Source organism: Scyliorhinus torazame, chromosome 4 (assembly GCF_047496885.1).
Source record: "Scyliorhinus torazame isolate Kashiwa2021f chromosome 4, sScyTor2.1, whole genome shotgun sequence".
In the NCBI taxonomy this organism is placed as follows: domain Eukaryota; kingdom Metazoa; phylum Chordata; class Chondrichthyes; order Carcharhiniformes; family Scyliorhinidae; genus Scyliorhinus; species Scyliorhinus torazame.
This window is the reverse complement of record NC_092710.1, coordinates 290532501-290676679: the sequence shown is the minus strand read 5'-3', so window position 1 is coordinate 290676679 and position 144179 is coordinate 290532501. Positions and strand designations below refer to the sequence as shown.

At 49.3% G+C, this 144179-nt stretch overlaps 1 long non-coding RNA gene across 1 annotated transcript; it reads right to left on the bottom strand.

Annotated features, from left to right (window-relative positions):
- Positions 1-90138: 90138 nt before the first annotated feature.
- LOC140411744 (uncharacterized) lies at positions 90139-131998 on the bottom strand. Its single transcript, XR_011940986.1, has 3 exons — positions 131839-131998; positions 112785-112859; positions 90139-90245 (listed from the first exon to the last, which is right to left on the bottom strand). It is a non-coding gene; the product is annotated as an uncharacterized lncRNA (long non-coding RNA).
- Between the last annotated feature and the right edge of the window lie 12181 nt (positions 131999-144179).

The following is a 144179-nucleotide window of genomic DNA, read 5'->3' as shown; positions in this document are numbered from 1 at the left end:
CCACGTGCGGACCCCGGGCGCCGCCATCTTGTCCCACGGACGCCACGTTTGATGGAGGGGCGCCGCCATTTTGTGCACCCCTAGCCATTTGAGACAAATGGGAGCCGGCATCTTGGATGGACTCCCAGGACCCGAGCTCGGCTGACCGGACACAGCCCGAAGAGAACACTCAACTGCTGAGATTAGCCTTGATGACCCTGGATCAGTCCCGGCCTCGAACACCCTCAACTGCTACAACAGTACTAATCAACGGGCATGAGATGTCCTGCTTAATCGACTCTGGGAGCACGGAGAGCCTCATTCACCCCGTCACGGTAAGGCGCTGTTCTCTCCTTGTCCACCCCGTTAATCAAAAAAATCTCCCTGGCCTCCAGTTCCCACTCAGTAGAGATAAAGGGGTTTTGTGTAGCAAACCTCACAGTCCAGGGAAGGGAGTTTAAAAATTACCGGCTCTACGTCCTTCCCCACCTCTGCGCGGCCACAGTCCTAGGTTTAGACTTCCAGTGTAATCTCCAAAGTCTAACTTTCGAATTCGGCGGCCCTATACTGCCCCTCACTGTCTGCGGCCTCGCGACCTCAAGGTCGATCCGCCTTCCCTGTTTGCGAACCTCACCCCGGATTGCAAACCCGTCGCCACCAGGAGCAGACGGTACAGTGCCCAGGATCGGATCTTTATTAGGTCAGAGGTCCAAAGGCTACTGAGGGAAGGAGTCATTGAAGCTAGCGACAGTCCCTGGAGAGCTCAAGTAGTGGTGGTAAAGACCGGGGAGAAGCATAGGATGGTCATCGACTACAGTCAGACCATCAACAGGTTTACGCAGCTGGACGCGTACCCTCTCCCCCGCATATCCAACCTGGTAAACAGGATCGTGCATTACAAGGTCTTCTCCACGGTGGATCTTACGTCCGCCTACCACCAGCTCCCCATCCGCACTAGTGAACGCAAATACACTGCCTTCGAGGCAGACGGGTGGCTCTATCACTTCTTAAGGGTTCCCTTTGGTGTCACCAACGGGGAGATGGACCGAATGGTTGACCGGTACGGTTTACGGGCAACATTCCCGTACCTCGATAATGTCACCATCTGCAGCCACGACCAGCAGGACCACGACACCAACCTCCGAAAATTCCTCCAGACCGCAAAGATCCTTAACCTTACATACAACAAGGATAAATGCGTGTTTAGCACCGATCGCCTAGCCATCCTCGGCTACCTAGTGCGAAATGGAGTTATGGGCCCCGACCCTGAACGCATGCGCCCCCTTATGGAGTACCCCCTCCCTCACTGCTCCAAGGCCCTGAAGCGCTGCCTAGGGTTTTTCTCTCACTATGCCCAGTGGGTCCCCAACTATGCGGACAAGGCCCGTCCCCTGATCCAATCCACAGCTTTTCCCCTGTCGATAGAGGCCCGTCAGGCCTTCAGCTGCATCAAAGCAGACATTGCAAAGGCCACGATGCATGCCATTGACGAGTCCCTCCCCTTCTAGGTCGAGAGCGATGCGTCTGACGTAGCTCTGGCGGCCACCCTCAACCAAGCGGGCAGGCCCGTGGCTTTCTTCTCACGTACCCTCCATGCCTCCGAAATCCGCCACTCCTTGGTCGAAAAGGAGGCCCAGGCCATAGTAGAAACTGTGCGACATTGGAGGCATTACCCGGCCTTCACTCTCCTCACTGACGAACGGTCGGTTGCTTTCATGTTCGATAATGCACAGCGGGGCAAGATAAAAAACAATAAGATCTTGCGGTGGAGGATCAAACTCTCCACCTAAAACTACTAGATCTTGTATCGTCCCGGGAAGCTAAACGAGCCTCCTGCTACCCTGTCCCGCGGCACATGTGCCACTGCACAAGTGGACCGCCTCCGAGCCCTCCAAGAGGACCTCTGCCACCCGGGGGTCACTCGCTTTTTCCACTTTATCAAGACCCGCAACCTGCCCTACTCCATCGAGGAGGTCAGGACAGCTACCAGGGACTGCCAAATCTGCGCGGAGTGCAAACCGCACTTCTACAGGGCCAGAGAAAGCGCACCTGATAAAGGCTTCCTGTCCCTTTGAACGCCTCAGCATGGACTTCAAAGGCCCCCTCCCCTCCACCGACCGCAACACGTACTTCCTGAACGTGATTGACGAGTACTCCCGGTTCCCATTCGCCATCCCCTGCCCCGACATGACCGCAACCACCATCATCAAGGCCCTCCATAGCATCTTTGCACTGTTCGGGTTCCCCGCTTACGTACATAGTGATAGGGGGTCCTCATTTATGAGCGACGAACTGCGTCAATTCCTGCTCAGCCAGGGCATCGTCTCGAGCAGGATGACCAGTTACAACCCCCAGGGTAACGGACAGGTAGAGAGGGAGAATGGAACGGTCTGGAAGACCGTCCTCCTGGCCCTACAGTCCAGGAATCTCCCAGTCTCCCGCTGGCAGGAAGTCCTCCCGGATGCCCTCCACTCCATCCGGTCACTGCTTTGTACCACACCCAACCAAACACCTCAGAAACGTCGCCTTGTCTTCCCCAGGAAGTCCTCCTCTGTGACCTTGCTCCCTACCTGGCTGGCAGCTCCCGGACCCATCCTGCTCCGAAAACACGTGCGGGTGCACAAGTCGGACCCGTTGGTCGAGAGGGTCCATCTTCTCCACGCTAACCCCCTGTACGCCTGCGTGGCGTACCCCGACGGCCGACAAGATACGGTCTCCCTACGAGACCTGGCACCCGCCGGAGCCCCACGCACACCCCAGCCACCAGTCCACCCTCCCTCCCACCAGAGCACCTTACAGGAGGATCGGTCCCTCCGCCGGCCCCGTCTAGGCCCCCCACCCACCGACGCACCCCGCAGACACTCCCTTCCCAGGTCAACCGTTTTCCCCACCAATGGCGTCTAGGGGTGTCGAAGCTACCACAGAGATCGAGGCCACGCTCCCGGAGTCACAGACGCCCGAGGCTCCACCGGAGTCACCACCGAAGCTTTGACTATCACAGAGGACGACCAGGGCCCCCAATCGACTGATTGCTTCATTTTAAAGTGTATAGTTAATTATGAATCATAAATTGTAAATAGTAAATAGAATAGTAAATAGTTTACAAACGCTGTACGGAGGTATTACGGTACCTCCAAAACTATAATTTCAACCACGTCACCATGTTGTAATATCAGGCCACCACCCCTGCCGGACTCTTTTTTAACAGGGGGTGAATGTGGTAGTCTGTGTAGAGGTATTATGGTACCTGGCAATGCTGGAACACCATTGGTAGATATTGTATGTTTCCTATTGGTCAAGCTGTATGGTAGCTCAGCCCTGCAAGGCAGGTATAAGAGTCCGTGCCGCCCCAGCAGCCTTCATTCTGTACCTGAGTTGCTGGGGGAAACATCTAGCTTATTAAAGCCTTCAGTTGGACTACAACCTCGCTTTAGTGGTCATTGATCATGCATCTACCTGTGACTTTGCGACCTTGATACTACACAATCTGGAAAAATCCCAGGATATTCGTCCTTCAACACTTCAGTTGTCTGATTTGCACTGGCTTATCAACCACAGTAGCCATCACTCCCACTTGTGATCGAGCTATATCATTACCCAAGATAAACTGTATTCCTGGACAAGATAGTTTCCCTATTACTCCTACTACCACTTCACCACTCTTCACTGGACTTTCCAACCTTACCTTATATAATGGAACACTACTCCTCTCACCCTGAATTCCACATATTACCACCTTTTCTGGCAATATTCTTCCCAAACTACATAACTCCTCGTCTCTTACCATTAAAGATTGACTAGCTCCCGTATCTCTTAAAATTGTGACTTCTTTACCTGCTCCTCCTGATACACATGAGTAAACTTTACCCACACAAGTAAATTATTTAAAGTGATCTGGCACCTTCGTATCAATCACCTCTTGATCAGGCTGTACAATCTTTTGCACCTCCTTCGCTTCACTTGGGCTTTCCTTTACGACTTTAACAAACCCTACTGTCTTATCTTGTTTTACCACATCAGCCTTCCCAGTGCTTTTCTTCAACCACCAACACTGTGACTTTACATGGCCTAGTTTATTACAGTGAAAACATTTGAAATTTTTCATTTATTTTCCACCCACCCGGATTTCTTTTTCAATCTGAGGTACACTCTCCTTAAACTACTTCCTTACCTTGCAGGTCAGCTGTTTAGTTCGGGAGAGAGAGCCGGGACCTTAGAAAAAGCGCGGGAATTTGAAAAAGCGCGGGAGCTGCGAGGCAGAGGGGACCGTTTAAAAGGTCGCTGCCTGGGTGAGGTAATTACTTATTAACTACTTACTTACCTTGCAGGTCAGCTGTTTAGTTCGGGAGAGAGAGCCGGGACCTTAGAAACAGCGCGGGAATTTGAAAAAGCGCGGGAGCTGCGAGGCAGAGGGGACCGTTTAAAAGGTCGCTGCCTGGGTGAGGTAAGTACTGATTAACAACTTACTTACCTTGCAGGCCCAGTCGATTTCAGCAGGAGCGGAGCAGGCTAGTCCATTTCAGCGGGGGCAGTGCGGAAGTGATTTCTGGGAGGTAAGTCTCTCCGTTAAATTTTTATTTTTATTTTTTTTAATTTTAGTGTTTAAGGTGGGAACAGGAAGTCGACCCGCGGACTTCTGGGAAGACCCTCACCAATAAATTCTGGTGGAGAGGAAACCCGAGACACTACACGTGTAGTGTCTCCCACCCACCCTCCTCCTCTAACCTAATAATGAAACCCATTAGTGTGAGGTAAGTACCATATTTTATTATTGTTATTAATATTTTTTTTGTTTTTAAAATTTAATTTAGTTGTTAGCCAGGTCTTGATAGAAAGTTAGAGGGATGGCAGGGAAGGGAGTGCAATCTCAGGGGTAAGCCATGGGGTACTGGCCTCTGGCACGGAGTCTGTCCCTGTTGCTCAGAAGGGAAGGGGGGAGAGGAGCAGAGCATTAGTAATTGGGGACTCGATAGTCAGGGGCACAGATAGGAGATTTTGTGGGAGCGTGAGAGACTCACGTTTGGTATGTTGCCTCCCAGGTGCAAGGGTACGTGATGTCTCGGATCGTGTTTTCCGGGTCCTTAAGGGGGAGGGGGAGCAGCCCCAAGTCGTGGTCCACATTGGCACTAACGACATAGGTAGGAAAGGGGATAAGGATGTCAGGCAGGCTTTCAGGGAGCTAGGATGGAAGCTCAGAACTAGAACAAACAGAGTTGTTATCTCTGGGTTGTTGCCCGTGCCACGTGATAGTGAGATGAGGAATAGGGAGAGAGAGCAATTAAACACGTGGCTACAGGGATGGTGCAGGCGGGAGGGATTCAGATTTCTGGATAACTGGGGCTCTTTCTGGGGAAGGTGGGACCTCTACAGACAGGATGGTCTACATCTGAACCTGAGGGGCACAAATATCCTGGGGGGGAGATTTGTTAGTGCTCTTTGGGGGGGTTTAAACTAATGCAGCAGGGGCATGGGAACCTGGATTGTAGTTTTAGGGTAAGGGAGAATGAGAGTATAGAGGTCAGGAGCACAGATTTGACGTCGCAGGAGGGGGCCAGTGTTCAGGTAGGTGGTTTGAAGTGTGTCTACTTCAATGTCAGGAGTATACGAAATAAGGTAGGGGAACTGGCAGCATGGGTTGGTACCTGGGACTTCGATGTTGTGGCCATTTCGGAGACATGGATAGAGCAGGGACAGGAATGGATGTTGCAGGTTCCGGGGTTTAGGTGTTTTAGTAAGCTCAGAGAAGGAGGCAAAAGAGGGGGAGGTGTGGCGCTGCTAATCAAGAGCAGTATTATGGTGGCGGAGAGGATGCTAGATGGGGACTCATCTTCCGAGGTAGTATGGGCTGAGGTTAGAAACATGAAAGGAGAGGTCACACTACTGGGAGTCTTCCATAAGCCTCCAAATAGTTCTAGGGATGTAGAGGAAAGGATGGCGAGAATGATCCTGGATAAGAGCGAAAGTAACAGGGTAGTTATTATGGGAGACTTTAACTTTCCAAATATTGACTGGAAAAGATATAGTTCGAGTACATTAGATGGGTCGTTTTTTGTACAGTGTGTGCAGGAGGGTTTCCTGACACAGTTTGTTGACAGGCCAACAAGAGGCGAGGCCACATTGGATTTGGTTTTGGGTAATGAACCAGGCCAGGTGTTAAATTTGGAGGTAGGTGAGCACTTTGGGGACAGTGACCACAATTCGGTGACGTTTACGTTAAGGATGGAAAGGGATAAGTATACACCGCAGGGCAAGAGTTATAGCTGGGGGAAGGGAAATTATGATGCCATTAGACGTGACTTGGGGGGGATAAGGTGGAGAAGTAGGCTGCAAGTGTTGGACACACTGGATAAGTGGAGCTTGTTCAAGGATCAGCTACTGCGTGTTCTTGATAAGTATGTCAGGCAGGGAGGAAGGTGCCTAGCGAGGGAACCGTGGTTTACCACAGAACTGGAATCTCTTGTTAAGAGGAAGAAGGAGGCCTATGTGAAGATGAGGTGTGAAGTTTCAGTTGGGGCGATGGATAGTTACAAGGTAGCGAGGAAGGATCTAAAGAGAGCTAAGACGAGCAACTTCAGCGCCCTTTGGGACATCTTGTGGTCATGAAAGGTGTTATATCTGTGGGCTAATGTAGCTCTGTACAATGTCTCTTTAAGAACGGAGTCACGTGACAGGTGTGACATAATCGGCTACTTTGCGGGCTTTTGGGAGCTTAGCACCAAACTTTGTACAGTGAAGACCTATTCAACAAACCCCAGTCAATCTTATTTTTTCAAAACAAATTTGGAGTACTCAATTCATTTATAATAATATAATAATCTTTATTGTCACAAGTAGGCTTACATTGCAATGAAGTTACTGTGAAAAGGCCACATTCAGGTGCCTGTTCAGGTACACAGAGGGAGAATTCAGAATGTCCAAATTACCTAACAGCACGTCTTTCGGGATTTGTGGGAGGAAACTGGAGCACTCGGAGGAAACTGATGCAGACATGGGCAGAATGTGTAGACCGGGAATCGAACCTGGGACCCTGGAGCTGTGAAGCCACAGTGCTAACCACTGTGCTACCATGCTGCCTTTCCAATTAAGAGTCAATTTAAGTTGGGTTTATAATTTTATTCCACCTGGTGCTCAGGCTAAATCTCGTTCCCTCATTTTCGATTTTGACGGAAAAACATTGGGAACAATGTGAAAAAGGATGTTGATTCACTTATCAGCCCTTCTAGTGCTACTGTCATTGATCAAATTCACACTTGGTTTTTAAGGCTTTGAGGCTCCTGAATTTTGAGAAAAAGGAGAATAACAATTCTCTTTTAATGAAAGACGTGATGCTGTCTGTTTCCTTCATAATCATTGTTTTTAAATAAAAATTTAGTGTACCCAATTCATTTTTTCCAATTAAGGGGCAATTTAGCGTGGCCAATCCACCTGCTCTGCACATCTTTCGGGTTGTGGGGGCGAATCCCATGCAAACATGGGGAGAATGTGCAAACTCCACACGGACAGTGACTCAGAGCCAGGATCGAACCTGGGACCTCGGCGCCGTGAGGCTGCAGTGCTAACCACTGCACCACCGCGCTGACCCAAACATCAGTTAATCTTGCATCAAACCCACGTGGATCTGCAATCCAGTTTCTTTTGTACTGTTAGTCTAAATATCCAACAAAAAGAGCTATATAAATGGAAGACTTTTTTATGATAAGCTTATTCCACATGTTCATTAACCTTGATGTGAAAACCAATCTCCTTTTTTTATAAACTTGTGGGGGCGAAATCCACGCAAACATGGGGAGAATGTGCAAACTCAACACGGACAGTGACTCAGAGCCAGGATCGAACCTGGGACCTCAGCGCTGTGAGGCTGCAGTGCTAACCACTGTGCCACCGTGCTGCCCTGAAAACCAATTTCTTGATCTGAGCCGTAAAATCTATTTCTATCAGTTTGGACCTGTCTCCTATTATTAGCACTGCTGTTTAATTTATCATCAAATCCCTACAGTGCAGAAGCAGGCCATTTGCCCCATCGAGTCTACACCAACACCCCCCTGAAAGAACATCCTACCTCGGTCCACTTCCCCATCCTTTGGACTGTGTGAGGATACCAGAGCACCCGGAGGAAACCCAGACATGGGGAGAATGTACAAACTCGACACAGTCACCCAAGGTTGGAATTGAACCTGAGTCCCTGGCGTTTTGAGGCAACAGTGCTAACCAATGTGCCACTGTACCTCCCCACTGAAATATAATGGGCGGGATTCTCCGTCCTGCCGCTCCCGTTTTCTGGTGCGACGCCACCTTTCGGCAGCAGGATCCTCCATTGTGGGCACGCCACGCCGTTGGGAAATCCGCAGGCGTGAGTGCGTGCCAGCGAAGCGGAGGATCCCACAAACGGAGAATCCAGCCCAATATAACTTCAGATTTATTTTTTTCTCGATCCTTCATAAATGTGGAAAAGTGCAAATGAATGAGACATGGAAAAGGAAACAAATGTTGGGAAAGTAAATTAAATGGTTCTAGGTTACAGGAGGAGATCTTGTGGCACAGTGGTTAGCATCCCTGACTCTGAGCCAGAAGCCCTGGGTTCGAGTCCCAGCCCAGGACTTGATGGCCAAGGAAGGTGCATTCATAACGCAATCAAACAGTTTGAGTGTCAACCCTTCCAACACACCAATTACAAGGAGAGACTCCTGGTCAGCCATGATTGATGTGGAGTGGTGCCTCTCACACTATAAACCTCTGGAATAACTAGCTATGGAAACTGACAAAAATCTGCCTTAGTGCACCACTAGGTGTGGGAAGGGAATTGTAGGTTACAGGACTCAACATTGGCAAGTGTTCTCGGGGTACTGATGGGGAGTTAACTAAAGCTTACATCATGTGCAAGAGAAAAATACAGGAAATGTGAAACAAAAACAGAAAATGCTGGACAGAATAACTGATCGAGGGTTCCGATGAAGAATCATCACAACCCAAAATATTAACCTCTCTTTCTCTCCACAGATGCTGTGTGACCTGCTGAATATTTCCAGAATATTATCACAATGTACAGCTATCGTAAGGAAAATTAGCTCAATCTTAAGTATATAACCGGAAGACTGGAGCATAAATCCCAAGAGAATATTATGAAGCTGTGCAAATGGCAGATATTTGGGGGATAGGGCAGTTGAGATGTTAGGTTTCCGGGGTCAGTCAGGTGGACTATCCAATTCTGAAATTTGCTATGCTGTCTCCTTGTATATAAAACGTGCCAAGTGGACACATTACCAGAGGTCATGTACCCTCAGTGAGACAGCCAGCATCTACAGGAGAGGAGAGAGGAGAGGAGAGGAGAGGAGGAGTAAAGTCAAAGGTCATCTAAGCGCGTTCCATTTAGAACTCAGGCTCAGTAATAAAATGCAGGTCCCTAACTCAAAGCCTGCATGTTCTGAATCGGAAATGAAAGCAATGGACATAATTTGCTGCACACATTCATTGATATGCAAACAATATTTGGAGATGAAGTAGATTATTTCAAAAGCCATCATGAAAGATTTTTTTCAATAACTTCATGCTTATTCAATGAGAAACAACATCACCAGCTAGCATTTCAGGCTGATAACCCTCTAAAGTGAAACTGCTGGGGATGTTTTGTGGGACATTTGGCTTGGTTGAAGTTTAGAATACATTGGTCTGATGCCTCTTGATGTGGGTTGATGGAAAAATGATTCAGATGATTCAAAGATCTGAATTGTTTTTCTTTTAAGCATGTGCACGAACTTGTTGTTGTTCCATTCATGGTCACGTCAAATGTCTTGTCAAAGGAACATGTCGTTGGACCATGAAACGGAAGCTTCCCCAATACCTTTATGGGTGCATACATGAAGCAGCATAGTGCTGAATCATGCTGACTCAGGGAGGCCTCAAGCTCGATCCATGTTACATGTTGAGTTAACTAATCTCAGCCAGGGTTGTGTGAGTAATGTTAGGTTTTGGCTTTAGTTGCTGTAGGAGCGTGGGTTCAAATAACACTGCTGCCAGAATTTCTCTTTGCACAAAGGGTAATGGAAATCTGAAACTGTCAACTCCAAGAGGCTTTGAGGTTATGTCAGTTGAATGCTTGGTTTTTACTATCTAAGGTTATTGAAAGATATGGAAACACGATGAATGGATGCTGTTTAAATACAGATCAGCAATGATCTATTTGTATGGTGGAACAAACTTTACTTGGTCTGGTGGTCCGGGTGATGGTGGGAGATTTTGGGGCGCCGGGTCCAATGTGGACCCAGCGGAGGATTTAAAAAGGGCAGTGGCAACTCCTTGAAGGCTGCCAGGATTTGGGGAGGAGCATCATGGAGCTACCCAGAAGAGACTTGTTGACTTTCCAGTTTGCAGGAGTCATCGCCTCAGTAATGGAATATTCGCCACTTGCCTGGATGTGTGCAGCTCCAACAATACTCAAGCAACTTGACACCACCGGAACAAAGCAGCTCACATGATTGCTACCCCTTCCACAAATATTCAATCCCTCCACTACCGACGAACAGTAGCAGCAGTATGTACTATCTACATAATGCACTGCAGGAATTCACGGAGGTTCCTTCGGCAGCACCTTCCAAACCCACAACCACTATCATCTAGAAAGACTAGAGCAGCAGATATCTGGGAACCCCACCATCAGGAGGTTCCCCTCCAAGTCACTCATCACCCTGACTTGGAAATATATCGCCATTCCTTCACCGTCGCTGGGTCAAAATCCTGGAACTCCCTCTCTAACAGCACTGTGGATGCACCTACACCTGAAGGGTGTAGTGGTTCAAGAAGGCAGCTCAAGGGCAACCAGGGATGGGCAATAAATGCTGGTCTAGCCAGTGATGTCTACATCCCATAAGTGAATTTATAAAAAAGATAGTGGCCTCATTTGGCCTATGGGCAGGAAGGCTGTATTTAATTCTTCCTGCCATGGACTAGGAGAAGTTGGCAAGTCTCTGACCTGAGCTTTTTTGGCCCCATTAGACAGCACTTCAGCTGCCTCTGTTCCTGTTACCACGGGCTTCATTAAATTCCTCCCAACATTTCAGATCCATGGCCTTTTTGTTAGGAAAAGAAAGGTAATTTAAAGAGATTTGTATTGGTAAACATTAGAAATAAGGTAGTTTTAAGTGGGTTTAATTTAATGGCCCACAATTTCATGTTTCGTGCTGGCAAAGGGAGAGCGCAAACCGCACATGTGTGCCCCGACTATGAGGAAATCCTGATGCATGGAAATACACGCTGAAAGCTCACCAAGTTCAAGGGGCTAGTTTAGCACAGGGCTAAAGAGCTGACTTTGAAAGCAGACCAAGGCAGGCCAGCAGCACGTTCAATTCCCGTACCAGCCTCCCCGAACAGGCGCCAGAATGTGGCGACTAGGGTCTTTTCACAGGAACTTCATTTGAAGCCTACTTGTGACTATAAGCGATTTTCATTTCATTCTTCATTTGACCAGCCCGTTCAGGCCTCTCACATTCCAAGTTATCAGCCGGACCAAGGGGCTGCCCCCCCCTCCCCCTCCCTGCCGAATAGCCATCCCCTTTCTAGGCCAGCCACGTGCCCGCGCCTCCCGCACTCTCCGTTCCCCCCAGCGGCAAACCCCCGACCCGACTCTCTCTTCAGGCTCCAGCTCCCCTTTGGGAATAATATTTAGAGACATTTATGAGGGGCTGTATAGGTCTGAGCCCCAGACGGAGGAGGAGGGTGATGAGTCATTTTCTGTACCGGCTGAGGTTCCAGAAGGTAGAGGAGGGGCAGGTGGCGGGGCTTGGGGCACAGGTAGGGCTGGAGGAGCTGGCTAAGGGGCTGGGGAGTATGCAGGCGACCGGGGCCAGATGGGTTCCTGGTGGAATTTTACAGGAGGTATATGGACCTGTTGGGCCCACTACTAGTGAGGACTTTCAATGAGGTGAGGGAGGGGGGTCCTACCCACAACGTTGTCCAGGGCGCTGATCTCGCTGATCTTGAAGAGGGACGAGGACCCTTTACAGTGTGGGTCGTATAGGCCAATCTCGCTCCTCAACGTGGATGCGAAGCTGTTAGCGAAGGTGCTGGCTACCAGAATTGAGGACTGTGTCCCGGGGGTGATCCACGAGGACCAGACGGGTTTCGTGAAGGGAAGGCAGCTAAACACCAATGTGCAGAGGCTCCTAAATGTAATCATGATGTTTGAAGTGGAGGGGGACGCGGAGATAGTGGCGGCTATGGATTGTTGCTAACTTTTGTTTGGTTCAATTGGCTCTGTTTTATAACCTTTGCTCTAGAGTCGGCAGTTATCTTTATGATACCGCCACGAGGTTCAAGTTCAAGTAATGATCAATAACTCAGTACACCAATTAGTAAGATTCAAATCAAAGCACATTTATTTACACACAGTCAAATCTACTCATGCATAAACTCTACTTTCTAAGCTACTTCTATCACTAACAGGCCAATACTTAGCTTCGGACTGGCCCAGCAGGTCAGGGGAACAAATGGCCTTTTGTTCGGGTTCTGCGTCTGCGGGATTCAAAGCTGGTATGGACTGGTAGCTAGGAGCGCCTATCTCGTAGCGAGCGTTGACTTGAGACTTACGTTCTTTTGGCGGTAGCTGGACAGGTCACTGTCAAGGGTTGGTTCGCGTTGCTGAGTGACCCTGTCAAGAAGGACGATTTGAACTTGGGGGCCTTACTTTATAGTCCCCAGGGCCTTCCTGCCTTTCGGGGCGGACCCCGTACCTGGTTTCAAGTGATTAGACTTCGTTCCAATCGTTTGGTTCAATTTCTCCAATACTGGAGCGGTTCCCTGATCGATGGGCGGTCTTTAGGTGTCTGTTAACCTCTTTTGTGTTGGCTCCTGCTGGCGCCGAGGTGTCTGGCTTGGCTTTGTTTACCTTAAATGTTTTGATTGTTCCCGGGGATCGCTCATTAGTATGTAGATGGCCGCTACATTATTGTGCCGATGGTTGCTGGTATCAATGCTGTCTGGGCTTTTGCAGTGTTTAATACACAGTAAACTTGCACCTGCTAGTTTCTGCCTGTGTTGGCTGAATTTCCCTTCAGCCTTTGCTGTTCTCCTTTTTACATCGGGAATTGGCCAACCCAGGTGGCTACAGGATGCAGAGAAGACCTTCGATAGGGTGGAGTGGGGGTACCCGTGGGAAGTGTTGAGGAGGTTCGGATTTGGGGAGGGGTTCGTTAGTTGGGTTAGGTTACTGTACGAAGCCCTGGTGGCGAGTGTGGCCACAAATCGGAGGAGGTCGGAATACTTTCGGCTGTACCGGGGGGGACGAGGCAGGGGTGCCCCCTATCCCCCCTGCTATTTGCGTTGGCAATTGAGCCTTTGGCTATGGCTCTAAGGGAGTCCAGGAACTTGAGGGGGCTGGTCCGGGGTGGGGGGAGGAACACCGGGTATCGTTGTATGCCGATGACCTGTTACTGTATGTGGCGGACCCAGTGGGGGGGATGCCGGAGGTGATGCGGATCCTCAGGGAGTTTGGAGACTTTCCGGGTATAAGCTCAACATGGGGAAGAGTGAGCTATTCGTGATAAACCCAGGGGACCAGGGAAGGGGGATAGACGAGCTTCCACTGACGAGGGCGGTAAGGAGTTTTCGGTACCTGGGGATTCAGGTGGACAGAAGCTGGGGGGCCCTACACAAGCTCAGCTTGACGAGGCTGGTGGAGCAGATGGAGGAGGAGTTTAAAAGGTGGGATATGCTGCCACTCTCCCTGGCGAGTAGGGTACAGTCGGTGAAGATGACGGTGCTCCCGAGGTTCCCTTTTATATTCCAGTGCCTCCCTATCATGATCCCTAAGGCCTTTTTTAAGCGGGTCAGCAGGAGCATCATGGGGTTTGTATGGGTGAAAAACGCCCCCAGGGTGAGAAGGGTGTTTCTGGAATGGAGCAGGGACAGAGGAGGGCTAGCGTTGCCTAATCTGTGTGGGTACTACTGGGCTGCCAATGTGCCAATGATATGCAAGTAGGTAATGGAGGGGGAGGGGGCGGCGTGGAAGAGGCTGGTGATGGCGTCCTGTGTGGGCACGAGCCTGAGAGCGCTGGCACCGCTGCTGCTCCCACCGACAAGGTACACCACGAGTCCAGTGATGGCGGTGACCCTCAAAATTTGGGGGCAGTGGGATGCCACTGGGGGAGGCAGAGGCTTCGGTGTAGTCCCCAATCCGAGAGAACCATTGGTTTGTCCTGGGGAGAATGGATGGGGGGTTCCTGAGCTGGCACAGGGCAGGTATTAGAAGGATGGGGGACCTGTTTATAGATGGGACGTTTGCGAGCCTTGGGGCGTTGGAGGAAAAATTTGGGCTCCCCCCTGGAAATGCCTTCAGGTACATGCAGGTAAGGGCGTTTGTAAGATGGCAGATGAGGGAATTCCCGCTGCTGCCAGCATGTAGGATCCAGGATAGGGTGCTCTCGGGGGTGTGGGTTGGAGAAGGCAAGGTCTCGGCGATCTACCAGGAGGTGCAGGAGGAGGAGGAGGCCTCGGTGGAGGAGCTGAAAGGTAAATGGAAGGAGGTGTGGGAGGAGATAGGCGAGGGTACGTGGGCAGACGCCCTGGGTAGGGTAAATTTTTCCTCCTCTTGCGCCAGGCTTAGCCTGATACAATTTAAGGTTCTGCACAGGGCGCACATGACTGGGGCAAGGCTGAGTCGGTTTTTTGGAGGGAAGGACAGGTGTGTGAGGTGTTCGGGGAGCCCAGCAAATCACGCCCACATGTTCTGGGTGTGCCCAGCGCTGGATGGGTTCTGGAGGGGCGTTGCGAGGACGGTGTCTAAGGTGGTAAACACACGGGGTAAGCCGAGTTGAGGGCTCGCACTATTTGGGGTATCGGACGAGCCGGGAGTGCAGGAGGCGAAAGAGGCGAAAGAGGCCGGTATTCTGGCCTTTGTGTCCCTGGTAGCCCGGCGGAGGATTCTGCTACAGTGGAAGGATGCGAGGCCCCCAAGCGTGGAAGCCTGGCTCAGCGACATGGCAGGGTTCATTAAACTGGAGAGGGTAAAATTTGCATTAAGAGAATCTGTGCAAGGGTTCTTCAGGCCGTGGTAACCGTTCCTAGACTTTCTAGCGGAGCGTTAGGAAGTGGACAGCAGCAGCAGTAACTCGGGGGGGGGGGGTTACTTTGTGTTTACTACTGTGTTTATTAACGTTTAATGGGAGGCTTGTATATTGGGGGAATACATGACATAGCTATAAGATGTTTATTTATGTGTTCTTTGTTTTTTCTTATTTCTGTAAGGGTGGGGGGGTTGGTTGAAAATATGTAAAAATTTGAATAAAAATCTATAATTTTTAAAAAGTTGGGACGGCACAGTGGCACAGTGGTTAGCACTGCTGCCTCACAGCACCATGACCTGGGTTCAATCCCGGCTCTGGGTCATTGTCCATGTGCAGTTTGCACATTCTCCCCACGTCTGTGTGGGACTCACCTCCGCAACCCAAAGATGTGCAGGGTCAGTGGATTGGCCACGCTCAATTTCCCCTTCATTGGAAAAAAAAATTGGGTACTTTAATTAATATTAAAAGAATGATGTTTACAATGCACAGAAAGTGAAAGAAAGATATGTATATATTTTTAACTTTGTATTGTCATGAGGCAGTTAATTCCATTAAAGAACTATAGTGGATAGAGTGGGTTTGGAGTGTATGTAATAAGCTTTAGCTGAAGTACATTTGGATTTTGCAATGTATTTTATGCTGTGTTGTTTAGGGATCTCCCTGGTGTGCTGTTGATCATTACAAGCTTCAGTGATTACTTCAAAGGCTTTAGAAAAGTTAATACCATAGTTGATGCATGTAAGCTAATGTGAGCTATCTCTCTGACAAGTATTGCAGAATTCAGTGCAGATTCAAAATCTGGGGTCATGTCACACCACCACTGGTGCATCACACTTTTACTTGGCTTCTTAAAATCACTGAAGTTCTTTTGAGGTTTTGACTTAGGCGCATGGATCATGAGAGAAGGGTCAGGCTCCACGTCCGCCTGGTGAGGAAGTTAATCAATTACCCATCCCTAAGAGCGTACAGGGAAAGGGCATCATACGAAATGATGTCAGAGGAGATGTGTTGCCAGGAGCCTGAACATCAGTAAGGAAGCAAGGGGATGCCATTGTGAAATTTTGACGGTGTCATGATATGCAGACATGCAAATAATGATATACAGACAGGCACAGACAGGCAGCTAATGAACACAGAGAACAGGACATGACCAATGAACAGGCAGGATACTCAGGGGTGGGATCTGACTATAAAAGGCACGAGGCACTCATACTCCGCCTCTTTCCACTGATGAACATCTACAGAGTGAGTTAGGGTGCATGTACAGTATCACACCTCCAGCACATGGCTAAGAGCTAGTCTGGTTCAGTCAGACAGAATAACCACACTTAGGTCAGCAGAGAGTCAAACTCATAGAGAACTGTGCTAACTGTGCTACTGGTTCAATAAATCAGAATGAACTAACTTCAAGGTCTGGAGTATCTTTTGGTTAAAGCTGCATCCAGTTGCAGCCTGTGTTATCCCAGAGTACATAACACGACAGAAGGAAGATCTGAAGCTGAACTCTAACTGCCGTACTGCCTTAACAGTGAATTGAAACTCATAACAGCGCTGAATTTCTTTGCGTCCGGGTCTTTCAACATGACGTTAGTGACATATGCAACACTTCACAGAATGCTGCGAAGACCGGCATTCACTAGGTAATGAATGTAATTTATTGTATGGCTATGGAGTTTATTATTTTTGACATGCCCCTGTGAAGATGGAGAGGTCCATCGCATTCCACTGGATTGCTGATGTCCCAAAAAGTAATCGGGGCTGTTTATGGAACCCATTTTGCATTGAAGTCACCAAGAAATGACACTGTTTCATTCATCAACAGGAAGGGGTTCCATTCTTTAATTGCTATAATAGCATGCGATGCACAAATGAGGATCCTCAGTTTAAATGCAAACAACCTGGGAGGTACCCATGACTCATTATCCTTGAAAGCCCAATGTTACACCAGCCATGACAACACCACCAGGAATTACTGCTCAGCCCCAGACTGTAAAAAACTACAGAGAGTCGTGAACACAGCCCAGTCCATCACGTTAACCCGCCTCCCATCCATTGACTTTGTCTATACCTCCTGCTGCCTTGAGAAAGCGGGCAGCATAATCAAAGACCCTCCCATCCGCGTTATTCTGTCTTCAAACCTCTTCCACTGGGCAGGAGATACAGAAGTCTGAGAACACACATTAACAGGTTCAAAAAGAACTTCTTCCCCACTGTTACCAGACTCCTGAATGACCTTCTCCAGTGAATAGTACTACACTCCGTATGTTTCACCCGATGCCTGTGTCTATGTATTTACAATGTGTATTTATGTATGTCCTATGTTTTTTCATGTATGGAACAATCTGGCTGGACTGTACGCAGAACAAATCTTTTCACTGTACTTCGGTACATGTGACAATAAACCAATTAATCAATCAAGGCAGCAATGCAAAAATGATAAACACAAATCAAAAGAATCAGATGTTACAAGGACAGTGACAGCTAAAAATAAAAAATCCTGGACGGCACTTTTTCACTCTTTTAACCAGTTCAGAGCCATCTTGTAACAGCAATTTAGGACTTAAAAATTTTTTTTTAAGTACCCAATTCATTTTTTTTCCAATTAAGGGGCAATTTAGCGTCGCCAATCCACCGACCTGATGAACTTTCCAACTCCACCAGCAGCCTTGTGCCTACGTCAAGACCCTCTGGGCAGGCCCCAGCGCCACACAATGCGGATATAACCTTGCCCCCTTACAATGGTGAGGTGAGGGATTGAAACTGCAGGTTTGTATTGAAGACAACAAGCAACAGGTTTCACAGCTGTTTTAAAGGTATGTTGAAGTTTTAAAAACTTTTTTTTGTTCTTTCCTTTAAACTGGCAACGCTATTGTTATTGTTTTTTTCAAGTAATTTTTAATTCCAATTTTTCATTATTGAAGATGATTATAATTTAATATTTATAAGTGAAAATAGGTTCTGTTACTTGTTTTAAATCTGTGAAACTACTATTTAAATCTGCATTTTCCAACTTTGCACCTGGCGTGCTTGAAAGTGTTTGTATGCTTTAATATAGAATATGGCGATTGAAAATTTAGCTGGGAAGAAAAGAGGTCAGAACTTCTCAAACCACCAACAATGGAGATTGTTGAAGCAGGACAAAATGTAAATAACATTGTCTCCTTACAGACCTGCAGAAGGCAGTCATGAAGCACTGCTGCCTCATGGCGCCGAGGACCTGGGTTCAATCCCAGGTCAAAGATTGGTGTGGGAGAAATGGGTTTGAATTCATGGGACATTGGCAATATTACTAAGGAAGCTGGGACCTGCTCTGAAGCGACAGTCTTCATTTGAATCATGCTGGGACCAGAGTCCTAGTGAATCGCGTAACTAGGGCTATAGATAGGGCTTTAAACTAAATGGTGGGGGGGGGGTCAGTTGCAGGGGAAACTAGAAAACCCAATTTAAAGAAGGAGGTAAGAGTGCAGGTTAGCAATGTGGTGGATGGTTAGCAGAAAATAAGAGTGAGGGACAGAACAGGAGATTGTTTCCTGGAACAGTTTGTTGGGGAACTAAGCAGGGAGGAGGCTATCTTGATTTGGTATTCTGTAATGAGAAGGGATCAATTAATGACCCCATAGTTAAGGATCCACTTGGGAGTAGTGACCATAGTACAGTGGAATTCAAGATTCAGTTTGGGGGCGAGAAAGTGGAATCCCACACTAGTGTTCTGGAATTAAACAAAGGAAATTACGTTGACTTGAGGACAGATTTGGCCCATATAGACTGCGCAGGAAGCTTAAAAGGTAAGACAGCTGATGACCAGAGGCAGTTGTTTAAGGAGATCCTCAATTCCTCACAACTAAAATATATCCCAGTGGGGAAGAAAGTTGGGAAGAGGGGTAAAAATACCCATGGCTAAACAAGGAGGTCAAGGACATTATACAGACAAAAACTAAGTTATATCATATTGCAAAGGCCAGAGGCAGGCTGGAAGATTGGGAAACGTTCAAACATAAGCAAAGAGATGCTAAAAAAGTAATAAAAAGAGCTAAGGTAAATTAAGGAAAAAAAACTCACCCTAAAGAGAGACCTCATTACAAAATTGACATGACCACAATTCCTGTACACAAGGCAAGGTGAGTTAAATTTAGAAGGGAGAAAAGAATATAAGCTGTGGTGATAGAGTTAGAAGAACACAGATGGAAAGAGGCTGATGGTAGAGAACAAGCTCCAGTTGGGCCGAATGGCACGTTTCGGTGGTATAATAGGGACAGTGTGGCTCTGAGGCAGCGCAGACGGGGAGAAGTTGCTGAACACAGCGGGTCTGGTGGCCTGAAGTGCATATGTTTTAATGCAAGGAGCATTACGGGTAAGGCAGATGAACTTAGAGCTTGGATTACTACTTGGAACTATGATGTTGTTGCCATTACAGAGACCTGGTTGAGGGAAGGGCAGGATTGGCAGCTAAACGTTCCAGGATTTAGATGTTTCAGGCGGGATAGAGGGGGATGTAAAAGGGGAGGCGGAGTTGCGCTACTTGTTCAGGAGAGTATCACAGCTATACAGCGAGAGGACACCTCAGAGGGCAGTGAGGCTATATGGGTAGAGATCAGGAATAAGAAGGGTGCAGTCACAATGTTGGGGTTATACTACAGGCCTCCCAACAGCCAGCGGGAGATAGAGGAGCAGATAGGTAGACAGATTTTGGAAAAGAGTAAAAACAACAGGGTTGTGGTGATGGGAGACTTCAACTTCCCCAATATTGACTGGGACTCACTTAGTGCCAGGGGCTTAGACGGGGCAGAGTTTGTAAGGAGCATCCAGGAGGGCTTCTTAAAACAATATGTAAACAGTCCAACTAGGGAAGGGGCGGTACTGGACCTGGTATTGGGGAATGAGCCCGGCCAGGTGGTAGATGTTTCAGTAGGGGAGCATTTCGGTAACAGTGACCACAATTCAGTAAGTTTTAAAGTACTGGTGGACAAGGATAAGAGTGGTCCGAGGATGAATGTGCTAAATTGGGGGAAGGCTAATTATAACAATATTAGGCGGGAACTGAAGAACATAGATTGGGGGCGGATGTTTGAGGGCAAATCAACATCTGACATGTGGGAGGCTTTCAAGTGTCAGTTGAAAGGAATACAGGACAGGCATGTTCCTGTGAGGAAGAAAGATAAATACGGCAATTTTCGGGAACCTTGGATGACGAGTGATATTGTAGGCCTCGTCAAAAAGAAAAAGGAGGCATTTGTCAGGGCTAAAAGGCTGGGAACAGACGAAGCCTGTGTGGCATATAAGGAAAGTAGGAAGGAACTTAAGCAAGGAGTCAGGAGGGCTAGAAGGGGTCATGAAAAGGCATTGGCAAATAGGGTTAAGGAAAATCCCAAGGCTTTTTACACTTACATAAAAAGCAAGAGGGTAGCGAGGGAAAGGGTTGGCCCACTGAAGGATAGGCAAGGGAATCTATGTGTGGAGCCAGAGGAAATGGGCGAGGTACTAAATGAATACTTTGCATCAGTATTCACCAAAGAGAAGGAATTGGTAGATGTTGAGTCTGGAGAAGGGGGTGTAGATAGCCTGGGTCACATTGTGATCCAAAAAGACGAGGTGTTGGGTGTCTTAAAAAATATTAAGGTAGATAAGTCCCCAGGGCCGGATGGGATCTACCCCAGAATACTGAAGGAGGCTGGAGAGGAAATTGCTGAGGCCTTGACAGAAATCTTTGGATCCTCGCTGTCTTCAGGGGATGTCCCGGAGGACTGGAGAATAGCCAATGTTGTTCCTCTGTTTAAGAAGGGTGGCAGGGATAATCCCGGGAACTACAGGCCGGTGAGCCTTACTTCAGTGGTAGGGAAATTACTGGAGAGAATTCTTCGAGACAGGATCTACTCCCATTTGGAAGCAAATGGACGTATTAGTGAGAGGCAGCACGGTTTTGTGAAGGGGAGGTCGTGTCTCACTAACTTGATAGAGTTTTTCGAGGAGGTCACTAAGATGATTGATGCAGGTAGGGCAGTAGATGTTGTCTATATGGACTTCAGTAAGGCCTTTGACAAGGTCCCTCATGGTAGACTAGTACAAAAGGTGAAGTCACACGGGATCAGGGGTGAACTGGCAAGGTGGATACAGAACTGGCTAGGCCATAGAAGGCAGAGGGTAGCAATGGAGGGATGCTTTTCTAATTGGAGGGCTGTGACCAGTGGTGTTCCACAGGGATCAGTGCTGGGACCTTTGCTCTTTGTAGTATATATAAATGATTTGGAGGAAAATGTAACTGGTCTGATTAGTAAGTTTGCAGACGACACAAAGGTTGGTGGAATTGCGGATAGCGATGAGGACTGTCTGAGGATACAGCAGGATTTAGATTGTCTGGAGACTTGGGCGGAGAGATGGCAGATGGAGTTTAACCTGGACAAATGTGAGGTAATGCATTTTGGAAGGGCTAATGCAGGTAGGGAATATACAGTGAATGGTAGAACCCTCAAGAGTATTGAAAGTCAAAGAGATCTAGGAGTACAGGTCCACAGATCACTGAAAGGGGCTACACAGGTGGAGAAGGTAGTCAAGAAGGCATACGGCATGCTTGCCTTCATTGGCCGGGGCATTGAGTATAAGAATTGGCAAGTCATGTTGCAGCTGTATAGAACCTTAGTTAGGCCACACTTGGAGTATAGTGTTCAATTCTGGTCGCCACACTACCAGAAGGATGTGGAGGCTTTAGAGAGGGTGCAGAAGAGATTTACCAGAATGTTGCCTGGTATGGAGGGCATAAGCTATGAGGAGCGATTGAATAAACTCGGTTTGTTCTCACTGGAACGAAGGAGGTTGAGGGGCGACCTGATAGAGGTATACAAAATTATGAGGGGCATAGACAGAGTGGATAGTCAGAGGCTTTTCCCCAGGGTAGAGGGGTCAATTACTAGGGGGCATAGGTTTAAGGTGAGAGGGGCAAAGTTTAGAGTAGATGTACGAGGCAAGTTTTTTACGCAGAGGGTAGTGGGTGCCTGGAACTCGCTACCGGAGGAGGTAGTGGAGGCAGGGACGATAGGGACATTTAAGGGGCATCTTGACAAATATATGAATAGGATGGGAATAGAAGGATACGGACCCAGGAAGTGTAGAAGATTGTAGTTTAGTCGGGCAGTATGGTCGGCACGGGCTTGGAGGGCCGAAGGGCCTGTTCCTGTGCTGTACATTTCTTTGTTCTTTGTTCTTTGTTCTTTAAGCTCTGTGTAATTCTGTGTAAGTTCAAGACTCTGGAGTGCAATTAGAATCCATGGGCTAAATTTCACTGGGGTGCACATTGATCACCCACCTTCCACGCTCTGCTGCAAAAGACTAGAAAGCTTTCCTCAAGCTGCTTGTTGGCTAACCGATTTCCGCCTCTCAATGGGGAGGAAGTCCAGACCTCGAGAACTGCCAGCCAATCAGATTGACCAGGAGCCCTCGCAGTCCCAGCAGCTCCATAATTGAGTAGTGGGTGTTGCTGGGACTGCAACTAGGCCCAAGATGAAGATAACCAAGGCGAGCAGACTCAGGTAAGTCTTGGGTTTTAAACCAGGAGGGATTTGTGACTCGAGGGAGAAGGCTGGGGTTTGGAGGCCATAAGAAAGTAAGAAAGTGGAGGTTACATGATGTGTATGGGTGCATCTACTGTGCACAAGGGACACCCCTGGAATTAAGTGCCCCCTTCCTTCCTGATTTTCCCACTGTGGCCATCTAAAATGGCCATCCGCAAAGGATAATGGGAATTGTGATTAGGTTGGGACACAGACGATACACAGTCCCTGTGTATTGTGCAGAAGAAACCAGACCTACACAGGTACTTGCACCTGCTAAAGGTCAATCACCAATCTCCCCAGGACAATGGGACTCAGATTGAAACATAACAGCAGTAACAGACTCGGGGCGCCTATACGCCTTATTTGGGAGTGCCTACGTGCCTTGGACAGTAACAACTAGGACCCACCCTGCTATCAAGGTACCCGCCCCTAATTGGCCAGAATCGATTAGGGTGATCAAAATCTTATCAATCCATTGGATCCTGAGTTGGGACCGCCCAAAAGAGCGCAAAAAAATCGGAGGATAAGAAGAACTGCGCAACCAATATTCTGTCTCTTTTGGGACCGGCCTCTGCCCCACCAACTGCAGCACATCGACCAGCCAAGTTCAAGGACCCGCGATCGCTACCTGAATGACGAGCCGCAGCCTAGACGCACCTGACGACTTCCAGCCGCCACACGTGGGGATTCAGACAAAGGCCTTGTCTAACATGCACAGAGCCGGTCACTTGAAAGCTAAGTAAAGGTCCTTTAAGTTGTTCGATATAGTTTAATGTGTAGCCGCGTGTAGACTATTATGCATAGAACCAAGCCTATGTTTAATAATAAACAATAATTGAACTAATATACTGGTTGTGTGGTCATTTGTCCAATACACGGAATGTTCTCGCGTCTTGTGGTTATTATTATTAAAGGTAAAAGAGCAACACCACAAAGCTAAAAAAAATGGCTTCCTACTCCCACCCACACCAACTGTATTATGGTTTGGGCAGTGTAATAATCCCCCAACATTCCCCCATCATTCCCCCTGCCCCCATCAGAAGTAATAATAATAATCTTTATTAGTGCCACAAGTAGGCTTTCATTACCAATGGAGGGGGTGGGGGAGGCCTAAATTCCAGCCCATAAATTTCTAAATCGTTAACTCTAAGTCAATATCTGAGGACAGGGGTTTCGAACGAGGAAGTCGTGACCTATAGTGTCTGTGAGAATGTTTCAAAGGGTCCGCTAAAGGATGTCTCCTTGTAAGAAGGGCAAAGATTGCCACCAATTAAATCAAATTAAACTGATTGAGCTTGTTCCAATCAACAGCTGCTTTCAATTGAAATAATAACCATACCGTTTTTCAGTGGTGTTGATTGGTCAGCTTTGTGTCTGTCAGTGAGATGCTGGAACAGTACCCTGGCTGGAACTCCTCACTCAGAGGGAATGATGCAGAACTGAATTAAATTCACAATGTAAGTCAAACATGACAAGTCGACCTCCCTACTGATTACTACATACTGCCACTCCCTCTACATTGCACCCTTCCCACAGCTGGCAAATCAGTATTTCACCATGCTGAACACCACTTGGAAGAGGCACTGAAGGTGCCAAGGGCACAGAATCTACTCTGAGTGGAAGACTTCTATGTCCATCACCAAGAGTGTCTCGGTGGTACCACTACTGACCGTGCTGGCCGAGTCCTAAAGGACACAGCTGCAAAACTGGGTCTGCGGCAGCTGGTGATGGAATCGATAAAAGGGAAAATAAATACTTGACCTTGTCCTCACCAATCTACCTGTTGCAGGTGCATCTGCCCTTGACTGTATCGATAGTAGCGACCACTGCACAGCCCTTGTGAAGATGAAGATGCGCATTCGCATTGAGGATACCCTCCACTATTTTATGTGGGAGTACCACCGTGTTACATGTGATAGGTTTCACAAAAATCTGGCAACTCAAAACTGGGCAACCATGAGGTGCTGTGGGCCATCAGCAGCAGCAGAATTGTGCTCAACCACAATCTATGGGTGGCACGGTGGCCAGGTGGTTCGCACTGGAACTCAGCTTGGTACGGGTAGTCAGCTTGGTATGGCAACTGCTCGGTCCAAGATCGCAAGAAAATGCAGAGTGTGGCGAACTCAGCCCAATGCATCATACAAGCTTGCCACCCCCACATTGATTCTGTATACACCTCCTGCTGCCTCAGGAAGGCAGACACCATTATCTGAGACCCATCCCACCCAGGCATTGCCTTCTTCCAGACTCTTCCATCAGGCAGAAGGTACAGTAGTCTGAAGACTCGCACATCCAGACATAGGAACAGTTTCTTCCCCACAGCTACAAGACTCCTCAACGACTCCCCCTCGGACTGATCTGTTCGCTGTAAGAACACTATTCACGACGCCCTATGCTGCTTTTGTTCATGTATTTTCTTTTTTTGGCCCCTTGTTCCGCGCTGCAACCAAACACTGTTTGTCGATGGACCATTTGTCAACGTACTCTGTTGATTATTCTTTTTGTGTACTATGTACGTTCCCTCAGCCGCAGAAAAATACTTTTCACTGTACTTCAGTTCATGTGACAACAAATCAAATCAATCAATCAATCAATCAATCACTGCTGCCTCACGGCGCTGAGGATCTGGGCTCGATCCCAGCCCCGGGTTACTGTCCGTGTGGAGTTTGCACATTCTCCCGTGTCTGCGTGGGTTTCACCCCCATAACCCAAGGATGTGCAGGGTAGGTGAATTAACAACATTAAATTGCCCCTTAATTGGAAAAAAAATAATTGGGTACTCTAAATTAAAAAAAAACAAACAATCTGCAACCTTATGGCCCGGCAACCCATTCTACCATTATCACCAAGCCAGGGGATCAACCTGGTTCAATGAAGAATATGGGAGGGCAGGCCAGGAGCAGCACCAGACATACCTCAAAATGAGGTGTCATCTTGATGAAGCAACAACACAGGACTACTTGCATTCCAAACAACATAAACAGCAAATAATAGACAGAACGAAACAATCCCACAACCAATGAATCAGATCTAAGCTCTGAAATCCTGCCACATCCAGCCATGAATGGTGGTGGACAATTAAACAACTCACTGGAGGAGCAAGCTCCACAAATATCCACATCCCCAAAGAACAAAGAACAAAGACCAAAGAAATGTACAGCACAGGAAGAGGCCCTTCGGCCCTCCAAGCCCGTGCCGACCATACTGCCCGACTAAACTACAATCTTCTACACTTCCTGGGTCCGTATCTCTCTATTCCCATCCTATTCATGTGTTTGTCAAGATGCCCCTTAAATGTCACTATCGTCCCTGCTTCCACCACCACCTCCGGTAGCGAGTTCCAGGCACCCACTGCCCTCTGTGTAAAAAGCTTGCCTCGTACATCTACTCTAAACCTTGCCCTCTCACCTTGAACCTATGCCCCCTAGTAATTGACCCCTCTACCCTGGGGAAAAGCCTCTGACTATCCACTCTGTCTATGCCCCTCAGAATTTTGTAGACCTCTGTCAGGTCGCCCCTCAACCTCCGTCGTTCCAGTGAGAACAAACCGAGTTTATTCAACCGCTCCTCATAGATAATGCCCTCCATACCAGGCAACATTCTGGTAAATCTCTTCTGCACCCTCTCTAAAGCCTCCACATCCTTCTGGTAGTGTGGCGACCAGAATTGAACACTATACTCCAAGTGTGGCCTAACTAAGGTTGTATGCAGCTGCAACATGACTTGCCAATTCTTATACTCAATGCCCCGGCCAATGAAGGCAAGCATGCCGTATGCCTTCTTGACTACCTTCTCCACCTGTGTTGCCCCTTTCAGTGACCTGTGGACCTGTACTCCTAGATCTCTCTGACTTTCAATACTCTTGAGGGTTCCACCATTCACTGTATATTTCCTACCTGCATTAGATCTTCCAAAATGCATTACCTCACATTTGTCCAGATTAAACTCCATCTGCCATCTCTCCGCCCAAGTCTCCAAACAATCTAAATCCTGTTGTATCCTCTGACAGTCCTCATCACTATCCGCAATTCCACTAAACTTTGTGTCGTCTGCAAACTTACTAATCAGACCAGTTACATTTTCCTCCAAATCATTTATATATACTACAAACAGCAAAGGTCCCAGCACTGATCCCTGCGGAACACCACTGGCCACAGCCCTCCAATTAGAAAAGCATCCTTCCATTGCTACTCTCTGCCTTCTATGACCTAGCCAGTTCTGTATCCACCTTGCCAGCTCACCCCTGATCCCGTGTGACTCCACCTTTTGTACTAGTCTACCATGAGGGATCTTGTCAAAGGCCTTACTGAAGTCCATATAGACAACATCCACTGCCCTACCTGCATCAAGCATCTTTGTGACCCCCTCGAAAAACACTATCAAGTTAGTGAGACACGAGAGAGGGAGCCGGGACCTTGGAAACAGCGCGGGAGTTTGAAAAAGCGCGGGAGCTGCGAGGCAGAGGGGACAGAATAAAAGGTCGCTGCCTGGGTGAGGTAAGTACTGATTAACAACTTCCTTACCTTGCAGGTCAGCTGTTAGTTTCGGGAGATCAGTTTTGGGAGCAGGCCTATTGGCTGACTGTAAATCAGGAAGAATACAAAAGGTGTGGCTGAAGTGCCTTTAGAAGCGGAGTGCTGGAGGCAAACAGAGTGTATCTGAGTTTGGGTAAGGCTGAGTGCTGGAGGCAAACAGAGGGTATCTGAGTTTGGGTAAGGCTGAGTGCTGGAGGCAAACAGAGTGTATCTAAGATTGGGTAAGGCTGAGTTCGGGTAAGAGGTGAGTGAGGGCTGTGTTTGTTTTTTTGGAGTTTGGTGTTTGGGGTTGAGTTCCGTCCCCCCCCCCCCCCCCAAAAAAAATCCAATTAATTAAGTGAATTAATTAACTAGTTAAGGGAATTTGGTGCTCATCTTAAGGAGGTGCAGAGAAGCAGACCCGTGAGGGAGCCTCGGGAGCAATTACATCACAGCCAGCAGGTGAGTGATTGGCTTGTAACTGGTAAGTGATTTCTCTCTCTTTGACTTTCTCTTAGCTGTGTAGTGTAGTTCAAATTTAACTATAGGTTTAAGTCATGGCAGGAGAGCTCAGACCCGTGTCATGCTCCTCTTGTGAGATGTGGCAAGTCAGGGACCCTTCTGGTGTCCCTGACTCCTTCATCTGCAAGAAGTGTGTCCAACTGCAGCTCCTGTTAGACCGCTTGACGGCTCTGGAGCTGCGGATGGATTCACTTTGGAGCATCCGCGATACTGAGGAAGTTGTGGATAGCACATTCAGTGAGTTGGTCACACCGCAGATTAAAATTACTGAGGCAGATAGGGAATGGGTGACCAACAGACAGAGGAAGAGTAGGAAGGCAGTGCAGGGATCCCCTGCGGTCATCTCCCTCCAAAACAGATTTACCGTTTTGGAAACTGTTGGGGGAGATGGCTCACCAGGGGAAGGTGGCAGCAGCCAGGTTCATGGCACCGTGGCTGGCTCTGCTGCACAGAAGGGCGGGAAAAAGAGTGGCAGAGCTATAGTGATAGGGGATTCAATTGTAAGGGGAATAGACAGGCGTTTCTGTGGACGCAAACGAGAATCCAGGTTGGTATGTCGCCTCCCTGGTGCAAGGGTCAAGGATGTCTCGGAGCGGCTGCAGGGAATTCTGGAGGGGGAGGGTGAACAGCCAGCTGTCGTGGTGCATATAGGCACCAACGATATAGGTAAAAAACAGGATGAGGTCCTACAAGCTGAATTTAGGGAGTTAGGAGTTAAACTAAAAAGTAGGACCTCAAAGGTAGTAATCTCAGGATTGCTACCAGTGCCACGTGATAGTCAGAGTAGGAATGACAGGATAGCTAGGATGAATACGTGGCTTGAGAGATGGTGCAAGAGGGAGGGTTTCAAATTCCTGGGACATTGGGACCGGTTCTGGGGGAGGTGGGACCTGTACAAATCGGACGGTCTGCGTCTGGGTGGGACCGGAACCAATGTTCTCGGGGGTGTGTTTGCTAGTGCAGTTGGGGAGGGTTTAAACTAATGTGGCAGGGGGATGGGAACCAATGTAGGAAGTCAGTGGGGACAGAAACAAAAGGCAGGAAGGGAGAGTGTGTAAAGCATGACCTGAGAAAGCAGGGCAGAGAGCAAGGAAGGTCTACATTAAACTGCATTTATTTCAATGCAAGGGGCCTGACGGGCAAAGCGGATGAACTCAGGGCATGGACGGGCACATGGGACTGGGATATTATAGCTATGACTGAAACATGGCTAAGGGAGGGGCAGGACTGGCAGCTCAATGTTCCGGGGTACAGATGCTATAGAAAGGATAGAACAGGAGGTAAGAGAGGAGGGGGAGTGGCGTTTTTGATTAGGGAGAACATCACGGCAGTACTTAGAGGGGATATATCCGAGGGTTCGCCCACTGAGTCTATATGGGTGGAACTGAAAAATAAGAAGGGAGAGATCACCTTGGTAGGACTGTACTACAGGCCCCCAAATAGTCAGCGGGAAATTGAGGAGCAAATATGTAAGGAGATTACAGATAGCTGCAAGAATAATAGGGTGGTAGTAGTAGGGGACTTTAACTTTCCCACCATTGACTGGGACAGCCATAGCATTAGGGGCTTGGATGGAGGGAAATTTGTTGAGTGTATTCAGGAGGAATTCCTCATTCAGTATGTGGATGGACCGACTAGAAAGGGGGCAAAACTTCACCTCGTCTTGGGAAATAAGGAAGGGCAAGTGACAGAAGTGCTAGTGAGAGATCACTTTGGGACAAGTGACCATAACTCCATTAGTTTTAAGATAGCTATGAAGAATGATAGGTCTGGCCCAAGAGTTAAAATTCTTAATTGGGGCAAGGCCAATTTTGATGGTATCAGACAGGAACTTGCAGAGGTAGATTGGGGGAGACTGTTGGCAGGCAAATGGACGGCTGGTAAATGGGAGGCTTTTAAAAATGTGTTAACCAGGGTGCAGGGTAAGCACATTCCCTTTAGAGTGAAGGGTAAGGCTGGTAGAAGTAGGGAACCCTGGATGACTCGAGATATTGAGACTCTGGTCAAAAAGAAGAAGGAGGCATATGACGACATAAGCAACTGGGATCAAGTGGATCCCTTGAAGAGTGTAGAGATTGTCGAAATAGAGTTCAGAGGGAAATCAGGAGGGCAAAAAGGGGACATGAAATTGCTTTGGCAAATAATGCAAGGGAGAATCCAAAGAGATTCTACAAATACATAAAGGGGAAACTAGTAACTAGGGACAGAGTAGGGCCTCTTAAGGATCAACAAGGCATCTATGTGCAGAGCCACAAGAGTTGGGTGAGATCCTGAATGAATATTTCTCATCGGTATTCACGGTGGAGAAAGGCATGGATGTTAGGAAACTAGGGGAAATAAATAGTGATGTCTTGAGAAGTGTGCATATTATAGAGGAGGAGGTGCTGGAAGTCTTAAAGCGCTTCAAGGTAGATAAATCCCCGGGACCTGATGAAATGTATCCCAGGGTGTTGTGGGAGGCTAGGGAGGAAATTGCGGGTCCCCTAACAGAGATATTTGAATCATCGGCCGCCACAGGTGAGGTGCCTGAAGATTGGAGAGTGGCGAATGTTGTGCCCTTGTTTAAGAAGGGCAGCAGGGAAAAGCCTGGGAACTACAGACCGGTGAGCCTAACGTCTGTAGTAGGTAAGTTGCTAGAAGGTATTCTGAGAGACAGGATCTACAAGCATTTAGAGAGGCAAGGACTGATTCGGGGCAGTCAGCATGGCTTTGTGCGTGGAAAATCATGTCTCACAAATTTGATTGAGTTTTTTGAGGGGGTGACCAAGAAGGTAGATGAGGGCAGTGCAGTAGACGTTGTCTACATGGACTTTAGCAAAGCCTTTGACAAGGTACCGCATGGTAGGTTGTTGCAGAAGGTTAAAGCTCACGGGATCCAGGGTGAGGTTGCCAATTGGATTCAAAATTGGCTGGACGACAGAAGGCAGAGGGTTGTTTTTCAAACTGGAGGCCTGTGACCAGTGGTGTGCCTCAGGGATCGGTGCTGGGTCCACTGTTATTTGTGATTTATATTAATGATTTGGATGAGAATTTAGGAGGCATGGTTAGTAAGTTTGCAGATGACACCAAGATTGGTGGCACAGTGGATAGTGAAGAAGGTTATCTAGGATTGCAACGGGATCTTGATCAATTAGGCCAGTGGGCCAACGAATGGCAGATGGAGTTTAATTTAGATAAATGTGAGGTGATGCATTTTGGCAGATCGCATCAGGCCAGGACCTACTCAGTTAATGGTATGGCGTTGGGGAGAGTTATAGAACAAAGAGATCTAGGAGTACATGTTCATAGCTCCTTGAAGGTGGAGTCGCAGGTGGACAGGGTGGTGAAGAAGGCATTCGGCATGCTTGGTTTCATTGGTCAGAACATTGAATACAGGAGTTGGGACGTCTTGTTGAAGTTGTACAAGACACTGGTACGGCCACACTTGGAATACTGTGTGCAGTTCTGGTCACCCTATTATAGGAAGGATATTAATAAACTGGAAAGAGTGCAGAAAAGATTTACTAGGATGTTGCCGGGATTTGATGGTTTGAGTTATAAGGATAGGCTGGATAGACTGGGACTTTTTTCCTTGGAGCGTAGGAGGCTTAGTGTGATCTTATAGAGGTCTATAAAATAATGAGGGGCATAGATAAGGTAGATAGTCAACATCTTTTCCCAAAGGTAGGGGAGTCTAAAACTAGAGGGCATAGGTTTAAGGTGAGAGGGGAGAGATTCAGAAGGGCCCAGAGGGGCAATTTCTTCACTCAGAGGGTAGTGAGTGTCTGGAATGGGCTGCCAGAGGTAGTAGTAGAGGCGGGTACAATTGTATCTTTCAAAAAGCATTTAGATAGTTACATGGGTAAGATGGGTATAGAGGGTTATGGGCCAAGTGCGGGCAACTGGGACTAGCTTAATGGTAAAAACTGGGCGGCATGGACTGGTTGGGCCGAAGGCCCTGTTTCCATGCTGTAAACTTCTATGATTCTATTCTGTGATTCTATGACCTCCCCTTCACAAAACCATGCTGCCTCTCGTTAATACATCCACTTGCTTCCAAATGGGAGTAGATCCTGTTTCAAAGAATTCTCTCCAGTAATTTCCCTACCACTGAAGTAAGGCTCACTGGCCTGTAGTTCCCTGGATTATCCTTGCTACCCTTCTTAAACAGAGGAACAACATTGGCTATCCTCCAGTCCTCCGGAACATCACCTGAAGACAGTGAGGATCCAAAGATTTCTGTCAAGGCCTCAGCAATTTCCTCTCCAGCCTCCTTCAGTATTCTGGGGTAGATCCCATCAGACCCTGGGGACTTATCTACCTTAATATTTTTTAAGACGCCCAACACCTCGTCTTTTTGGATCTCAATGTGACCCAGGCTATCTACACACCCTTCTCCAGACTCAACATCTACCAATTCCTTCTCTTTGGTGAATACTGATGCAAAGTATTCATTTAGTACCTCACCCATTTCCTCTGGCTCCACACATAGATTCCCTTGCCTACCCTTCAGTGGGCCAACCCTTTCCCTGGCTACCCTCTTGCTTTTTATGTACGTGTAAAAAGCCTTTGGATTTTCCTTAACCCTATTTGCCAATGACTTTTCGTGACCCCTTCTAGCCCTCCTGACTCCTTGCTTAAGTTCCTTCCTACTTTCCTTATATTCCACACAGGCTTCGTCTGTTCCCAGCCTTTTAGCCCTGACAAATGCCTCCTTTTTCTTTTTGACGAGGCCTACAATATCTCTCGTTATCCAAGGTTCCCGAAAATTGCCATATTTATCCTTCTTCCTCACAGGAACATGCCGGTCCTGAATTCCTTTCAACTGACACTGAAAGCCTCCCACATGTCATATGTTGATTTACCCTCAAACATCCGCCCCCAATCTAGGTTCTTCAGTTCCTGCCTAATATCGTTATAATTAGCCTTCCCCCAATTTAGCACATTCATCCTAGGACCACTCTTATCCTTGTCCACCAGCACTTTAAAACTTACTGAATTGTGGTCACTGTTCCCGAAATGCTCCCCTACTGAAACTTCTACCACCTGGCCAGGCTCATTCCCCAATACCAGGTCCAGTACAGCCTCTTCCCTAGTTGGACTGTCGACAGATTGTTTTAAGAAGCCCTCCTGGATGCTCCTTACAAACTCTACCCCGTCTAAGCCCCTGGCACAAGTGAGTCCCAGTCAATATTGGGGAAGTTGAAGTCTCCCATCACCACAACCCTGTTGTTTTTACTCTTTTCCAAAATCTGTCTACCTATATGCTCCTCTATCTCCCGCTGGCTGTTGGGAGGCCTGTAGTAAACCCCCAACATTGTGACTGCACCCTTCTTATTCCTGATCTCTACCCATATAACCTCACAGCCCTCTGAGGTGTCCTCCCGTAGTACAGCTGTGATATCCTCCCTGACCAGTAGCGCAACTCCGCCACCCCTTTTACATCCCCCTCTATCCCACCTGAAATATCTAAATCCTGGAACGTTTAGCTGCCAATCCTGCCCTTCCCTCAACCAGGTCTCTAAATTCATCTGCCTTACCCATAATACTTCTTGCATTAAAACATATGCACTACAGGCCACCAGACCCGCTGTGTTCAGCAACTTCTCCCTGTCTGCTCTGCCTCTGAGCCCCACTGTCCCTATTCCCTAGTTCTCCCTCAATGCTCTCACCTTCTGACCTATTGCTCCCGTGCCCACCCCCCTACCATACTAGTTTAAACCCTCCCGTGTGACACACGCAAACCTCGCGGCCAGGATATTTATGCCTCTCCAGTTTAGATGCAACCCGTCCTTCTTATATAGGTCACACCTGCCCCGGAAGAGCTCCCAGTGGTACAGATAACGGAAACCCTCCCTCCTACACCAGCTGTTTAGCCACGTGTTTAGCTGCTCTATCTTCCTATTTCTAGCCTCACTGGCACGTGACACAGGGAGTAATCCTGAGATTACAACCCTAGATGTCCTGTCTTTTAACGTTCTGCCTAGCTCCCTGAACTCCTGCTGCAGGACCTCATGCCCCTTCCTGCCTATGTCATTAGTACCATTATGTACAACGACCTCTGCCTGTTTGCCCTCTACCCGTTCGGAGACATCCTGGACCCTGGCACCAGGGAGGCAACATACCATTCTGGAGTCTCTTTCACATCCACAGAAGCGCCTATCAGTGCCCCTGACTATAGAGTCCCCTATTACTATTGCTCTTCTGCGCTTTGACCCTCCCTTCTGAACATCAGAGCCAGCCGTGGTGCCACTGCTCTGGCTGCTGCTGTTTTCCCCTGATAGGCTATCCCCCCCGACAGTATCCAAAGGGGTATATCTGTTCGAGAGGGGGACAACCACAGGGGATTCCTGCACTGACTGCCTGCCCTTTCTGGTGGTCACCCATTTCTCTGCCTGCACCTTGGGTGTGACCACATTTATATAACTGTGATCTATGATGCTTTCCGCCCCTGCATGCTCCTAAGTGCATCCAATTGCTGCTCCAACCGAACCATGCGGTCTGTGCGGAGCTCCAGTTGGGTGCACTTTCTGCAGATGAAGCCGTCCGGGACGCTGGATGCCTCCCGGACCTGCCACATTTCACAGTCAGAGCACTGTACCCCTCTAACTGACATTGCGTCAATTAATTAGTAAATTAAAATTAAAAGTTAAAAATTTTTTTTTTTTTAAAGCTACTGTTAACTATCTGTTTCCTAGCACTAGATTTCTACTATAAATGTGAAAGATAATATAGTATTCTCCGATCTCTGGCTTAGATACCCCTCTAAATTATAATTAAGTAATTATGTTTAATTAGTTACCAATGCTTAATTTTTAAAATTTAGTGTAGATTCCCAACCAGCCACTCAGGTCACAGCTTTTCTGTGATGTCACTTCAGTTTCCCCCCCCACATACACAATTTGAAAAGGTAATAAAAGTGAAAATGCGTAAAAATCACTTACTTACCTTCTTACCTTCTGAGGACCTCAGATGTTCTCAGGTTCTCTCCCTGACAGAGACTGCTCCTCCTCCTCCGAACGGCTCCCGAAAGTAGGCCGCGATCTTTTTAAATCCCCGCTCCGACTCGCACCTCCCGCTCTTTTTAAATCTCCACTATGACTCGCAGCCCCCGCTCTTTTTAAATCTCCGCTCCGACTCGCAGCTCCTGCTCTTTTTAAATCTCCGCTCTGACTCGCAGCTCCCGCTCTTTTTAAATCTCCGCTCCGACTCGCAGCTCCCGCTCTTTTTAAATCTCCGCTCCGACTCGCCGCTCCCGCTCTTTTTAAATCTCCGCTCCGACTCGCAGCTCCCGCTCTTTTTAAATCTCCGCTCCGACTCGCAGCTCCCGCTCTTTTTAAATCTCCGCTCCGACTCGCAGCTCCCGCGCTTTTTAAATCTCCGCTCCGACTCGCAGCTCCTGCACTTTTTAAATCTCCGTTGATTAATTAATGTTAAAGGAGCCCAGCACGTTTGTGTAAAAGACAACGCTGAGGCATTTGCAACAATCTTCAGCCAGAAGTGCCAAGCGGATGATCCATCTCAGTCTCGTCCAGAGGCTCAAGCATCACAGATGTCAGTCTTCAGGCAATTCCATTCGCTCCACGTGATATCAAGAAACAGCTGAAGGCACTGGATACTGCAAAGGCTATGGGCACTGATAATATCCCAGTAACAGTACTGAAAACTTGTGGTCCAGAACTAGCTGAACTCTTAGCCAAACTGTTCAAGTACAGCTACAACACTGGCATCTACCCGGCAATGTGAAAAATTGTCCAGGTGTGCTATGTCCACAATAATCAGGACAAATCCAATCAGTCCCATCAGACTACTCTCGATCATCAGAAAAAGTGATGGAAGGGGTTATCAACAGTGCTGTCAAGCAGGCCCAACACAGCAATAACCAACTCAGCAATGCTAAATTTGGGTTCCGCCAGGGTCAGTCAGCTCCTGACCTCATGTTTAAACATGGACAAAGTGCTCATCTCAAGAGACAAGATACGAGTGACTGTCCTTGAGGACAGTCAAGGCAGCATTTGACCAAGTGTCGTATCAAGGAGCCCTCGCAAAACTGGAGTCAATGAAAATTGAGAGATAGTTATCCACTGGTTGGAGTCATACCTAGCACAAAGGAAGATGGTTGTAATTGTTGAAGATCATTCATCTCAGCCCCAGGACATCACTGCAGGAGTTCCTCAGGGTAGTGTCTCCAGCTGCTTTATCAATGATATTCCCTTCATCATAAGGTCAGATGTAGGGATGTTCGCAGATGACTACACAACGTTCAGCACTATTTGTGACTCTTCAGATACTGAAGTAGCCCATGTTCAAATGCAGCAAGACTTGGACAATATCCAGGTTTGGGTTGATAGGTGGCAGGTAACACTCATACCACAAATGTGTCAGGCAATTATCATCACCAGCAAGGGTGAATCCAAACATCAGTCAATGGAACTGCCATCAGTGAATCCATCACTCTCACCATGCCGGGGATTACCACTGATCAGAAATGTAACTGGACTAGCCAAATAAATCCTGGCAACAAAAGCAGGCCTAAGGTTGGGAATTCCGCAGAGTAACTTAACTCCTGACTCCCCTGTGTCCATTGGGGTCCCACAGGGATCAGTGTGGGGGCCCTTGCTATTTGTGGTTCATATCAATAATTTAGACATGAGAGTAGGAGGGTTGATCAGTAAGTTCGTGGATGATACAAAAATTGGTGGGGCGATAAATAGTGAGGATAGTCTTAAATTACAGGAGGATATAGACAGGCTGATCAGATAGGCTGATCGGTGGGGGCAGCATGGTGGCATAATGGTTAGCACTGCTGCCTCACGGTGCTGAGGTCCCAGGTTCGATCCTGGCTCTGGGTCACTGTCCGTGTGGAGTTTGCAAATTCTCCCTGTGTTTGCGTGGGTTTCGACCCTACGGTAGCATTGTGGATAGCACAATTGCTTCACAGCTCCAGAGTCCCAGGTTGGATTCCGGCTTGGGTCACTGTCTGTGCGGAGTCTGCACATCCTCCCCGTGTTTGCGTGGGTTTCCTCCGGGTGCTCCGGTTTCCTCCCACAGTCCAAAGATGTGCAGGTTAGGTAGATTGGCCATGATAAATTGCCCTTAGTGTCCAAAATTGCCCTTAGTGTTGGGTGGGGTTACTGGGTTATGGGGATAGGATGGAGGTGTTGACCTTGGGTAGGGTGCTCTTTCCAAGAGCCGGTGCAGATTCGATGGGCCGAATGGCCTCCTTCTGCACTATAAATTCTATGATAATCTATGAACCCAAAAGATGTACAGTGTAGATGGATTGGCCACGCTAAATTGCCCCTTCATTGGAAAAAATGAATTGGGTACTCTAAATTTATAAAAAAAAGATGGGCTAATCAGAGATGATGCTGAGGACCCGGATTTAATTCTGGCCCCGGGTCATTGTCTGTGTGGAGTTTGCACATTGTCTGCGTAGGTCTCACCCCTCCCCAACCCAAAAAGATGTGCAGGGTAGGTGGATTGGCCATGCTAAAATGTCCTTTAATTGGAAAATATTTTAACAAAAGATGGGATGATCAGTGTAAATGGAGTTCAATCCGGGTAAGTGTGAGGTGATGCACTTGGACAGAACAAACAAAGCAAGGAAATATATGTTGAATGGTACGATCCTGGGAAGCACTAAGGATCAGTCCCTTAAGGTAGCTGGGTAGACGGATACAGTGGTTAAGAAGACATACAATATACTTGCCTTTACTAACCAGGGTACAGAGTTAAGAGCAGGGAGGTTATGCTGAAATGTGTAGCATGTTGGTTAGGCCAATGTGTCCTAGGCTTAACCATCTTCAGTTGCTTCATCAATGAAGGGACCTTCCATCATAAGGTCAAAACATGGAATGTTTCCAGATGACTGCACAATGTTCAGCACCATTCGTGACTCCTCAGATAATGAAGTAGTCCATGTCCAAATTCAGCAGGACTTGGACAACATCCAAGCTTGGGCTGACAAGTGGCAAGTTACATTTACGCCACACAAGTGGCTGGCAATGACCATCCTCTTATGAACAAGAGCTCTTATGACCAGCTCTTATGAACAAGAGCTGTTCTAACCACTGCCCCTTGACATTCAATGGCATCACCATCGCTGAATGCCTTGAAAATATCAATATTGTGGGGATTACCATTGATTAAAAACTCAACTGGACTAGCCACATTAATACTGTAGCTACCAGGGCAGGTCAAAGGCTAGGAATCCTACGGCGAATAACTTACCTCCTGACCCCCCCAAAGCCACCGACAAGGCACAAGTCAGGAGTGTAATGGAATACTCTGTTGGAAGGGGCTGTTTAGCACAGGGCTAAATCGCTGGCTTTGAAAGCAGACCAAGGCAGGCCAGGAGCACGGTTCAATTCCTGTAACAGCCTCCCCGAACAGGCGCCGGAATGTGGCGACTAGGGGCTTTTCACAGTAACTTCACTTGAAGCCTACTTGTGACAAAAAGCGATTTTCATTTTTTCATTTTTTCGTTTCACAGGTGGCCATCAGGATGAGGGTGATGTGAGGCATGTTTCTTCCTCCATCTATCCACAATTTTTAATGTGGTGTCCCTGCAGACATAGTCCATCGTTGATGTTTGGAAAAGTTAGAAGATGTCTTTGCAGCGCAGGATCAGGTCATGGGCCATGCCTGCACCATGTACACCAATACCCAGTCCGCCTCACACATGATGACTAGGTTCTTACCTGTAATGGAGAGGGCACATTGCCCCCACATGCCTAGTTTCTCCCTTACCATGGCCATATGCTCATCCCAGTTTGTGGCAGACACCCCCATCTCTCCACACCAGCCCTCCATGCATTCAGGTCTGAGGGTCAAGTGGATGAAGGATCAGCTCCCAAAGTACATGGCCTCATCACAAATGCAGTTTGTTGTTGTTCTTCGTTCTGTTGCTCCAGCTGAGATTTACTCACCAGTTACGGGATTAAACCTGATCTTGGCCTTTACCATAGCTTTCTGTGTCATAGTGAACAAGCAGAAAGATCCATGAAGCTGAAAGATTTACATATATTAAAATAATGTATATTTTTACTAAATGTTATCGTGCACAACCAATTTACATTAAACTCCCCTGATGTAGCGCGAGGCACTTGACATATGCAAACCTTCTCAGTAATGCTATAGCTATTTAAGTTATTCCATGTACATCAGTGAGTTTGTGCCAGCCTCCTCGTCCAAGCATGAATCACATACCGTATTCATTTTAAAACAACTTTTTGAAAATTTGCCTCCCGAGGCTAGGGAGCGGAGCAATCATCCAGAGTTCCAGTTCCTCATTATTCGTTCATAAATTCATAAGTTCATAAAATATAGGGGCAGAATTAGGCCATTCGGCCCATCGGGTCTGCTCCGCCATTCTATCATGTCTGATATGTTCCTCATCTGCTACCTACAATGTTACAGACCAAGAGCTGGATTATAAAATCAGCCAGAGCATCTCCTAGAACACATGACCTCGGAGCGGGAATACGCAATTTAGACTCCCAAACCTAACACCTTCAATGTGATCATGGCTGATCCCACCCTGGCCTCAACTCCACCGTCCTGCCCGTTCTCCATAACCCTTCAACACATTACCAATTAAAAATCCGTCTAAATCCTCCTTAAATTTACTCGCTGTCCCAGCATCCACCGCAATATGGGGTAGCGGATTCCACAGATTCGCAACCCTTTGGGAGAAGTCGTTTTTCCTCAAATCTGTTATCTCTTATTCTAAGATTATGACCTCTTGTTTTAGAATGCCCCACAAGAGGAAGCATCAGCTCCATATCTACTTTATCCATACCTTTTACCATCTTGTATACCTCAATTAGATGTCCCCTCATTCTTTTAAACCCGAGAGAGTATGGGCCTAAACTGTACAATCGCTCCTCATACAAACTCACGTTAGATATGTGTTGTTGGTTGGCGCCTCCATACTTGAGTTGTCAACTTAGTGAAAAGCATATATACTTAAATTTCAATAAAGTACATCCATTGGCTGTGTTTGTTGCCAACATGGTCCATATACACTTTGTATTCACGGCCACCATCTTTATAGGGGGCAATGTGGGCGGCAGTGACCCAAGCCAGGAGTCGAACCCAGTTCCCTGGGGCTGTGAAGCAACAGTGCTAACCACTGTGCTACCGTGCCGCCTGGACGTCATGCCACTCCTGGGAGGAACTTCTGGGGGGATAGCAAAGTCTCCTTTATTTCGCTGCCTCCCTTTCCTTCCACACCCCACACCAGACTGAGGCATCACCAGCAGTCAGGACCCAGTTTTGGTCTCGACCTCAGAATATCTTTCAGGTTAGAACCATAGAATCTCTCCCTACAGTGCAGATGAGTCTGCACCGACCCTCTGAAAGAGCATTCTACGAGGCCCACTTCCCTGCCCTGTTCCGGAATCCCCGCCTAACCATCCCTGGAAACTAAGGGGGAATTTAGCTAGGTCAATCCACTTAACTTGCCCATCTTTGGACTTTGGGAGGAAAGCGGAGCACCCAGAGAAAACCCACACAGGTAAAGAATGCAAACTCCCACAGACATCCAAGGCCAGAATTGAACCCAGGTCCCAGGCACTGTGAGGCAGCAGTGCCAACCACTGTGCCACCGTGCCGCTTGTAACATTCCACCTGTTGGGTGCAGCCATTAATACTAAATGAAACAGTTAGATGATTTAAATTGGGCATTATACTAAATGCATGTGTAAAACTAAAATATTTCACAGCATTGACATAAGCTACAGGAGCCTAAGATTAAAGTGACTGATACTTTGTGAGCAGGGTCACATTTAAACACACCAATGTACTGTATGTAGTTATCTGTAGTATTGCCAAAAAGCAATTGTTTGATCCTATGAAAAAAGCCTGATGTAGTAAATTCAAACATATGAGGAAAAATCTCACGTTTGTAAAGAAGCATGAATTCCTTAGGTGGGGGTAGAAGGACTTACATGGTTGGGTGTATTGGCCGAGAAGGAATATCTGGGGTGTCATTCTCTGACCCGTGAATCCCGCCCCCGCCGGTTGCCGAAGTCTCCGAAGGGAGAAAAGTCGGCGGGGCGTTAATGGCGCCGCAGACGTCGGAGAATGGCATGGGTGGGCGCAAGGCAACCGATTTTGGGCCTGCCGATATTCTCCCGTCCGGATGGGCCGAAGTCCCGCTGACGTAATGACGGGTCACGTCGACGTAAATCAAACCTCCTTTTAATCGGCGTCAACCTGTACTCCAGGTTCACGCCGACCAGCGTGGAGGTGGGTGACGGCCTGGGGGGTTGGCTGCTGGGCAGGCGATGGCGTGGCCGCAGTCTGAATGTGTGGGGAGAGGTGTATGTAGGGTTGTGTGTGTGTGTGCGGCGGGGGGGGTGGTTAGAGTGGGCTGGGCTCCGGGGGAGTGCCGGGAGGGGGGGTCAGTGCTGGGGAGGGGGATGGGGGGGGGGTCCGTGCCGGGGAGGAGGATGGGGTCCGTGCCGGGGAGGGGGATGGGGGGGGTCCGTGCTGGGGAGGAGGATGGGGTCCGTGCCGGGGAGGGGGATGGGGGGGGGGGGCGGTCCGTGCCGGGGAGGAGGACGGGGTCCGTGCCGGGGAGGGGGATGGGGGGGGGTCCGTGCCGGGGAGGAGGATGGGGTCCGTGCCGGGGAGGGGGATGGGGGGGGTCCGTGACGTGGAGGAGGATGGGGGGCCCGTGCCGTGGAGGAGGATGGGGGGGTCCGTGCCGGGGAGGAGGATGGGGGGTCCGTGCCGGGGAGGAGGATGGGGGGTCCGTGCCGGGGAGGAGGATGGGGGTCCGTGCCGGGGAGGAGGATGGGGGGGTCCGTGCCGGGGAGGGGGATGGGGGGGGGTCTGTGCCGGGGATGAGGATGGGGTCCGTGCCGGGGAGGGGGATGGGGGGCCCGTGCCGGGGAGGAGGATGGGGGGGTCCGTGCCGGGGAGGAGGATGGGGGGCCCGTGCCGGGGAGGAGGATGGGGGGGTCCGTGCCGGGGAGGAGGATGGGGGGTCCGTGCCGGGGAGGGGGATGGGGGGGGGGTCCGTGCCGGGGAGGAGATGGGGGGTCCGTGCCGGGGAGGAGGATGGGGGGCCCGTGCCGGGGAGGAGGAAGGGGGGGGTCCGTGCCGGGGAGGGGGATGGGGGGGTCCGTGCCAGGGAGGGGGATGGGGTGGCAAGTGAGTTGGTCCACCTGGCCAGGTGCCAGTCTCCAACAGTTGGATCCATGCGGTCCATGCCACCTGGCTGGGGGGAGGAGGGGATATGGGCAATGATGACATGTCGTCGTTCCCCCCCCCCAACCAGGCCGTCATGTTTTCCGACCATCCAGCGATGTTGGCCGCCGTGGTGGCAGCCGCTAATGTCTATGTTGCCCTGGATGAGGAAGAGGAGGAGGAGGAGGAGGAGCGTGCCAGAGAGGCGGCGCAGGCTGCCGCAGAGGGGCAGGCGGCAGCCGCCCAGGCTGGAGGGACACCTGACCGACAGGACGAGGAGGGGGAGGAGGACGTCGCGGCCCCACAGCAACGGAGGCACCCGAGGGCGCCCCGTGTGTACCGGCCCCGGCAGTCATACCAGGACCTCACGGACCGGGAATGCAGGAGGAGACTCCGGATGAGGCTGGAAACCGTGGCACACATCTGCCACCTGCTGGCACACCTGTCACCGCGTGGCACTGGCGGGGACACCCTCTCCCCGTGTCCGTTAAGGTTACGGTGGCCCTGAACGTTTATGCAACGGGGTCATTCCAGGCACCGAGTGGGGACCTGTCCGGCATATCGCAGACATCGGTGCACCGGTGCATCCGGGCAGTGACAGACGCCCTATATGCCATGGCGCACCGCTACATCCGCTTCCCTGTGGACCGGGCCAGCCAAGATGCCCGGGCCGTGGGCTTCTCTGCCGTGGCCGGGTTCCCCATGGTCCAGGGCGCGATTGATGGGATGCACGTCGCCGTGCGGCCACCTGCAGATAACAGGGCCATGTTCACCAATAGGAAGGGGACCTATTCGATGAACATACAGGTGGTCTGCGACCACCGCATGATGATCCTGCACGTCTGCGCCCGTTAACTTGGACGAAAACTTGTTCAAGCAAAAAAGTGCAGTTTGTACAACTGGAAAATTAAAAAAACGGAGCTGATAAGATGGTGGACTTAGATGTCAGAAAAAAGAATGGAAAATGAGTATGTAAATTTTCTTCTGCAATGTCCCTGAAAGGTGCCTCAGGGCATTTTATTCTGTTAGACGTTGTATAAATAAATGCCTTGCAGGAATCTTTTGCTCCCTAAAAGCACATTGGCCTGAAGCTGGCTTTTTACCCTATAACAAAGTATAGTCAGAATGTTGAATATAAAAATGTAAAAGTACATCTGAGTTAATAGTTCCTCAGACGTTTCCAAAGAAGAGGAAACAAAGAGAGCTCATTTGTTCGTCTGACTTTCGAAGTGAGAGTTTATATTTTACACATCAGATATAGTTGTTTCTCACAGCTTTTGAAACTAAAAATAGATAGTGCTGGAGAATGGAACTAACATAATGCACTAGATGTTCTATTTAAAAACGTTGTTTAAAAACCTGGAAAAGCATTTTGATTTGTAATCTGAGCAATCAATTTTCAGAGATGCTCAAACTGACTTGGCTATTGAATAAATAATTAAATTGTCCTTGTGGCGATCCATTGTAATAGGAGATGTAAGGTAGGACCTGCACTACAGGTTCGCCGGTAGCTCCTGCCGGCTGGCCTCCATAAATATGCATGACCTCCAGTGCCCAGCCATTTCGCCAGCTGCAGCAGGAGGCCACGCATCTGACTGTAATAAAGCCACAGTTGTACCCATCTTTAGTCTTTGTGCAATTGATCGTGCATCAATTTATTACAGTCAGATTTTCCACAGAATGGATATCCGAATTAAGCCCGATCGCCTGCAGCTGGATCCGCACTCGCCCGACGCCAAAAAGACTTTACTCACTGGCTAGCATGTTTTGAGGCCTACATCAAGGCTGCGGACCCCGAGCCAACGGAGGCTCAGAAGATAAACGTCCTGTACTCCAGACTGAGCTCCAGCGTGTTCCCGTTGATCCAAGGCGCCACGAATTACACAAAAGCAATGGAACACCTTAAGGAACACTACACACAGAAGGCGAACACGCTCTTCGCCAGGCATGTACTCGCCACCCGCTCGCAACCACCTGGTGAGTCCATCGAAGACTTCTGGCGGGTCCTAATTCCACTCGTCCGGGACTGTGACTGTCAGGCCATCACGGCCGCCGAACACGCAAATCTCCTCAGGCGCGATGCCTTCGTGACGGAAATTGCGTCGGAGCACATCTGAGAACGATTGCTAGAAGGGGCCACGCTCAAACTGGCGGAGACGAAAACCTTGGCGCTCTCTATGACGGTTGCATCCTGTAACGTACAATCGTACCCCTCCCGCCGCGCTGCCCACACTTCTACTCCTTCCTACTCCTCTTGGACCCCGCCAGCAACCTCCTCAGCCGGGGCCCTGCCTTCCCAATACACCTGCGCCGCACGCCGATCCGCGCACCCCGGGGGTCCCCGCTGCTACTTCTGCGGTCAGCAGAAGCACCCCCGCCAACACTGCCCGGACCGCACTGCAATTTGTAAAACCTGCAGTAAAAAGGGCCACTTCGCGGCGGTGTGCCAGGCCCACGCAGTAGCTGCGATTGCGCCCGCTATCGCCCCCTCCCCCACGCTAGACGCACAATGGGAGCCGCCATCTTGTCCCGACCTGTAATGTGCGCACCATGGGCGCCGCCATCTTGTTCCCCACAGGGTCTCCGGACATCCCGACATCGGAACCGCACACGCTCGCCACCCGAAGCATTCGATGGCTACCCGCAGCTCGCTTCGATGATGCTGGACCAATCTCGCCCGCACAACCTGGCCACCGCGTCGACAACGGTTAAAATCAACGGCCACGCGACCTCGTGCCTACTGGACTCCGGGAGCACCGAAAGCTTCATTCACCCAGATACGGTAAGACGCTGCCCTCTCGCGGTCCACCCTGCCAATCAAAGGATCTCCCTAGCCTCCGGATCCCACTCCGTCCCAATCCGAGGCTTTTGTACAGTCACCCTCACGGTCCAGGGCATTGAATTTAGTAACTTCCGCCTCTATGTCCTTCCTAATCTCTGCGCTGCACTCCTGTTGTGCCTGGACTTCCAGTGCAACCTCCAGAGCCTCACCCTCAAATTCGGCGGGCCCTTACCCCCCCTTATCGTTTGTGGCCTCGCGACTCTCAAGGTCGATCCCCCCTCCCTTTTTGTCAATCTAACTGTGGATTGTAAGCCCGTTGCCACTAGGAGCAGACGGGACAGAACCCAGGACAAGACCTTCATCAGGTCCGAAGTCCAGCGGCTGCTTCGGCATCATCGAGGCCAGCAACAGTCCCTGGAGAGCCCAAGTGGTAGTGGTTAAAACTGGGGGGGAAACAGCCAGACCATCAATTGGTACACGCAGCTCGACGCGTACCCCCTCCCACGCATATCTGATATGGTCAATCAGATTGCGCAGTACCGGGTCTTCTCAACAATTGACCTGAAATCCGCCATCCACCAGCTTCCCATCCGGAAGTCGGACCGGCCATACACTGCCTTCAAGGCGGGCGGTCGCCTCTACCACTTCCTTAGGGTCCCTTTCGGTGTCACAAATGGGGTCTCGGTCTTCCAAAGAGAGATGGACCGAATGGTCGACCAGTACGGTTTGCGGGCCACCTTTCCGTACTTAGATAATGTCACCATCTGCGGCCATGACCAGCAGGACCACGATGCCAACCTCGATAAATTCCTCCACACTGCCACTTTTCTCAACCTGACCTACAACAAAGAGAAGTGTGTGTTCAGCACGACCCGGTTAGCCACTCTCGGCTATATAGTCCAAAAACGGACTTCTTGGGCCCGACCCCGACCGCATGCGGCCACTAATGGAACTTCCCCTCCCCCACTGCCCCAAGGCCCTCAAACGCTGCCTGGGGATCTTTTGCTACTACGCTCAGTGGGTCCCAAACTATGCAGACAAGGCCCGCCCACTCATTCAGTCCACCCAATTCCCCCTTGCGGCTGAGGCACAACATGCTTTCGCCCGCATCAGAGCAGACATCGCCAAGGCCGGGATGCGCGCAGTGGACGAGTCCCTGCCTTTCCGAGTAGAAAGCGACGCTTCAGACGTCGCCCTTGCCGCCACTCTAAACCAGACAGGCACACCCGTGGCATTCTTTTCCCGCACCCTTCATGCCTCGGAAATTCAACACTAATCCATCGAAAAGGAGGCCCAAGCTATCGTTGAAGCCGTGCGGCATTGGAGGCATTACCTGGCCGGTAACAGATTCACTCTTCTTACGGACCAATGGTCGGTAGCCTTCATGTTCAATAACACACAGCGGGGCAAGATCAAAAATGATAAAATCTTGCGGTGGAGAATCAAGCTCTCCACCTACAATTACGAGATCTTGTATCGCCCCGGTAAACTCAACGAGCCCCCAGACGCCCTCTCCCGAGGTACATGTGCCAGCGCACAATTGGACCAACTCCGGGCCCTACATGGCAGCCTTTGTCACCCAGGGGTCACTCGATTGTACGATCTGGTCAAAGCTCGCAATCTGCCCTATTCTGTCGAGGAAGTAAGGACAGTCACCAGGGACTGCCAGGTTTGTGCGGAGTGCAAGCCGTACGTCTACCGGCCGGACCGTGCGTGCCTGGTGAAGGCTTCCCACCCCTTTTAACGCCTCAGCGTGGATTTCAAAGGGCCCCTCCCCTCCACCGACCGTAACACGTACATTCTCAGTGTGGTCGATGAGTACTCCAGATTCCCCTTCGCCATCCCATGTCCCGATATGATGTCTGCCACCGTCATCAAGGCCCTCAGCACCATCTTCGCTCTGTTTGGTTTCCCCGACTACATCCACAGTGACAGGGGATCCTCATTCATGAGCGATGAGCTGCGCCAGTTCCTGCTCAGCAGGGGTATAGCATCCAGCAGGACGACCAGCTACAACCCCCGGGGAAATGGGCAAGTAGAACGGGAGACTGGGACGGTTTGGAGGGCCGCCCAGCTGGCCCTACGGTCCAGGAACCTCCCAGGCTCTCGGACCCCTTGGTGGACAGGGTTCACCTGCTCCGCGCCAACCCTCAATATGCCTACGTTGAGTTCCCCGACGGCCGCCAAGACACTGTCTCACTCAGGGACCTGGCACCATCAGGTTCCACTCCAACACTCCTCCCCCTCCCCCACCAATGCGCCCCCCCCCACCTCCCACCGGGCCACCAATATTGACCCCACCAGACCACCCCCCCTCCCCTTTTCCACACAAGAGGACGAAGAGGACTTCTGCATGCTCCCGGAGTTACCCGATGACTGCCCAGCATCAGCAGCGCCACCACCGCCATCGGTGCCACCTCCACCACCGCCAGCACAGACTTCGCCGCCACCACTACGCCGCTCCCAGCGAAGCACCAAAGCACCGGACCGGCTGAACCTTTGACGGACCCCGGACCGTCAACATAGACTCTTCTTTCCCTGCCACTGTACATAATTGCACTAATTGTATATAGTTTCACGTCACCCCCACCGGACTCATTTTTAACAGGGGGTGAATGTGGTGAACCACTGTAATAGGAGATGTAAGGTAGGACCTGCACTACTGGTTCGCCGTTAGCTTCTGCCGGCTGGCTCAGCCCATGGAGAACTGTATAAATACGCATGACCTCCAGTGCCCTGCCATTTCACCAGCTGCAGCAGGAGGCCACACATCTGACGTAATAAAGCCACAGTTGTACCCAACTTTAGTCTTTGTGCAATTGATCGTGCATCAGTCCTGTACGTCTCTTCTGCTGCTCTTCGATGTAACACAAGACAACCTATTTTGTTCACTGCTTTAAATCCAGCTGATTGGGCTCTTGATTGCTTCCTGTGCAAATTCACTTCGGATGTGGAGATATCATTCAGCCCAACTCACAGCTGCCCACCAGGGGCACTGGTCAGACATTATGGCCGCTCACCACTTCCCCTCCAAATAACTGCAGGCATCCTGCTCGATATCAACCCAGATATTCAGAGAGCAGAGTTCTCATTGTCACTCAGTGAGACTGTCTAGAGTGGAGTTCCAATCCATAACATTGTGACTCAAATGCAGGAACACGACAAGGTGGAAGTATTAACCTATTGATTTTAAATGGGCTATCAAGTCTGTTTAAAACATGCACAAAAGGATTTGATATAAATGCATTAAGCACCAGGTATATTCCTTTCTCATTTCTTCAACACATTCCCTCCATTTTGACTAAAGTACAATTTCACAAACACCAATTTCTATCTGACATCTCAGCCAAGTGCTGTTGTTTTTGAGTGTTAGCGGGCTAGGAGTACTCTGTCATTTGGGAGTGTGCATTCCACTAACTCCGTTGAGAATAGTTAACTGGGGATTCAACCTGAATCCTTTCTGATCGCAACAGTTTATTTACTTACTTAATGGATAAATCCACTAAGTCATTGGAGGGGGAAAAAAACTTGCACTTAAATGGTGTCTTTCACAGCTTGAGGACATCTCAAAACCCTTTGCAGCCAAAGTAATAGTTTTGAACTGTAGGAAACATGGCAGCTAATGTATGCTCCCAACAAACAGCAATGCTGTCATTTTTCTGTTTGTGAATATAATTATTTCACTTCAGTTGATGATTACACAGAAGCATTTTCAAAAAGAACTTCCTAAAGAGGAAACAAGTTCAGGTGTAATCAAAAAATGTGGCTTACCCGCTATTCAAAACTTTAAACGTTTCATGGTTGGCACAGCGGCACAGTGGTTAGCACTGCTGCCTTACGGCACCGAGGACCCGGGATCAATCCCGGCTCTGGGTCACTGTCCGTGTGGGGTTTTCACATTCTCCCCGTGTCTGTGTAGGTCTCACCCCCACAACACAAAGATGTAGGTGAATTGACCATGCTAAATTGCCCCTTAATTGGAAAAAGAAAAGAATTGGATACTCCAAATGTATATATATATACAAAAAATAAATTATTCAACCAGCCTAATTGTGGGGCTGGAGTAGGCCAGACTACAAGGTTATAATGAAGTACACCCACTTTAAAACAGTGACATTGCTAGAATTTGTAGGGAGGCTTTGGCCCACCCAAACTGATTTTCCAAACAAATGAACCAAAATAACAAATAAAACAGTGAGGGCTGGGGTTAACGTGGATAGTGCTCAGTGGCCTAACTGGGTAAAGGCACCACTTAGTGTAACACTGAATATACAGACCAGAAACATCCCATATTAAATTTTTAGTTTGTGATGAGTTATCCAGGACAATTAGCAAATTGTTCAAGGGGGGTGGGGGAGGGAAGTCAGATACTGATTCACATCGAGATGATGTCTGAATACGTCTGAAACGTACTGCTGATGTTGGTTAGAAGAAGACCTAGCTCAGCTGTAATTGTCCTCTGAGACTGCAGGATCGCTAACAATCATGTGTCAATTTGAATTGCCCCGCCTGGTATAATTTGGCTTGAATCTCCCAGAATTCCCTAGATTCTTGAACAGTGTCCATGGAAAGTACAAGCAGAATCTTGCTATCTAAGAGAGAGGGAGGGGGAGGGGGAGGGGGAAAGCAGGAAACGGCAGGCAAGTTGGTCTGATGTCAATAGGAGGGAAAATGCAAGAATTCATTGTTAGGACTGTGGTAACAGGGCACTGAGAAAAAACATGAGATCATCATGAGTCAACAAGAATTTATGAAAGGAATATCATGTTTTATAAATCTGTCAAAGCTTATGGAGATTGTAACTAGTATGGTGGGCTGATGAAACCAATTAATGTTGTGCGTTTGAGGGCGGCACATCGCGCAGTGGTTAACATTGGTACTGTGGCGTGAGGACCCGGGTTCGAATCCCGGCCCTGAGTCACTGTCCATGTGGAGTTTGCACATTCTCCCCATGTCTGCGTGGGTTTCATCCCCACAACCCAAAGATGTGCAGGTTAGGTGGATTGGCCACGCTAAATTGCCCCTTAATTGGGAAAAAAAAATAATTGGGTACTCTAAATTTATTTTTTTAAATGTAGTGCATTTGAATTTCAAAAATCATTTGATAAGGTACCATCCAAGAGATCATTATATGAAATGAGGGCTCATGGGACTGGACGGTACTAGATTCACATGGACTGATGGTTCGTTAACTGACAGAAACAGACAGTAGGGGCTGGATTTGACGGGGGTGGGGCACATATGTAGCCCCCAGCCACTTACCCCGTTGCAATAGCTGGCCAGTTGCCAACACACCCAAAATGAGCCGACACCAGAGCAATAACGCACTGTCGGTAGGCGAAACAGCTGAAAAGTGGGACTTCCTCCCCTCAGTCGAAGGAAGGCCCGCTCTCGAGAGCTGCCGGCCAGTCAGATTGGATGGCAGCTCCAGCAGTCCCAGCAGCACTGGAACTCAGTAGTGGGCACTGCTGGAAATGTAAGGAGGTCCACTTACTCTGGGATTGGATTCAGTGGAGGGAGGGAATGGGGTCTGTGGGCAGCATGTAAAATACGAGGGGCAGCAAGCCCACCATCTTCCCGCCCACCCCCGAGCTGCCCCTCTAACACAGTGGGTGTGTGGTCACAGAAATCTGCAACCCGCCTGTCATTTAAAAATAAATAATAAGAGGTCAGTTGAGCGTATTACCAAGCATATTGACCAGAACAATATGCTGTCCACTCCATAAACCAGTTGGAGTTTTTATTTCAGGGCACTGCTTAAAAGATGGGAAGGAGTGGGTGGACATACTTCGGGGCATCATGTACGCATCGAGGGTCATCATCATCATGAGTTGGAGTTGTGTCATGAGTCGTCTGGAAGACCACCTCTGATTTCCTTCCTGCCTTTTAAGCAGTTTATTTAAGAAAAACATCCTATTCACTGGCCCACATCAACCATTTTATTCCAGCTTGGTAACAAGATCTATTGACTGCACATTCTCCCCATGTTTGCGTGGGTTTCAAAAGATGTGCAGGGTAGGTGTATTGACAACGCTAAATTGCCCCTTAATTGGAAAAATGAATTGGGTGCTCTAAATGGTTTTAAAAATCAATTGACTGTTAATTATTTGATGGAAGGGGTCATCAACACTGCTATCAAATGGCATTTACTCAGCAATAACCTGCTCACTGACACTCAGCTTGGGGTCAATTAGCTCCTGACCTCATTATAGTTCAAAATGGAAAAAAGAGCTGAACTCCAGAGGTGAGGTGAGAGTGACTGCCCTTGACATCAAAGCTGCATTTGACAGCCATCAAGGAGCCCAAGTAAACCTGGAGTCAATGGGAATCAGGGGGGAAACCCTCCGTTGTTTGGAGTCACACCTAGCACAAAGTAAGATGGTTATGATGGTTGGAGATCAATCACCTGCACTTCAGAGCATCATCGCAGGAGTTCTTCAGGGTCTTGCCCGAGGCCCAACCATTTTCAGCTGCTTCATCAATGACTTTGATAGAATCATAGAATCGCCACAGTGCAAAATGAGGCTATTTGGCTCATCGAGTCTGCACTGACCCTCTGAAAGAGCACCGTACCTAGTCACAATCCCCCATCCTATCCCCATAGCACCACCTAACCGATGGACACTTAGAAGCAATTTATCATGGCCAATCCACTAAGCTGCACAGTCTTTGGACTGTGGGAGAAAAAAGGAGCACCTGGACAAAACCCACGCAGACATGGGGAGAATGTGCAAACTCCACACAGTCACACAAGGTCAGGATCGCATCTGTGTTCCTGGCGTTGTGAGGCAGCAGTGCTGAGCACTGAGCCGCCCTCCCTTCCATCATATGGGGGGGGGGGGGGGGGGGGGTGTTCACTGATGGTTGCAAATTTTCAGCACCATTCACAACTCCTCAGATACTAAAGTAGTCCATCTCCAAATGCAACAGGTGTTGGGTGTCAACATCAGAGCAAGTCACACCAGGCTTTCTGGATGCCAGAGTAAATGTAACAAAGCTCTCTCTAACTTTTGAACCACCAGCACTGTGGTACAACCTAATGGTTTGCAGTTGCTTCCTGCAATGTGCTAACCTTATGACCTTGATCTTTGTATGCACAAGCATTGTATCCAATTTATTTATAGGCAAATGGTTACTTTTGTCTACAACAGGGAAAGGTAAAAACGGTATGTTGAAAACAAACAGCAGAACATGGGTGGCCGGTGATTTCAATGAAATGTCCTCATGGAGCCTGAGCCCATTTATCTCTGCCATTTAGATACTACATGTGAGACACTCCCATCCATTGTAATTCTGCATTTACAGGCGCACTGTGTATTTACCTTACTGCTAAATTGAAGGAGCATTTCACCAATTCCCATTGTGGCTTCCCTCTCAGCTTTCATTTTCTTCACAATCGCTTCAGACACCTTCGCATAGTCCCTTTTGTTCTGTGAGGACAGATTTAGAATTGCTCTAATCAGTGTTAACTGTGTGAAAGAGAAATACTTGTGCCAGTGAATCTGTTCTCTACTTCAACCCGAGTCTTGGGAGAGCGGGCTAACTGTTCAATGTTTTTTTAATATAAATTTGGAGTACCCAATTTTTTTTTCCCAATTAAGGGGCAATTTAGCGTGGCCAATCCACCTAACCTGCACATCTTTTGGGTTGTGGGGGGGTCAAACCAACGCAGATACGAGGAGAATGCGCAAACTCCACACGGACAGTGATCCAGGGCCGGGATTCAAACCCGGGTCCTCAGCGCCATAGGCAGCAGTGCTAACCACTGCGCCACAGTGCCACCCAAACTGTACACTGTTAACTTGCGGGGTAGTCATGCTCTGTTTTATTTCAGAAACATTTATTTTATTCATAAAATGATTAATGGTACATCACATAACAGTTCAAATTTGACATTTATAAAATGCAAAATAGTTCAATGTCTTTCAATATGGCACTCTGAGGTGCCTCATTAAACTTACAATTACATTTATTGACAATATGCAGCCCGAGGGGTTTTAGCTATGCTACCATGTGTGCCAATTGGCAGGCCAAAGAGGAACCACCAGGACATGGATTGTGATGTACCAGAGGCAGCAGCACCAACTGCACTATACCCCTTTTTGAAAGTGGGTTGCTCAGTGCTGGGTTCCTCGCATTTTTAAAGTTCCTCCTCTCCAACGTTGTCAGGGTGTTAGTCGTCGCTCAGCTGGTTCCACTCTTGCTGCTCACTCAAAAGGTTTTGTGCTCTCGTCTCACTACGGTGAATGGGAAGGTTCTGCACTGTCCGGTATCTTCCGGTGAGACATTAAAACAAGACCCTGTTCGCACTCTCGGACAGATTTAAAAGATCCCACCCCAGAATTTTCAAAGAAAAGCTTTGAAATTCTCCCCAGTGGCCTGAACAATACTTGTTCTTTATCCAATATCACTAAAACAGATGATCTCATTGCTGATTGCCGTGTGTCCTACGTAACACGCGACCACCCTTCAAATGTATTTCATTGGCTCTAATTCACCTCACGATGTCTTGATATCATGAAAGGTGCTCTATAAATGCAAATTCTTTGTTTTCTTCTGTTCACCCTAACAGTTCTGTGGGTGTATCTACACCACACAGATCGCAGGGTTCAAGGAGGTGACTGATGTGTTGGGTATCCCGGGTCTGCGAGTACTGCGTTTAGTGCAGCAGTGAGAGAGACAGGCTTCCAACACTTGAAGAAATGCAACTTGATTTTATTGAACTCTTAACTATCATACATGATGGTGGATCCCAAGAGAGCGGGAAAACTAGTGCCCTCTGGCTTTATAGTAGTCATAAGAACATAAGAACATAAGAACTAGGAACAGGAGTAGGCCATCTGGCCCCTCGAGCCTGCTCCGCCATTTAATGAGATCATGGCTGATCTTTGTGGACTCAGCTCCACTCTTCGGCCCGTACACCATATCCCCGAATCCCTTTATTCTTTAGAAAGGTATCTATCTTTTTCTTAAAAATGTTTGAAGAAGGAGCCTCAACTGCTTCACTGGGCAAGGAATTCCAGAGATTCACAACCCTTTGGGTGAAGAAGTTCCTCCTAAACTCGGTCCTAAATCTACTTCCCCTTATTTTGAGGCTATGCCCCCTAGTTCTGCTTTCCCCGACCAGTGGAAACAACCTGCCTGCATCTTATCCTATCTATTCCCTTCATAATTTTATATGTTTCAATAAGACCCCCCCGCATCCTTCTAAACTCCAATGAGTACAGTCCCAGTCTACTCAACCTCTCGTCATAATCTAATCCCCTCAACTCTGGGATCAACCTAGTGAATCTCCACTGCCCTCCCTCCAGTGCCAATATGTCCTTTCTCAGGTAAGGAGACCAAAACTGAACACAATACTCCAGATTTGGCCTCGCCAACACCTTATACAATTGCAGCATAACCTCCCTAGTCTTGAACTCCATCCCTCTAGCAATGAAAGACAAAACTCGATTAGCCTTCTTAATCAACTGTTGCACCTGCACACCAAATTTTTGCGACTCGTGCACCAGCACACCCAGGTCCCTCTGCACAGCAGCATGTTTTAACATCTTACCGTTTAAATAATAATCCATTCTGCTGTTATTCCTCCCAAAATGGATAGCCTCACACTTCGCAACATTGAATTCCATCTGTCAGACCCTAGCCCATTCACCTAACCTATCCAAATCCTTCTGCAGACTTCCGGTATCCTCTGCACTTTTTGCTTTACCACTCATCTTAGTGTCGTCTGCAAACTTTGACACATTGCACTTGGTCCCCAACTCCAAATCATCTATGTAAATTGTGAACAACTGCGGGCCCAACACTGATCCTTGAGGGATCCCACTAGTTACAGGTTGCCAACCAGAGAAACACCCATTTATCCCCACTCTCTGCTTTCTGTTCGTTAACCAATCCTCTACCCATGCTACCACTTTACCCTCAATGCCATGCGTTGTGTCCTGTCTGGCGATTGGCTGCTGTGTTCTGTGTGTTCACTGGTCATCCTGTGTGTCAATCACTGCCTGTCTGTGCACCATCATATACCTGTGTGTATATTATGACATCCCCCTTTTTTTTTACTTATTAAAAAATGTGTGTAGGTCAATAAATAGTGAGTGTGTGTGTACAGGAGCCTGACTATATACAAAGTATGTTAACATATTCACATGGGAAGGTGTCCAGTGCAGATAGAGGGCAGATAACAAATTAGGAAGAAACAATATGTACAGATGTGTAAACGGATCACAAGGTAATGCAACATTCAGTCTATAAATTCAGTCTCTGTGGCGGGCGACGAGTTCTGGTTGACGGTGAGGGTGGCACACCACTCGTCGTCCGGATCAATTCTCATCACTGGGAGTTGTTTCACCTTCTTCGCTGAAACATCGTATGATTGGTGATGATGTCCACCCGGAATGGGGATGTGAGGCCCTCGGTGTCGGAATCCGGAACCATATCAGAGTTGGAGTCTGCAATGGGTTGCTGTACTGACCAGACGTTCCTGCGCTGCGACTGGGATCGCTGTGTATTGGGCAGTTGAGCAGATCTGCACAGGGCTGCGTAGTGGCCAAGCTTGCCACATTGGAGACAGTGTTGAGATTTCGCGGGACATTGCCTCTTTAAATGGGCGGAGCCACAGTTGTTGCACGTCATGGCGCCGATGTCAGGTCGCTCCGTGCCCCACCGCGCATGCGCAGTGTGGTCGAACAATGTGCGCACCTGCGCAGTTCGGTCATCGGTCTCGCCGTCCCCTTGGTCGTGGCGCGCATGCGCAGGAGCCCGGGAAAAGCACGCAAAATGGCCACCCTCATCCAGACTCAGGCCCTGGAGCTGTTTTATGGCCTGCACCCACTCCGCATCGTGGGGGCCTTGCCGCGTACCGGTTGTTAGCGTGCGAAGGGGATCGGAGTGGACCCCAATCTGGTCGCGGACCATGGATTCGGAAGTGGAGCCGTAGTTGCAGGACTGCGCGAGGATACGGAGGTGGGTTAAGAAGGACTGGAAAGGTTCATCCTTACCCTGCAGCCTCTGCTGGAACACATAGCGTTCAAAGCTCTCGTTGACAGTCACAGTGGCTGTCGAACTTCAGCAGGACTGTTTCAAACTTTGTCTTGTCCTCGCCTTCAACAAAGGCGAGGGAATTGAAGATGTGGATAGCGTGGTCTCCGGCTGTAGAGAGGAAGAGAGCGATCTTCCTGGCATCCGATGCGGTTTTGAGGTCAGTGGCGTCAAGATACAGCTGGAACTTCTGCTTGAAAATTTTCCAGTTAGCACCGAGGTTGCCGGCGATGCGGAGCTGCGGGGGAGGGCGGACGCTGTCCATGTTACCGGATGGCTGATCACTGGTCAAAGGCAGACTATCTCAAGGTAGGTCCGTCAAACTCGAGCATAACTCACTGGTACCATGATGTGTTGGGTATGCCGGGTCTGCGAGGACTGCGTTTACTGCAGCAGTGAGAGAGACAGGCTTCCAACACTTGAAGAAATGCAACTTGATTTTATTGAACTCTTAACTATCATACATACTTTAACTGTGGGTTGACACTATGCTGACTTGACTGGAGACCTGAGGCTAACCTGACCAGACTATCTTACTACCACATGGTGTTTGTTCTAGTTGCTGCTCATGGGTGGATCCCAAGAGAGCGGGAAAACTAGTGCCCTCTGGCTTTATAGTGGTTGTGTCCTGTCTGGTGATTGGCTGCTGTGTTCTGTGTGTTCACTGGTCATCCTGTGTGTCAATCACTGCCTGTCTGTGCACCATCATATACCTGTGCGTATATTATGACAGTGACCATCTCCTCAAGGGCATTTAGGGATGGGCAATAACTGCTGACCTTGCTGGCAGTGCCCAAATCCCATTTGTGGGTCTCCTGCCATTCTTTTGGGTGCAGTGGCACAGCCCTGTTTTGTTTCCTCACCATGGTGGACTCTCTCTTGGCGGTAGTGGCACCAGGAGCTCACCCAGCATAGATTATTTTTAAAAAATAAATTTGGAGTACCCAATTCATTTTTTCCAATTAAGGGGCAATTTAGCGTGGCCAATCCACACAGCCTGCACATCTTTGGGTTGTGGGGGCGAAACCCACGCAAGCACGGGAAGAATGTGCAAACTCCACACGGACAGTGACCCAGAGCCGGGATCGAACCTGGGACCTCGGCGCCGTGAGGCAGCAGGGCTGACCCACTGCTGCCTCACCCTGCATAGATAATCTGCCTGACACCGGACTATAGGTTGGGATGGCAGCCATGTGGGCGAGAGTGGATGGAAGTCTCACGCCAACCATCAATCTGTTACAGAGAAGTGCCTGCACCACATGGGCTACAGCTGTTGAAGAAGATGGTTCATGACCATGCTCTCTAGGGCAATTAGGGAAGGCAATAAATGCTGGCCTCGCCAGTGATACCCACATCCCAAATCATACAATCACAATGGTAATAACCAGGACGGGACATGCGGTATGGAGATGATTGTTTTCTCCATGCTCCGCGGGGAGTATGAGCTCTCCCACTAGGAGTGGGTTAGCTTACTCGTACTTGTATAAAATATCAGCCAGTGTGGAACTGACCAAGAGAGAGAGAGTACCCGGTGAGGTATAACTGGGACTCATGTTATGTTATATACTTGTAATGTAAATAAAAGTCTTTTACTTTTGGGGGTGTGGGTCAGTGACAGGGCAGGGTTTCTTAGGCTAGAGAAGATTCAGTTCACCTTAAGGGGTTTATTACAGGGGTTCGCTCGGAGGTGGCAGCCGTTCATCGACTTCTTTAAGGAAAACTGACCGTCAGCAGGAGAGGGGGTGGGAATTGGGGAGGGGGGGGGGGAAGGTGAGTCATGGAAGTGAAGAATAAGGGCAGGGAATCCCCCTCCATTTGTTTTGAAGAAGAGCTGACCCTGCGTTTGGGGTGAGGCCCAGGTGGCAGGTGGCCTTTAAGACGGTAAAGCGGCGATTATCGTTTTCAGGGTGATGACTCATTTTGACTCGATGAAGCCTTTGTATGTGATGTGTGACGTCTCGCCATATGGCATAGGGGCTGGCCTGTCCTATAGGATGGGTGACGGCCCTGACCGTCTGATCACATTTGCCTCCCAGACTCTGGGACGGAACTCCACACAGATTGAAAAAGAGGGCCTGGCAGTGGTTTTTGGCGTCAAGCATTTTCACCAGTATGTTTACGGTCACCATTTTGTCACCATAACTTGCCATAAGCTGTTCGACCTCTTTCGAGAAGTCAAAGCAGTCCCGCCGATAGCGCGGATCCAATTCTGGGCTTTGCTGTTAGCCAGATATGAGCACCGCCCAGGGACACAATTTTGAATGTGGACGCATTGCGTCGTCTTCCCCTACTGGTCGTGGCAGCTGACCCACCCATGGCAGATAAAGTCATTGTGGTCTTTAACTTCATGGACGTTTTGCATGTGACTGCCTCCTGTGTCCGTGATTGGACGCAGGCCGACCCTGTGCTGGCTAAGGTGCGTCATCTGTTATTGTACAGTGGACAATGGCAACTGCTACTAGGGGAGTTGAAGGGGTTCCCCTCCAAGTTGTTGGAACGGACCATGGAGGGCAGGAGCTTCCTGTGGGACATGCGGGTCATCGTCCCTGAAAAATGGCAGGTTTTGGTTTTGACAGACCTTCATGCGGGGCACCCTGGAGTGTCCAAAATTAAGATGTTGGCCAGAAGCTACATTTGGTACAAGATTGGATGCAGATATCAAGGCACCGGCCCAATACTGCCCCTTCTGTCAGAAGTATCAAAAGCTCCCCATGGCGGTGCCCCTACAACCCTGGAAGTAGCCAGGGCACCCTTGGGCTTGCATCCATGTGGACTTCGCCGGTTCTTTTTTGGGGTCGATGTTTCTGATCCTGGTGGATGCCCATTTGAAGTGACTGGAGGCCCACAGGACCTTTAAAGACTTAATTACCTGCAAAGACTCGCAATCAAAGTATCGTCTTGCATCATTGACTTTGTCTGTATATGAGTTTGTGGAACCCACCTCTTCACTCACCTGAGGAAGGAGCAGTGCTCTGAAAGCGAGTGACTCCAAACAAACCTGTTGGACTTTAACCTGGTGTTGTAAGACTTCTTACTGTGCTCACCCCAGTCCAACACAGGCATCTCCACATCACTTGAAACGACGTGAGGTCCACAGGATGATGTCCATCATGCCACGGGTGCCCATCGAACGCAAGCGCACTTCTTTTGTGGTCCATGGAATCTCTGAGGTGCTCATCACTGATAATGGAGCATCATTTAGGAGCGAGGAGTTTGCCGCTTTTACAAGCATAATTTGTCAAGTCCACACTGCCCCTTATCACCCAGTGTCAAATGGTCTGGCTGAGGATGCCATGGAGATGGTCAAGCTGGAGCTTAAGAAACAGACTGCTGGCTCAATGGATACCCAGCTGGCAGGATTGCTTTTCTCATATAGGACCACACCTCATGTTGTGACTGGGTGGTCTCTGATGAGCTGTTAATGGATCGTATGCTTCTGACACGACTGTGTTTGCTTCTACCTGACATTGGCGATCAGGTGCGCTGTAACCAGGAAGCGCAGGGGCATTGTCCAGCTCGCCTTCGGTCTCTTCGCCGCTTCACACCTGACGACGTTGTCCACATTCGCCAATGGTGCTCGGTAGCTCTCTGGGGTTGTCAATCGGGCTTTGTGTCTTACCAGGTTCATGTCGGGGACAGCTTAATAATAATAATCTTTATTAGTGTCACAAGTAGGCTTACGTTAACACTGCAATGAAGGTATGCAGTGGCACCTGGATCATATCCGCTCCCAGTGGTCGAGAGGTACCCCGAAGGAGATCTTCCCCTGAACTTCCAGTTCGCTGCCGGTATGGCCTGCTGCAACTCCTCCGTTTTCTCATGATGATGACATGCCAGACATCCGGTCCTCAGACTCCTGCATGGAAACGCAGACGTCTGGAGTCGCCGATTTTGGGGTCGTAGTTCTGCCACCTTCGGCTGATTGTCCACTCAAGCGTTCCTGCCGTAAGTGTCGTTTGCCAGTGAGATACACGCCAACCGATCGTGCTCATCTGCTCAATGTCGACTACCGGAGCCGAAACACCTTTGTCATCCGACTGCTGCACGGTTTCTTCTTATCACTTGACTATCATAACTTTACCACTGTGCCACCATGCTGCCCTGGAATTGCCATCCCAAGAAAGAATACAAAACAAAATTCAGCCCATTGCACATCTCAATGAAGCAGCTTTAGAGGAAGCTATAAGTGGTTCAGAAAATGATCTGAATTCTGAGGTTTTCATACTGCATTAAAACTTCTGTCAATATCATATGCTGCAATATCATCCTTTTACAATTTCCCTAATTTAAATTTTGCTTGCAATTTTTCCAGCTTTCCCAACCTTTACTTAAAGTTGACAGCTCAGGCTGTGGCTCAGTTGGTGTCCGCATGCTCTTCAGCCAGAAGGAGAAATAGGAAACCATCTGAGATAAAAGCATTGGCACCCCCTGGATTACATCAATCTACCAAAGATCTAAGCAATGTCTATTCCACGTGGGGGACAGATACCTGCTGGTCAGATCATAGACTTGTTCGATTGGAGATGAATATCCACCTCGTACCAAGACATCACAAGGCACAAAAGTTCAATGTCTCAGCCCTAGAGCACTCCAACTGAAGAGAGGAACTCCGAGTGCTGTGCAACAAACGTCATCACAATCCCGCAATTGCTTCATGATGATCTGACTGAATGGATTGGATTGTATTTGTTTATTGTCACGTGTACCGAGGTACAGTAAAAAGTATTTTTCTGCGTGCAGCTCAACAGATTATTAAGTACATGGGAAGAAAGGGGAAGAAAAGAAAATACATAATAGAGCAACACAACATATACAATGTAACTACATAAGCACTGACATCGGATGAAGCATACAGGGTGTAGTGTTAATGAGGCCAGTCCATAAGAGGGTCATTTAGGAGTCTGGTAACAGTGGGGAAGAAGCTGTTTTTGAGTCTGTTCGTGCATGTTCTCAGACTTCTGTATCTCCTGCCCGATGGAAGAAGTTGGAAGAGTGAGTAAGCCGGGTGGGAGGGATCTTTGATTATACTGCCCGCTTTCCCCAGGCAGCGGGAGGTGTAGATGGAGTCAATGGATGGGAGGCAGCTTCGTGTGATGGACTGGGTGGTGTTCACGACTCTCTGAAGTTTCTTGCGGTCCTGGGCCGAGCAGTTGCCATACCAGGCTGTGATGCAGCCAAATAAGATGCTTTCTGTAGTGCATCTGTAAAAGTCGGTAAGGGTTAATGTGGACGTGCCAAATTTCCTTAGTTTCCTGAGGAAGTATAGGCGCTGTTGTTCTTTCTTGGTGGTAGCGTCGACGTGGGTGGACCAGGACATATTTTTGGAGATGTGCACCCCTAGGAATTTGAAACTGCTAACCATCTCCACCTCGGCCCCGTTGATGCTGACGGAGTGTGTACAGTACTTTGTTTCCTGAAGTCGATGACCGACTCTTTAGTTTTGCTGGCATTGAGGGAGAGATTGTTGTCGCTACACCACTCCACTAGGTTCTCGATCTCCCTCCTGTATTCTGACTCGTCGTTATTCGAGATCCGGCCCACTATGGTCGTATCGTTCAGCAAACTTGTAGATGGAGTTGGAACCAAATTTTGCCACACAGTCGTGTGTGTACAGGGAGTGGAGTAGGGGGCTAAGTACGCAGCCTTGCGGGGCCCCGGTATTGAGGACTATTGTGGAGGAGGTGTTGTTGTTCATTCTTACTGAATGTGGTCTGTTGGTCAGAAAATCGAGGATCCAGTTGCAGAGTGGGGAGCCAAGTCCTAGGTTTTGGAGCTTTGATATGAGCTTGGCTGGGATTATGGTGTTGAAGGCAAAGCTGTAGTCAATAAATAGGAGTCCTTGTTGTCGAGATGCTCGAGGGATGAGTGTAGGGCCAGGCAAATGGCGTCTGCTGTGGACCGGTTGCGACGGTATGCAAATTGGAGTGGATCAAGGCATTCTGGGAGTATGGAGGTGATGCGCTTCATGATCAACCTCTCGAAGCACTTCATTACGACTGAAGTCAGGCCCACTGGACGGTAGTCATTGAGGCACGTTGCCTGGTTCTTCTTTGGCACCGGTATGATGGTGGTCTTCTTGAAGCAGGTGGGGACCGCGGAGTGGAGTAGGGACAGGTTAAAGATGTACGCAAACACCTCTGCCAGCTGGTCCGCGCAGGCTCTGAGTGCACGACCAGGGATCCCGTCCGTGCCCGTCGCCTTCCGAGGGTTCACTTTCAGGAAGGCCGATCTGACTTTGGAAGCTCTGACGGTGGGTATGGTGAGTTATGGGCTGCTGGGGCACTCAACAGCGGATTGTTGGTTACCTGCTGGAACCGACCATAGAATGCATTGAGTTCATCGGGGAGGGGGGCGCTGCCGCCGGAGATACTACTCGGCTTCGCTTTGTAGCCCGTTATGTTGTTTAGTCCTTGCCACAATCGCCGAGAGTCTGTCTGTGACTCTAGCTTGGTTTGATATTCTCTCTTGGCATCTCGGATGGCTTTGCGGAGGTCGTACCTGGATTTCTTGTATAGGTCAGGGTCGTCTGACTTGAACACCTCAGATCTGTCCTTCAGTAGGGAGTCAATCTCGCGATTGAGCTATGGTTTCCGCTTGGCGAACGTACGTACTGCGTTCTTTGGCACGCAGTCGTCCACACATTTGCTGATGAAGTCTGTGACGGTGGTGGCATACTCATTTACGTTGGTCGCTGAGTTCTTAAATATGGACCAGTCCACAGTCTCTGAGCAGTCACGTAAGAGCTCTTCTGTCTCCTCGGACCAGCACTACACAACCTTCTTAGCTGGATTCTCCCGCTTGAGTTTTTGCTTGTATGCCGGGAGAAGGTGCACTGTCTTATGGTCTGATTTCCCAAAGTGCGGTCGGGGGATGGAACGGTAGGCGCCCTTGATTTTTGAGTAGCAGTAGTCAAGAGTGTTGCTGCCCCTGGTCGGACAGGAGATGTGCTGGTGGAATTTTGGCAGTACACTCTTGAAGTTGGCCTTGTTGAAGTCTCCGGCCACGATGAACAAGGCCTCCGGGTGTTCTGTTTCGTAGTTGTTCATAACTGTGTATTGTTCATCCAGCGCCTTCCTCACTTCTGCCTGGGGTGGGATGTAGACCGCTGTGATAATGGCTGAAATGGACTCACGTGGAAGATAGTATGGGCGGCACTTCACGGTCAGGTATTCCAGGTCCGGGGAGCAGTCGGTCGCCAGGGTCGCCACATCGAAGCACCAGGAGGAGTTGATTAGGAGGCAAACCCCTCCACCCTTCGCTTTGCCTGATAACGTGGTGCAGTCCACCCGGTGAAGTGAGAAGCCTTCGGGTTGTATAGCACGGTCCGATGAGGCGGCGGTGAGCCATGTCTCTGTGAAACAGAGCACACAGCAGTCTCTTACTTCCCTCTGAGAGGTAAGACTGGCATTAAGTTCATCCAGCTTGTTTTCAATCGCTTGGACGTTTGCCAGGAGTATGCTGGGGAGAGGGGTCTTGAAACCGCGTTGCTTCAATCTACCCTGCAGACCACCGCGTTTCCCTCGCTTCCTCGGTTGGCAGCTGTGGCTGGATGATCCAGGGATCCGATGGGAGAATTCTGACCTTGTGGAAGGTAGGTGATTGTGTCTGGCGGGGTCCAGGGTGCTGGCGGGGACCAGGGATGGCATTAGGAGATCTGAAACAATCGGCATCTAATCCAGGCCGGTGTCACGTGAGGCCGTGTGACAGCTCCCATTCTGTTTACAACCTATCTGATAGTGACTATGTACCTCATCAAAGATCAATTGCCTCCTGCCGTGAGTATTAGATGCCGGCTGGATGGAAAATGTTTACCTCAGTCGCCTCCATGCCAAACTAAACTGACGACCATAGACATGCATGATGTAGAGTTTGTGGATAACTGCAGTGCCCATTGTTGGGGCGGGTGAGATTTTGAAGAGAATCCAACCCATGTTAATTTACTGTCCACCCCTGCCTCTGAACCCACGGGGCGGGGGGGGGGGGGGGGGGGGGGGGGCAGGGGGGGGGGGGGGTAGAAAGTGTGAAGGGAACATAAAGTTCTGGCATTGGGTGCTAACTGAGAACAAATGTGATGCCAAGATGGGTGAAAAGCATAGTTCTTCCACAATAGAAGGGACAGAAACAACTTATCAGTCATCAGAATGGAATTTCATTGACAAAAATGTCAATTCGGAAATAGGTGGTTTATGCTTATATGCTAAGATTTAAGAAAAGTCTATTTTCAGTCAGTTGCTGTAACATACACAGCACAATTCAATGGAGATATTCAGATTGCATAGCACAAGTGGTTTGTGAAAATTGACTAAAATCCTCCATTCGATGGCAATCTTGATATCACTCTTATCTTTTGGTTATTATTTAGAATATATGCTTTTGAATATGTACCTAATATTGTTAGGGTTTTTCTGTTTTTAGCAGCAGCTCTCTGCGTAGGAGCTTTTTGAAGGAACCTGTGGTCACGTTCACGTCAGCAAAGCACCAGGTTTTGTTTTTAGTGTGCACTTACAATTTTCTTGCAGCAAAACAAATCACTCAAAAAAAACCTGACAACAGATCATTTTGGGCAGCACGGTAGCACAAATGGATAGCACTGTGGCTTCACAGCGCCAGGGTCCCAGTTTCCATTAACCGCTGGGTCACTGTCTGTGTGGAGTCTGCACGTTCTCCCCATGTCTGCGTGGGTTTCCTCCGGGTGCTCCGGTTTCCTCCCACAGTCCAAAGACATGCAGGTTAGGTGGATTGGCCATGATAAATTGCCCTTAGTGACCAAAAAGGTTGGGAGGAGCTATTGGGTTACGGGGATACGGTGGAAGTGAGGCCTTCAGTGGGTCGGTGCAGACTCGATGGGCCAAATGGCCTCCTTCTGCACTGTATGTTCTATGTTCTAGATCAGTGCAAAATGATTCTGTCAACCTCTTTTGTCCTTTTGCTAAACACTCGATGGTGGAACATGCATTCCCTCTCTAGGATCCTTCATCTAACCCTGTGTCTTCCCATTTGCTGACCCCTAATCTGTAACACCCCCTCCTTCGTCCCTTGCCTGTGACCTCCATTCACTGACCCCCAGCCTGTGAACTTCCATCTGCCCTACACTATGACCCATCTCTGCCCTCCACTCCCTCTGAACTCCCCCATCTCTAATTTCTAGTTTGCAACTGCCGCTCTGCCAACCTCCCTACCCCAATGCCTTCGACTACTTCCACCATCCTAATCCCCTCCTCGGACATTTATCATTCCTCTTTCCCCCTTTGCTGCACTTGGTTCTCTCACCCCCTCTTCCTCCTCTCACCCCCATCACTCTCTGTTGTAAAATAACATAAATTGTGTATTTTAAAATTACGATGTACAATGATCTAGAAGAAGGAACTGAAGGCACTGTTGATAAGTTTGCAGGTGATGCAAAGTTATGTAGAGGGTCAGGTAGTATTGAGGAAGCAAGTATGGCGCAGTGGGTCATTAGCACTGCTGCCTCATGGCGCCTAGGTCCCAAGATCGATCCCGGCTCTGGGTCACTGCCCGTGTGGAGTTTGCACATTCTCCCTGTGTTTGCGTGAGTTTCGTCCCCACAACCCAAAGATGTGCAGGCTCGGTCAGTGTTTTTCAAACTTTTTTTCTGAGGACCCATTTTTACCAACCGGCGAACCTTCGGGGCCCAACCCGGCCGACCTTCGTGACCCACGGCGGGCGACCTTCGCGGCCTACGCCGGCTGACCTACGCGACCCACCATTTTCTCTTCCCTTGTTTGCTGCTGACAAAAATGGAGGAAATGGTTTTGGGTCCCTTTGGCCCTCGTGCACACTCCTCCAATGGGACCTGTTGGATGAAGGTGAAGCCTTCCGGTGTCGGAAAGTATGGAGTTTCCATCTGTCCAAAGTTCTGCATTTTTTACCGTAACATTTTATCAAATAAACCCGCCCCCCCCCGAACTTGTAAAACAAACTAAAAATAAAATGAATAAAATAAATGAAAAAAATAAAAATAAAATGGATAAAATAAAATGAATAAAAACCCCCAGAACTTGTAAAAAAGTAGCTGCGACCGTTTTTTAAAAAAGCGACCGCTCTGCGCATGCGTGCCCGATCACCAGCGTGCATGCACACCGATGATCTGGCACGCATGCGCAGTGTGGCTGCATTTTTTTTACATGTTCCCGGACATTTTGAAGGCCGTTTGCCGCCGGCATTCTTAAAAGCCGGCTGCTGCGGCTGTTGCGCGTGGATTTGCACGATCGGGGGTGCTGCGACGGATGGCTCCTCGACCCTCCCTACGCGGGACGCGCCCCCGAGTTTGACAATGCCTGGGCTAGGTAGATTGGCCACGCTAAATTGCCCCTTAATTGGAAAAAATGAATTGGGTACTCTAAATTTATTAAGAAAAAGAAAAAAAGAGAAAGGGCCCAGAGTCGGTTCACAAGAATGATCCCAGAATGAAGGGCTTTTCATGTGAGGAGCGGTCGAGGACTCTGGGTCCGTACTCGGTGGAATTTAGAAGGGTGAGGGGGATCTCATTGAAACTTACCGAATACTGAGATGCCTGGATAGAGTGAATGTGGAGAGGATTTTTTAACAAGTAATTAGAACCTGAGTGTACAGCCTCAGGCTAAAGGGACAATCCTTTAAAACAGTGATGAGGAGGAATTTCTTCAGCCAGAGAGTGGTGAATCTGTGGAACTCTTTGCCACAGAAGCTTGGAGTAATGTCACTGAGTGTCTTTAAGACAGAGATAGATAGGTTCTTGATTAATAAGGGGATCAGGGGTTAGGGGGAGAAGGCAGGAGAATGGGGATGAGAAACATATGAGCCATGATTGAATGGCGGAGCAGACTCGATGGGCCGAGTGGCCTAATTCTGCTCCTATGTCTTATGGTCTAAGGTCCCATACACACTGTTGAGAATAACCCTGAGAACGAATCTGAAGTATGCAATTTAAACATTAAAGTGCGAATCTCGATGTTGTTGATAGTAAACAGTCAGCCACTTAGAATAGAGATGGACATGGGGGCCTCTGCTACAATGGTAGGTGAACAAATGTGTCGCTATCTGCAAGGTGGGGTCCAGCCCCTGAAGTAAAAAGCACACCAGTAGGGCTAGCCATGTATAATGGTGAAGCTTTAGGAATCCTAGCTACTGAAACCAGTCAGCTCAACTGCACCTCATAGTAATAGGAACCCAAGGGCCAAGTCGGTTGGGTCAGGATTGGCTTCACCAAATTAAATTAAATTGGATAGAAATCTTCCAAATTAAAGAAGGAGTTCTTCATGACGTCTTGAAAAGTATCAGGCGGTTTTCCAATACGAATTAGGCAAGATACAGGATCTAAAAGCAAAGATTTACATGGATCCGGAGGTGACATCCAAGTTTTTCAGAGCCCGACCCGTCCCCTATGCCCTTAAACGAGAGGGTTGAATCTGAACTCAAGTGACTAGAAGTATTAGGTATCATCAAACCTGTACAGTTCCCGGAGTGGGCGGCTCCAATCGTGGCCAGTAGTGAAGCCAAATGGAACCATTAGAATATGTGGGGACTGTTGTGTTATGCTTCCTCATGTAGCATAAGCTGCTTCCTTGATGTATGTTCTGACAAAGGAAGGTTCAGACTTGGAGATAAGTTTAACACATTTATTGAACAGTTAACAATTCTCCTACTTGAGTTCGACTCTCCTGCTAATCTTGCTATAGTAACTCAGTCTAACTAACCAGTCTGCTCTAAGTCATGCGGTGGGTGTGATGCTTCTGATCTGCCCCTGTCCTTCTCTCTGAGTGTCGCCTGTGGAAAGAGAAAGAGCATGTGTGTCCTGTCCTTTTATATGGGTTGGCCCTTTGTGATAGTGTCACCTCTGGGTGTCTTGACTGCCCATTGGTTGTGTCCTATTCTATGTGTTCATTAGCTGTATGTCTGCATGTCATGACATCTCCAGTTCTCCCTTTAGTGTTTACTTAGTTGTCGTGTATTTACATTAACCCCTTGTCTATTTACAGTCACCACAGGGACTACAAACTAACTGTGAATCATGCAGCCAAATTCAACCCGTACCCAATACCAAGAATTGCAGTCAAATTAGCACGAGGATTAACTTATACTGAACTTGACAAGATTCATGTGTATCACAATTAGAGTTAGACAAAACTGCCAGGAACTTTGTTACCATAAACACCAACAAAGGCTTTTACCAGTATACTCTTCGGAGCCTCATTGGCCTGTGCAGTATTCCAGCACACAAAGAAAAGTTTACCCCAGGACCTAGCCACAGTGATTGTCTGTCTAGATGATGTACCAATTACAGGAGCAACTGAAGAGAAACAGCTAACAAATCACAAAAAAGTCTGAAAAGGATTTAAGAGGGCAGCATGGTGGCGCAGTGGGTTAACCCTGCTGCCTCACGGCGCCGAGGTCCCAGGTTCGATTCCGGCTCTGGGTCACTGTTCGTGTGGCGTTTGCACAGTCTCCCCGTGTTTGCGTGGGTTTTGCCCCCACAACCCAAAGATGTGCAGGGTAGGTGGATTGGCCACGCTAAATTGCCCCTTAATTGGAAAAAATTAATTGGGTACTCTAAATTAAAAAAAATATATATTTAAGGAGGCAGGAGTAAGGCTGAAAAGAGAAAGATGTATGTTCCAGGCTTGTGAAATGATGTACTGATTATTCAGGGTAGACCCCAAACGTCTGCACCTTTGGAGGAGAAGATCAAGGTAATTAAGGATGCGCCAGCCCCCAAAACTGCATCGGAATTGAAATCCTTCTTAGGAGTGGTGAACTATGGGGTGGCATGGTGGCCCAATGGTTATCACTATTCCTCAAGGCGCCGAGGACCCGGGTTCGATTCCGCCCCGGGTCACTGTCCATGTGGAGTTTGCACATTCTCTCCATGTCTACGTGGGTCTCACACCCCACAACCCAAAAAGATGTGCAGGGTAGGTGGATTGGCCACGCTAAATTGCCCCTTAATTGGAAGAAAAGAATTGGGCACTCTAAATTTTAAAAAAAGGAATGGTGAACTATTATGGCAGATTTATTCCTAATCTTCCCGCAATGTTGGCACCCTTACACACACTATTCAAGAAGCATCGGAGGTGGTATGGGAAAGAGCTCCAAAAAGAGGCCTTTGAATAGGTTAAATTAGTTTTACACTCATCCAGTCTCTTTACCTGTGACGCAGCCCGTTACAGAATAGGGCTGCATCTGGCCCTTAAGATGGAAGATTGTGCAGAAAGGCCTATCACCGATGCCTCAAGGACTTTGACCAGTGCTGATCAAGCTTACTCACAAGTTGAAAAGGAGGGACTAGCCATGATATAATATTCAAAGTCAAAAAGTTGCAGCAATACGTCTATGAACGACATTCATAATCGTGACTGACCACAAGCTCCTGTTGGGGTCATTTGAGGAGAAGGACATTTCCCTATAGCTTCAGCTGGGGTCCAACGCTGGGCTTTGTTAACAGCCTGCGAGTACATATTTCAACATAGGATGGACCACTCACATTTCGAATGCAGCCACCCTGAGCCGCCTTCCCCTATCTCAGGGTACACTGCCTCTGCCAGCACCACAGGCAATCATTCTTGCTTTGCATTCTCTTCATGCATTATCAGTGCCAGCGCAGCACGACAAGCTTTGGACCCCAAAGCACCCCTTATTACCTCGAGTCAAGCACATGGTCCTTCACGGCTGGAATTATGATACTAGGTCTGAGCAGCTACGATCCTTTCAGGTAAGAAAAGATGAGTTGCGCCTTTAGGACGGCGTGTGATTATGGGGAACAAGGGTGGTCTTTCCCCCTCCCACTTCGAAGCTTTTGTTACAGGAGCTACATTCTACCCATGCTGGGATGATGAAGATGCTTGCACGCAATTACATGTAATGGCCCAGGATGGATATTGATATAGAGAATCTGGTCAAAAAATGTGACCTGTGTCAAATGCAGCAGGACTTGCCATCCGCAGCCCTCATGTACCATTGGGAGTGGCCAGGTGACCCTGGGTGAGGCTGCATGTCGGCTTTGCAGGCCCATATATGGGTTCCATGTTCATGCTTAATGCAGATGCTCACTTCAAGTGGTTGGAAATACACAAAATGAAGTCTGCAACCTCATCAGCAACAGTACAGAAATTGCAACAGACATTCACCACCCACTTGTTGCCTAATGTGCTGGCCTCAGATAATGAAGCTGCTTTTACTCGTGAAGAGTTCTATTTTTTTGAGAACCAACAGTGTTCAACATATTCAAATTGCTCCCGAGCACCCTGCTTCAAATGGATTGGCTGAGGGAGCCGTCCAAACATTCCAGGCCGCCATGTAGCAACAGTCATCAGCCACCTCGACAACTCCTGCTCACCTGTCGAACTGTACCTTATGTCACCACAGGTGTTACACCCACCGAGTTACAAATGGGCAGGCACATGAGAATAGGGTGGATCTTATATTTCCGAATTTGGCGGAGAGGTTGGCGGCTAAACAGAATGCACAGAAAAAACACCTTGGCCAGAATTTTCCGGTTGTTGGGAGTCTCTGGTCCCGCCGGCATCAGACCTCGGCCCGTTGGCTTCCCAAAAGTGTGGGGTGGCTTCAATGTGAAATCCCATTGACAAGCGGCGGGAATAGAGATTTGTTATGGCCATCTAGTCAGCTCTCAACAGTAGCGAAGAGGCTAGACCAGAACCATAAAGGTTTTAAGTTTTAACGTGATGCAGATAGACCAATTCATTCCAGGAGTTATAATATAAAAAATAGGGCTTGGCTATTTTACAAACAAACTTTATTAAAAGAAAAGAAAACAATCTTTCAACTTGTAAACTTCAACCCTAAAACTAACAGATTACATGTAGTTTCTTAACTTTAATAGACTAGGGCAGCACGGTGGTGCAGTGGGTTAGCCCTGTTGCCTCATGGCGCCAAGGTCCGAGATTCGTTCCCGGCTCTGGGTCACTGTCCATGTGGAGTTTGCACATTCTCCCCGTGTTTGCGTGGGTTTCACCCCCACAACCCAAAGATGTGCCAGCTAGGTGGATTGACCACGCTAAATTGCCCCTTAATTGGAAAAAATGAATTGGGCACTCTAAATTTAAAAAAAACTTTAATGGACTAGTTCCCATTAAATATGCAGCTCTTGTTCCACTTACACAGGAAGGCAAAGACAATACTTGCATTTAGGAAGCAATTTTTCTTCTGTTAGGGACATGCGCTCTGAACCGTTTTTTGAAGCCTGTGTCAATGGCAACTTTCATGACCTCTATCAGTCGATTTCCAAAGCCTTCTCCTCTACCTACTCAATTCTTTCTCTCTCGCTCACTCAGCTGTGCCCAGTCCTTCAAACAACGGTTTTCTGTGGTTTCCAGATGTGAATCTATCATCGTTATCTTCTTTGTTTGACTCCTGTTCATACAAAAGAACCGAACCATGCCAATGGTATGAACCTAACCTCCCATTGACAGAGAAAGAGGCCATCAGACACTGTAGTGGGCTAATGGCTGGCCAGACGAGAGTGTCCTAATGACCAATGGATCTGGGGGCATTCTGTGTGTTCTCAAAAACGAGTACAATGTAACTCAGCCAGGTGTGAACGTATCCCCAGGTTCGTGCTAAGGTTTCTGGGCCCAATTTCGTAATTTCTCCCTCACATAACAAAATCCTGCCACCAATGAACAATGCACCAAATTCTCCGTCCTCGGTGTCAATGTTAGCGGGGCGGACTCGCAGTGGAGAACCACGGACCGTGACTCAAAGAAAACTGAAAAAAACGTTTGAGGTTCATGTATTTGCTTTGTTTGGCCCCTTGTTCCGCACTGTAACCAATCACTGTTTCTCAATGCACCATTTGTTAATGTTCTCTGTTGATTATTCTTTTGTCTACTATGTACGCACAGTGTACGTTCCCTCGGCCGCAGAAAAATACTTTTCACTGTACTTCGGTACATGTGACCATAAATCAAATCAAATCAGGTGGATGATTTGGTAGATGTGAGGAATTTTGGGTGCTGGCCCAAATTGGATCCCAGGAACGTTCTTGGAAAAAACAGGTCCAGTGTCTTACCAGGTAGAAGCTCAAGGCAGAAGGTTAAAAAAAGACACCTGGACCATGTGAGGAGAAGAGAATCACACACAATTATTGCAGCAACCTGACCCCAGTAGGTTTGTCAGTGATACGGCCAGGGATGAAAGTAATGCCGCAACAAGCTACCCTGAGGATGAACCCAGTAATGTTCCAAGGGGAACTGCGGAAACTACCTGCATGGATGTACCTTCACAAATTGAGAGTCAAACTGTTGAGGTTCAAATTGAAGTGACCTCTACTGCTGAAACACCCATCAGTGAACTGCTTTGCTCTTAAAGAATTAAGAAGTCCTCTGACAAATCTACCTTATAAGAGAATGTTTTGAGAGACGTTTTATGTATATTTTTGTAAATAGTTCCTTCGTTAATTGAAGAGTGCCAATCAAGAACCTAAAGGGGAAAAGATGTGTTCACGTGCCCCTTTTAAGGGAGCGAGTTTCCGAAGGATCATGTGACACGATCAGCCAACCAAAGCGCGTGGATCTTGGGGGCAAAGTGAGGATTTCCCAGTTGGTTAGGAGCTTGGCATATTGGAACATGGTAACTTTTACCTCACTCTCTGTATATGATAAACGATTAATTTGTTAATCTATCTGGTGGTCGCCCGTCTGTCAGGATGCCACAGGTTATATTCAATTAATGCATGGAAAGTTTAATAAGGACACGGGGAGCCCAAACCGAGTAAAATAAATAACTTAGGTTATTTTATTTATTTTAGTGAAACCACTCTAAAGCCCATCTACACTATTCCCTTATCGTCCATATGTCTATCCAATGACCATTTGAATGCCCTTAGTGTTGGCGAGTCCACTACTGTTGCAGGCAGGACATTCCACGCCCTTACTACTCTCTGAGTGAAGAACCTACCTCTGACATCTGTCCTATATCTATCTCCCCTCAATTTAGAGCTGTTTAGCACAGGGCTAAATCGCTGGCTTTGAAAGCAGACCAAGGCAGGCCAGCAGCACGGTTCAATTCCCGTACCAGCCTCCCTGAACAGGCACCGGAATGTGGCGACTCAGGGCTTTTCACAGTAACTTCATTGAAGCCTACTTGTGACAATAAGCGATTTTCATTTCATTTCATTTCAGGAGTGCTAGCGTTTTCACAATCAATCATATTAAATTTGAGGCCTCGGCCAGTATTTTGAACAAAGTTGGTAATTTGACACTCATTAAAAGCTTTACTGCTTCCTTGAAGCTGGAATGCCTCTGATTGGCCCTCCAGCTCCGAGAACCCGCCCACTGCCAATTAAGGGGACGATCAAAATCCATAGAGTGACTCTTTCCCCCCCTTCCCCAAGAGCTGGGTTTGGGCTCAGAAAAGAGCTGGCTCCTGTTTCCTATGTTCAAAGTGAAAATTCAGCACCCCCCTATGTTCAGAGCTATATCTCAGACTTTTATCCGCCTGCGCAAATGGGATCCAGAGTTACACTGGTGCCGATTACAGAAATATGTTTGAACAGCCCGCAGTGTATGGCTTATATCAGCTTTTTGAAGCTACTTCTGAAATTTGCCTTTGCTTGCTTCATTCCTGCTTTCACTGAATTAGTCATGCTGCTTTGTGTTCTGTCACTGTTTTTCTCTAGTTCAAACGTGATGTGAAGAAAAGACTTGCAATTGGGACTGATTCTATAGAGGGCGAACAATCAGATCCACCAGATTGCTGATCAAGCAGCAAAGACAAAAATCTACCTCAGTGAGTCAGCACAGATTGGCATCACAACACGAGAGTCTGAACATAGCATCAGGCAGATAAACAGAGGAGCATGGAACAATGACAAATACGATAATTACTAGTTTGATGCACGAGTGTGAGAGCTTTGTTAATGAGTGATAAATCTCCAGACTTAGTCACCATTCATGCAATGACACTGCCACCCACATACCCAGCTCACGTGCTTTCGCAAAATCAGTGCACAAGAAGATGGTGAAAACAGAAACTGCACGAGTAAGGTTCTCAAGAAACGGCGGAACATTGCTGAACATTTAGAAAGCCTCTCCCAGTTTGAACCCCGCTTTTTCCTGAATTCACTCAGCTCAGTCAGAATGGTAATGGAGTCGAGTCACTGCAGTTGCCCTGAGCACATCTTAGTCAGGGAATGGAAATAGGTCAAGGTTCTAGAACAGTTTCCCATTGGAAATGTGCTTTGGGAACAGGAGAGAGCTGGTGTAAGGATTCTTCACTGCGTTAGATCTAGTGACATCATTAAGGTTGGGTTTACGATTTTATTCCACCTGGTGCACAAGCTAAATCTCGTTCCTTCATTTTTGATATCGACGGAAAAACATTGGGAACAGTGTGAAAAAGGATGTTGATTCACTTATCAGCCCTTCTAGTGCTACTGTCATTGATCAAATTCACACTTGGTTTTTAAGGCTTTGAGGCCCCTGAATTTTGAGAAAAAGGAGAGATAACAATTCTCTTTTAATGAAAGACGTGATGCTGTCTGTTTCCTTCATAATCATTTTTTAAAAATATAAATTTAGTCTACCCAATTCATTTTTTATAGTTGAGGGGCAATTTAGCGTGGCCAATCCACCGACCCTGCACATCTTTGAGTAGTGGGGGTGAAACCCACACAAACACAGGGCGAATGTGCAAACTCCACACGGACAGTGACCCAGAGCTGGGATCGAACCTGGGGCCTCGGCGCCGTGAGGCAGCAGAGTTAACCCACTGGAACAAGTCTCTTGATATGTAATTTAGTGTGGCCAATCCACCTACCCTGCACATCTTGTGGGTTGTAGGGGCGAAACCCATGCAGACTGGGTGAGAATGTGCAAATTCCACACGGACAGTGTCCTAGTGCCAGGATCGAACCTGGGCCCTCGGCGCCGTAGGCAGCAGAGTTAACCCACAAGTCTCTTGATATGTTTGGTACCTTCTCAAATGAGTCTTCTCCATTTTGGTCAGCCACAATCCAGGATCTCCTCTGACTCTGCTGGGGATGTTTGATCTCTTCACGGATGCTTTGAGGATGTGCCTGAATCATTTCCACTGTGCCCCCGGGATTCTGCTGCAACTGAGTTCTGAGTAGAGCCTGGGAGTTTGGAGTGAGGCGTACAAATGATGTGTCTCACCCAATGGAGCTGTTACTGAGTGATTCGCTCTTTGAAGCTGGGCAGAGGTATCTGGGACATTGCGGTTGGTCTGCCTTTCTTATCCTGGATTTGGAGCTTTAAATATGCATGTCACAACATCTTTCAATTATATAGCACATTTAGCATAACACAATGCTCCAAGGTGCTTCACAGGTGTATTCTGAAACTGAATTTGACACTGATTTGAGTAGATATTAGGGCATGAGACAAAAGCTTGGTCAAATAGGTAGGTTTGATGGAATGTCATGATAGAGTGATGGAGAGGTGGAAAGGAGGGCATTCCAGAACTTAGAGCATAGGCCACTGAAAGCATGACCAAGAATGGTGAAGCAGGTATCCTTAAAATGCTAGTATTAGATGAGGGCAGGTATCCCGGAGCTTTGAGGCTTCAGGTTACTACAGAAGTAGCAAGGGGGCAAGGGCATGCAGGGTCCTGAAGTGTACTTCCCATAATTATCTACGCTACTCCAGCTGAGGCCGAACCAGTGACTCTCCATATTCTAACATGAACGCTTTGTTTTCACAGTAGCAAAGTGGTTAGCATTGCTGCCTCAGGGTGCTAGAGACCTGGTTTCGACTCTGGCCTTGCTTGACTGGCTGTGTAGAGTTTGCATGTTCTCCCCGTGTCTGCATAGGTTTTCCCCGGGTGTTTCGGTTTCCTTCCATGGTCCAAAGATGTGCAAGTTAGGTGGATTGGCCATGATTAATAAGTGGGGTAATGGGGATAGGGTGGGGGAGTGGGCCCAGGTAAAGTGTTCTTTCAGAGGGTCAGTGCAGACTCAATGGGACGAATGACCTCCTTCTGCTCTATAAGATTCGATGGAATATTCTACTCCTCTCTTTGTAAACACAGGAAATCCAGTTGATTTCTAACCATCTTATCAACTATCTCGTTTCAACGTTAATTTATTGAGAATTTATCGTAATATATTAGCGAAAGCCATAAATTATGCAGGGCTTCCTGAGGTGAAAACTGCTGCACAATGTTATTACATTTAACCTACCATAACTGGAAGAGCATTGATGTGGAGATGCCGGCGTTGGACTGGGGTGAGCACAGTACGAAGTCTTACAACACCAGGTTAAAGTCCAACAGGTTTGTTTCGATGTCACTAGCTTTCGGAGCGCTGCTCCTTCCTCAGGTGAATGAAGAGGTATGTTCCAGAAACAAACATATAGACAAAAATAGCATTGGAATAGCACAAATCATGCATCATTTGATATGAAAAGTGATTATGTGTCATGGGAGCTCTAATGATCTCTGTAGTCTATCTGTTTATACAGTGCCTTTAATGTAATGAAATATCCCAAGGCACTTCACAGGAGTATTATAAAACAAAATATGGCACTGGGCTACATAAGGAAATATTTGGTCAACAAAGTAGTTTTTAAGGAATGTCCTGGAAGAGGAAAGGGAGGAGGAGGAAAAGCGAGGTGTAGGGAGGGTATTCCAGGGTCTCTGCAACTGAAGGCACACCCACAAATGGTGGAGCAACTAAAACGGGGCATGCATTTGCCTGAGCGGGTTGAAGGAGTGCAGGCCACTAAATGTGTGACAAATATGCTGGAGAGTGGGCAGCACGGTGGCGCAGTGGGTTAGCACTGCTGCCTCACGCCGCCGAGGTCCCTGGTTCGATCCCGGCTCTGGGTCCCTGTCCATGTAGGGTTTGCACATTCTCCCCGTGTTTGCGTGGGTTTCGCCCCCCACAACCCAAAGATGTGCAGGGTAGGTGGATTGGCCACGCTAAATTGCCCCTTAATTGGAAAAAAATAATTGGGTAGTCTAAATTTTAAAAATATGCTGGAGTGGCTGATGGGGGAGGGGGGCCTTTGATCGTCCCCTTGAGGTGGATCGGGCACACCGGGCGCTAGGGAGGAGGTGGAAGGTGGGGGAGCCGCTAGGGGCGATGTTGGTGAGGCTGCAATGTTTTCTCGATAAGGAGTCGAGAAATGGGTGAGGCAGACGAATAAGGGCACCTTGGAGGGGAGAAAGCTGAGAATATACCAGGACCTGGGTGCAGAACTGGCCAAGCCATGGGCTGGCTACAATCGGATCAGGCTGCCCTCTACAATTAGGGGGTGAAGGTTGGGGTGCTGTATCCTGCTTGTCTGTGGATCAAGGATCAGAATGGGGAGGAGGCGAGTGAATTTATGAGAGATCATGGATTGGAAGGAGTGTGAGGACACTGAACTGTGGGGGGAATGTGGGTTCACAGTAGGGGTGGATTGGGAATTGAATTTGAAGGGGAGCGTAGAGGGTGAGTGTGCTTTCATTTTATGTTTGTGTTTCGGGGTGTGGGCTGTGAAGGGCGAATTTGGGGAAGGGTGCGAGACGGAAGCCCTGGGCAGGGGCCACCATGCTAGCTGATTGGCTAGTTAACGTGAGTGAAGTGGGGGATCAACAGGAGGAGGGAGCAGGGGAGGAGTGGATGGTTGGGTTTAATGTTTGGTGATGGGGGTGGGGTGGGGAGCGATACTGACACAAACAATGCTTTTGGGTGACTTTAGTGTGGCACAATTGGTTAAGGAGGGATGGTGATGCACATCTTGGGGAGGGCCCGGAGGAGTGCGGAGCACGGACCGGGGTAGGACTGGGTAAAAAAGGGATATGGCTGACCAGTAAGGAAGGGGGAGGGGGGTGCGGGGAGACTCCGACCAGGTTGATTATGTGGAATGTGCAGGGGCTGAACGGGCCTGTTAAATGTTTGTGTGTTTTCGCACACTTAACAGACAAAGAACAAAGAAAAGTACACCACAGGAGCAGGCCCTCCAATCTGTGCCGATCATGGTGCCCTAACTAAAAAAAAACTTCTGCCTTACTCAGTCAGTAAATCTCCATTTCCTCCCTATTCATGTACCCATCCAGATCTCTCTTAAATGTTGCTAATATTCCTCCTTCCACCACATCCTCTGGCCAGCACGTTCCAGGCACCCACCACTCTCTGCGTGAAAAACTTACCCCGCCCAGCTCACCTAAACATTCCTTCTTGACCTTGAACCTGTGCCCCCTTGATATTGACACTGACACCCTTGGAAAAAACCTCTGACTATTCACCCTGTCAATGCTTCGAATAATTTTGTAGGCCTCTATCATGTCTCCCCTCAGCCTCCGCCTTTTCAGTGTAACCAATCCTAGTTTATTCAACCTCTCCTCATAGCCAACACCCTTGAGACCAGGCAACATCCTGGTGAACCTTCTTTGCATTCTCTCCAAAGCTTCCACCTCCTTCTGATAACATGGTGACTAGGGGCGAAATTCTCCCGAAACGGCGCGATGTCCGCCGACTGGCGCCCAAAACGGCGCCAATCAGACGGGCATCGTGCTGCCCCAAAGGTGCGGAATGCTCCGCATCTTTGGGGGCGGAGCCCCAACATTGAGGGGCTAGGCCGACACCGGAGGAATTTCCGCCCCGCCAGCTGGCGGAAACGGCCTTTGTTGCCCCGCCAGCTGGCGCGGAAATGACATCCCCGGGCGGCGCATGCGCGGCAGCGTCAGCGGCCGCTGACAGTTTCCCACGCATGCGCAGTGGAGGGAGTCTCTTCCGCCTCCGCCATGGTGGAGACCGTGGCGGAGGCGGAAGGGAAAGAGTGCCCCCACGGCACAGGCCCGCCCGCGGATCGGTGGGCCCCGATCGCGGGCCAGGCCACCGTGGGGGCACCTTCCGGGGCCAGATCGCTCCGCGCCTCCCCCAGGACCCCGGAGCCCGCCCACGCCGCCTTGTCCCGCCGTTCAAAAGGTGTTTTAATCCACGCCGGCAGGACAGGAAATTTATCGGCGGGACTTCGGCCCATCCGGGCCGGAGAATCGAGCGGGGGGGCCCGCCAACCGGCGCGGCCCGATTCCCGCCCCCGCCGAATATCCGGTACCGGAGACTTCGGCAACCGGCGGGGGCGGGATTCACGGCAGCCCCCGGCGATTCTCCAACCCGGTGGTGGGTCGGAGAATGACGCCCATGAACTGCATGCAATACTCCAAATGTGGCCTAACCAAGGTTTTATATAGCTGCAACATGATTTCCCAACTCAATGATTTGGGAAATCACAATGTTGGGAGTGTACTATAAACCTCCCAACTGCCTGCAGGAGATTGAGGAGCAATTGCACAGTCAGATACTGAAAAGGTGTGAAAAAAGCAGGGTAGTTGTGATGGGTGACTTTAATTTCCCCCAAATTGACTAGGAATCCCTAACAGCTGGGTCTCGAATGGAGAGCAATTTGTTTGATGTGTCTAGGAGGGCTTTTTGATACAGTATGTTGACAATCCAACCAGAGAGGGGCCATACTACACTTGGCATTGGTATTGGGGTATGAGCCAGGCCAGGTGATTGATGTTTCAGTGGGGGAGTATTTTGGGCTTAGCGACTATAATTCCATATGATTTCGAATAGCAATGGATAAGGACAAGAGTGGCCCCCGGGCGAGGGTGCTTAATTGGGCGAGGGCCAATTACATCCAAATTAGACAGGAACTGGAGAATGTGGATTAGGAGCAGCTATTTGAAGGCAAATCCACATCTGACATGTGAGCGGCTTTTAAAGGCCAGTTGATTGAAGTGCAGGACAAGCATGTCCCCGCAAAAATGGTAAGATTCGGGAACCATGGATGACAAGGGAAATTGTAAGCTTAGTCAACAGGAAGCATATGATAGGTCTAGGTATCCAAAAACTGACAAAGCCCTTGAGAAGTACAGTGAAAGTAGGAAGGAACTTAAACATGGAATAAGGAGGGCTAAAAGGGACCATGAAATGTCTTTAGCAAACATGGTCAAGGAGAATCCCAAGGCTTTTTATGCATATACTACGAGCAAGAGGGTAGCAAGAGAAAGAGTAGGTCCACTCAAGGACAGTGGAGGGAAGTTATGCGTGGAATCACAGGACAGCATGGTGGGACAGTGGTTAGCACTGTTGCTTCACAGCGCCAGGGTCCCAGGTTCGATTCCCGGCTTGGGTCACTGTCTGTGCGGAGTCTGCACGTTCTCCCTGTGTCTGCGTGGGTTTCCTCCGGGTGCTCCGGTTTCCTCCCACAAGTCCCGAAAGACATGCTGTTAGATAATTTGGACATTCTGAATTCTCCCTCTGTGTACCCGAACAGGCGCCGGAATGTGGCAACTACGGGCTTTTCACAGTAACTTCATTGCAGTGTTAATGTAAGCCTAATGTAATGTAATGTTAATGTAAGCCTACTTATGACCAATAAAGATTATTACATTTTTAAAAAGCGGGTGAGATCCTTAATGAGTACTTTGCATCAGTATTCACCAGTGAGAAGGACATGACAGATGTTGAGGTCAGGGAGAATATATCAATATATGTCAATATATCAAAGGAGGAAGTGTTGAGTATCCTAAATTGCATTAGGTAGAAAAGTCCCCAGGGCTGGATGGGATCTATCCCAAGTTACTGCAGAAGACAAGGGGGGAAATAGCTGGGGCCTTAACAGATATCCTCACGTCCTCTTTGACCACAGATGTGGGGCGGGATTCTCCGACCCCCCGCCGGGTCGGAGAATCGGCGGGGGGCGGCGTGAATCCCGTCCCCGGCGGATGCCGAATTTTCCGGCGCCATGGATTTGGCGGGGGTAGGAATCGCGTTGCGCCGGTCAGCAGCCGCTGGCAGTGGCCCCACCCAGCGATTCTCCGGCCCGCGATGTGCCAAGTGACCGCCCGTTTACGGCCGGTCCCGCCGGCGTAAATTACAACAGGTACTTACCGGCAGGACCTGGCTCCACAGGTAGCCTCTGGGGTCCTCGGGGGGGGGGGGGGGGGGTGCAGGGGGATCTGTCCACGGGGGGGCCCCCACGGTGGCCTGGCCCACGATTGGGGACCACCGATTCGCGAGCAGGCCTGTGCCGTGGGGGCACTCTATTCTTTTGCGTCGGCTGCTGTGGACCTCCGCGATGGCCGACGTGGAGATGAACCCCCCGCGCAAACGCTGGGATGACGCCAGCACACGCTGGCACTCCCACGCATGCGCCAACTCGCGCCGGCCGGCGGAGTCCCTTCGGCGCCAGTAAGCATGGCGCCAAGCCCCTGCCGCGCCGGCTGGCGTGGCGCAAACCACTCTGGTGCCGGCCTAGCCCCTGAAGGTGCGGAGGATTCCGCACTTTCAGGGTGGCCCGACGCCGGAGTGGTTCACGCCACTCCTTCACGCTGGAGTTGCTCGCCCCGCCGATTCCTGCTGAATCCCGCCCAAGGTTCCAGAGGACTGGAGAATAGCCAATGTTATTCCCTTGTTTAAGTAAGGAAGCAGGGATGATCCAGCAAATTATAGGCCGGTGAGCCTGACATCAGTCATGGGGTAGCTTTTGAAAAGGATACTGAGGTACAAAATACATGCACATTTGGAGAAAAATGTACTAGTTAGTGACAGGCAGCATCGTTTTGCATGGGGACGATCATGTCTCACCAACTTGATTGTTTTTTGAAGAAGTGACAAAGAAACTTAATGAGGGAAGGGCAGTGGATGTAGTTTATATGGACTTTAATAAGACATTTCACAATATCCCACATGGCCTGATGGGACCTAACCCAGGTTCCTGCAGGAGGCAAGGGGAGAAATAGCTGAGGCCTTAATAGATATCTTCACATCCTCTTTGACCACAGGCGAGCCCACATGGCAGACTGGTACAAAAACTAAAATCACATTGAATTTGGGGTGGACTGGCTAGATGAATACAGAACTGGCTTGGTTATAGAAAACAGAGAGAAGCGGTGGAAGGGTGTTTTTCAGAAAGTTCTGCAGGGATCAGCGCTGGGACCTCTGTTGTTTGTAGGATATATAAATGATCTGGAGGAAAATGTGTGTGGTCTGATAAGTAAGTTTGCAGATGTCACGAAGATTGGTGGAGTTGCTGATAGCGCCGAGGATTGTCAGAGGCTACAACAGGATATAGATAGATTGGAGACTTAGGCACAGAAATGGCAGATGGAGGTTAATCCAGCCAAATGTGAAGTGATGCGTTTTGGAGGATCAAATCTGGATATGAATTATACTGTAAATGGCAGAACCCTTCGGAACATTAACATACAGATGACACTGGGCGTGCAGATCCTCAGTGCCCTAAATGTGGCAACACAGGTGGCCAAGATGATTAAGAATGCATAAGGCATGCTTGCCTTCAACAGCCTTTGCCCTTGTCTTTGGTGGGGAGTGTGCAGATGGTGAAAATGATGGTGCATCCAAAGTTTCTGTTCATATTTCAGAACCTACCTCCCCTTTGGTCCTAAGTCCTTTTTTAGAAAGGTGAATGGGATGATTTCGAGGTTCGTGTGGGTGGGGAAGGCCCCGCGGGTAAGGAGGGCGTTTTTAACAAAGGAAGGCTGGCTTTGCCAAGCCTGTTGAATTACTACTGGACAGCAGTGGTTAAAAAATTGGACCCCGGCTTGGGTCATTGTCTGTGCGGAGTCTGCACATCCTCCCCGTGTGTGCGTGGATTTCCTCCGGGTGCTCCGGTTTCCTCCCACAGTCCAAAGATGTGCGGGTTAGGTGGATTGGCCATGATTAATTGCCCTTAGTGTCCAAAATTGCCCTTAGTGGGGTTACTGGGTTATGGGGATAGGGTGGAGGTGTTGACCTTGGGTAGGGTGCTCTTTCCAAGAGCCGGTGCAGACTCGACGGGCCGAATGGCCTCCTTCTGCACTGTAAATTCTATGATCTATGATCTATGATCTAAATGGGTGGTGGAGGAGGGGTCGGTCTCGGGGCCGGTGGAGGCAGCATTGTGTAAGGGAGCAGTTTGAGGGCACTGTTATTGGCGCCCCTGCCATTCTCGCTGGTCCGGCACTCCATGAGCCCATTGGTGATATCAGTGCTGAGGGTTTGGAACCAGTTTAGTTAACACTTCGGACTGGAAGACCGTGGCTGCTGATATGTGACAACCATAGGTTTGCGCCGACGGGGGTGGTCGCGAGGTCTGGGGGTGGTGGCAGGTGGGGATAGAATACTTCAGGGACTTGTTTGTGGGAGGAAAGTTTGCAGGTCTGGAGGAACTTGAGGAGATGTATCAGTTGCTGAAGGGAAACAGGTTCAGGTACCTGCAGGTGAGGGACTTTGTTAGAAAAGAGGCTCCGTCCTTCCCGGAGCTGCCACCTCCAGTGCTGCAAGACAGGTTGTTATCCAAGGATGACATTGGGGAGGGAAGAGTGGAGGATACATATGGAGAGCTGGTGGATGGTGAGGGGGGGCTCCTGTGTAGGACGTCAGACGCAAGTGGGAGGAAGAGCTGGGGGTGGAGTTGGGGGCCGGAGTATGAAGGGAAGGCTCCTCGTCGTGTGCGAGGTTAAGCCTCATCCAATTTAAGATGGTGCACAAAGCCCACATGACGGTCTCGAGGATGAGCCGGTTCATTTCAGGGTGGAACATAGGTGTGGGTGATGTGCGGGAGGGCCGGCAAAACATGTGCACATGTTCTGGGCGTGTCCAAGTTTGAGGGGGTTTTGGAAGGAATTTTCAGAGGGCGTAACGGTGGCTCCTAGTCCGGAGATGGCGATATTTGGAGCGTTACAGGATCGGGGAGTTCAGGTGGGGGGCGGGGGGGGGGGGGGGGCGGGGTGGCAGGGTAGTAAGCAGAGACCAAAAACAACAGCTTCAGTCCTCCCAATATTTAACTGGAGAATATGTCTGCTCAACCAATACTGATGGTTGGTAAGCACTAGTTAATAGTTTGGGGGAAATGGTTAATTACTTAACAAAAATAGAATTTTATTCAAGTGTACTCTGCAGTGCCATCAGATTCCTACTTTACCATTATATGTGGATACAATTGAATACCAAGTGCAGAGGCAAACCAACTGCGTTGTTGACTTAAAGCCTTTTGTTCCCAAGTTCAGCTTTGAAACCACTCACATTTAATTTGAATTCCACTGAAAAACAACATGCAGGGAATCTACTCCTGGCCCATGTCTCTGCAGCTCTTAATCCAACCACAAGAAGATGTTGCATGGTTTGGGCTCACCAGGAAGATTCTTAGGATTGAGTCCTGATCTGTGTTGGATTAGCTCATCCCAGCTCGGCTGTGTTACTCTGGGCATAGGGACGGAAACAATTAGCTTTCTGACCGCGTCTCTCACCCCACCCCTGGAAAGCATACATGAACGCTGAGCAGGCACATAATCCTGCACCTGGCAAAATTACATTTGGATTTTTATTAAGTTTCCTTTCGATGTTTTGTTTTAGTTATCGGGAGGGGGGGGGGGGGGGGGGGGCTGTCACCCCCCTCTCATTTGACTTTTGTTTTATTCAAAATCTTAACAAAAAGTGAGGTTCTATCAGACCACGAGAATCATCTGCAAAGATGGAAGTTACTTGCTCTGTTCTGTAAATAAAGGATGGACAATAATTGCCGACCTTTCCAGTGAAGCCCACTCCCTGTGCACTCATTGGCCCAGGTTTCAAACCAGGAGTATTTTAATTCCTGGGCCTCATTAATCTCTGAATGGTGGGTTTCCCACCTGATTGCGTGAGGCGAAGGAAGCCCTCCCCTTTTCAGAGAACTGTTTCTGGTCAGACGTGTTGAGGCCTACCTAAAGCGGGAAGTCTCTTCTTAAAGGGAGGTTGTAGGCACTGCTGGAAGATTGCTGCAACAAATGTTATTTTCCAGGGAAGCAAGGGAGAAGTTGGAACCTCAGCCCCCAGCTTGTCTAAATATTTTCTGGCGGCTTCGAGCTAAGAAATAGAAGGGAAGTTCCCTTTCAATAGTAGCTCCTGAGCCTGCACTGACAGCTCATCATCCAAATAAAATTTGGCAGTTTTGTTTCAAAGACAACTGCCATTTTCAGTGGGGTGGCTCTTCCAGCTGGGGATCCGGGGGGGGGGGGGGGGGAGGGGGGGGGGGGCGCGTGTGGAAGTGGTACGGGTTTCACAGCTGCCAGAAAGAGAGGATGGAGCAGGTGTCAGCCCTCGGCTAGGCCCCTGAATCGCAGCCCTGGAGTAGCAAGCAAGAACACCAGGCGGAGCTGCTCGGTCAGTCCCAGCAACATCTGCCGCATCTCGGGGGTGCCAGACGCAGAGGTCATCATCCAAACCTCCACTTCAGTTTCCTCACCCTGCACTTTCAGGTCGAAGTTAAGAAACAGAACCCCTTCAGGAATCTTCCACCCAATAAACACAATGGGGGGAGATTTTCTGTCCCCAGTTTGTGGAGGGCAGGTGGCGGCAGACAATCTGACAGGAGTCACCAGATAGCTATTACACCAGTGGGATTTTCCGTTGACCTTGTCTCTGCTCCTTGCCAATGACATAATGGGGTTCCTGCCAATAAAGGGTGGGAACCGCATACCATCCATTTCAGTATCATTAGTGGGCTGCTCGCTGGATTATCCCCCTAGATAAGGAATCCCCCCCCCTTCCCCCATCAGTCTGAAGTCACATCGGCGGGTTTTACAACAGGCCTAGACGAATAGGGTCCTGCTGAACAGTCCCCACTCCCCACCAGGGCGCACAGAGAAGTACAGCCCCCAGGGGAGAGAGGGTCATACATGGGCAGTACCATGGCACTGCCTCCAATGAAGTTGGAATTTTGGTAGACCAGAAACATAAATCCTGTCATGTGCAAATTAGACCAGGTAATATGAGGCAGGAGCCTGGTGGATTCATTTGGATAGCCAAGGTGCCTCTTTGGATTTGGTCCCGAGACATTATGGGACACATAAGGCTCAATTTCGGAGAGGTAAGGTACCCTTTGGGAGAGGTAAGGCGCCCATTGGGATTGTTAAAATTTATCCAGATTCTGCACTTTTTACACACAAGCCTATTGGCATTGTGAGGCTGTCAAAGAACTGTCAAGTAGTCAGAGAATTGTCAAAGCTATTAAAACTGTCAAAAGCACTGTCAAAGCTGTCATAAAAGCATATTAATTAGGAGCAAGAGTAGGCCATCTGGCCCTCTGAGCCTGCTCAATCATTCAATAAAGTCATGGTAGATCTAACTTTGGCCACAGCTCCTCCCCTCACATACCCCATAATAATCTTTTACTCCCTTATTAGCCAAGAATCTATTTACCTGTGTCATAGAAATATTCAATGTCTGTGTCCCCACAGGGGAAGACAGTCACAAACTCTGATGACCCTCTGAGAGAAAAAAAATCTTCTCATCTGTGTCTTAAATAAGAGACCACATATTTTAAAATATGTCTACGAGTCCTCATCTCTCCCACAAGTGGAAACATTAAGAACTCATCAAAGCTGTCAAAGTTGTCAAAGAGATCAAGGAACCGCCAAAGCTGTCAAGGAACTGTCAAAGCTGTCAAGCAACTGTCAGCTGTCAAGGACCTGTCAAATCAAAGAACAGTCATAGAACTGTCAACAAACTGTCAAAGATATCCAAGCCGCCAAGGAACTTTTGAATCTGTCAAGGAACTTTCAAAACTGGGCATGGAACAGTCAGTGAGCTGTCAAAGCTGTCAAAGAACTGTCAAAGAGCAGTCATAGCCCTGTCAAAGGTATCAACGCTGTCAAGGAACTGTCAGAACTGCAAATAAACTGTCAAACTATCAATGCTGTTAATGAGCTGTCAAAGAACTGACAAAGCTACCAAAGTTGTCAAAGCAGTCAAGGAACTGTCACTATTGTCAAGAAACTGTTAAAGGATACCACATGAGTTTGTATGAAAGGGGTAAGGACAAACCATGGTTGATATGCTTGGCACTAAGCTGGCATAGGGCTATAATAGGCAGATGGTGTCAGAAACATATATGGTTTAAAGGGGAATTAAGGATAGGCAGAGGTGTATGGATTGGCAGGAGGTAAGAAGAGTCATAGATAGGTCTACAGGGGAATGGGTAGGCATGTGGGTATTAATGAAGGCAATGGGAGGTGAAAGAGGGGCATGAGGTAGCTTAAGTTTGCATGGATTTGACACAGGGGGCAGGAAGCTGAGGGGGAGCAGGTAAGGGGGAGTGCGTGGCGAGGGCTGGAGGGCTTTTTTTGCTTTGCACTTTAAAAAAATTATTCTAAACAGTGCCAGAGCAGAGAGACAGCCCATCTGCTCAGGCCGCCTCTGCACCCAGCAGCTTCCGCATTCATCCCACGGCAAATGGACCCAACCTCCAATCCAACCCACTCACCTAGAACGCAGATCCAACCTGAGGGCAGCCATTTATAAAGATCTGGTTCACAGAGTCGTGAATTCTTCCTTCTCTGTGCACTCGGCCTGAGAGCAAAAATCTGGGCCGAGGAAAGTTCACATTAACAAAATTCAGCAATATGACAGGAGAACCAGCAGGAGATGAAGAATGTCTGTGGACAGACCATGACTACTCAGGCACAGAAAACTCCTCATTACTCCACAGCCTCATCTCCATTCCCCTCAAACAACCATCAACATCTAGAATAGAACATAGAAAATACAGCACAGAACAGGCCCTTCGGCCCACGATGTTGTGCCAAACCTTTGTCCTAGATTAATCATAGATTATCATTGAATTTACAGTGCAGAAGGAGGCCATTCGGCCCTTTGAGTCTGCACCGGCTCCTGGAAAGAGCACCCTACCCAAACTCAACACCTCCACCCAACACCAAGGGCAATTTTGGACATTAAGGGCAATTTATCATTGGCCAATTCACCTAACCTGCACATCTTTGGACTGTGGGAGGAAACCGGAGCACCCGGAGGAAACCCACGCAGACACGGGGAGGACGTGCAGACTCCGCACAGACAGTGACCCAAGCCGGAATCGAACCTGGGACCCTGGAGCTGTGAAGCATTGTGCTATCCACAATGCTACCGTGCTGCCCTTAAGAACAAATAAATCTACACTATATCATTTTACCGTAATCCATGTACCTATCCAATAGCTGCTTGAAGGTCCCTAATGTTTCCGACTCAACTACTTCCACAGGCAGTGCATTCCATGCCCCCACTACTCTCTGGGTAAAGAACCTACCTCTGATATCCCTCCTATATCTTCCACCTTTCACCTTAAATTTATGTCCCCTTGTAATGGTTTGTTCCACCCGGGGAAAAAGTCTCTGACTGTCTACTCTATCTATTCCCCTGATCATCTTATAAACCTCTATCAAGTCGCCCCTCATCCTTCTCCGTTCTAATGAGAAAAGGCCTCATTAGCACCCTCAACCTTTCCTCGTAAGACCTACTCTCCATTCCAGGGAACATCCTGGTAAATCTCCTTTGCACCTTTTCCAAAGCTTCCACATCCTTCCTAAAATGAGGCGACCAGAACTGTACACAATACTCCAAATGTGGCCTTACCAAAGTTTTGTACAGCTGCATCATCACCTCACGGCTCTTAAATTCAATCCCTCTGTTAATGAACGCGGGCATACCATAGGCCTTCTTCACATCTCTATCCACTTGAGTGGCAACTTTCAAAGATGTATGAACATAGACCCCAAGATCTCTCTGCTCCTCCACATTGCCAAGAACTCTACCGTTAACCCTGTATTCCGCATTCATATTTGTCCTTCCAAAATGGACAACCTCACACTTTTCAGGGTTAAACTCCATCTGCCACTTCTCAGCCCAGCTCTGCATCCTATCTATGTCTCTTTGCAGCTGACAACAGTCCTCCTCACTATCCACAACTCCACCAATCTTCGTATCGTCTGCAAATTTACTGACCCACCCTTCAACTCCCTCATCCAAGTCATTAATGAAAATCACAAACAGCAGAGGACCCAGAACTGATCCCTGTGGTACGCCACTGGTAACTGGGATCCAGGCTGAATATTTACCATCCACCACCACTCTCTGACTTCTATCGGTTAGCCAGTTCGTTATCCAACTGGCCACATTTCCCACTATCCCATGCCTCCTTACTTTCTGCATAAGCCTACCATGGGGAACCTTATCAAATGCCTTACCAAAATCCATGTACACTACATCCACTGCTTTACCTTCATCCACATGCTTGGTCACCTCCTCAAAGAATTCAATAAGACTTGTAAGGCAAGACCTACCCCTCACAAATCCGTGCTGACTATCCCTAATCAAGCAGTGTCTTTCCAGATGCTCAGAAATCCTATCCCTCAGTACCCTTTCCATTACTTTGCCTACCACCGAAGTAAGACTGTAATTCCCAGGGTTATCCCTAGTCCCTTTTTTGAACAGGGGCACGACATTCGCCACTCTCCAATCCCCTGGTACCACCCCTGTTGACAGTGAGGACGAAAAGATCATTGCCAACGGCTCTGCTATTAGAGGATGGTCTGGGGTACCCAACCACCACCAGGTCCAGTCTGGGCATTCTCATTGGATGGACCTGTGTCAAGGAGAGATGTTAAGATCCCGTGATACAAGTTGAGGAGGGAATGTGAAGACCCGCGTCTCTGCTCTCTATCTCTCTGTCTGTCTCCCATTGTCACTGTTAGTCTTTTAAGCTGCAAGATGGTGCAACACCAAAATTTAGATTGCTGATGTAATGTTTCTTTTTCATTGTTGGTTATTCATTTGTGCTTGATTTTTCAACAAGCAATTGTATCTGTGGATTCCTTGCATCGCTTCCCGCTGAAGGTATGGAGTTCACCGGTGGTCGGTACACACACCACAACATTGTAGGATGGCTCAGGGACCAAGAGGGAGAGCACGCACGGTTATCACTTGAGGCATTGGGAGTTCTCGCAGAGGAGTTCCAAAGAAGACAGGTCGTTCTGTTACTTGCACTGGGGAAGGACACCATTTTGTGTTCCACGTCCACCTGTGTCTCTTTCCTGCAGCAGGTGGTACTGCACAGTCTGGTCTATAGGAGTGCGGGACACCTAGCAAGATGCCATGACCAATGGTGAGCATTCCTTTCAGGAACGTTTGAAATTGACATTAATGTCATGTTTAGTCCCAGTCAGCTGGTCACTGTAAGGAAAGGGATGGCGGCACGGTAGCGAAGTGGTTAGCACTGCTTCCTCACGGCGCCAAGGTCACAGGTTCGATCCCGGCCCCGGATCACTGTCATGTGTGGAGTTTGCACATTCTCCCCACGTCTGCGTGAGTCTCACCCCCACAACCCAAAGTTGTGCGGGTAGGTGGATTGGCAATGCTGAATTGTCCCTTAATTGGAAAAAAAAAGAATTGGGTACTCTAATTTTTTTTAAAAATTTTTAAAAATAAAAGTAATGGGAATTGGAACATGTTCTAATCACTAAAATGCAAAGTAACCTTATCAATGAGCGCTGGCTGGTACTTCAAGTGGCAATCAGCCCCATAATGAGCCTCTGAACATCCGTTCCTAGTGCAAGTTTTCAATTTTGTTACGAAGATAGCATCTTGCACCGAACATGGGTTGAACTGACATTTCAGCTCAAATCCCTATCATGGCGGCATGGCGGAACCACCAGTGTCCGAATGCACTGCTAAACATTGTTCCCTAAATATTTCAAAATTGTTTTTATTTTTCAATGATAAACTAAAATATTTTACGATTCAGCTGGATAATTATAGGATAATAAGAATTGCGGATTCTTGATTTAGTTGTGATTCGGTGGGTCTTGTTGTCAGCGCCATTCTGTCCTCTTAGCCCGGAATCATTTCAAACTGAAAAACAATGAAAGTACAAGTCTGACAAACTGAACTGTTGGCATCTAGGATTGCAGCTGCAGGGAACCTGTTTATTTAGTTTTCTGCTGACCGCGGCTCCCTCAGTAATTTGTAGAAAAGAAAAACAGTGGGGTTTGACATATTTGAGAATGCTTCCCGTGCGGGAAAAAAAAACATTGCTCGCATTAAAGAACTCAAAGTCAGAAAAAGGAAAACAGGCGATTGCTGTCACCCCTCTGGTGCAGCGCGCCCCCTCCGGCAGCGGGATTCTCCGCCCCACCAGCAGACCAATGGGGTTTCCCATTGTGGGCAGCCCCACGCCATCGGGAAATCCCCAATGGAGAATCCTGCCAGCAGAGAATATAGCCCAATGTCCTTTTGCTGCCACATGTAGGATTTCCTCCTCTTCAATACTTGTGACTAAATTGCAAATGTCTATTAATAAATACATTTATGATGTTGATATAAATAATCAATAGATGGAATCGCTCATACGTTATTTAAAAAGTAAATATTTGGTTGTGTTTTGGGGTTACGGTGCAGATTGAACCTAGGTAGAACATAGAACATAGAACATTATAGCACAGTACAGGCCCTTCAGCCCTCGATGTTGCGCCGACCTGTGAAACCACTCTAAAGCCCATCTACACTATTCCCTTATTGTCCATATGTCTATCCAATGACCATTTCAATGCCCTTAGTGTTGGCGAGTCCACTACGGTTGCAGGCAGGGCATTCCACGCCCTTACTACTCTCTGAGTGAAGAACCTACCTCTGACATCTGTCTTATATCTATCTCCCCTCAATTTAAAGCTATGTCCCCTCGTGCTAGAGATCACCATCCGAGGAAAAGGCTCTCACTGTCCACCCTATCCAATCCTCTGATCATCTTGTATGCCTCAATTAAGTCACCTCTTAACCTTCTTCTCTCTGACGAAAACAGCCTCAAGTCCCTCAGCCTTTCCTCGTACGATCTTCCCTCCATACCAGGCAACATTCTGGTAAATCTCCTCTGCACCCTTTCCAATGCTTCCACATCCTTCCTATAATGCGGCGACCAGAATTGCACGCAATATTCCAAATGCGGCCGACCAGAGTTTTGTACAGCTGCAACATGACCTCATGGCTCCGAAACTCAATCCCTCTACCAATAAAAGCTAACACACCGTACGCCTACTTAACAACCCTCTCAACCTGAGTGGCAACTTTCAGGGATCTATGTACATGGACACCGAGATCTCTCTGCTCATCCACACTGCCAAGAATCTCACCATTAGCCCAGTACTTAGTCTTCCTGTTATTCCTTCCAAAATGAATCACCTCATACTTTTCTGCATTAAACTCCATTTGCCACCTCTCAGCCCAGCGCTGCAGCTTATCTATGTCCCTCTGTAACTTGTAACATCCTTCCGCACTGTCCACAACTCCACCGACTTTAGTGTCATCTGCAAATTTACTCACCCATCCTTCTACGCCCTCCTCCAGGTCATTTAGAAAAATGACAAACAGCAGTGGCCCAAAAATAGATCCTTGTGGTACACCACTAGTAACTGGACTCCAGTCTGAACATTTCCCATCAACCACCACCCTTTGTCTTCTTTCAATTTCTGATCCAAACTGCTAAATCACCCTGAATCCCATGCCTCCGTATTTTCTGCAGTAGCCTACCATGGGGAACCTTATCAAACGCTTTACTGAAATCCATATACACCACATCAACTGCTTTACCCTCATCCACTTGTTTGGTCACCTTCTCAAAGAACTCTATAAGGTTTGTGAGGCACGACCTACCCTTCACAAAACCGTGTTGACTATCTCTAATCAAATTATTCCTTTCCAGATGATTATACATCCTATCTCTTATAAACCTTTCCAAGATTTTTCCCACAACAGAAGTAAGGCTCACTGGTCTATAGTTACCGGGGTTATCTCTACTCCCCTTCTTGAACAAGGGGACAACATTTTCTGTCCTCCAGTCTTCTGGCGCTATTCCTGTAGACAAAGATGACTTAAAGATCAAGGCCAAAGGCTCAGCAATTTCCTCCCTAGCTTCCCAGAGAATCCTCGGATAAATCCCATCCGGCCCAGGTGACTTATTTATTTTCACACTTTCCAGAATTGCTAACACCTCCTCCTTATGAACCTCAAGCCCTTCTAGTCTAGTAGCCTGAATCTCTGTATTCTCCTCGACAACATTGTCTTTTTCCTGTGTGAATACTGATGAAAAATATTCATTTAGCACATCTCCTATCTCCTCGGACTCCAAGCACAACTTCCCACTACTGTCCTTGACTGGCCCTACTCTTACCCTAGTCATTCTTTTATTCCTGACATATCTATAGAAAGCTTTAGGGCTATCCTTGATCCTACCTGCCAAAGACTTCTCATGGTAGGGTGCTCTTTCGGAAGGTTGGTGCAGACGTAATGGGCCAAATAGCCTCTTTCTGAACTGTCGGGATTCTCTGGATATATTTCACTTCTCTATCGATTTGCCTTAGTAATGGATTATTTCAGGCAATAATAATTTTTTAAAAAATGTTTTTCCAATTAAAGGGCAATTTAACATGGCCAATCCCCCTACCCTGCACATCTTTGGGTTGTGGGGGCGAAACCCACACAGACATGGGGAGAATGTGCAAACTCCACACAGACAGTGACCCAGAGCCGGGATTGAACCCGGGTCCTCAGCATTATTGCGCCGCCAAGCCGCCCATCAGGTAATAATAACAAGGGGAAATACACTTTTAACTTGTTATCACCTCTGCTTTGAAAATAATTTTGATTCAACAGTGTATTTGCAGGTGTTAGCCTTGAAATTACTGGGTAAATACCAAAGATTAAAATGTCTAAATCTGCTGACTTCCAGTTGAACAAATTCCATAATTTTTCAGTTGTTTATTATGTGATAAAGGTAAAGAAATAAGAGTTTGCATTTATATATATCTGTCACCGTAGCTAATTTTGAAGTGTGGTCACTGAGGTAATGCAAGAAATACAGTAGCCAATTTGACAGAGCAAGCTCTCACAAACAACGATATCTGACAGTGGCTAGATAATCTGTTCGAGAGATGTTGACTGAGGGCTAAAAATTAACCAGGACACCAGGGAGAACTCTTCTATTCTTCGGAAGAGTGCCATGCAACCAATTGCTTGCACCTGAGAGAGAAGCTGGGCCTTCAGTTAATGTTTCAACTGGTGTCATTGTGAGCCCTGTTGCCTCACAGCGCCAGGGACCTGGGTTCGAAAACGGCTTTGGGTGACTGTGTGGAGTTTGCACATTCTCCCCGTGTCTGTGTGGGGTTTCTCCGGGTGCTGCGGTTTCCTCCCACGGTCCAAAGATGTGCAGATTGGAATGGCCATGCTGAATTGCCCCTTTACTGCCATGATCGATGCATGGGATTACAAGGTTGGGGAGGGGGAGTGCTCTTTCTGAGGGTCTGTGCAGACTCGTGGGACCAAATGGCCTCCTTCTGCATCTATGTATCTTCTATGCATCTGAAAGATGGCACCTCTGACAGTGCAGAGCCTCTCACGACACTGCACTGAAATGTAAGCTAAAATCTTGGGTGCTCAAGTCTCTGTAATGGGACCCGAATTCACAACTTTCTGACTCAGAGATGAGAGTTCTACCATTACCACAATGCCGCTGGTGAAGATAATACAGATTATACCTGCTTGATGAGTGAAGGCCTTGTGCATGGCCTCTGATGTAAAACTGCTGCTGCAGCTAACATTCAAAACAATCAAACCTCAAATAGTTTTATATCAAAGAAAATTGAGACTATTTTACACATTAGCATGAAAATTACCAGCAAATGTTTCTTTTTTATTTGTTTTTTTAAAGGGGCAATATAGCGTGGCCAACCGACCTACTCTGCAGATCTTTGGGTTGTGGGGGTGAGACCCACTCAGACACGAGGAGAATGTGCAAGCTCCACACGGACAGTGACCCGGGGCAGGGATTGAACCCGGGTCCTCGCCGCTGTGAGGCAGCAGTGCTAACCACTGCACCACCGTGCCGTCCACACCAGCCAATGTTTCAAAGCACAGTTTCCTAATCCTTATACGACACAAATAGTCTCAAACAGAAATAAATAAATGGAGCACTTTTCAGGTTTGAACTAATCAGTAATGAGAATGAAAAGGAAAAGAAAGGGTTCTTTGCATTCAAAGCATAACAATCTCAGAACGTTTGTGCCCTCTCCTCAGAACTTTCACACTTGAAAGTGCAATTGATAAAAGAGCAAGAATATAAATCAACCTTATCCAACAAGAAAGGTAAGAGCTGTTTTTGTTTTTGGAACTAACTTACATCTGCTGATTAGCTGTTCATTTTTATCTGGTCTGTTTCTTGATTTATAACTGGTTCTATAGTCTTTCAAAATTACTTCAAAGCATAGGGCCCAAAAAGTTTAAAAAAAAACTTTGCATGTGGAAATAAATGTATCCTAGTCGAGAATGACCGATCCAACATGATCTTGATTGTCAACAGGTTTTGATGAGCTATCCCATCATTAGCGCAGTCAAAGGAAAGGGTAAAACAGCTGGAATGACAAATGGTGCTTTAGGCTTTGCAGCAAGTGGCTTGGAAACACTAAACAAATCACAGAATCCAAATCACAGAATAATACAGAGCAGAAGAGGCCCTTTGGCCCATCGGGTCTGCACTGACGAATGAAAAACACTTGACCTGCCTACCTAATCCCATTTTCCAGCACTTGTGTGTTCCATCAACAACCTATGGGTAAAAAACCTTTTCTCAAATCTCCCCTAAACCTCCTGCTCCTGACCTTGAACACGTGTCCCCTCGTAACTGATCCTTTAACTAAGGGGAACAGCTGCTCCTTATCCACCCTGTCCATCGCCCTCATAATCTTGCGCACAACAGTCTATTTGACTGCATTATCGACAAACCGTCCTTGGCCATCCAGTCCGAGGGTGGGACTCGAACCCAGAGCTTCTGGCTCAGAGGCAGGGATACTAACCTTTACGATAGTGGTCAGAAGTGGGTGCATATCATGACCAGCATTACCCTCTTAGGGCAAGTAGGGTTCTGCATCTTATACCTTGGCGTAGGGGTGATCTCCTATTGTTGGCTTATGATCAACTTTGTTCCCTTGTTCTTTTACATAAGTTTTTAAAATTAAATTTAGGATATCCAATTAAATGACAATTTTGAATAGAATAGAATCCCGACAGTGCAGAAGGAGGCCAATCGGCCCATCGAGTCTGCACCAGTCCTCGGAAAGAGCATCCTACTTAGGCTCACTCCACCATCCTATCCCAGTAACCCCAACTGACCTTTTGGACACTACGGGGCAATCTAGCATGGCCAATCCACCTAACCTACACATCTTTGGACTGTGGGAGGAAATCGGAGCTGCCGGAGGAACTCCACACAGGCAGTTACCGAGTCCAGAATTGAACCCGGGCCTCTGGAGCTGTGAGGCAGCAGAACAAACCACTGTGCCACCATGCCGTGGCCAATTAACCTATCTTACACATCTTTGGGTTGTGGGGGCGAAACCCACGCAAACACGGGGAGAATGTGCAAATTCCACACTGACAGTGACCCAGAGCCGGGATCGAACCTGGGGCCTCGGTGCCGTGAGGCAGCAGTGCTAACCACTGTGCCACTGTGCTGCCTGTTCTTTTGTATAAGTTAATAGTAAGGGATCACCCGACCCATAGCAAAGTTGTATAGCACAGAGCACACATTTACGTCTTTTGCTGCTATTCATTGGAGAATATGACACTGCACTCTGTGAGCAATCCAAGCACCCGAAGCTCCCCTTTAATAAGCCTTATTTGTTCAGTGCAGGCATTGTTAGATCCATGTTTTGCTTCAGTTCCATGGATTTTAAGAGTTGTAAGAAGTCACGTTATAGTTTGTTCCAATAACAAACCTTCAATTTTTGTCTCACCTCGAAACAGTGTTGGCACTGAGAATCGTCCCTAGAATGAATGAATCGTGATTATTGTCAGGAAACTGGTCATCAGTTATCTGTGCATCACCAACCTCTGCGCATTGATTGAATCAAACAAACCACTTTCAATTGATGCAAGTATCAGGATTGTGGTTTTGGTGTGTGGATCACCCATCAGACCATGGTTTCCTGCACATAAAGAGTTAGCTGCCTTGATCTGCAGCTGTTGCCGAATATGATTGTGTTTCCGAAATGTCTACGGTACAGGGTTTTAGTAAGTTGACACTTGATTCTGTAGAGTATTGCATTCAAGTACAGTGAACTTGACAGTTCGACAGAGAAACAACTTATACTTACAAGATCCTTATCGCGGTCTCAGGACAGATCAAAACACAGCGCAACAAGTTAGTTACTTTTGAAATGCAATCTCCGTTACGGAGGCAAAAACGGCAGGAAGTGGAGACTCAGTCAACAGCTCTTTATTTCGTTAGCACGATGAATGCTGGTCAGAAATTTGGGAAAACTCCCCTGAACATAGAACATAGAACATAGAACATTACAGCGCAGTACAGGTCCTTCGGCCCTCGATGTTGCGCCGACCTGTGAAACCACTCTAAAGCCCATCTACACTATTCCCTTATCGTCCATATGTCTATCCAATGACCATTTGAATGCCCTTAATGTTGGTGAGTCCACTATTGTTGCAGGCAGGGCATTCCACACCCTTACTACTCTCTGAGTAAAGAACCAACCTCTGACATCTGTCCTATATCTATCTCCTCTCAATTTAAAGCTATGTCCCCTCGTGCTAGACATCACCATCCGAGGAAAAAGGCTCTCACTGTCCAGCCTATCTAATCCTCAGATCATCTGAGTCAGCTTGATGAGCCTTCGCTGCACTCCCTCTATGTCAAGTATATCGTTTCTTAGATAAGGAGAGCACAACTGCACACACTACTCCATATGTGGTCTCACTAAGGCCCTGTACAGCTGCAGTAAGACATCCTTGCTCTTGTACTCAAGTCCTCTTGCAATGAAGGCCAACAAACCATTTGCCTTCCTCACTGCTTGCTGTACCTGTATGCTTGCTTTCAGTGACTTTGTACATGAACATTTCCAAATCTAACACTATTTAAATAATACTCTGCCAATCTGTTTTTCCTGCCAAAGTGGATAATTTCCCACTTCTCCACATTATACTGCATTTGTCATGTATTTGCCCACTCACTCAACTTGTCCAAGTCACCTTGAAGCTTCTTTACATCGTCCTCCCCATTCACATTCCCACCTAATTTTGTGTCATCAACAAATTTGGTTCCCTCATCCAAATCATTGATGTATATTGTGAATAGCTGGGACGCAAACACTGATTTCTACAATACCCTACTAGTTACTGCCGACCACTTCAAAAAAGATCAATTTTTCCCTACTCTCTGTTTCCTGTCTGCTAACCAACTCTCCAATAGAGGGTCAGATTTCCCGAGGCATCACCCAGAATCCAAGAGGTAAGTGCCTTTACAACTACCTGCTGGATTCAGCGTACCTGCTTGGCCAAACCCCACAATCGGACATCTACCAATCACACTCCTCTTTCACAATCTACATAATGAGGCCTCCTCCCACCCCATAAAGGTTCCTGATTTCCCCTTCCAAGGCCTCTGACTTCCCTCCTACAGGCATGTAATCCACTCCCCTAGGTCCCTGTTCCTCTTCCCAAGCATCTAAGCACCTTTTTAGACATCTGACTCCTCCCTCATTCCCCATTCAGATTTCTTTCTGCCTTCCGGGCCTCACATGTGTGTATCTCCTCCCTGGGTTTCAATTCTCCTTCGCCCTTTAGGATAAAGGTACCTGCCAGTAACCTTTAAGTAAATCCAGTTTGGAAATAAAAGCCGATTGTCCCACTATCTCAATGCAATCCTCCAAACGTGGAATAGGATAAGAGTCTGTTCTTGTAACTGCATTAACCTTTCTATAGTCCCCACAGAACCGTTGGGTACCATCCGGTTTTGGTACATCACTATGGGTGAGCTCCATTGGCTGCAACCCACTTCAATTATGCCATTTTTAAGCATACTCGCGATCTCTTTGTGCCAATATTAGAGGGATAAGTCTGTTGGATATTGTTTGATTGGAACAGCATTTCCCGCATCTACATCATGTATAGCCATTAGATATCAGGTGATTTAGATAACGCATGAGTTGGCCACAATGCCTCGGTGGAATTTGACAAGGTTAGTGGCAGAGGTTACGGGGGAGTTTCAAAGGTGGGGGGTGGGATTCTCCCATCTGACGGCAGAGTGTTGACGCCTCTGAAAAACTGGAGAGTTTAACCACGGAGTTATCGGACCGCGAAGTGTAGTGATCCTCTGCCCTACAGGAGGCCAGCACGGCACTGGGACGACCCACGGCGCTCCAGCTGCCGATACCGGCGGCAAATGGGCGCCACAGATCTGTGCATGCGCGCTGCGACTGGCGCGAATGCACGCATGCGCGGTATCTTCCTTCTCCGCCAATTGGTAGGCCCCGATCGGGGGCCAGGCCACAGTGGAGGCCCCCCCGGGGTCGGACACCCCTCCCCCACCAGGCCACCACTGACAAGATGGACGCCGAGATCCCGCCAGGTAAAACCAGATGTGAACGGCGGCGGTGGAACCCGGGCTTTTTTGGGCGCCACTCGGCCCATCCCGGGCAGAGAAGTGTGGGGGCGGGGGCTGCATAGAGCAGCCCCCGACCGGCGCCGGCCGTGCTGGTGCCAATACCGCCGATTCTCCGGTGGACCGCCATCGGAGTGGTGTCGCACAAATCGCGCCCGGCCCAGTGATTCTCCGAACCGTCGTGGGCTGAGAGAACCCCGCCCCGGATGCTTCACACTTGATATTTGCTGAGAGGGTGCAGGTGATAAAGCTGAATGTGCTGCCAAGGTTCCTGTTTGTTTTTCAGTCCCTCACGATGTTTCTCCCAAAGGCCTTTTTCCGGAAGGTGGAAGCACTGGTCTGGAAACTGTATATGAAGGGAAGTTGCCGAGGGTGAGGAGGGCCCTGGTACAAAGGCAGGGATGGTGGGGAGAAGGGAGGGCGGTAATGGAGTCGACTATCAAGATTTGGAATCAGCTGAGGCGGCATTTAAACTGGGCCACCTGTTGGTGCTGACACCGCTGTATGGGAATCACAGGTTTAAGTTGGGGGGGGGATGGATGGGATGTATAGGTGTTGGAGGGAGGAGGGGTTGGACTGGATCAGGGAAATGTTTTCGGAGGGGAAGTTCACTGGGTTGGATGAGCTGCGGGAGAGATTTAAGTTACCCAATTAAGTGGCAATTTAGCGTGGCTAATCCACATAACCTGCACCTTTTTGGGTTGTGGGGGTGAAACCCACGCGGACATGGGTAGAATGTGCAAATTCCACAGGGACACTGACCCAGAGCCGGGATTCGAACCCGGGTCCTCAGCGCCGTAGTCCCAGTGCTAACCACTGTGCAAAGTGCCACACCAGGTTTAAGTTGCCAAGGGAGAGTGAGTTTAGGTACTGGTGGGTGCGGGACTTTACACGTATGGAGCTACCGATGTTCCCCCAACTACCCAGCTGCTGGAGAAGCTGCTGCTCCCAGATGAAGTGGGGGATGGCAGGATCGGGGACACAAACGGCTGGTTGGGAGAGCAGGGTAAGGCACTGGTGAAAAGTATTAAGTGGAAATGGGAGGGGAAGTTGCGGAGGGAGATTGGATGGGGTCTCTGGTGTGAGGTGAGTGAATTTAACCTTCTCCTGTACTAGAATGAGCTGAAGTGTGAGAAGTGTGGGCGGGGGAGGGCGGGTGGGCGAATCATGTTCACATGTTTTGGGGTTCCGAGAAGTTGGAGAGCTTCTGGGAGGCAGTGTTTGCGACTTTATCGAGGATCGTGGGAGCCGTGGTGAGGCCGGATCCCATGGTGTCGATCTTTGACGTTTTGGAAGTGCCGGAGCTGCTGGAGGAGAAGGGGGCCGATGTCGTGGTCCTCGCCTCTCTGACTGCCCGGCAACGGATTATTTCGAATTGGAGGTCGGATACTCTGCCGGGGGTTGCGGCCTGGCTGGGGGACCTGTAACAGTTTCTCCGGTTGGAATAGATTAAGTTTGCCTTAAGGGGGTCTGAAGAGGGCTTCGAGGTACGGTGGAGGACATTCATTTAAAAAAAAAAAATTTTGAGTACCCAATTCATTTTTTCCAATTAAGGGGCAATTTAGCTTGCCCAATCCACCTACCCTGCACATCTTTTGGGTTGTGGGGGCGAAACCCATGCAAACACGGGAAGAATGTGCAAACTCCTCACAGACAGTAACCCAGAGCCGGGATCGAACCTGGCACCTCAGTGCTGTGAGGCAGCAGTGCTAACCAGTGCGCCACCCTGCTGCCCCGCACAATCCATAACTTGTTTGAACTACCCGCCACCTCCACCAGCAGCTCAACATGTTTTTTCATTTATGGCAACCACCTCACCTTATTCTCTGTGGCTCTCTGCTGGGCCGTCTATGAGCAGAGAGAATGATTCCCCCACCTTGGAGCAACCAACTGCTCCAAACTCGCAAAGATTGAGCCTTTAGATGCCGGTAGCATCCTCTCTCATAGACATTATAGCCACCAGAAGTCTCTGCATCCATCTCCAACAAACACCAATGGATTTGCTTCTTTCCATCCTCTCTCAGTCCATGTTGCCCACTGATTCTAATCCACCCACTCACCTCAGTATTGGTACTTCTGCCTCCAGCCCATCCTGCTTAGCAACGTCCGATACTGTGCCACCGGCCAGAACCAAAGTCCACGTCTGATTCTCAATATTATAATAATAACTTATTGTCACAAGTAGGCTTCAATGAAGTTACTATGAAAAGCCCCAGTCGCCACATTCCGGCACCTGTTCGGGGAGGCAGGTACGGGAATTGAACCCACGCTGCTGGTCTTGTTCTGCATTACAAGCCAGCTACTTAGCCCACTGTGCTAAACCAGCCCTTCTTGGCACTGATGGCAGAAGCAAACAGGAGTTTTAAAAAATACTGAAAAATAAAAGAGGAAAAGTTAGTCTCAATAGAGATTATTTTATTCTAATTATTGTTATTATGAAAGGCCGGAGAAACAGAAGTTGAAGACAGTGACAAGGCAAAGTGATAATTGAAAAAATTGACGTGGTGGAAGAGAGACTGAAGTGAAGGAGTGAATAAATAGATGTACAGAGGATGTATTGAGGAGAAAGGGATACAGACGTGAGAGGTGCAGAGGTGATACAAGTATTCCAAGAAATGCAACGTCAGTTTGGGAGTTGGGTAAGGCTGGGTCAGGATTCTGTCTGAGTCAAAGCTGTTTGGGAGTCTTTTATTTCTTTCTTTTAAATTTAAAGTACCCAATTATTTTTTTCCCAAATTAAGGGGCAATTTAGCGTGGCCAATCCACCTACTCTGCACATCTCTGGGTTGTAGGGGTAAGACCCACGCAGACACGGGGTGAATGTGCAAACTCCACACGGACAATGATCCCGGGCTGGGATCGAACCTGGGTCCTCTGCCCTGTGAGGCAACAGTGCTAACCACTGCATACTGTGCCGCCCAAGGGGTCTTTCAATTCTTTTTTTTCTTATAAATTTAGAGTACCCAATTCATTTTTTCCAATTAATGGGCAATTTAGCGTGGCCAATCCACCTACCCTGCACATCTTTGGGTTGTGGGGGCGAAACGCATGCAAACACGGGTAGAATGTGCAAACTCCACATGGAAAGTGACCCAGAGCCGGGATCGAACCTAGGACCTCGACCCCGTGAGGCAGCAGTGCTAACCACTGCACCACCGTGCCACCCAAATTGTGCGTCATTTCTAACCTAGGTCCAGGGATGGCAGAATGAGAGTGCTGCTTATGCAAATTAACTTTTAGTCTGTCGTCTCTCCTTTCTTCCCTATGTATGGTTTGCATTGTTTGTACAGCATGCAAGAAACAACACTTTTCACTGTATACTGATACATGTGACAATAATAAATCAAATCAAATCAACTCAACTTTTAAACTTGCCTACAACCTTCCTGTGATGTGCAGAGCGAATGTACAAAATGGATGCAACAAACTAAACAATGCTCACATGCGATGTTTTTTTCCCAATGCTTCTTTTTTCCGTTACGCCTCTGTGAAACAGAGATGTTTTTCTACATTTAGAGACTTTAAATGCATTTTTTATTAACGCGATTAAACTGGGGAAAATACCCCCCACCCACTTCTGCAAAGGTTGCATTTTTAGAGATTGGAAGTTCTGGTCTGGTCTTTTGGTTCCTCGGTTTACGCAAATGGATTAGATTTTACTTTCTATTTCCTTCTTTGCTTTTTTCTAAATGACTACCCCTTCCTGTGTTCTTTCCAATGATTGCAGTCTCTGAATCTGCTGACAGTGACGGCAGATCTTTATATTCTGCATTCTTCCTTTGATTCATTTATGCTGTGGCTGCTCGCCTGCTGTTTACCAGCTTTTCTAACTTTAAACTTTCTGCTTTAGCAGCTTCCTATTCACCTGACTCGGGTACCTGAGCCAGTAATTATTTTGCCAATGCTGTATACTTTAGCTCCAGATGTCAGGAGCAAATTACAGACATGTTAATTATAGAAATGTGTTGTCTCGACGGCCACCCTGGCTCCTTTCACACGTATATATATTTATTTTGTTTTGAAAGGGTGTAATATCCTTGTATGTGGGGCTGGTAATTGCATTCTGCTTTCTTCCACTTGATCCCGGACCCTACAGCATTCAAAGGACAAGTGGAGTGCATCTACTTTGCTTTATTGTTGATGTTCTCTCCTGTAATTACACTGTGGTTAACGTGGTCTGCCGCCGGCTTTACAAAGGTAAATGTGGTCCTCCTGGCCTGTACTTTGACGCCACCAATATGCCTCAAACCCCTCACGTGACAGCCCTGCTGAGGGAGGCCCAGTTACTGATGACGTTAACCAGTGTTGGTTTGTTGAAGCAGCTCTGAGCTGAGTGTTCCCCACCCTCACCGCCTTCCAAACCTCCACAACCTCCCCCGCCTCCCCTCCCCTGCCGGCCATCTCCCCCCCCCCCCCCCCCCCCATTTAATTTCTGAAATCCCCAACCTCCGCTCTGACCTAGAGCTCACACATTATTCCCCCCCCCCCCCAACCCCCTCTGGAAGGGGCAATTCCAACTGGGAGCAAGGTCCAGGTGGACATGAGGCAGGCACCAAATGTGCCCACGTTGGCATAAGGGTGAGGCCCCAGCAATTCTAGCTCCCTGGCCTCACGATAGGCCACCAGCCTGCTGCCCGCCTGAAATGGATGGGAAGTGGAAACAGGTCAGCGAGCAGGTGCAGAGGTTTGGGTGGCTGGCTACTGCTGGCTGCCAACAGAGGTGTAAGTGACTGGAAACTGGGGGGAGAGACAGGAGGAAACCCAGAGCAGGGAACACAGGTCTCACGGAGTAGGGATGATCTGTGGAACCTGCAGAATATGTGCTCTGCCAATAAGGAGGCGGGGGACCCTTGACTATGTCAGTGTGTCTTTGTATAAGTAGAGTTGGCAAGTCAGGCACCGACCAGAGAACACCGTAGGGAAGTACTGAAACTGTACATAATAATATATGTGTTAAATAAAAATACGTTTTGTTTTCCTCTACATCTCAGTGTGAACTCCTTTCTTTGCCCCTCACAAAAGGAGGCTTAAACATTTAATTGATGGGCCAGGAGTAGGGCACTTTGCAAATGCTTCCTGCTGGTCTTAGATCCTTCCCGCATTGTCTTCACCGGCTGGGAGGTAAAAATCTCAACAGGATTAAAATGGCTGCTCGAGGATGTCTGCAATCGCCGAGCTGCAAATCAAAAGGCTGACCTCACTGACTTCAGGGGTCTGCTTTTGCCAGTTGCTCAGGAAACCAGGATCAAGAGCAGCAGAAAGCAGGTGGGAAACATGCAGGTAAAGTCACACAGGGGATTTCAATGCCCAACTGCCCTGTCATTACTGAATGGGTAAGTCAACAGTTGACTTCTACATTTTTTGAATGTTTGCAAAATCATCGAATCATAGAATCCCTACAGTGCAGAAGGACTGACCCCTTGAAAGAGTACCAGGCCCAATCCCCCCACCATATGCTTGTGACCCCACCTCGGGACAATTTAGCGTAGCCAATCACCTAGCTTGCACATCTTTGGATGTGGTGGAAAACTGAGATGGGAAACCGCCATTTTTCTCCGTTGAACAATTGGAGTGCCACAAATACCTTCACTCTCACCCGTATCCACGTATTGAATCTTCCTACTTAAACCCATCATAATCCAAAATCCTGTAACTTAAAGTACCTTCTTTTCTGGGAAAGAAATAGTAAGAAGTCTTACAACACCATTAGCCTGCTAATAAGAGATTATTGTGCAAAATTAAAGCACGTGGGATTGGAGGAAATGTATTGAGGTGGATAGAAAACTGGTTGGCAGAGAGGAAACAAAGAGTAGGGATTAATGGATCCTTTTCAAATTGTCAGGCAGTAACCAGTGGGGTACCACAGGGATCGGTGCTGGGACCCCAGCTATTCACAATATATATTAATGATTTGGATGAGGGAACAAAATGTAACATCTCAAAGTTTGTAGATGATACCATTAGGTGGGAGAGTGAATTGTGACGCAGGGATCCTACACAAGATCTGGACAGGTTGGGCGATTGGGCAAACATGTTCTATGTTCTAATGGCAGATGCAGTATAATTTGGATAAGTGTGAGGTTATTCATTTTGGAAGCAAAAACCGGAAGGCAGATTACTATCTGAACTGTTGTAAATTGGGAGAGTGGTGTGTGCAGTGGGACCTGGGTATCCTTGTGCACCAGTCGCTGAAGGGAAGCATGCAGGTGCAGCAGGCGGTAAAGAAGGCTAATGGTATGTTGACCTTCATTGCGAGAGGTTTTGAGTATAGAAGCAGGGATGTGTTGCTGCAGTAGTACAGGGCCTTGGTGAGGCCACACATGGAGAACAGTGTGCAGTTTTGGTCTCCTTCTCTGAGGAAGGATGTTCTTGCTCTCGAGGGAGTGCAGCGAAGGTTTACCAGACTGATTCCAGGGATGGCGGGACTGTCATATGAGGAGAGATTGCCTGCCTAGGTTGGGATTGTTCTTGCTGGAGTTCAGAAGAATGAGGGAGGATCTCATAGAGACTTATAAAATTCTAACAGGACTAGACAGGGTAGATGCAGGGAAGATGTTACCAGTGATGGGTGAGTCCAGGACCAGGGGTCACAGCCTGAGGATTCAGGGTAAACCATTTCGGACAGAGATAAGGAGACACTTCTTCACCCAAAGAGTGGTAAGCCTGTGGAATTCATTACCACAGGAAGTAGTTGATGCTAAAACTTTAAATATATTCAAGAGGCGGCTGAATATAGCACTTGGGGAGAATGGGATCAAAGGCTATGGGAAGAAAGCAGGATTAGGCTATTGAGTTGGATGATCAGCCATGATCGTGATGAATGGCGGAGCAGACTCGAAAGGCCTCCTCCTGCTCCTATCTTCTATGTACCAGGTTAAAGTCCAACAGGTTTGTTTCAAATCATTGGCTTTCGGAGCACTGCTCCTTCCTCAGGTGAATGAAGAGGTGGGTTCCAGAAACATATATATAGACAAAGTCAAAGATGCAATACGATACTTTGACTGCGAGTCTTTGCAGGTAATCAAGTCCTTACAGGTCCAAACGGAGCAACTGGAGAGCGGGATAATCACTGGTTAAAGAGGAGTGAATTGTCTCAAACCAGGACAGTTGCTAGGATTTCGCAAGACCAGGCCCGGTGGTGGGGTTGAATGTAATGAGACATGAATCCACAGTCCCGGTTGAGGCCGTACTCATGTGTGCGAGAAAGAAATAGGGTGGGGTTCTCCATTGGCTGATGCGATTGGGCGGATAATAGATTCCGACGCCAAAATCGTGATGGATGCTGATTTGATGCTAAATCGCAATTCTGCGGTGCCTCGACAGCGGCGTCAATGTGGTCCGGAACGCATGTACAGCGAACACCGTTTGCATATCATTAGCGGCCTGACACATTATTTTCTGGGTCCGCCGCGATTCTCTGCCTCCGATGGGCCGAGTTCCCCATGGCGCCGTTCACTTGTCCTTTTGAAAATCGTGAAACCGGCATCATGGCTGCTGAGGGAAAGAGAGGAGATACAGAAAGTGTCCAACATCGCCATAGTGTGCTGACAGTTGTGCTGCTGACCATGGGGGGCTTCTACCAGGGCTGGGGTGTGTAGTGGGGGGTGGCCAGTAGGTGGGCTTTGGGGTCGGGTGGATGGGCACAGAACACCATTGCCGCAGCCGGAAAGGCAGCCACTGGCAGCCCACTGTGAACTTAGGGCCACGGGTCGTGTAGGTGTCCCCCCAGGTCACCCCCCCAGCTGCCCTCTGACCCCAGCCGACCCATCAGCTGTATGGGCGCGCTCCAGTGCAACCAGTGCCATCTTCTTGGCTGGGATGAGTGTGTGTGGTGATTGTAATGTGTATGTGTGGCTGCAGCTTGTCAGCCTCCTGTGTATCATTCACAAACCTGGTGAATCCCACACCATTTTTCAATGGAATCGGTCATGTTCTATGTGCCGGCGGAGCTAGCCCCTCCACGGTAGCTGAATGGGTACAGGTTCGGTGCCGGTTTTGCTGTTGTCAAAGTCCACGAACCCTGCCGTCAACACTTCGGGCTGGATTCTCAAATTTTGAGGCTATGTCTGGAGCATTTGCCAAGTTTAACGCCCAAAAAGTTGGCGCCGCCCCCGCATCGTTGCTCCGCCTGGTGGGGGGCTAGCAGTCGCACCACGTAAACCCCTGGCTTTCCCTGCAGATACGGCCAGAGAATTTCCGGGTCCATGGGCGGCAGGCGCATGGTGGCGACCTGCAGCGGTCGCGCTGTACAACATGACGGCGGCCACGCGCGGTCCCGGCTTGCCAGATAGTGCCCCTGTAACACCCGTTGCCACCCCCGGACAGTCCCCGCCAAAGCCCCCCTGGCCAGCGGAGCGCCCCCCCCTCCCCCGACAGCGGCTTCGCTGGACACAGTCCTCAGCCACCACGCGAGGTTGACGAAAACTCAGAGCACAAGTGATCCACAACGTCAGGAATTCGGCCCATCGGGGGCGGAGCATCGGGGGGGGGGGGGCCTTCAGGTGATGTCCTGAGACCATCCCAACGGCGTGGGACATACTCACCGATGATGCCATTTTGGAGGGGACGGAGCATCCGAAAACAGGTGCCGCCCCCGATTTCGGCATCTAAAGGGATTCTCCGGCCAATCGCCAAATGCGATTTCGCCGTCGGCAATCAGAGAATCTCGCCCATAGTCTCAGCAACGGAGAATTCCGGCCATAATCATTGCATCAGAATGAGGTGAGAATAGAGAGAGGAACAGGCAGTTTCACAGCGCCTGAACCTCAAGTGAACGGCAAATTCAAGTGTCCATTCTGATATCCTTACTTCCAAACTACACTCACCAAGTAACTGAGTAGGAAGCTTTACACTCCTGTTTTACAACAATCCCAAGAGAATTCCATTTCCCAGGATCTGTGTAAGTGCATTATTTTTTGTACACAAATCTGTGTGTTTGTGGTCTGAACTATGTTTAACTGTCTTATTGATGGGACCAGTGCTGTAAAGTAATCAACATGTTTGATTTGCTGCATGTCTACCAGCTCATACGATGGCCGAATGCCAGCCATGACTGCAACATCACAGGAGGTACTTTGCAGATGAGAGGTGATCTCATTGAAATGTGTAAAATGCTGAGAGGACTCTTTCCATCAGCTGAATAGTCTAGAAATAGAGGGAACACTCTCAGGATAATGGGTTAATCATTGTTGCTAACTTTGCCTTAGTTTAATTGCTCTGTTTTATCACCTTTGCTCTTGAGTCGCCAGGTATCGTTCTGATACCGCCACGTGGTTCAAGTCCGAGTAATGATCAATAATCCAATACACCGATTAATAAGATTTAAATCAAAGCACATTTATTATACACAGTAATCACTACTCATGTACAAATTCTACGTCTAAGCTACTTCTACAGCTAACAGGCCAATACTTAACTTGGAACTGGCCCACCAGGTCAAGGAAACGAATGGCCTTTCGTTCGGGTTCTGAGCCTGCGGGATTCGAAGTTGGTACAGATTGGTAGCTAGGAGCGCCTATCTCGTAGCGAGCGTTGAAGTAAGACTTACTGGATATCGACGGCGGCTGAACCGGTCACTGTCAAGGGTTGGTTCGCGTTGCTGAGTGACCCGGTCAAGAAGAATGATTTGAACTTGGGGCTTAATTCTTATAGTCCCCAGGGGCTTCCTGCCTTTCGGGGCGGACCCTGTACCTGGTTCCAAGTGATTGGACTTTGTCCCAAACACTTGGTTCGATTTTCTCCAATGCTGGAGCGGTTCCCTGATCGATGGGCGGTCTTGAGGTGGTCGTTCACCTCCTTTTGTGTCGGCTTCTGCTGGCGCCGCAGAGTCTGGTTTTGCTTTATGTGTCTAAATGTTGCTCATTGTTCCCGGGGATTGCTCATTAGTATGCAGATGGCTGGTGTTTTGTTACGCTGATGGTTGCTGGTATCGATCTTGTCTGGCCTTTCCAGAGGTAAATACACGGTCAACCTGCAGCTGCTCGTTTGTGTCCTGTTGGCTGACTTTCCCATCAGCCTTTGCCGTTCGCCATTTTAAATCGGGAGTTTGCCATTTTAAATTGCTACATTATTTAGGACTGAGATGAGGAGGGGTGACAGAGGGTAGTGGGTGCCTGGAACTCGCTGCCGGAGGAGGTGGTGGAAGCAGGGACGATAGTTACATTTAAGGGGCATCTTGACAAATACATGAATAGGATGGGAATAGAGGGATACGGACCCAGGAAGTGTAGAAGATTGTAGTTTAGTCGGGCAGCATGGTCGGCAAGGGCTTGGAGGGCCGAAGGGCCTGTTCCTGTGCTGTACTTTTCTTTGTTCTTTGGGTGCATCTAAGCTGGAGGGACATAAATATTCTGGCTGGGAGGTTTGCTAGTGTCACATGGGAGGGTTTGCATTAGTGAGGCAGGGGAGTGGGAACCGGAGCAATAGATCAGATTGTGAAATAACTGAGGGGGATCAGAGAATAGGGCCAGTAAGACTCAGAGGAAGAGCAGACAGGAAGATGTTGCAAAACACAGCGGGACTGGTGGTCTGAAGTGTATTTGTAACAGGTAAGGCAGATGAATTTAAAGCTTGGATTAAAATAAATAAAAATAAATAATCTTTATTGTGACAAGTAGGCTTACATTAACACTGCAATGAAGTTTCTGTGAAAAGCCCATAATCGCCACATTCCAGCCCCCGTTCGGGTACACAGAGGGAGAATTCAGAATTCTCAGTTGGTACGGGAATTAGTACTTGGAGCTATGATGTTGTTGCCATTACAAAGACTTGGTTGAGGGAGGGACCGGATTGGCAGCTAAATATTCCAGGATACAGATGTTTCAGGCGTATTGAGGTGGAATGTAAAAGGGAAGGGGTATGACATGACTTGTTAAAGAGAATATCACAGCTGTCCTATGGAAGGACACCTCAGAGGGCTCATACAGTGAGGCAATATGGACAGAGCTAAGGAATAGGAAGGGTGTAGTCACAATGTTGGGGGTTTACTACAAGCCTCCCAACAGCCAGCAGGTGATAGCGGAGCAGCTATGTAGGCAGATGTTGGAAAGGTCTAAGAGTGGTGTTTGTGGTGGGTGATGTTAACTTCCCCTATATTGACTGGAACTCTCTTCATGCTAGGGGCTTGGATGGGGCAGAGTTTGTAAGGATCATCCAAAAGGGCTTTTGAAACAATATGTAGCTAGTCCAACAAGGAAAAGGGCTGTACTGGATCTGGTATTGGGGAATGAGCCCAGCCAGGTGGTCGAAGTTTCAGTGGGGGAGCATTTCTGGAACAGTGACCATAATTTAGTAAGTTTTAAGGTACTATTGGATAAAGGTAAAAGTAGTCCTTAGGTGAAGATGCTAAATTGGGGGAAGGCTAATTTTTATTTTAAAAAAAATAAAAAATTTAGAGTACCCAATTAATTTTTTTTCAATTAAGGGGCAATTTAGCATGTTCAATCCACCTACCCTGCACATCTTCGGGTTGTGGGGGCGAAACCCACGCAAACACGGGGAGAATGTGCAAACTCCACACGGACAGTGACCCAGAGCCGGGATCGAATAATATTCGGCAGGAACTAAAGAATCTAGAGTGGGGGCTGATGTTTGAGTGTAATGCAACATCTGGCATGTGGGACGCTTTCAAATGTCAGTTGATAGGAATTCAGGACCGGCATGTTCCTGTGAGGGAGAAGGATAAGTATCACAAGTTTCAGGAACCTTGGATAACGAAGGACATTGTGAGCCTAGTCCAAAAGAAAAAGGAAGCATTTGTCAGGTCTAGAAAGCTGGGAACAGATGAAGCCCATGATAAGGAAAGTAGAAAGGAATTAAGCAAATAGGGCTAAAAAGGGTCATGAAAGGACATTGACAAACAGGATTAAGGAAAATCCCAAGGCTTTTTACACATATATAAAGAGCAATTGGGTAGCTAGGGGAAGGGTTGGGCCACTCAAGAACAGGGGACGGAATCTATGCGTGGAACCAGAGGAAATGGGTGGGGTACTTTGCATCATTATTCACCAAAGTTAAGGACTTGGTGGATGATGAGTCTGGGGAAGGGAGTGTAGATAGTCTGGGGCATGTTGAGATCAAAAAGGAGGAGGTATTGGGCATCTTGAAAAACATTCAGCTAGATAAATCCCCAGAGCCTGATGGGATATACCCCAGAATACTGAGCGAGGCAAGAGAGGAAATTGCTGAGGCCTTGACAGAAATCTTTGTATCCTCACTGACTACAGGGGAGGTCCCAGAGGACTGGAGAATAGCCAATGTTGTTTCTTTGTTTAAGAAGAGTTAGAAGGATAATCCAGGAAATTACAGGGCAGTGAGCCAGTGGTAGGGAAATTACTGGAGAGGATTCTTCGAGACAGGACTTACTCCCATTTGGAAGCAAATGGACCTATTAGCGAGAGGCAGCACAGTTTTGTGAAGGGGAGGTCGTGTCTCACTAACTTGATAGAGTTTCTCGAGGAAGTGACGAAGATGATTGATGAGGGGAGGGCGATAGATGTTGTCTACATGGACTTCAGTAAGGCCTTTGACAAGGTCCCTCTTGGCAGATTGGTATAGAAAGGGGAAGTCGCACGGGATCAGAGGTGATCAGGGTGCTTTTCTGATTCGAGGGCTGTGACTAGTGGTGTACCGCAGGGGTCAGTGCTGGGACCTTTGCTGTTTGTAATGCATATAAATGATTTGGAAGAAAATGTAATGGTCTGATTAGTAAGTTTGCGGACAACACAAAGGTTGGTGAAATTGCGGATAGCAATGAGAACTGTCAGAGGATACAGCAGGATAAACATCGGTTGGAGACCTGGGCGGAGAGATGGCAGATGGAGTTTAATCCGGACAAATGTGAGGTAATGCATTTTGGAAGGTCTAATGCAGGTGGGAAATATGTAGTAAATGGCAGAACTATTGAGTATTGACAGGCAGAGGAATCTGGTTGTACAGACCCACAGGTCACTGAAAGTGGCAACGCAGTTGGAGAAAGTATTCAAGAAGGCATAGGGCATGCTTGCCATCATTGGCCGGGTCATTGAGTATAAGAATTGGCAAGTCATGTTGCAGCTGTATAGAACCTTAGTTAGGCCACACTTGGAGTATAGTGTTCAATTCTGGTCGCCACACTACCATTAAGGGCATTTAAATGGTCATTGGATAAACATATGGATGATAAGGGAATAATGGAGATGGGCTTTCGATTGGTTTCACAGGTCGGCGCAACATCGAGGGCCGAAGGGCCTGTACTGCGCTGTAATGTTCTATGTTCTATGGGTGCCTGGAACTCGCTGCCGGAGGAGGTGGTGGAAGCTGGTATGAATGATAGTAACGTTTAAGGGGCATCTTGACAAATAGAACATAGAACATAGAACAATACAGCGCAGTACAGGCCCTTCGGCCCACGATGTTGCACCGAAACAAAAGCCATCTAACCTACACTATGCCATTATCATCCATATGTTTATCCAATAAACTTTTAAATGCCCTCAATGTTGGCGAGTTCACTACTGTAGCAGGTAGGGCATTCCACGGCCTCACTACTCTTTGCGTAAAGAACCTACCCCTGACCTCTGTCCTATATCTATTACCCCTCAGTTTAAGGCTATGTCCCCTCGTGCTAGCCATTTCCATCCGCGGGAGAAGGCTCTCACTGTCCACCCTATCTAACCCTCTGATCATTTTGCATGCCTCTATTAAGTCTCCTCTTAACCTTCTTCTCTCTAACGAAAACAACCTCAAGTCCATCAGCCTTTCCTCATAAGATTTTCCCTCCATACCAGGCAACATCCTGGTAAATCTCCTCTGCACCCGTTCCAAAGCCTCCACGTCCTTCCTATAATGCGGTGATAATATCTCCTCTCCACCAGAATTTATTGGTGAGGGTCTTCCCAGAAGTCCGCGGGTCGACTTCCTGTTCCCACCTTAAACACTAGAATTTTTAAAAAAAATTTAAAGGAGAAACTTACCTCCCAGAAATCACTTCCGCACTGCCCCCGCTGAAATGGACTAGCCTGCTCCGCTCCTGCTGAAATCGACTTGGCCTGCAAGGTAAGTAAGTTGTTAATCTGTACTCACAGACAGCGACCTTTTAAATGGTCCCCTCTGCCTCGCAGCCCCCGCGCTTTTTCAAAATTCCCGCGCTGATTCTAAGGTCCCAGCTCTCACTCCCGAACTCAACAGCTGACCTGCAAGGTAAGCAAGTTAATCTGTCTTAATACATGAATAGGATGGGAATAGAGGGATACAGACACCGAAATGTAGAAGGTTTTAGGTTAGACGGGCAGCATGGTCAGCACAGGCTTGGAGGGCCGAAGGGCCTGTTCCTGTGCTGTAACTTTGTTTATTCTTCGAACCTCTTCTCTCAAAGAATTGTGAATCCTTGGGATTCTCTACCCCAGAGGTTGTATGGTTATTAGGTATATTGAAGACTGAGATCATTAAAGGACTGGGCTCTGAGGTAAGCAAGAGATTTGGAGATCGGGCTGGAATTTGGATATGAAGTCAAAGATCCATCATGAACTTAATGAATGGCAGAACTGATTTGAGGGCAATCTGACCAAAGGAGAATCACAGAATCAATGAATTGTTACAGTGTAGAAGGAGGATGTTCCTGTCTGCACTGGCTCCCTAAATGAGCGACTCACCTAATGCCATTCTCCTGTCTTCTCCCTGTAACCCCACAGTTTGTTTCTTTCCAAATAATCATCTAATTCCCCCTTGAATGCCTCGATTTAACCTGCCTCTACCCCAGAATACTGAAGGAGGCTGGAGAGGAAATTGCTGAGGCCTTGACAGAAATCTTTGGATCCTCACTGTCTTCAGGGGATGTCCCGGAGGACTGGAGAATAGCCAATGTTGTTCCTCTGTTTAAGAAGGGTAGCAAGGATAATCCCGGGAACTACAGGCCGGTGAGCCTTACTTCAGTGGTAGGGAAATTACTGGAGAGAATTCTTCGAGACAGGATATACTCCCATTTGGAAGCACATGGACGTATTAGTGAGAGGCAGCATGGTTTTGTGAAGGGGAGGTCGTGTCTCACTAACTTGATAGAGATTTTCAAGGAGGTCACAAAGTTGATTGATGCAGGTAAGGCAGTGGATGTTGTCTATATGGATTTCAGTAAGGCCTTTGACAAGGTCCCTCATGGTAGATTAGTACAAAAGGTGAAGTCACACTGGATCAGGGGTGAGCTGGCAAGGTGGATACAGAACTGGCTAGGTCATAGAAGGCAGAGAGTAGCAATGGAAGGATGCTTTTCTAATTGGAGGGCTGTGGCCAGTGGTGTTCCGCAGGGATCAGTGCTGGGACCTTTGCTGTTTGTAGTATATATAAATGATTTGGAGGAATGTGTAACTGGTCTGGTTAGTAAGTTTACAGACGACACAAAGGTTGGTGGAATTGCAACTAGCGATGAGGACTGTCAGAGGATACAGCATGATTTAGGTTGATTAGAGACTTGGGCGGAGAGATGGCAGATGGAGTTTAATCCGGACAAATGTGAGGTAATGCATTTTGGAAGGTCTAATGCAGGTAGGGAATATACAGTGAATGGTAGAACCCTCAAGAGTATTGAAAGTCAGAGAGATTGAGGTGTACAGCTCCACAGGTCACTGAAAGGGGCAACACAGGTGGAGAAGGTAGTCAAGAAGGCATACGGCATGCTTGCCTTCATTGGCCGGGGCATTGAGTATAAGAATTGGCAAGTCATGTTGCAGCTGTATAGAACCTTAGATAGGCCACACTTGGAGTATAGTGTTCAATTCTGGTCGCCACACTACCAGAAGGATGTGGAGGCTTTAGAGCGTTTGCAGAAGAGATTTACCAGAATGTTGCTCGGTATGGAGGACATTAGCTATGAGGAGCGGTTGAATAAACTCGGTTTGTTCTCACTGGAACGACGGAGGTTGAGGGGCGACCTGATAGAGGTCTACAAAATTATGAGGGGCATAGACAGAGTGGATAGTCAGAGGCTTTTCCCCGGGGTAGAGGGGTCAATTACTAGGGGGCATAGGTTTAAGGTGAGAGGGGCAAGGTTTAGAGTAGATGTACGAGGCAAGTTTTTTACGCAGAGGGTAGTGGGTGCCTGGAACTCGCTACCGGAAGAGGTGGTGGAAGCAGGGATGATAGTGACATTTAAGGGGCATCTTGACAAATACATGAATAGGATGGGAATAGAGGGATACGGACCCAGGAAGTGTAGAAGATTGTAGTTTAGTCGGGCAGCATGGTCGGCACGGGCTTGGAGGGCCGAAGGGCCTGTTCCTGTGCTGTACATTTCTTTGTTCTTTGTTCGCTCTCAGGCAGTGTATTCCTGACCCGAGCCACTTTCTGTGCGAGGATGTTTTTTTACCTCATGTTACTTTTGCTTCTTTTTTGCAGACTATTCTGCCACCTTGCTCTCCTTCCTTTCATGAGAACTGGGAACAGTTTCCCCGTCTACTCCGTCCAGGCTCCTCCTGATTTTGACAATGTTCACCAAATCTCTCCTCAACCTTGTGCAGATGGTGAAGTAAGCTAATCAACTACTAAGCTGATCAATAACTAAAACTAAGCTAATCAACTATGTGTGCGTCACACACCCAAATGTGCTAATATAAATAAGCTTGTACCTCAGCGTCTGCAGGTTGGTTTCTCTGAAGGTGTAACAACTGCGTACCTCAATAAAGGATTTCTAAAAACTACCACCGGAATATATTTGAAAAAGATATGTTTTAACAACGTACTGCTGTGAGCAGGTTTGCTGAGGGAATAGAAACCGAAGACGAGGGGCGTCATTCTCCGACCCCCCAGAGGCCGCCGTGAATCCCGCCCCCGCCGGTTGCCGAAGTCTCCGAAGGGAGAAAAGTCGGCGGGGCGTTAATGTCGCCGCTGCCGTCGGAGAATGTCACGGGTCTGCGCAAGGCAGCCGATTTTCGGCCTGCCGATATGCTCCCTTCCGGATGGGCCGAAGTCCCGTCGACGTGATGACCGTTCACGTCGACGTAAATTAAACCTCCTTTTTCATCGGCGTGACCCGGTGCTCCAGGTTCACGCCGACCAGCGAGGAGGTGAGTGACGGCCTGGGGGGTTGGCTCTGGGCAGGCGATGGCGTGGCCGCAGTCTGAATGCGTGAGGAAAGATGTGTCTCGGGTTGTGTGTGTGCGGTGGGGGGGGGTGTGGTTAGAGTAGGCTGGGCTCCGGGGGAGTGCCGGGAGGGGGTCCGTGCCGGGGTGGAGGTTGGGGGGGGTCTGTGCCGGGGAGGGGGATGGGGGGTCCGTGCCGGGGTGGAGGTTGGAGGGGGGGTCTGTGCCGGGGTGGAGGTTGGGGGGGTGGTCCGTGCCGGGGTGGAGGTTGGGTGGGGGGTCCGTGCCGGGGTGGAGGTTGGGGGGGGGTCCGTGCCGGGGTGGAGGTTGGGGGGGTCCGTGCCGGGGTGGAGGTTGGGGGGGGTCCATGCTGGGGTGCAGGGTGTGGGGGGTCCGTGCCGGGGTGGAGGTTCGGGGGGGGGTCTGTGCCGGGGAGGGGGATGGGGTGTCTGTGCCGGGGTGGAGGTTGGGGGGGGGGGTCCGTGCCGGGGAGGGGGATGCGGGGTCCGTGCCGGGGTGGACGTTGGGGGGGGTCCGTGCCGGGGTGGAGTTTGGGGGTGTGGGGTCCGTGCTGGGTGGAGGTTGGGGGGGGGGTTCCGTGCCGGGGTGGACGTTGGGGGGGGTCCGTGCCGGGGTGGAGTTTGGGGGTGTGGGGTCCGTGCTGGGTGGAGGTTGGGGGGGGGGTTCCGTGCCGGGGTGGAGGTTGGGGGGGGTCCGTGCCGGGGTGGAGGTTGCGGGGGGGGTCCATGCCGGGGTGGAGGTTGGGGGGGGGTCCGTGCCGGGGAGGGGGATGGAGGGTCCGTTCCCGGGGTGGAGGTTGGGGGGGGTCCGTGCGGGAAGGGGGATGGGGGGTCCGTGCCGGGGTGGAGGTTGGGGGGGCTCCGTGCCGGTGTGGAGGTTGTGGGGCGGTCCGTGCCGGGGTGGAGGTTGGGGGGGGGTCCGTGCCGGGGTGGAGGTTGGGGGGGGGTCCGTGCCAGGGTGGAGGTTGGGGGAGGGGTCCGTGCCGGGGTGGAGGTTTGGGGGGGGTCCGTGGCGGGGAGGGGAATGGGGGGACCGTGCCGGGGTGGAGGTTGGGGGTGGGGTCCGTGCCGGGGAGGGGGATGGGGGGTCCGTGCCGGGGTGGAGGTTGGGGGGGGTTCCGTGCCGGGGAGGGGGATGGGGGGTCCGTGCCGGTGTGGAGGTTGGGGGGGTGTCCGTGCCGGGGAGGGGGATGGGGGGTCCGTGCCGGGGTGGAGGTTGGGTGGGGGGGTCCGTGCCGGGGAGGGGGATGGGGGGTCCGTGCCGGGGTGGAGGTTGGGGGGGGTTCCGTACCGGGGTGGAGGTTGGGGGGGGTCCGTGCCGGGGTGGAGGTTGGGGTGGGGTCTGTGCCGGGAAGGGGGATGCGAGGGCAAGTGAGTTGGTCCACCTGGCCAGATGCCAGCCTCCAACAGTTGGACCCATGCGGTCCATGCCACCTGGCTGTGGGGAGGAGGGGATATGGGCAATGATGACATGTCGTGGTTCCCCTCCCCCCCACCAGGCCGTCATGTTTTCCGATCATCCAGCGATGTTGGCCGCCGTGGCGGCAGCCGCTCATGTCTATGTTGCCCTGGATGAGGAGGAGGAGGAGGAGGAGGAGCGTGCCAGAGAGGCGGCGCAGGCTGACGCAGAGTGACAGGCGGCAGCCGCTCAGGCTGGAGGGACACCTGACCGACAGGACGAGGAGGGGGAGGAGGACGTCGCGGCCCCACGGCAACGGAGGCACCCGAGGGCGCCCCGTGTGTCCCGGCCCCGGCAGTCATACCATGACCTCACGGACCGGGAATGCAGGAGGAGACTCCGGATGAGGCGGGAAACCATGGCACACATCTGCCACCTGCTGGCACACCTGTCACCGCGTGGCACTGGCGGGGGACACCCTCTCCCCATGTCCGTCAAGGTTACGGTGGCCCTGAACCTTTATGCAACGGGTTCATTCCAGGCACCGAGTGGGGACCTGTCCGGCATATCGCAGACATCGGTGCATCGGTGCATCCGGGCAGTGACAGATGCCCTATATGCCATGGCGCATCGCTACATCCGCTTCCTCGTGGACCGGGCCAGCCAAGATGCCCGGGCCGTGGGCTTCTCTGCTGTGGCCGGGTTCCCCATGGTCCAGGGCGCGATCGATGGGATGCACGTCGCCGTGCGGCCACCTGCAGATAACAGGGCCGTGTTCACCAATAGGAAGGGGACCTATTCGATGAACATACAGGTGGTCTGCGACCACCGCATGATGATCCTGCACGTCTGCGCCCGTTACCCAGGCAGTGTACACGACTCATACGAGTTGTCGCGGTCATCCATCCCCGGCATGTACGAGGGACGCCATCCCTGGCTGAGGGGCTGGTTGCTGGGCGACAGGGTCTACCCATTGCGATCGTGGCTGATGACGCCTATACGGAGGCCACGCAATGAGGCGGAGAACCGCTACAATGATGCCCATGTAGCGACAAGGGGAGTGATAGAGAGGTGCTTTGGCATGCTGAAGATGCGTTTCAGGTGCCTGGACCTCTCTGGGGGCGCCCTCCAGTATCGGTCAGATAGGGTCGGCCGCATCATTGTGGTGTGCTGCGTCCTGCACAACATAGCCCAGCAGAGGGGCGATGTGCCGCAGGCAGAGGAGGGCAGACTGGAGGAGCAGCAGGAAGAGGCGCAGTCCTCCCCAGATGAGGGGTATGGGGGTAATGGTCAGGGCAGATGGGGTAGACACAGGCGGGTGGCTGTCCACCGTTACCGGCTGGCCCAGCGGGCACGGGACAGACTGATAGCCGCCCGCTTCACTGACTAGATGGGCATGGGAATCGGGTAGTATGGCCACAGACCGCACACCATGGCAACAGCCGACCACCCACACCCCCCACCCATCCACCCACCCAGCACCCTCACCCCCCTCCCCAACCCCACCCACCCCACCCGCATGCACACCACCCCCCCCCCATTGCCGATCCACCTGCGGCACAACGGGCCGGGCTCACACAGTTGCGGGTGGACGCGTGTCTATTGCAGGCCATGGAGGATGATGACAACCCGCCCTGCGGTGAGGTCCTGGCTCTACATCGTTGGACTATGTCTGACCCATGGCCACAGTACCACCATCCACCCAGACCATCCCTGCATGCGGCTGTGACACAGCAGCGCACGGTCCCGTCCTCTGCCCGGGGGATGTTGATGGCGGCCCAGGGGGAACGGGGCAGACTCACTTGGGGCTGAGGTAAGACCACCCCTCACACACACACTTGCGCTCAACGTACATGACACCCCCGCACGCTTTGGACAGAGCACAAAGGCAGCTTCGGTAGGTGTAACATTGACTTTAATAACCAAAGGAGTTCATGCACGTGCCCTAGCCCCTAAAACTCATCTGTGCCCTGCACCCGTGCCAACTTACTCAGTGTCTAATTGTTTGGCCTTACGGGCCCTTTGACTACTTCTACGTGGTTCCCCAGACGGTACAGCAGAACTGGAGGTGGACTCCTGTGATTCCTGCCCTCTGACACTGGATCCCTTTGGCGGCCGTTTCCTGGGGCGTCCTGGCCTAGATGGGCCAGGCTGCGACCCGGGCGACTGGGATGGCGAGCTGCCAGCCTGTCCTGCCCGTTGCCCACCCGATGCACCTGGGTCGGAAGGGGGGGAGTCCGAGGTGTCGCGGTGTACCGTGACCTCTCCTACAGGGGGAGCCGGGACGGAACACACCACCTCCTCCTCCCTCGGGGTGCCCGATGGCCCCCAGGCCTCTACATGGGTGGGGGATGCAAATGGACTGGCCATCCGACGCCCCCCCCCGACATCTGGCGCTGCCAGTCCTGGAGGTCCGTGCTGGTATCGACAGGGGTCTGCAGGTTTGCAGCCATGGAGCCCAGGGGGTTGGCAAACCCTGTCTGTGACAGTGCGACGCCGGCTCGCACATGGCCACTGGCGCCGATGCCCTCAGTGATGGCCTGCAGAGACTGGGCCATGGCCTGCTGAGACTGGGCCATGGCCTGCTGAGACTGGGCCATGGCCTGCAGAGACTGGGCTATGGCGTTGAGCGCCTCTGCCATCTGGCGCTGGCACTGGCTCATGGCCTCCTGTGAGAGGGCAGCCATTTCCTGGGCCACAGACGCCGCCTGCACGGAAAGCCCCAGGCCTCGCAAACCGTTCCCCATGTCTGACACCGTCGCACCCATTGCCTCCACCACGGACGCCACCCGTGCGGTGTCAGCTTGGGTGGCACGCATGATCGGCACCACTCCCAGCTCCTGGATGTGGGTGGACTCCTCCACCTGCGACTGCAGCCGCCGCAAGCCGCCCGTCACCCTCTTCGCTCGTCTCCGGGTCGGTGGTTGCATTGGATCTATGTGTGGGTGTGGTAACTCCAGGAACCCGGGATCCATCTGGGCGGCAGATGTTCGCTTGGGCTGGGCTGTCCTCCGACCGCCCGGCCCCTCTGCTGCTCCTACCTCCACCTGCTGTACCGGGACGGCTGTGTTGTGCGCACCAGTGAGTGTACCAGACGCCTCATCACTAAAGTGCCCAACCGAGGTGAGTGTTTCTGCGATGGTGGAGGGTGTTGGTGACAGCAGTGGCGTTGTGTCGTGCTCTTCGTCCCACTCTGAGTCCATGGCACTTTGGGGTGGGGGTTCGTCTCCACCCATCCACTCTGAGTCACTGTCCGGTATTTCGTCTTCCTTGGTAGTGCTGTCCCGGGTAGGGGTGTCCTGGGCAGTGCTGTCCCGGGTAGTGGTGTCCCGGGTAGTGGTGTCCCGGGTAGTGGTGTCCTGGGTAGTGGTGTCCTGGGTAGTGGTGTCCTGGGTAGTGGTGTCCTGGGTAGGGGTGTCCTGGGTAGTGGTGTCCTGGGTAGTGGTGTCCTGGCTCGGATGTGACGGGGGCCTGTGGCTGCCCCCCTCATCGCTGGGTGGTCGCTCCCGCACGTGACGGGGGTATCGTCTCCCTGTTGCTCCAGGTCTCTCCGTCTCCCGTGGCCTCCGAGGGGCATCCTGCGGGCGTCGCATGCTGGAGGGTGCGGGTCTCTCCGTCTCCCGTGGCCTCCGAGGGGCATCCTGCGGGCGTCGCATGCTGGAGGGTGCGGGTCTCTCCGTCTCCCGTGGTGTGCGAGGGGCATCCTGCGGGCGTCGCATGCTGGAGGGTGCGGGTCTCTCCGTCTCACGTGGCCTCCGAGGGGCATCCTGCGGGCGTCGCATGCTGGAGGGTCTGGGTCTCTCCGTCTCCCGTGGCCTCCGAGGGGCATCCTGCGGGCGGTCTGCATCTGCGGGGATGGGTGCCTGGACGTTTGGTCCTGCGATACACAATGAAGCATGCATGGTTAGACATCAGGCAGTGATCAGGTGATATGGGGGAGGGGGATATAGGGGAGGGGGGATATGGGGACGGGCTGTCGGTGGCTCACTTGCTACTACGCCCCCGACCTCTGCATCAGCAACCTCCCGGTCATCAGGTCCGCCAGCCAGTTCCAGGGCCCTTTCCTCGTGTTCGGTCAGTGGCCTCTCATCAGCGGGGCCTCCTCCAGTCCTCACATGCTCCCTATTGTTGTGTGTGCGCTTATCCTGTGGGGGGGGGGGTGGTGGCAGGGGTAAAAGGCAACACTGTTCGGCAGGTATATAAATGCACGCCATCGGTTGGGCGTGCATTGCAGAGGTTAAAGTTAGGGCTGGATTCACTTGGGGATATGGGGGATATGGGGGAGGGGGGATATGATGGAGGGGGGATATGGGGGATATGGGGGAGGGGGGATATGGGGATATGGGGGAGGGGGGATATGGGGGTATGGGGGAGGGGGGATATGGGGATATGGGGGAGGGGGATATGGTGGAGGGGGATATGGGGGAGGGGGGATATGGGGGAGGGGGGTTATGGGGGAGGGGGGATATGGGGGATATGGGGAGGGGGGATATGGGGGATATGAGGGAGGGGGGATATGGGGGATATGGGGGAGGGGGATATGGGGGAGGGGGGATATGGGGAGGGGGGATATGGGGGAGGGGGGATATGGGGGAGGGGGGATATGGGGGAGGGGGGATATGGGGGAGGGGAGATATGGGGGATATGGGGGAGGGGGGGATATGGGGGAGGGGGGATATGGGGGAGGGGGGATATGGGGGAGGGGGGATATGGGGGAGGGGGGATATGGGGGATATGAGGGAAGGGGATATGGGGAGGGGGATATGGGGGAGGGGGGATATGGGGGAGGGGGGATATGGGGGAGGGGGGATATGGGGGAGGGGGGAATATGGGGGATATGGGGAGGCTCACCCTGCCTGCTCTGACGAGGTCGTTCACCTTCTTGTGGCACTGGGTGCCTGTCCGTGGTGTCAGGGCCACAGCGGTGACGGCCTCTGCCACTTCCCTCCACAGACGCCGGCTGTGGCATGGGGCAACTCTGCGGCCGTGCCCGGGATACAGGGCGTCCCTCCTCTGCTCCACCGCATCCAGGAGCGCCTCCACATCCCGTGACTCGAACCTCGGGGCTGAGCGGCGGCCAGCCATCCAGTCGGGTGTTGCGGTCGGATGTTCCGGTCGGGTGGGGGGGAGCTGCGCGGCCTTATGAGCCGTCACGCCGTGCGGTGCGTATGACGCTGCACGGCGTGAACCACTGCGTAAGCGCGGATCCCGTTAAGTCGCTGCTAGCCCATTTCGGGCCGGAGACTTTCGACCCATTTTTCCGACGTGACGCAAGTCAGATTTGCGCCGTTTTTTGCCTTTCCGCCGATAACGGAGAATTTCGCACGAGGTGTCCGGACCTTCATCGGTCATATCTGCCCCCCCGGAGTGAGGGACACCTCTTCACTTTAAAAAGTCCTCGGCCATTGTCTGGAATCGGTGCTTCCCCCACGTGACCCCGAACCCCTCCCGTTTGGTTGTCTGCTCGAGGCCCCCTAACAGAGTAGCAGTAGAAGGGTATTTTTCTGAATGGAAGGCTGTGACTAGTGGTGTTCGACAGGGATCGGTGCTAGGGCCTCTGTTGTTTGTAGTATACCTAAACGATTTGGAGGAAAATGTAGCCAGACTGATAAGTAAGTTCGCGGATGAAACCAAGGTTGATGGAGAGGCAGATAGTGTTGAGGGTTGTCAGAAGATACAGCAGGATAAGATGGGTTGGAGACTTGGGCAGAGCAATGGCAAATGGAGTTTAATCCGGACAAATATGACGTTATGCATTTTGGTAGGTCTAACATAGGTGGGAAATATACCGTAAATGGCAAAACACTTAGGAAGATAGAAAGTCAGACAGATGTGGGCGTGCAGGTCCACAGATCTTTGAAAATTGCAACACAAGTGGATAAAGTAGTCAAGAAAGCATACGGAATGCTTGCCTTCATTGGACGGGGCATCGAGTATGAAAACTGGCACGTCATGCTACAGTTGTACAGAACCTATGTTCAGAATGGAGTACAGTCACAAGTGGAGTACCACAAGGATCTGTTCTGGGGCCGTTGCTGTTTGTCATTTTTATCAATGACCTAGAGGAAGGCGCAGAAGGGTGGGTGAGTAAATTTGCAGACGATACTAAAGTCGGTGGTGTTGTCGATAGTGTGGAAGGATGTAGCAGGTTACAGAGGGATATAGATAAGCTGCAGAGCTGGGCTGAGAGGTGGCAAATGGAGTTTAATGTAGAGAAGTGTGAGGTGATTCACTTTGGAAGGAATAACAGGAATGCGGAATATTTGGCTAATGGTAAAGTTCTTGAAAGTGTGGCTGAGCAGAGGGATCTAGGTGTCCATGTACATAGATCCCTGAAAGTTGCCACCCAGGTTGATAGGGTTGTGAAGAAGGCCTATGGAGTGTTGGCCTTTATTGGTAGAGGGATTGAGTTCCGGAGTCGGGAGGTCATGTTGCAGCTGTACAGAACTCTGGTACGGCCGCATTTGGAGTATTGCGTACAGTTCTGGTCACCGCATTATAGGAAGGACGTGGAGGCTTTGGAGCGGGTGCAGAGGAGATTTACCAGGATGTTGCCTGGTATGGAGGGAAAATCTTATGAGGAAAGGCTGACGGACTTGAGGTTGTTTTCGTTGGAGAGAAGAAGGTTAAGAGGAGACTTAATAGAGGCATACAAAATGATCAGGGGGTTGGATAGGGTGGACAGTGAGAGCCTTCTCCCGCGGATGGATATGGCTGGCACGAGGGGACATAACTTTAAACTGAGGGGTAATAGATATAGGACAGAGGTCAGAGGTAGGTTCTTTACGCAAAGAGTAGTGAGGCCATGGAATGCCCTACCTGCTACAGTAGTGAACTCGCCAACATTGAGGGCATTTAAAAGTTTATTGGATAAACATATGGATGATAATGGCATAGTGTAGGTTAGATGGCTTTTGTTTCGGTGCAACATCGTGGGCCGAAGGGCCTGTACTGCGCTGTATTGTTCTATGTTCTATGTTCTATGTTCTATGTATTGTTCTTTGTTCTTTGTTCAGAGATCCGAAGTAATTCGGCGGTGATTGTGACAGTCCACCGATCTGGCTAAGAAGCCCTGCGGCTCGAGACTCCCTGACAAAATCAGTACCATGGCTGAGAAAAAGAACCAGCAACTACCTACTACGGTAAAAGGCGAGCGGGCCCCATTAAATGTTACCGAAGATTAAATTCTTTGCAAATTGTAACAGAGCAACAATTTGAGATACCCAAAACCTGTACAGAGATCGAACAAAAATATGGGGCTGGATTCTCCGATTTGGAAACTATGTCCTCACGCCGGCGTGGGAACGGTGGCAGGAAAACTGGCGCAAAATGGCCACCGATTCCCCGTTTTGCTGAGGGATACTAGGGAGGCAGCGTAGAGCACCTGGCTCTAGCTACCGATACAGCCTGGAGAATTGCTTGGTCCGTGGCTGCGCATGCGCACAGTGATGGCCTGCAGTGGCCGAGCCGTGCTTCATGGCGGATGCCGATTGCGGACCTGGCCCGTGAAATAGTCCCCCCTTCAGCCAGCTCGCGTGCCCTGGAGCGCCCCAACACAGTGCCCCCAGCCCAGAATAATGTCCCCCACTGCCTGCGGATAGGCCCTCCCCCAACTATGGCGGCGCTGGACTGAGCCCGCAGCCACCACGCTGAGTTCCCGACAGGTGAGACCACACACGTCCCACGCCATCGGGAACTCGCTCAGTCGGGGACGGAGCATCGCGAGGCGGGCCTCAGCCAACATATGCAGGCCGTGGATACGGCGTGTACTGTACTCTGTGAGTACGCCGCTTTTCAAGGGGCAGAGCATCGTGACCCCGATTTCGGCGTCTTTGGGGATGTTACAGAAGGAACAGTGGAAAATGCAATTGGGGATTCTCCGCCCAGCAAACGTGATTCTGCTGTCGGGGATCGGAGACTCCAGACCATGGTGCCTCAAAAAGACAGTGGTCCTTGGAAGATATAAAAGGAGTCTGGGGAAAGATGACACGTTTGAACGATAAAAAACGAGTCCCTAGCCGTAATGGGACAGGTCCATCAGTGTTGCGCGATTATCCAGCAGTTCCAGTATGATCACAATTTGACTAATGCAAAAAAAAACAACTTAAAGTGGCCCATGAACAACTGCAAAAAGAAAAACTTAAATCGGAAAAAATTGGATTGAAAATAAAGAACTCCAAAAACGATTAAGGGAAGAACAGGATTGGGAGGACCGGGTCCACCTGCGGGATCTCACCCATCTCGCCTGTACCCTGACTTGAATATGTTACAGAAGGAACAACGAAAAATGCAATTTTGTGAAGCCTGCCTAGGAGAATCTGAGTCCTCCAATTCCGAAAGTGACACCGATGATGATGAATGTGCAAACACCACATGGACAGCGATCCAGGGGCGGGATCCGAACCTCAGCGCCGTAGGCAGCAGTGCTAACCACTGTGCCATGTGCCATCCCTGGATCTTATTATTTGGGGTATGTTATACCCTATATCCGTCATTCTACATCCCTTCTAGTGCCGCTCCATTGGTGGAGGACGAGGTGAGCCAACATGGAGACGGAGAGATTCTTCTCCATCCTGGTCCCTGGTATGGGACAGCCAAACTGGCAAGGGAGTCTATTAACAAGGCCTCTGTGCTTGAAAAGGTGGCCAATGACACCTCGGAAGGCCTTATTAAAATTTATGATGAAATGGTTGCCGTTCAAAACCACATGGCCCTGGATTTTATCCTTGCTGAGAAAGGGGGCACTTGCGCCCTGATAGGGGCTGAGTGTTGCACCTACATTCTGGATAAATCTGAAGAGATCACTAATCTGGCAGACCAGATCCAAACGAGGTAGAAAAGCTTAAGCAACCTCCATCCTCCACCTTATGGAGCTGGCCTACTGGATGGCTGGGCACTTTGGGAACCTCATTAGTTCAAGGCTTGATCTTATTCTTTATTATCCTTCTCATTCTGTATTGTGTTTTTCTGCTTATTAAATGTTGCTGTAAACAAATAGCCCCTGCTCAGATTATGCCCCTCTAAAGGTCTTGCCGCCCCTTCCTACACCACAGACATGCTTCCTATTTTTAAAATGCAGGCTTTTAAGGCTCACTCATCACAGGTGTTGAAGCCTGTCTCTAACATATGAAGACCATTAAAGGTGCTTAGAGATGTGTACTTGTGCCACCTTTTGCAAGCTTGCTTAATTAAATGATTCTCTTTGATATTGTTCGAGGAACCAAAGGGGGAGACTGTAGAGGGTGAAGTAAGCTAATCACCGACTAAACAAATCAACTGCTAAAACTAAGCTAATGAACCATGGACGGGGCTCTCCGGTCGCGTCCGCCGGCGACCGGAGAATCTCGCCCGAGGTCAATGGACTTTTCCATTAGAACATAGAACATAGAACAGTACAGCACAGTACAGGCCCTTCGGCCCATGATGTTGTGCTGACCACTTCTTCTAATCTAAGATCAACCTAACCTACACCCCTTCAATTTACTGCTGTCCTTGTGCCTGTCCGAGAGTCACTTAAATGTCCCTAATGACTCTGACTCCCCCACCTCTGCTGGCAGTGCATTCCATGCACCCACCACTCTCTGTGTAAAGAACCAACCTCTGACATCTCCCTATACCTTCCTCCAATCACTTTAAAATTATGTCCCCTCATGACAGCCATTTCCACCCTGGGGAAAAGTCTCTGGCTATCCACTCTATCCATGCCTCTCATCACCTTGTACACCTCTATCAAGTCACCTCTCTTCCTTCTTCGCTCCAGTGAGAAAAGCCCTAGCTCCCTCAACCTTTCTTCATAACACATGCCCTCCAGTCCAGGCAACATCCTGGTAAATCTCCTCTGCACCCTCTCCAAAACATCCACATCCTTCCTATAATGAGGCGACCAGAACTGGACACAATATTCCAAGTGTGGTCTAACCAGGGTTTTATAAAGCTGCAGAAAAACCTCACGGCTCTTCAACTCAATCCCCCTGTTAAAATGAAAGCCAGCACACCATACGCCTTCTGAACAACCCTATCAACTTGGGTGGCAACTTTGAGGGATCTATGAAGGTGGACCCAAGATCCCTCTGTTCCTCCACACTTCCAAGAATCCTTTCTTTTACCTTGTATTCATCATTCAAATTCGACCTTCCAAAATGAATCACTTCACATTTATCTAGGTTGAACCATCTGCCACTTCTCAGCCCAGCTCTGCATCCTGTCAGTGTCCTGTTGTAACCTGCAACAACGCTCAAAACTATCTACAACTCCACCAACTTTCATGTCATCGGCAAACTTACTAACCCACCCTTCCACTTCCTCATCCAAGTCATTTATAAAAACCACAAAGAGCAGAGGTCCCAGAACAGATCCCTGTGGGACACCACTGGTCACCGACCTCCAGGCGGAATACTTTCCATCCACTACCACTCGCTGTCTTCTTTCGGCCAGCCAATTCTGTATCCAGACAGCCAGATTTCCCTGTATTCCATGCCCCCTAACTTTCTGAATGAGCCTACCGCAGTGAACCTTATCAAATGCCTTACTGAAATCCATATACACCACATCCACTGCACGACCTGCATCAATGTGTCTCGTCACACCCTCAAACAATTCAACGAGGCTTGTGAGGCATGATCTGTGTAGCCATCTCAAATGGCCACCTGCAAAGGACCATGGGAATTATACCAACCCAGGACTCAGACACACTCAGAGCTTGTGTGTGTATTTGCAACCCAGATAGCTAGATGCGATCAAAACCCCCGCTCATTTGCATTCTAATGGCCCATTTCCCCAGAACAAAAGAACTGTATTCAGGTAACCGATACAGATGCAGACTAACCGGCGCCATTTCTTTGCTAAGAAAACCCAAACAGCCAAGGTCAATGACCGCTAAGGACACACCCAGCCATCAAGGCACCCGCCCCTTTATTGGCCAAAACGAAGGCAGTGACCGAAGCCTGTCGCATTATTGGGTCCAAAGCTAAGCACCACCCCAAAGAGCGCAAAATCCCAGAGGGATAAAAAGAGACACGGCCATGTGTTCGGTCTCTCTTGGCCCCGGCCTACGTCTAAAACCAAGTGTAGCATTATAACCAGAAGACAAGTTCAAGACCAACGATCGCTACCAGACGGCTGAGCCCATCAGAAACGAAGCCACTTCTTCTACCCAGCCACGCAAGATCCGGACAAAGGCCTTGTTCATCTGCATAGAGCCGGTTGCCCTGAAGTTAAGTATAGGTTATTGTAGTTGTTAGGTGTAGTTTAACTTGTAGTGTTTTATGTTGCATGTCGAAGTAAACCTTGTGTGTAAATAAACTATCTTTGAACTTGAACTGACTAACTGGTTGTTTGGTCTTTGATCAATATCCAGTAAAGCCTTGTGGTGGTATCATTTGAAAACTGACGGCTCTGAAAAGCAATACTATCATTAATAACTGCCATATCTAGTTAATTTGGTAACATTATTGGTGACGTTGGTGGGATAGTATTCCACTCGTTAAAAAGAGCAACACCTGCCCCTCACAAAGCCATGCTCACTATCTTTAATCAAACTATGTTTTTCTAAATAATCATAAATCCTGGGCGAAATTCTCCGGTATCGGCGCGATGTCCGCCGACTGGCGCCCAAAACGGCGCAAGTCAGTCGGGCATCGCGCCGCCCCAAAGGTGTGGAATGCTCCGCAACTTTGGGGGCCGAGCCCCAACCTTAAGGGGCTAGGCCCGCGCCGGACGAATTTCCGCCCCGCCAGCTGGCGGGAAATGCCTTTGGTGCCCCGCCAGCTGGCGCGGAAATGACGTCTCCGGGCGGCGCATGCGCAGGAGCGTCAGCGGCCGCTGACGGCATTCCCGTGCATGCGCAGTGGAGGAAGTCTCTTCCGCCTCCGCCATGGTGGAGACCGTGGCGAAGGCGGAAGGAAAAGAGTGCCCCCACGGCACAGGCCCGCCCGCGGATCGGTGGGCTCCGATCGCAGGCCAGGCCACTGTGTGGGCACCCCCCGGGGCCAGATCGCCCCGCGCCCCCCCCAGGACCCCGGAGCCCACCCGCGCCACCTGGTCCCGCCGGTAAGGTAGGTGGTTTAATCTACGCCGGCGGGACAGGCATTTTAGCGGCGGGACTTCGGCCCATCTGGGGGGGGGCCCGCCAACCGGCGCGGCGCAATTCCCGCCCCCGCCGAATATCCGGTGGTGGAGAATTCGGCAACCAAATTTTTTTTTAAAATTTAGAGTACCCAATCCATTTTTTCCAATTAAGGGCCAATTTAGCGTGATCAATCCACCTTCCCAGCACAGTTTTTGGGTTGTGGAGGCGAAACACACGCAAACACAGGGAGAATGTGCAAACTCCATACGGACAGTGACCCAGAGCCGGGATTGAACCTGGGACCTCAGCACCGTGAGGCAGCAATGCTAACCAGTGCGCCACTGGCGTGAGTTGATATAAATAATCTTGTACATCACCGTCTGCAGGTTGGTTTCTCTGACGATGTGTGAACGGCGTACCTCAATAAAGGATTTCTAAACTTTACCACCGGACGCCGAATATATTTGAAAAAGATATGGGCCGCTATTCTCCCCCCCCATGCCTGGTGGGAGAATAGCCGGGGTGCCACACGAATCGCGCCACGCCGCCCCGACCCCCGCACGCGATTCTCCCACCCCCGGAAACCAGCGGCACGCGATTCACACCGCACCCCCGGATGGGCCGAGCGGCCGCTACGACACGACAGGTTCTGGCCGGCGCCGTCCACCCCTGGTCGCTGCCGGCGGGAACTCTGCGGCAATGCTGGGGGGGGGGCGGCCTGTGGGTGAGGGAGGGGGGCTCCTTCACCGGGGTGGCCTCCGATGGGGTCTGGCCTGCGATCGGGACCCACCGATCGGCGGGCCGGCCTCTCCCCCCCCCCCCCGGGCCTACCTCCTTCCACACGCGGCCCCAGAACACCGGCGCTATGTTGGTGAGGGGCCGGCGTGCGTAAGACATTTGGCGTGCATGCGCAGGATGGCACGGCCCAACTGCGCAGGCACAGGATTGGGCTGCCCCAACTGCGCATGCGCGGGTTGGCGCGGCGCCCATTTGTCGCCGCGTAAGGACGCTGGAGCGGCGTGAACCGCTCCAGCGCTGTGCTGGCCCCCTGTGGGGGCCAGAATAGGTCATGCCCAGGCCCTGTTCACGACGGCGCAAACACTTGACCTCCAAATCGGAGAATCGCCCCCATGTTCTAACACTTGTTTTCATTTTCTTAAATTTTAGAGTATCCAATCCCTTTTTTTTCCAATTAAGGGACAATTTAGGATGGCCAATTTAGGATGGCCAATCCACCTAGCCTGCACATCTTTCTGGGTTGCGGGGGTGAGACCCACACAGACAACGTGCAAACTCCACATATATAGTGACCTGTGCCCTCAGCGCCGTGAGGCAGTAGTGCTAACCATTGCACCACCGTGCCACCCCTTTAGCACTTGTTTTCTCCCAGGAAGAGGGCTTTCTCCTATTTCTTATGTAAAATCAATGTCCCTTCTAATTGTACAAGGAGACATTAAAGAATTCATGGTACTAGTTGAAAAAGAACAGAAATATTCCCCTGTGTCCTGGCCAAACTTTTCCTTTTAACCAGTTCCCGCGGAATCTGGTGAATTTATTTCAGTGCTCGCCATGAGATCTTGCTATGTCTAATATTGTTGCCATGTTGGCCTTCGTAACAATACGATATGGAGCGGTATGGAGAAGTATCCGGGGGCAGCACAACGAAGGCAATCTACAGGCAGTGTGTAAAGTTATTTAAATCACGGAGCATCCTATAGCTGTGACCTCTCTTTGATGGACAGCTTCTTTGAAGCAAGTCCTTTAGTTGGTCACGTAATATTGTAATTATTCAGATTTGCCGCAATGGGATTGTTTTTATCTGTGGGAGTAAAGTTTACAACCGTTACCTGCAGGAAGAGTTTGTTCCTACGACACACGATTCTTTCATTAACAACAACTCCACTTCTTCACCGAGTGCTCAGAGTTAACTTCTACATTTCTGGTCGATGATAGGGAAGGGGAGGAATGAGTATTTCCAACTCCATGGCAAAAGTATTTCCGACAATAAGTGACGCGACTCAAAGGAAGCAGGAAGTTTACTAGGAAATCATACACGGTCCTGAAAAGGAAAGGACGAGTGTTTTATTTTCACAAAGGTTTCCATGATGTGCTGGCTGGCGATGGGAGTATGAATGGAGTAGGCAATCATATGATGCCATGTATCTCTACTACGCTACACTCTGCTTTAACCTCCTGTCAGCCACATCACATGGAAAATTAATTCATGGAGCTCTCTATCAGAGGTCAGACGGCACTTGCAAAAGCACTATTTGGAATATATTAAGAGAAATAATTAAACCTATAACCCGTTTTATCATGCCAAAACTACTCAAAGTGAAATCATAACATTATACAGTACTGAAAGACTACATTCAGGGTTTTGTACTTGTACTGTTTTACTAGAAGAGCTATCCATTTAGCATTTAATGTCATTAGCTTGCTTTTCCCCCCATATCCCTGCTTTTCATTTACCTGCTTAAAAAGAGAGCCCAGAGCCATTGTGAGGGTTGTTATCACCCTAGGAGGTGAACCTTCAGCCAGGCACTGCCCCCATTTCAGGGGGATGCCGGTGGATGTGATGTCACAGAAAGACCACGGAGGTGGTCATGGAAAGCCGGTATCGAGGCGCAAGCTGGTTTTAACCTGCAGCATGTTCCTGAGGACAGGTTTAGGAAGAAGGTTAACTGGTTTAACAGGTTAATTGGGTTAAAGCTCTGTTGTTTAACTTCCAGTCACAGCCATTATTTTTCTAATTTAAATAAATTTAGAGTACCCAATTCTTTTCCAATTAGGGGGCAATTTAGAGTGGCCAACCCACCTACCAGGCACATCTCTTGGATTGTGGGGGTGAGACCCACGCAGATACAGGGAGAATCTTTTGGCAAGCTCCACACGGTCAGTGACCTGGGGCCGGGATTGAACCTGGGTCCTCGGCGCCGTGAGGCAGCAGCAGTCACAGCCATGATGCGCGATCAATTGCACAAAGACACAGGTTGGGTACAACTGTGGCTTTATTGCAGTCAGATGTGTGGCCTCCTGCTGCAGCTGGCGAAATGGCAGGGCACTGGAGGTCATGCATATTTATACAGTTCTTAGTGGGCAGAGCCAGCCGGCAGGGGCTACCGGCGAACCTGTAGTGCAGGTCCTACCTTACATCGCCTAATACAGTGGTTCACCACATTCACCCCCTGTTCAAAATGAGTCCGGCGGGGGTGATGTGAAACCATATGCAAATAGTGCAAGTATGTACAGTGTTAAGAAGAAAAAAAAAGTCCATGATGACGGTCCGGAGTCCGTCAAAGGTTCAGCCGATCCGGTGCTTTGGTGCTTCGTTGGGAGTGCATAACGGTGGCGGCGAGGTCGGTGCGGGTGGTGGTGGAGGTAGCACCGATGGCGGTGGTGGCAGTGCTGATGCTGGCCAGTCATTGGGGAACTCCGGGAGCGTGCCAAAACACTCTTCATCCTCTTGTGCGGAAAGTGGGGGGGGGGGGGGGGTGGTCTGGTGGGGTCAGTGTTGGCGGTACGGTGAGAGGGGGGGGCGCATGGGTGGGGGAGTGTGTTGGGGTGGAACCTGACGGTGCCAGGTCCCTGAGTGAGACAGTATCGTGGCGGCCGTCGGGAACTCATCGTAGGCATATTGAGGGTTGGCGTGGAGCAGGTGAATCCTGTCCACTAAGGGGTCCGCCTTGTGGAGTCGGACGTGCCTACGGAGAAGGACCGGTCCTGGAGCTGCGAGCCAAGTTGGGAGCGACACCCCGGATGTGTGGACTTCCTGGGGAAGGTAAAAACATGTTCATGGGGTGTGTTGTTAGTGGCGATGCAGAATAGGGACCGGATGGAGTGCAGAGCGTCAGGGAGGACCTCCTGCCAGCGAGAGGCTGGGAGGTTCCTGGACCGTAGGGCCAACTGGATGGCCCTCCAAACCGTCCCATTCTCCCGTTGTACTTGCCCTTTTCCCCGGGGGTTGTAGCTGGTCGTCCTGCTGGAGGCTATACCCCTGCTGAGCAGGAACTGACGCAGCTCATCGCTCATGAATGAGGATCCCCTGTCACTGTGGATGTTAGCGGGGAAACCAAACAGAGCGAAGATGGTGTTGAGGGCCTTGATGACGGTGGCAGACATCATATCGGGGCATGGGATGGTGAAGGGGAATCTGGAGTACTCATCGACCACACTGAGAATGTACGTGTTACGGTCGGTGGAGGGGAGGGGCCCTTTGAAATCCACGCTGAGGCGTTCAAAGGGGCGGGAAGCCTTCACCAGGCGTGCACGGCCCGGCCGGTAGAAGTGCGGCTTGCAGTCCGCACAGACCTGGCAGTCCCTGGTGACTGTCCTTACTTCCTCCACGGAGTAGGGCAGATTGCGAGCTTTGACCAGATGGTACAATCGAATGACCCCCGGGTGACAAAGGCTGTCGTGTAGGGCCATCAGTTGGTCCACTTGTGCGCTGGCACATGTACCTCGGGAGAGGGTGTCTGGGGGCTCGTTGAGTTAACCGGGGAGATACAAAATCTCGTAATTGTAGGTGGAGAGCTCAATTCTCTACCGCAAGATTTTATCATTTTTGATCTTGCCCCGCTGTGTGTTATTGAACATGAAGGCTACCGACCATTGGTCAGTGAGGAGAGTGAATCTCTTACCGGCCAGGTAATGCCACCAATGCCGCACAGCTTCAACGATAGCTTGGGCCTCCTTTTCGACGGATGAGTATCGGATTTCAGAGGCATGAAGGGTGCGGGAAAAGAATGCCACGGGTCTGCCTGCCTGGTTTAGAGTGGTGGCAAGGGCGACATCTGAAGCATCGCTTTCTACTTGAAAAGGCAGTGACTCGCCCATTGCGCGTATTCCGGACTTGGCAATGTCTGCTCTGATGCGGGCGAAAGCGTGTTGTGCCTCGGCCGCGAGAGGGAATTGGGTGGACTGAATGAGTGGGCGGGCCTTGTCCGCATAGTCTGGGACCCACTGGGCATAGTAGGAAAAATCTGACTGCAATAAATTGATGCGCAATCAATTGCACAATGACGCAGATCGGGTACAACTGTGGCTTTATTGCAGTCAGATGCGTGGCCTCCTGCTGCAGCTGGCGAAATGGCAGGGCACTGGAGGTCATGCATATTTATACAGTTCTTAGTGGGCGGAGCCAGCCGGCAGGGGCTACCGGCGAACCTGTAGAGCAGGTTCTACCTTACATCTCCTAATACAGTGGTTCACCACAAGCTAGTAATAAAAATAATGTGAGAACATCTACAGAAAACCTAAAAAAAACAAATCACTTACCCGATCAGGAGTGAAGTGATCTGAACCCTGCTTGGGCCCCTCACAGTTGTACTAACGTCTGCTGTGAATGCATGATCCCGCAATGAATTTCAAACCCCACTAATCCCATCGCAACCCACCAAAGTCCCAGCCAGGCAGAGTACTCCTGAGTTACTTTTTTTTTGGTTGGGGAGGTTTGAGTTTGATTGGGCAGCACCATGCTGAATGCGATGTTACCACTTGGCACAGGCCCATGATGATGTGATTAGGAACTTTCCATCCCCTTGGCTGCTAATGATGAATTACGGAACGATTTGTTTCCGATCCTTAAAAGTAAGCCGGCTCGGGCGGCATGTGGCACAGTGGTTGGCACTGGGACTATGGCGCTGAGGACCCGGGTTCGAATCCCGGCCCTGGGTCACTGCCCGTGTGGAGTTTGCACATTCTCCCCATGTCTGCGTGGGTTTCACCCCCACAACCCAAAGATGTGCAGGGTAGGGGAATTGGCCACGTTAAATTCCCCCTTAATTGGAAGAAAAACATAATTGGGTACTCTAAATTTAGAAAAAACAATAATCCGGCAATTTTTTACATCCCTCCCCCCCGAAATTGCACCGTTCCTGGCGAGCGTCAATTTCATCAAGCAATGGCTGCGGCCTTGAGAGAATCACTTACCCTTTGAAAGTTACAGGTGAATATGATTGCACCACCCTCTCAGACAGCTGCTTTCCAGAGACAGGGGGTGGGAGGGGCGGGGAGGGGGCGGGGGGGGGGGGGGCGGTGAAGATGGTGGTATGGTGGTAATATCACTGTCCTAATAGGTCAGAGGCCCAGGCTAATGCTCTGGGGACAGAGGATCCATTCCCATCGCAGCAGCTGCTGGGGTTTATTTTCAATAGGCTGAGCTTTCCTGGTTTCCTTGCTGGCGGGATTTTCCATTCCTGCAACACAAATGGCCATTGACTTCGGCGAGACCGGAAAATCCCGCCGGCCGCCGATGGCAACCTGTGTCTCTGCTGCTCGAAAACCTGCCGCAGAGGGGTGGGGGGATCAGGCAATCCTGAGCGTAGTCTCAATAATGGCACCTATGAAACTATCATCCATTCTTACGCAAACCCATCTGGTTCACCAATGTCCTTTAGGGAAGAAAATCTGCCATCTTTACCCGGTCTGGCCTACATGGGACTCCAGACCCACAGTAATGTTGTTGGGTCATAATTGCCCTCTGAAATGGCCCAGCAAACCATTCAGTTCAAGGGCAACAAATGTGGACTTTGTCAACGGTGCCTACAACCCATGAAAGAGAAAATAAAAAATAAAAAATGATTTATGATCTATGTCCTCTGGTTACCAACCCTGCTGCCAGTGGAAACAATTTCTCCCTATCTGTTCGATCAATAATTCTGAACATCTCTGTTATGTCTCCCTTTGATTTTCTCTGCTTCAAGAAAATAATCCTCTCTTAGGATAACAATCAAACTATTTCACACAGTGGAGCAAAAGTCTCTGTTTTGGCTGATGCATTGACCATTCAATGGCAGAGACACAGCTGAAAGGCATCTGAAATTATGCAATAAATTATGGCTTGAATGCAATGTAAGATTTGTTTCTGCCTCAAAGCACACCATGGAGTATTTTTCTGTAATGGAGCAGAAGGAAATATATGTATTGCAGGTGCATGTGAATATATGAACATATGGAAAAGGAGCAGAAGTGGACCATTCGGCCCCTGGAGTCTGCGCCATTTGATAAGATCTGTTTGCGTTTCGAATTCCACATTCCCATCTTGCCTAATGACCTTTGACTCCATCGCCCAAAAGAATTTATCTGCCGCCACCTTAAAAATATTCAGTAATCCCCACCTCCACCGCCTTCTGTGGCAAAGAGTTCTAAAGTCGCACAGCCCTGCAAGAGAAAAAAAATTCTCCTCACCTCTGTCCTTGAAGGGCGACCCCCAATTTTAAAACAGTACCCCTCTAGTTCTGGACTCATCCACAAGAGGAAACACCCTTTCCACATCCACCTTGTCAAGACCATTCAGGATCTTATATAGTTCAATCAAGTCACCCCCCCCCCCCCCCCCCCCCCCCCCCCCCCAACCCTTCTAAAGTGTGTGTCTTCCTTATGCCTGAGTGTTGAGTGCGAGCAAATGCTGTCACTGTCTCTATATCACTATAAAGTGGTTGTTTTGGAACTGTATGGTACTGATGGAAAATTGTCCAGAATTCCATGTGATCTGATTAAAAGATCACAGTCAGGCAGCATGGTGGCGCAGTGGTTAGCATTGCTGCCTCACTGTGCTGAGGACCCGGGTTCGATCCCGGCCCCGGGTCGCTGTCTGTGTGGAGTTTTAACATTTTCCCTGTGTTTGCTTGGGTCTCACCCCCACAACCCGAAGATGTGCAGGGTTGGTGGATTGGCCACGCTAAATTGCCCCTTAATTGAAAAAAAATAATTGGATACTCTCAATTTATTTAAAAAAAAGATCACAGCCAGCAATTCACTGCCATGTTGATGTTGATGTTGGCCTAACAAGAGAGGAGTCTCAGGATATAGGGGTGGCTAAATGGGGCAGAGGTGAAGAAAAGCGTCTTCACTCAGAGGGTGGTGAGTCTGTGGAATACTTTAGCCACTGGGTGCATTGAGTATATTTAAGGTGGGGTTGATAGATTTTTGACCACTAGGGGAATCAAGGGATATGGGGATTGTAATTGAATTCACAGATCAGTCATGGTCCTGTTGAATGGTGGAACAAGCCGCGAGGGTCCATATGGCCTGCTCCTACTTCTTCTTAAGGATATGAAATATGGCTACGGGAATGTTGATCTAGACATTTTTTTCACACTGAACAGGAATGTACCTTTTTTTAGATTTGTGGCGGGCTCAACACCGATTGCCCGTGAGCTGAAGTAGCTCGGTCATTTCAGAGGGCATTTAAGGGTCAGCCACATTGTGATGGATCTGGAGTCACATGACCAGCAAAGGACATTACCAGATGGGCTTTTACAACAATTGACAATGGTTTCATGGTCATCTTTTACTTCCAAACTTTTATTGAACTCACTATAGATCATGGCAGGATTCGAGCTCGGATCCTCAGAGCATAACACTGGACTTCTGGATAATCAGTCCAATGTGCCACTGCCTCCTCGATCACCTGAGTCATGGGACCAGGATAGAGATAGAGAGTTTTACTGAACAGGTCACAAAAACCATTGGCACATTGTTCACATGCTGTTAAAAAAAAGCAAACAAAACATTGTGATAAATAGCTAAGGAGATATAAAGCCAGAGAGATCAGTTTAAAACTGTATTCCTGCACAGTAACGCCACACCTGGAGTGCTGCAAACAGTTTTGGTCTCCCTATTTTAAAGAAAATATACAATTATCGAGGGAAGTTGAGGGAGGGTCCCCAATGTTTGTTGTGGAACTTAAGCAATAATAATAATCTTTATTGTCACAAGTAGGCTTACATTAACACTGTAATGATGTTACTGTGAAAAGCCCCTAGTCGCCACATTCTGGCGCCTGTTCGGTTACACAGAGGGAGAATTCAGAATGTCCAATTCACCTAACAGCATGTCTTTCGGGACTTGTGGGAGGAAACCGGAGCGCCCGGAGGAAACCCACGCAGACACAGGGAGAACGTGCAGACTCCCCACAGACAGTGATCCAAGCCGGGAATTGAATCTGGGACCCTGGCATTGTGAAGCGACAGTGCTAACCACTGTGCTACCATGCGGAAGAATGTTTGCCTAAGGTGGACTTTTCTCTCTTGAAAAGACAAGACTGAGAGGTGAACCGAGAGAAGTGTTTAAAAGTATGAAATGTTTGGACAAATGGTGTGGGGGGGGGAAATTTCCCTGCTTCCCCCGCGGTGTTTTTCTTGGTGGCGGGGGGGCAGCCCGTTGCTGTAGGTCAGTGGTGGAATTTTCTGTTCCCGCCACTGTCAATGGGATTTCCCATTGAAGCCACCCCCTGCCGGAGCCAGGAAACAAGTGGCGAAGGTTCACCTTTGGCGGGACAGGAAGATCTCGCCGGTTGGAAAGGCTGGAATGTCCCCTCCATAGATTCCAAGTGAAGTTTTCTGCCTTGATAGAATTTAAGCGCTGGTGGTCACATTAAAAACATTAAGGGCAAAAATAGAAACAGGAAATGCAGGAGTAACAATATTTAGTTTTTTAAAAAAGGGCTGTAAATTATGTGGAACAGATTACTGGGGAGCAACTTCGGCACCAGGAACCTCAAAGGATTTCAAGAAGGGGGTAAACGGATTCTAGTCAATAAATGAGATGCAAGGGGCGGCACGGTGGAGCAGTGGTTCACATTGCTGCCTCACGGCGCCGGGGACCCGGGTTCGATACTGGCTCTGGGTCTTATCCATGTGGGGTGTTCCGTTCTCCCCATGTCTGCGTGATTCTCATCCCCACAACCCAAAGATGGGGAAATGCTTTGGAAATCAGAAGCCCAAAGGGACTTGGGAGTCCTTGTTCACGATTCTCTTAAGTTTAACGTGCAGGTTCAGTCGGCAGTCAAGAAGGCAAATGCAATGTTAGCATTCCTGTCAAGAGGGCTAGAATATAAGACTAGGGATGTGCTTCTGAGGCTGAATAAGGCTCTGGTCAGACCCCATTTGGAGTATTGTGAGCAGTTTTGGGCCCCATATCTAAGGAAGGATGTGCTGGGCTTGGAAAGGGTCCAGAGGAGATTCACAAGAATGATCCCTGGAATGAAGAACTTAGTCATATGAGTAGTGTTTGAGGACTCTGGGTCTGTACTCATTGGAGTTTAGAAGGATGAGAGGGGATCTTATTGAAACTTACAGGATACTGCGTGGCCTGGATAGAATGGACATGGAGAGGATGTTTCCACTTGTAGGAAAAACTAGAACCAGAGGACACCATCTCAGACTAAAGGGACGATCGTTTAAAACAGAGATCAGGAGGAATTTCTTCAGCCAGAGGGTGGTGAATCTGTGGAACTCTTTGCCGCAGAAGACTGTGGAGGCCAATTCACTGAGTGCCTTTAAGACAGAGGTAGATAGGTTCATGATTAATAAGGGGATCAGGGGTTATGGGGAGAAAGCAGGAGAATGGGGATGAGAAAATAACAGCCATGATTGAATGGCGGAGCAGACTCGATGGGCAGAGTGGCTACTATGTCTTATGGTCTTATTGGCCATGTTAAATTGCCCCGTAATTGGAAAACAAAATGGGTACTTTAAATTTTAAAAAATAAATAAATAAAGAGGATACAAGATTATTAGAAATGCATTAAGGGAATACAGTGGATAGGTAGAGTAGATGGACCGAATGTCCCCTCCTGTCCGAGACTTATTATCAGATTGGCGGCAATAAATAACCTCTCGTATGAAAAGCACTTTTCTATTCAGAGAAGCAAAGAGAGAGCTCTGTGAGAAGTTTACTTTTTTTTTGTCACAATGTAACACTTTTATTTTTAGCAACTTTTCAAAGAACTTTATGAGGAAATCCATTCTTCTGAGTCCCAGTTCAGTCATTGTTTTCAAAAACAGCTGCAGTTAATTTCTTTCCCTGTCACATCTGGGGCTGGTTGAGACAGTTTTCTTTCCTATACAAACGCACACACATACAGAGGCATATTTTCCTCTCCTCCCTCTGCAGTCACCACATGGGAGAGGAAACCTGTCATTTTCTTGGAGCACATCTTTGACTATTTGCGACGTACAGCTGTGCCGCTGACACCTGAAGCTGCTGCTTTCTCACGGCAGATTTGCTCCTGTGCAGCTGCAGGTGGGGGCCAAGTCAACGCATGCCATTTTAAACCCAAGCCATACCCTTTGTACTGATCCTCCACTCCTGTCACATGAAAAAAAAACGGAGAAAGAAAATATTACGTTTTCTTCACGCCGTGGTTTAGATTTCAAACGTCTGTGAGCCAATCCATTTTTAGTCATTTCCTTTTCGGGATACTGTTTTTTTGAATTTATAAATAGTGAATTTTACATTATCCTGTTGTTTATGACAATGGTTGTTTATTTAGTCTTTCATTTACATTTGGGCCGGATTTCTACAGCAATGATATTTATCTGTCCTGGAAGTCATTTTGGAGAAATGTGTTTAGTCATTGGCCTGATTTCCAACCCGGTTTTAATTCTGTGCAAGTGGTGAGGTTAGAATCGGTTAAAATCAAGCCCAGGGTCCCAGGTCCGATTCCCGGCTTGGGTCACTGTCTGTGTGGAGTCTGCACGTTCTCGCCAGCCGGGATTCTCCAACGTGGCGCTGGGTCGGAGAATTCCCAGTGGAGCACGAGAATCGTGCCCCGCTGCCCCGACGCCGTCTTCCGCATGGCCTGGCAAGCGATCGGGGCGCACCGATCGGGGGGAGGGCTGGTTCCGTGGGGGCCTACTTTACTCCGTGCCGGGCCCCTGTAGGGCTCCGCCATATTGCCTGAGGGCCGGCGCGGAGAAGGGAACCCCTGCGCATGCGTGGAAATACGCAAGCCGTTCCGCGCATGCGTGAGATCTCTCTGGCCGTTCCACGCATGCGCGGGCCGTTCCCCGCCGGCTAGCACTGCGGGGACAACTTCGGCAGCAACCTAGCCCACTAGAAAGGTGAGAATTTCTCACTTTCGGGGTCCGTTGGCGCCGGAGTCATTGGCGCCAGTTTTCCCGCCGGCATGGGGACATAGCCCCGTTTTTTGGAGAATCCCACCCCACGTGTCTGCGTAGGTTTCCTCCGGGTGCTCCGGTTTCTTCCCACAAGTCCCGAAAGACGTGCTGTTAGGTGAATTAGAAATTATGAATTCTTCCTCTGTGTACCCAAACAGGCGCTGGAATGTGGCGACTAGGGGCTTTTCACAGTAACTTCATTGTAGTGTTAATGTAAGCCTACTTGTGACAATGATAAAGATTATTATTATTATTCGTGGTCCCGCATATTCCGCTAGATGTACTGCTGTCAGGAAGGGATGGTTTATGCAACCTTACCTATTCTCCTACAGTTTTCCCTCTGCTGTCTTCATTTTTACATCATTCTCTCTCTTCCTCGTTTGTATTCGTAATCCATTTCTTGCAATAATTAATTAAATTGGGGTGGACCGAGGAGGCCCACATTAAGAACCTCAAAGCATAGCTGGCCACAGATCTCTGGAGTAAATTTGTTTGCAATGTGTAATGGCATGAGCTATCATTGAGGAGGCTTCTTATGTAAGGAAGAGGTTTATTGAAAATAACAATGAGGTTTAACTATATACAGGAACAGAGGTGTATCTTACAGGTCTTTACTTCTTTACACCCGGGTCCACACTGCCTGGGTGCATGTTCCCAGGGCCCTGCGCTTTTTCCCTATTGGTCAGAGTTCAGGCACTCCCATGCGATCGGCCAAGAGCAGATCACATGCTTCTCGAAAGATCATCCTTTAAAGGGGCCACGCTACCAGACAATGCCTCTGTCTTTCCTGAGGACTTCACCTTGTAATGTGTGTTTGTGTTCATGGATTTCCATTGGGTTGGTCCACATGATTATCCTGGACAAAGTACTAAGAGGTCTGCCATTGTCTGTTGACTATATTATGCCTCTACTTTCCATGGCCTCTGAAGTAAACGGCAAGGGGAGGGGAGTCTGAAGGGTTCATAAGAAATACGTTTATTCAGCATAACAGCAGTAAATACACAGGACCCGGCTACACATCTCAGGATCCTCACTCTTTTCTGTCAACTCCGACAGCAGGTGACCTGTTATACTAGTTCTGACTAACTCACATGTCCAATCAGCACGAGGGGACAATCATCCCCAGCTGGATGATTCCCATGCGGGTTATAACAGCCATCAAGTCCTGGAGCGGAACTGGAACCCAGAGCTTGTGGCCCAGTGATAGGGCCATTACCACATTGCACCACATGATCTTTCCATTAATCACTTCACCAAATACAATAAGCAGTATTCTTCTCTGTCAGATCTGTGATCAAAAAGAAGAGCTGTAGGGAATGGATTTCATTGGTGGGAAATGGAGCACTACATTGTTCAACAGAAGCACCACAACTTGTTACACCTTCAAATGCAAAGGTTTCAACTCATATAAAATAAACATTTTGTACCTTATTCCATTATGATATGTCATCCCATGTCAGCATTAAGAGGTTGTTGGACATGGAGAGATGATGATTAAATCTTCAGTGCTCGAGCCCAGCAATCTTCCTTCATCCAACAACAACTTTAATTTACTTTAATTTAAGGGCAGCACGGTGGCCTAGTGGTTAGCACAGTTGCCTCGCGGCGCTGAGGTCCCAGGTTCGATCCCGGCTCTGGGTCACTGTCCGTGTGGAGTTTGCATGTTCTCGTGTCTGCGTGGGTTTTGCCCCCACAACCCAAAAATGTGCAGAGTAGGTGGCTTGGCCACGCTAAATTGCCCCTTAATTGGAAAAAATAATTGGGTAATCTAAATTCTTTTTAAAAAATTGCTTTAATTTATATGGTGCCTATAACCTAGTAAAATGCCCCAATTTGCGTCACAGGGGAGTTATCAAACAAAATTTTACACAGAGCCACATAAGGGCACTTTTGAACAGGGGGAGGTTTTAATATTATGTCTAATGACTCCTCAATTTTAAAATTCTCATCCTCCCATGGCCCTCCTCCCTCTCTAGCCTACCCAGCTCTAAAACCCCATGAAGTCTCCAAAATGGCCTCTTGTACATCCCTGCTTTTGTTCATTCCAATGAAACAGGGAAATAAAAATATTGGTCTGGACTGGTTTTTCCTTCTGGCATGGCTTTTGAAGCCGAAGCCCTGAGCTCCAGAATTCCCTCCGCAATTGTCTCCGCCTCTCTACCTCTATTTCTACTTATCAGATACTCCTTCAAACCTACCCTTTTGGCCAAGCTCTTGGTCTCGTGTCCTACAATGGCTTGGTGTCAAATTGTGTTTGATGACCCCCTTCTGTGAAGCACATTGAAATGTTTTATGTTCAAGGTGTCATATCAATGAAGTATTGTTGATGCTATTTGTACGTAAACACCAGAGAGGGATACCTTCTATGTAAGATTATAGACCAGAAAAGACAGTGATCCACTCACCATGGATTGGGCATAGAGTAGGTGATGGGCAAATCCTCTCTGTAATAAAAAGTGAAACCATTTGGATACAGAATAGCTTCATCAGCATCTGAAAAGCGAGAAAAAGGATGGATTGCGGGATAGAGCATAGGGTGTCCTTATATGCCGATGACTTGTTATTATACGGGTCAGAACTGAGTGTGTCAATAGGGGGAATACTGGAGCTGCTTCGGGTGTTTCGATTGTCTGGTCCAGTATATAGATGATCTCCTACTACAGACGGACACAAAGGGAGAGCACATTTCTCTTCTCGCCAAACTTTTAGGACTCCTACAGCAGATTGGATGTAAAGTGAACCCCAAGACGGCCCAGATTTTGCTGGAAAAAAGTGATTTACTTGGGTACAGTAATCACACATGGTAAATGCAAGATCGAGCAAAAGAGAATTGACTCAATCATCAAATTGCCCCTTCCGCATAACGTCACAGCCCTCCTGTCATTTCCAGGACTGGTTGGCTACTGC